Source organism: Haliotis rubra, unplaced genomic scaffold (genome assembly GCF_003918875.1).
Source record: "Haliotis rubra isolate DU_JTF1 unplaced genomic scaffold, ASM391887v1 Scf23, whole genome shotgun sequence".
Taxonomy (NCBI): Eukaryota; Metazoa; Mollusca; class Gastropoda; order Lepetellida; family Haliotidae; genus Haliotis; species Haliotis rubra.
In genome coordinates this window covers 136946-267319 of record NW_025766336.1, presented here as the reverse complement: position 1 = coordinate 267319, position 130374 = coordinate 136946, and the positions used below count along the sequence as shown (strand labels likewise).

General features: G+C 42.6%; 4 protein-coding genes and 1 long non-coding RNA gene across 6 annotated transcripts; 2 read left to right on the top strand and 3 right to left on the bottom strand.

Moving 5' to 3' along the window:
• Window positions 1-9270: 9270 nt before the first annotated feature.
• LOC124277946 lies at window positions 9271-14970 on the bottom strand. Its single transcript, XM_046713662.1, has 3 exons — window positions 14516-14970; window positions 12798-13325; window positions 9271-11837 (listed from the first exon to the last, which is right to left on the bottom strand). The coding sequence occupies exons 2-3, from the start codon at window positions 13303-13305 to the stop codon at window positions 9460-9462; spliced, it is 2886 nt and encodes a 961-aa protein (XP_046569618.1). The 5' UTR covers window positions 13306-13325; window positions 14516-14970; the 3' UTR covers window positions 9271-9459.
• Window positions 14971-16915: 1945 nt separating this feature from the next.
• LOC124277948 lies at window positions 16916-23894 on the top strand. 2 transcript variants are annotated; one of them, XM_046713664.1, is made up of 3 exons: window positions 16916-17065; window positions 19027-19273; window positions 20830-23894. In XM_046713664.1, the coding sequence occupies exons 2-3, from the start codon at window positions 19036-19038 to the stop codon at window positions 21072-21074; spliced, it is 483 nt and encodes a 160-aa protein (XP_046569620.1). In that variant the 5' UTR covers window positions 16916-17065; window positions 19027-19035; the 3' UTR covers window positions 21075-23894. The 2 variants fall into 2 exon arrangements, with proteins under 2 accessions (XP_046569620.1, XP_046569621.1); XM_046713665.1 differs by lacking the exon at window positions 16916-17065 and adding an exon at window positions 17207-17273.
• Window positions 23895-25539: 1645 nt separating this feature from the next.
• LOC124277945 lies at window positions 25540-27537 on the bottom strand. Its single transcript, XR_006898945.1, has 2 exons — window positions 26630-27537; window positions 25540-26545 (listed from the first exon to the last, which is right to left on the bottom strand). It is a non-coding gene; the product is annotated as an uncharacterized LOC124277945 (long non-coding RNA).
• Window positions 27538-27573: 36 nt separating this feature from the next.
• On the bottom strand, window positions 27574-72408 carry LOC124277944 (WD repeat domain phosphoinositide-interacting protein 3-like). The gene is made up of 10 exons (XM_046713661.1): window positions 72260-72408; window positions 60749-60823; window positions 60147-60248; window positions 58333-58420; window positions 57971-58065; window positions 57638-57828; window positions 57433-57518; window positions 53033-53134; window positions 44595-44716; window positions 27574-30494 (listed from the first exon to the last, which is right to left on the bottom strand). Exons 1-10 carry the CDS (start codon window positions 72324-72326, stop codon window positions 30388-30390), a joined length of 1035 nt encoding a protein of 344 aa, XP_046569617.1. The 5' UTR covers window positions 72327-72408; the 3' UTR covers window positions 27574-30387.
• A 3640-nt stretch (window positions 72409-76048) lies between these two features.
• On the top strand, window positions 76049-102656 carry LOC124277943 (enoyl-CoA hydratase, mitochondrial-like). Its single transcript, XM_046713659.1, has 8 exons — window positions 76049-76205; window positions 86635-86829; window positions 87617-87744; window positions 91405-91504; window positions 91651-91755; window positions 91941-92060; window positions 102092-102159; window positions 102294-102656. Exons 1-8 carry the CDS (start codon window positions 76103-76105, stop codon window positions 102357-102359), a joined length of 885 nt encoding a protein of 294 aa, XP_046569615.1. The 5' UTR covers window positions 76049-76102; the 3' UTR covers window positions 102360-102656.
• Window positions 102657-130374: the final 27718 nt, after the last annotated feature.

Sequence of the window (130374 nt, the reverse complement as noted above, 5' to 3'; positions counted from 1 at the left end):
TTACACAAGAGTGCAAATTTACAGCATGAACATTGGTGTGCAAATTTACACCAAGTACATTACTATGCACACTTACATCATGAATACAAATGTAAGCATTACACCAAGAACACTAGTGCGCACAGTTAGATCATCAACTTTAGAGTGTACATTTACATCATGAACATTTGTGTGTACATTTACATCATGAACATTACCCTGCAGTTACACCATGAACATTTGTGTGCACAGTTACACCATGAACATTTGTGTGTACATTTACACCATGAACATTTGTGTGCACAGTTACACCATGAACATTAGTGTGCACAGTTAAATCATAAACATTAGTGTGTACATTTACACCATGAACATTTGTGTGCACAGTTACACCATGAACATTAGTGTGCACAGTTACATCATAAACATTAGTGTGCAGTTACATAATGAACATTACTCTGCAGTTACATCTTGAACATTAGTGTGTACATTTACACCATGAACATGTTTGTGCACAGTTACATCATAAACATTTATCATGGTTAATGAACATTGGTACGTACAATGGGCAACATTCCCGGAGTTGAGGCCTCTTGTTCTTCTCAACTTCTAAAATGCCACTCAGAGATGTTAATAGTAGCAAAGTAAGCACACTGAATGTTTAGGGCCAACTTAGGTCCTCCACATATCCCCGTCATTCAAGTAAGCACACTGGATGTTAAGGGCCAACTTAGGTCCTCCACATATCCCCGTCTTTCAAGTAAGCACACTGGATGTTAAGGGCCAACTTAGGTCCTCCACATATCTCTGTCATTCAAGTAAGCACACTGGATGCTTAGGGCCAACTTAGGTCCTCCACATATCCCCGTCTTTCAAGTAAGCACACTGGATGTTAAGGGCCAACTTAGGTCCTCCACATATCCCCGTCTTTGAAGTAAGCACACTGGATGTTTAGGGCCAACTTAGGTCCTCCACATATCTCTGTCTTTAAAGTAAGCACACTGGATGTTTAGGGCCAACTTAGGTCGTCCACATATCCCTGTCTTTAAAATAAGCACACTGGATGCTTAGGGCAAACTTAGGTCCTCCACATATCCCCATCTTCATATTTTCAATGTAATTAAATTACTGAAAAAATTACACGACTTTAGTTGACTTCATGGCATGTTTTGGCAACATCGGAAAAAGACTACATTGGTATGCTGATTAATATATATCTAACCTAATTTCCATTAAAATATATATTCTAGGTTTGTCTGTGAGAATTTGATGCCCATGCGCTTGATTCACTGGATTGTCTGGTCCAGACTCAATTATTTACAGACCGCCACCATATAGCTGCATAAAACTAAACACACTCACTCACAGTCAGAATTTGACACAATTTTTACAGTACATAACATGACTGAATTTTAAATAATGTCTTGAATAAATAAACAATTAGTCAGTTGTGACTGTGTATTTTAATGCACACAACATGCACACCTGTTTGACATCAATTTAACATACTGAAAAAGAATATTTCAAAATGCACTAAAATATTTTTAAGAGGGACCAGTAATGATCTATCAGAATAATGCTTTATGGTTTGACCAAAGGAGGACATTGCATTCTTCATATTATATTTAACAATTCTTGTGAAAATATAGTTACAGTTCGATATCATGTCATCATAATATTTTATTTTTTCAAAAATAAATGTATTATATTATCAAAAACAAGGTGAGTGAATCAAATAGCATTTGTGACAAACGTGCACCTGGCCAATCATTATACATCATTGTTCTGTCCTTAAAACAACTCAAAAGAATTCCATGATCAGGATTTCAAGAGGGAACATTTGTACATAATTATGTGATGTAACATACATACTGACTCTCTGCATATTCATCAAATCATTGTTTATATTCACCAAATCATTGTAATGTATCTATTTCTGTTTTCCCAGGGGCGGATACAGCTTTTTTAGAAAAAGGGAGGGTGCACATTTCATTTTCACCCGAGTTTCAATGGTAATTTAATAAACTTTCAGGACAAAAGAGGGGGTTCGCACCCCTGTAACCCCCTTCTGGATCCGCCAATGTTTCCTAATCCTTGCAAAACTCTTCCCATGCATACTCTAAAATTACAGAGCCAATGTATGCAACAAATTGATGAATGGGGATGTCTGAAAATTTGAGAAAATTACTGCATTAAAAAATCTTCATTTTCCTCTGTTTACATTTCAAACAAGTGCTGTCTTACAAGAACAGCATCCATTTTTCAAACCCAATATAATTCATTTGATTTCATCTCGACACTTGGTATTGGTGACAAAGACAAAATGTTATTTTATTGTAAATTGTATGAGGAATTCAGTGATGCATTGTTACAGCAGAGTGTAAAATATATGTGACATAATAGGCATCTCAAGACCGACCTTCGCAAAATGTGAATTTGTAATAAAAAATCCAAACTGGTAGAAAGTTCAGTTCAGGCTTGCGTTCGTGTATTTTCCAAAACATCCCAACCATGTCCAGGTTTATCCAAATGTTTCAGAATTACCATTGGTGATTTGATTAAAAACAGTTATCAGTGATCACTAGTCTGTTATTTTTGAAATTCAATCCTCCAAGTATTATCCAATCACAAAACACAAACCAAATAATACCATGAATTAGGATTTTGTAATGTGTCAAAAACGGTGACATTTACAATGTACCCAATCTTGAAACATCATTTTCAGCACATGTGCATTGGTATTTGTGTGTGTGATCTATAGTTAATTTTATTCAACTTCAACGTGAAAGTAGAAGAGGAAGGACAAAAATATTTCCCTCTGGCATCCAGTTGGCTAAAGGCTATAGCACTACAAAGAAAATTCCAACTAGACATTAGATGTCATTAGCAGTAGCAATTTCTTAGTAGCAATAAAGCATTACAAAGTATCAGTCTCCATATTCCTCTGGTCACAAACACATCAACAAGATCCAAGTCATACAAATTGACCTCAAACTATTATCTATATCAATGAAAGCGATTCATTCCATTTTCAAAACAAATTGAATTGATTTCCAAAAAATGTCACATTTTTGCATCAATGATTAAAACTTCAAAATATGATGTTGTTTTGAGAGGTATGTTCAGCATGTCACAAATTTCAAATAACATGATCATGCATACACCTTCAACACAGAAATGTAATTTTTTTATTAAAATTGATATTTTATACTTATCCTGACTCATGCTTAATTGCTTGTCTCCTTCTTCTTGCGAATGATAGTGGAACACTTGAATCCCCTTTTGAAGCTACCTTCAAAAAAGCAGATTTAAAATCACTCACTCAGTGTTATCTCCCTTTAGATGTTTGGTGGGAAAATCCGTCAAATGACCCAACATGCTCTTCACTCTCTCCAAAATATACGCCCGACACCTGGATTACAGGGAATCCAGAGAGCCATGATCTTACCTCATGAGTCAGGATAAGTATAAAATATCAATTTTAATAAAAAAAATACATATTTTTCCTTATCCTGACTCATGCTTAATTGCTTGTAGAATCCAACGGAAACGGTGGTGGGTCAAGCCACTCTGGATTCATTGCTGATTTACGTCCTGCATACTCCCCTGATGGAACTTCTTATAGTACTATGCTGATCCTTTCTTCAAGCTTCCTCTGATGAGTTTGGGGGGACCACAACTTGTCAGATTTCTCTGGAACCGCTTCTCCTGACATTAAGTGTGGATTTATACAACTCCATGTCTTGATGCTTGCATCAAGTGGAGAGGCGACCCTTCTTCATATATGAGTAAGTCATATACAAGTATAGGGTCTGTCACTCATGCTGGCCTGTCCTAGACGTGTGCATGGACTCTAAGCTCTAGCTCTTCCAAGCGTTGGCTTTTACAAGTCACGTGATAAAAGGGTGGGATTCATCTCAGAGCCTTTGAGGAACTGTCAATTGTTGTGCTATAACAAGAGGCCCAAACTGTTGAATGCCCGGAGACGTCCTCAGTAGCAATGTCTCTGAGGTAGTGGTTGGCAAACACCGTCTCTGACTTCCAATAGCAGCCCTCCATTATTGTCGAGATGGAGCAGTTTCAATGAAGAGCGAGTGTCGATGCCAGCGCTCTGACTTCATGAGGATTGGAGGCTCGTGAAGGTTCAAGTCCTGCTGCTTTGTAGGCCCTTAGGATGACGGCTCTCATCCATATCGATATTGTTGTATGTGAGATCTCTGTAGGCGTCTCCGTAGATAGAGGGATGAAAAGGCGCTTGAATTTTCGTCTCCTCGTCTTAGACCTTTGTAGGTAGACTTTCAATGCTCTGACTGGGCATAAGGATAGATCCTGAGCATCCTGTGAGCCAAGGACTGCCGAGAGTGCTGAGATGTGGAATTGTCTGTCTGGTTGACCGGGCAGTTGGTTCTTTGCTATGAAGTCCCATCTCAATCCCAGATGTATGATGTTGTGATGTGCATCAAATCGTATTCGTTCAAAGTCCAGAGCATGTATTTCCGACATCAGAGCTGCTGTTGCCAAGGCGACCAGGAACAGAGTTTTATGTGTTAGAAACTCATAGGATGTCCTTTCTAATGGTTCGTAAGCGTCACTGGTGAGATGCTGCAAGACTACGTTGAGTTCCCAAGCTGGCACTTTAAATTTCTTTTGTTGGTCTTCCAACTTAAAGGAGCGTAGTAGAGCCAGTATCTCTGGTACTTTGGTCAGCTTAACACCCGTCTTCATGGTGATAACCGTGCTGAGGGCTGCGAGGTATGTAGAGAGTGTTGAACCTTTTAACCGCCTCGTTTGTCTTAGATGACAAAGGTATTCCGCCACTTGAGGATGTGTTGCTTTCATCGCGTGAAGCCCTTCCTCAATGCATATTTCTCAAAACTCTGCCACTTGTTGTCGTACAAGCTGCGGGTTGATCTACATAGAGCTAGTGTGACTGCGTTCGCTGCTCTGGCGGAATATCCTCTTTTCTTCGAGCAAGTTTTGATATGTTCCATGCGTGTAGTTGGAATACTGTTGGATTTCCGTGTACTTGCTTGGTGTGCGGATGAATTAGTAGGTTCGGCCACTCTGGGAGTTGCAAGGTTGGACTTCCGAGTTCTTGTATGAGGATGGGAAACCACACCCTCGCTGGCCAGTAGGGCGCGACCAAAATCAGTTGCAGCTTCTTCGTCTGCTTGATTTTCTGCAACACCTGCGGTATTAGAGCTGGAGGTGGAAATGCGTACGCGTTTAGTCCTTCCCAGGAGATGCTTAGAGCATCTGTTGCCCATGCTTATGGATCCGGAACTGGAGAGACGAATGTTGGTAGTTGTTTGTTGAACCTTGTAGCAAACAGGTCGATCAGCGGAGATCCTATCCTCTGTATGATGCATCTGAATGCTTCTGGGTGTAACATCCATTCCGTCGGAGATGGTTGCGTTGGACGAGATAGGCCCCTGGGAATGTGACATGCTTTTAAGTCGACGTTCAGGTTGTCTATTATGCTGAACAGATGAAAACTGAGGTCTAGAAGATTCCTTGACCTTGTGGATCCTTGTTTGTTGATGTAGAACACCACTGTGGAGTTGTCCGTATGGATCATCAGTTGTGAGTTCCTTAGTATGCTTGACCAGTGTAGTAAGGCGTTTATTACTGCTTTCATCTCGAGCATGTTGATGTGCAGACTTTGCTCCTGACTCGACCATTTCCCTGCTGCCACTTCGTTGTTGAGGTGGGCTCCCCATCCTTGAAGTGATGCATCTACGTAGAGATGAGTGTTGTACTCCGGCTCTGATAAGTAGGTTCCTCTGCAAACATTTGACTTCCGAGTCCACCATAGAAGATATGGTTTCAGTCCGTCCGGTAGTCCGAAGGAGTCTAAATGAGCGTTCACGAACACTTGTAGTGGGCGCACTTGTAGCCTTCCTCTGCGTGTCATGTCTTGTGCTGACGTGAGAAGACCAAGTAGGCTCTGCCAACTTCGTAGTGGTAACGGAGAGAGTAGTGCTTGAGATATCATTTGTTGTATCTTGACCCAGCGCTCCTCTGGGACGACTATACGATTCGCCGATGTGATGAGCCGTATTCCTAGGAATTGCAGATCCTGTGTGGGTTCTAGTTCCGACTTGAGGAGATTTACTAGCCATTCTAGTTGAGTGAGTAGCCTGATTGTGAAGTCTAGCTGCAGTCTGAGTTGACGGGATTTTGATGAGCTTGAATCCCGTCGTCCAGGTAAAACGCACTGCGTAGACCTCGATGATGTAGATATGTGATGATTGGCTTTGTCACTCGAGTAAACAACCAGGGGGCCGACGATATTCCAAATGGTAGCATCTTCCATTGGAAGTGACGTCCGTTGAAGAGGAATCGTAGGTATTTCCTTGAGTCCGGATGTATCGGGATGTGAAGATACGCATCCTGTAGATCTATGCTGGCGAGGTAGTCTAACGGACGTACGAGTTGTCACAGTTGAGGAAGATGTATCATTCTCAACTTTGCGGGACTGCGTAGATAATCTTGGTTGAATTTCCTCATGTTGTAGATAAGTCGGAACTTTTCCCTGGAATTTTTCTTTGGTACTAAGAAGATTGGGGAGTAAAAACCGGGCGTGACGAGCTCCTGTTTTATTTCTTTGATCGCCTCCTTCTCGAGTAGAGTTGTGATGGCGTAGAGTAGGTTCTCCATCTGGTCAACAGCATAGTTGTGGCCCAGAGAGTTGCTTGTCAATGGTGGTACTGCTTGTAGTTGTATCTTTTATCCTCTGTGTAGGATCTGGGATACGTAGTCGTCCTGAAGAATTCCCCAATTCTCCCAGTAGCGTTGTAGACGTCCACCCACTGTTGAAGGTTGTATGGGAACGGCTGGGGGTGGAAGACTCCAGGCGTTCCGAACCCGTCATTCAGCGTCTAAAGTTCCTGGCACCTCTGAATCCTCTGCCTCTTCCGGGGTTACCTCTGGGAGCTCCGGTTGGGCGACAAAAAGAATCCTTGCCTCCTCTGGAGCTGCCGTATTTCTTTTCCCTGGCTCTCTGTATCCCCGTAAACTTCGACTTGCCGGAGTAGCGTTGCGACGTCTGACGGATAACACTGGCTAGTGTATCGATGGACTTGATAATAATTACCTCCCTTGACTCTTTCGTTACTTCATTGGCCACGTCCTCAATTTCCCCTGCGAAGATAGATGATGCTGACCACGGAGCTCTGTATAGTGACTTGGTGAATCCTTGTCTTCTCAAGAGCGTCAGGCCCGCTGATGTGGATGCCAGATGTTCGGACATAAACTGATGATCTTTCTTTTAGGTCAGCAAAGCCGAGTAGATCATTCTATCTTCTTCAGAGGTCGAGTTCCTGAACTTCCCGATGAGGGTTTCATTGATGGCTCTTGACCTGGCTAGACCCAAGAAGTTACGTCTGGTAGTTGTGTCTAGTTGTGCCAACTTTTTATCCTCTACTTTATAAGTCCAAGATCGGGAGTCGTTGATGATCTTGTAGTTCTCATCTATCTCTGGGGCCTTCATGAAGGGTTCCATGTGGTGAAGTGAGAACTTCTTGGCGTTGAATGGCGGGACGCTTTGACTCTGGAACTTCGTTGCCTTCCTGAAGGCTGTGCTGAAGTTTTCAGGTACATCCGAGACAGAATCGATGGGTGGAAGGGTAAATGTATGAAAGTCCTCGTTTGACATCATATACGTGAATGCTTCATTATCCCTTTTAGAAGGTGATGCAAGTTCCAATCCATTTGCCATCCAAAGATTTGATCTCTGTATCGGAGAATATGATTCCGCCATCATCTTCAGATCTAGAGGCTTCTTGTTCTGGAGATCATTGCCGTTGTGCCTCCTTCCTGCGTGGAGATCTGCGTGGAGACTTGCGTGGAGACCTGCGCACAGGCGACTGGTTCGGATAAGGATCCTCCCTTGAGTCTTGAGACGTATCTCTGTGCCTTCGTGAAGGTGTAGATTCTCTTCTATGGTATGTAGGGTGCCTGCGCGCAGGCTCCTGATGGCTGTCCGTATCTGAGGAGGATGATCTGCAATGCTCCAGTGAAGGTCTGGTTCTGCTCTTGCGCGAATGCTCCTCTGCAATATCTATTGCAGATTCATCGTTGGCCAGGCTGGCAGGTTCTAGTGAAGTTGTCGTGGAACATCGTTGAGTATGTCGCAGGCTACTATCTTCAGCGGGATGCGATCTGCAGGCTGCTTGTCCTTCATGCAGGCTCGTCGTAGATGGGGCCTTGGTCGCAGCTTTCTCCTGCGCGAACCTCCGTTTCATCAGGTCTAACATCTGCTGAGTAAACTGCTGCATGAAGATAACCGGGTTGAAACTCTGCGACGACGGCTGCTGCTGCTGCTGCAATGAGGACGACGCATCTGAGAGTGCTGAGGCTTCTCCCAAGGACTGCTGCACTTGTGAAGACCTGCCATCTCTATCTGATGTCTGCGTTGATAGAACGTTTGACTGCGCTGAGATGACTGCTGATGTTACTGTAGACGAAGACCTCGTCTTCTTCTTCACTGCTACTTCAGGAATGAGGATGGGTGGCTCGTCATATACATCTACTTTGTCTGAAGGGATGATCTCTGCAGCGAAGGACCTCGTCTTGTGCGCTGCCCCATGGGAAGACTTCGCCGGAGTCTTATCTGCAGACAACTTCTTCTTCTGAGAAGACGATGCCCTAGTCTTCTTAGACCGTGACGAGGTTATTGTTGATGTTGACGACCTCTTCCTGGAGCCGGAGCTACCATCAGCCACAACAACACGCTCTGTAGTAGCAACCGGTAAATCACTGGAATGGACGGTTATCAGCGCAATCACTCGGTTTAGACATGATTTGTAAAAGCCGTCTAGACCTGTCCTTGGCACGTCTAAGAATGGAATATAAATAATTATTAAATTCAATTTCAGATAAATGCTGAGAAAGTTGACAGCGAAAGCTGGAAGAAAATGTAGAAGTACAATTAGGACATAATAAATGCAGATCAGCAACCGACGACCGGTATCTGCAACGAATGCAAGTTTTCATCAATTGTAACAAGATGAAAAATCATGTCAACAACGTGAATAAACAGATAATTTAGACAAAAATTTAAAACCATATTGCTGGTATATCATCCTAAATGCCGTATACAGCTAATTTAGTAGTAAAGGCCTAAATATAAAAGGACATAACGCCGTATAGGGGACCCAGGCGCTCTCACAACCGTCCTCTAGGGCGAAGAAGGAGAGAGTGAAGAGCATGTTGGGTCATGTGACGGGAGATAACACTGGGTGAGTGATTTTACGTCTGCTTTTTTGAAGGGAGCTTCAAAAAGGGGATTCAAGTGTTCCACTATCATTCGCAAGAAGGAGACAAGCAATTAAGCATGACTCAGGATAAGGAAAAATATGGTAACACTAAAATGGTAACAGAAAAGAATATTAAAGAAGATGTGTTACTAAAAGACTTTTGAAATTGAAGAACCACACTGATGTGTGCAGTGCTTCCAGATCTGCCTGTGACTCCCAGTTAAGAGGGTGTCCAACTGTCATCAGTATCTTCATCTTCATCAGCCAACTCATCAATAAGCTGAGACAAGGGTTTGGGAACACGAACCTCATAGCTACTCTCACTGCCTGTGTCATCTGTCAGCCTCATATCATCAGAGAACTCGACATCAGAGTTGCCTGGCTCCCAAGACGAGTCACTATCGTCGTTGTACTGTGCCAGGAGCTGGGTAGTAGTGGGAGGGATCTCCACATCCTCCTCAGGATGTCCAGGGGTCTCGGATGCATGTTTACGTTTCCGAGCAGCTGATATGGAGGACACTGCTGGTTGTACAGACCTCGATATATCAGAGTCAGTTCCAGATGGTTGATTTGAAGTCATTGATTCAGTTTTACTTGGGTCCTTTAGCAGAGGCCTCAACAAGGAGACACTACCTTGTGTTGATGGAAATCCTGCAGACTTCATCTCTTCACTTGTTGAAGTACAGGAAAGTGGTCGAGACCTCACATGTTTTGCATTAAACTCTGTTGCACTCTCACGTTTTGAATGCCTGAAGGAGACTCCAGATGAATTATTTTTTTCCCCAGGCTTTGGAATTTTTCTAAGATCTAGTAACGATAGATTTATTTTAACATTCACAGTAGGGGAATAGCTCTGATCATGAGATTCCACAGTTCCAAGCTCTGACTTCTTTCTGCTCTTCACACATGGCTCACTAAATTCTGAATGGTTATGATGTTTTTTGCATTTGTCAAGCCTTTCACAACAAGGTTTGGACTGACATGAAGTTAATTCTTGGTTGCATTGAGAAAATATATTCGGAATAACATCGACAGGTTTTGAATTAGTAAATTCTGAAATTTCAGCTTTACTTTTCCCCGTGACATCAAGGTCATTCAAATGAAAACTGTTTTTACTGGTGATAGCATCACTGGTGACAGTTTCTGAGATGCTACTGGTCCTGATCTTCTTATTGCTGAAAGCATCACTGCCCATTGTGTCCTCTGCATACTCCACATCCTCTGCTGATGAGATCCACATACAGGAGTCATCAGTTGGAGCAAGCGGACACACTGTGTCACGAATCATCACAGGATCAACTACAGATTCACAATGTGTTCCTGTGATGTCCACACCAGGTGTTGGGGATACTACATGCTCTTGTTCTCTCAATGTTGATGGTAACATTTTGCAGTGCTCCAGGGATGACTTCCACTCATCAGGAAAATTGGAGTTTGGATCTCTACATGTTGACTGCCAGTCATGCATGAACGCTGCCTTTACACTGTCATTGAACTTTCTCGAATCTTCCACTTGCTCTGGTAGATATGGTGAACAAGTGACACTGTACACTGCATCCGTGGATGTGATATCTGAAGCCAGAGGCAGAATAGCAGATTTTAATCTGCTGGCTTCACATGAATCTTCAGTTGTGACTGTTTGACCACTGTCCAGTGGGTTGGACACCTGTAAGTGTGACATGTGTGCTGTAGCTTCAGGGTTCCGATCAGGTCTATTGATTGCACTGAAACCAGTCAGCAAGTTACATGAAGCTGGAGAAAGGCCTGCAACATCAGCAGAAAATCCTGAAAGAACAGATGTGGTGGACACACTCGTGTCAAAGGCTTGATGTACACCAGGCTGGATGTTCAGTTCATTTGACAAATTCCTGTGTCTATCAATAACTAGTGGGCTATCCAAGTCATTGGTTTCCTCAACTATGTTTCTTTGAGGATGGTTATCAGTGCTCTGGTGAAATGACTGCTGGATGGCGGACCCCAATGACTGGTATTCAGTAATGATATTTGTAACAAGATCACCTGCAGTGAACATCTGACTGCTTGCCCCTGCAACAAGCCCATTAGACATGCTGCTCTCTGTTATGCCTTCACTCACTACAGCAGCCTCAGCCCCATCAGCTAATTCTATCACTTCATTAGCACCGGTGTTTTCTTCAATACTTATTGAGGCTTCCACAGTATCTGAGCTGTTAAAACCTGCCTCAATAATCTCTGGTGTTTCAGAATTGATTGAAGATGTTGACAGAGGTCGGACTCGTCTCCAGCTCCTGGTATTTCTCAGCATCTCTACATCACTGTCACTATCAGACATGACTCCTCTGGATGCATGGCCAGGAGAGCCATTATCATCAGAGGAATTAAAGAAAAGACTTTCTACTGCCACATCATCCGAGTCTGACTCTGAGGATCCATGTGTGTTCTGGTCATCATCATCCCAAGAGTCCCAACTGGAGAACCAATCATCAGGATGAGAAGGACGACGCCGCCGCTCCTGGTCCACCTGTTTCCGCAGGCTCTCCACATCCTTCCTAAGACTCTCCTGTAGGCACATCAGCTGCTGAAGGCGGGCCTCCAGTTCCTCAGCATGCTTCTGTCGCTCTGAAGCAAATGTAAATGTTGCATTGTAACATTCTCTCTCTCAAGATTCTAACATAAACATCTCTAGTTCTCTTAAACTCCTACGAGACAACTGTATAATTCGGTGTGAATAATATTGGTATTTTAATCTCAAAGGAATGGATGTTGTATTGTTAAAGTATGTAGGGATCACTGGATATTGAATGGGCTGTAAAACATGTAGTTGTTCAACAACACCACCCACCCACACCCACCCACCCACACCCACCCCCCACCCCCACACACACACACACACAGAGTTGACATTTCCTTGAAATAATTGAAAATATTTAATGTTGTTTCACAACTATTATGTATTCCTCAGGAAGAGGTGCCATTGGATATTATTTTCACAATTCTAATCATATTATATTTCACCACTTAAACAAAGTAAATAGCTCCCTCTGGGTATTGCAAAGTAATTAATGTTATATTTGGAGATACTTCTATACTTTTCAAACAAAACCAATACTACATTTTGTTGATTTTTTTTTAACGAAATTTCAAGCCATGTGATTAAATTTTCAATTTAATGTAACTGTCTTACCCCATACCTTTGTATCAATGATGACATTCACACTAGTGTGTGTGATATGTAACATAAAGGGTCATGACATCAACAGCTCTGGGTGTTTTTAAATCATGCATAAAATGAAAGAGAGTGACCAGCTGTGTAGAACATTGACATTGAGTTTTCACTTTGGAAAGTGAGTGAAAACTCAATGTCTTGTTCTACATATTTCTTTGAGGAAATACATTTTGGCAGTTAGAAGATTTTTTTTAAATGCAGAGTGAAGCAAAATAATCAATATTACCGGGGTACTTTCACTTTAATTATCAGCAACTAATTATCAGCAACTATGTATATTCACAGTTACTTCTGTCTTTGAGAAATGTTTAATTTACTTGACCAAGATGACAGTAAAACAGGGCCAACCTCACCTTCAGCATGTTTCTTCAAGGCTAGCATACAGTCATGGCTGTCTACATCCTTGATGGGAATGTGTAATCCACACTGCTGTTGACAAAGGACCTCTCGGAATTCACACAGAATTGTCTCATGCAACTCTAAGTCCTGGCGGAGAACCTGTTCTTTGCATTCTACATACTTGCATGTTACCAACTCAAAGCCACAACTGGCAATATGGGAACGGTAGTGCTCCAGTGCTGGTTTCATTGGGCAACCATTTTCACGGAAATCACAAATCATGGTCAGTTTGTTCAGAATGTTCTGAACAAGTGGGAGAACAGACTTGAGATCCCTTCGGGTAACTTTCTTCCGACATGATGGACAAGTGCGGCGATGACCGAGCCATGTCTCAATACAATGTCTACAGAAAACATGTTGACACGGTGTCTCCATTGGCTCATCTAGGACGAAGGTGCAGATACAGCACACAAGCTCAGCATCTGGTGGTGGGTCAAACTTGTCCACATCATACTGAGACATGGCTAGTTGTGTATTCTGGCCTGGAAAAAACACAGTATATGGTGCATGGACATATGGAACAAATATATAAATATTTATCAGTCTATAACAATTCCAAATCACTTTTCTATTTGTGAGTAGTTAGGTGGAATACATGTCTGACTGAACAAATTACAAAATGATTTTCTAAATATATACTTAAGCCATCAGCTGGACTATGTACCATAGTGTAATAATTTGTTGTCCATGCAACAATTGTGTGTTAATGACTGTTCATAATTTATGGCTAGGAGATAATGATGATTTTAATGAAGTTGCATGTACAATGTGAACGACACCCCCTCTCCCTCTCTCTCCCCCCCTTACTAAAATTTATGCACAAAGTTAGTGACACCCCCCTGCATGTCATGTACGAAATCAATTCCCTCCCCACCATAATTGTTTAATATTTACATTTACAAAATTGCTGCCACCCCATAGTTAATGTGTACAAAACTCATGATCCCCCTAGTTCCCATGAACAAAATGGGTGACCCTCCCTCAAAATCATCATCACAATCCCCCACCCCTTCACCCCACCCATGCCATAACGGTCCCTTAGTATTTTAATATAGACGTACCAAAAGGTCTTCATACTACTTCATACAAGGTAAGAGTTCAGCCCGTAACCCCCACTTGAAATTTATTCTATTTAATAGGATTATTTCGAGGGGTTAGGGTTAAGGTTTAGGGTTAAATTTAGGGTTAGTGTTAGGTTTAGGCTTTTCATTAAAAAAAACCACAGGCCTATATTCTTAGGCATAGAATGATTAACAAAAATATGGGGGTTACGGGCGGAAATCTTTCCCAGTACAATGGTATAAATAATACAATGGTATAAATATTGTCGTGTTAGTTACCACCAGCGGAATGTGCAATATACATAAACCCATGCCGCCACAGGCTAGCTGGCATTTGTGGAAAGAGACGAAGCTTTGTCTGTGACGCGTGACGACTGACTTTATTTCTCCTTTCCCTTATAAAATTCATCTCAAAGTTATGACAAGTGCCAACATCAAATGTGATAATGAATAATACCCATACGGGTGCATTAAATAAGGTACCCATTCGCAGCCTGGGATGACCGGGAACTAGTCTTATCTGTCCAAGCCTAGAAGCAAGGGGTTTTCTCACTTCTTGAAAGGCACAACACAGGTTCAAAAATAAGGCTCAAGTTGTTTGAATGTAGCACCTTTTGTTTTGGATGTACTCGGGTGAAGACGAAATCGCAAATGACAACAGCAGTCTGGCAATCTGTGTCCATCCGTTGAAATTGATGAAGGTCTTGATGACAGCTCTTCTTTGAAGCCTGAACCCTGATAACGTCCCTTTATGAGAACTTTCACCAGGTGGACTCACACTAAGCTGGTTCCCGGCTCCCTTTGCGCGCACCATATATTGCGATATGCGAGACGGGGCCCAGCTTACCCCCGTGGGTAGTGCGAACGCCCTTCAGCGTTTGATCAGTTTCTCCACTCCAGTGGACGATTTCAGCGAGAACAAATTTATTGGTATCGCGAAGTGAATTATATATTTCATAAACAGAATTCTTAAAGTATATTCATTTTTGTGATATTTTGTATTTATGAAATTTATTAATTGCGATCAAAATCGAATCAGGTAAATAAGGGACCGTTCATAATTTATGGCTGGGGGTGATGATGATTTTAAAGGGGGTCACCGATTTTGTTCTGGGGAGGTAGGGGGTCAGCAATTTTGTACATAAAAATATTTAAAAATTATGCTTAAAAAATATTGGAAGGGGAGGGGGTCATTGATGTTGTACATGACATGCAGGGGGTCACTTACATTGTACATAAATTTTAGTGTGGGGGGGGGGTCATTCACACTGTACATGCTTCTCCATAAAAATCACCATCACCCCCCTGGCCATAAATTATGAACGGTCCCTAATAATTGTCAATCTTCAACTGTTACTATCAATAATGGCACTCCACAAGGATGCGTTCTGTCACCGTTGTTATTCATTACATATCCAATTACTGATTGTGTTGCAAAAGATTCATCCTGTTCAGTTATGAAATTCGCGGACGACGCTGCACTCATTGCTTTATTGAATGGTTCTATCGAAGATAGCTATCGATGATAGCAGAGACCATATAATGGAATCTACTGTATGGTCTCTGATCATAGGTCAAACAGAACATGGAGATACTTTATCCCCTGTGGCATTACAATTTTAAACAAATAATGCTTGAAATGTTTATAAATATACACTTTCGTGGACGCTGATATATCTGCAAATTTGTTGATTTAGTGTATGTGACTTACAGGAATACAGAAAAGTGTACATGTGTGACTTGTTTAATTGTGTGTGGTGGTGTGTATTATGCACGTGACTGGGAGTATTAATTTTATATTTGTCCATATTTAACCATCTATTATCGTAATTGCCATACATATTATTTTATCGTATCATGTCATGTTCTGTTTGATTGATCTGATCTTAATGATTTGGTATCAAACGAGCGAAAGTGAGTTTGATACGAAATCTTTTCACGAGTTTAATAAAAATGGTACTTCACGGAAGCGAGTTTAGTATTCTGGCTAGCTATTCTCGAAACGTTCGTAGCCCTAAGAATTCTTAAATTTGTTCGTTGTCAAAGTGTTAAGAATGGGCTTAATAAATTCGTAGGGCTACGAACGTTTCGAGAATAGCTAGCCTGGGCCCTTATTCTCAAAATGTTCGTAGCCCTAAGAATTCTTAACTTTGATCGTAACCAATGTGTTAAAAAATGGGCTTAAGAAGTTCGTAGGGCTACGAACGTTTCGAGAATAGCTAGCCTGTTTATTAATCTACAACATATTAAATGTGATATAGTGTGATGACTCTTAGCTTTCCGTGAGTCAAGCAAGGTCTAATACCATTGTGACAGACGTATTAGCATTGTGACGTCATAGCTGCAAACCATTATGATGCCATACGTCCAGCATCACGCGATGTTATTACACAATGTGTAATAACATTGTAGATTTATTAAATAGTGATATCTTCAACGGGTGAGTAATAAATATCATGTGCACATGTGCACGTATCACTTTTGCCTTGCAACCATTGTTTCAGTATTTCGTCAACCGTGACGTCACTAAACAATTGAACGTGACGTCAAAGAAGAGTTACCGTGTTTTACTGCACATATGTACGTGAATAAAATGGATAATAAAGAAATTATTACAATTGAGCAAGTGTGTCATATGACTTATACGAAAATCGTGCAAAATACAAAATTTCACACTCGTTTCGTTTAAGTCGTGTTAGTACTAGTCGAATTGCCCCAGCAAATTTCAAATTGCCCCGGATTTTTTGTCAAATTGACCCAGGGGCGTAGTCAAAATGCCCTAATGTATTTTAAATGATTAAATATACGCCATAAATGCATAGTTTTTGTCAACTTTGATGTTACATTCTTCATATAAAAGTTATTAGGAAGTAATATTAAATAAAACTCGTGAAATTGTTTGTATCATACGAGATCATTAGCTCGTTTGATAAATACTTTATTGCTCAGAGCCAATACTTCTTTGATGAGCTTAGGCTGGGCCCTGTCTCTCATGTGGCCATATATACACGCAGTGTGGCGCAAGTTCACTACGCTCAAAGAGAGCCAGGATTCATGGAGAGCTTGGCTTCAATATACAAGGGACTTAACTCTCCAGTTGAGGTTTCATTGGAATACTTCCGATTTCAACACAGTTTGGTACGGGACGAAAAAGAAAATAGGTAGGGTCTACATTATTTCGCGGATTTCTTGTTCAACTATTATTCATTGAAGTAAGAAAGTTTGGTTGGTACGTAAATCTAACTGTCCCGTTTCACTAAAACATTGCGAGTCACTAAACAGATCATAAATCCCGGAAACATAAACATTGTTCTCATCACTCAGACATCAGACATCACCCGCGCACAACCCCCGTTGTGGATCTAGAAGGCATGTAGCGACGAAAACAACATGAACTATATGAACACATTCATTATGTTCAAACCTCTCTCCCTCTTGTTTGCTGTTTGGCATGTCTTGCAATAACAGACATAGTGTGTACATACATATTATATCAATCATTCATACCGGCTACTGCTCTGGTCATGTTTGTCTGTCTTACTGAAACTTGGCTAAAGGTTTCAAATCCTGGCTAATGTTTAGAAGGCTTTCATGATCACATGTGAATAACGTATGCATCATTCATGCAGTAGTGGTGTGACGATTCAATACGCATGGATGCATCGATCCATGGGCCGCCAATACAGGGAATCGATACAAAGTTTTACATTGTCGTATATCCCGATACAATACTCTCAAATGGGCCCCAATACATCGAAGTTTAGCTTGGAATATTGCCGAATCACGATATCTGTCACGAAAAAAAGACTTACTTTTGTTTGAAGATTAAAATATATACTTACTTATTTTCCCATCATAAGTAAACGTGTTCTCGGAAATTCTTACGTCAAGAACTGTGTCAGACATAGCGCTTGCATGTTATTAACATTAGTGTGTGTAAATTTAATTATCTCGTTTCCGAATGAACATTGAAAAAACGCTGGCGGAATTTGACAAAATACTTTCAAATGGTTTTGTTTGATCTTAAGGTATTTTATAATTGGTGTTAGAATTAAAGATTTAAGTATCGTGATACGTATCGTATCGCCACCCTTATATTGGGATTCGTATCGTATCGCAGATACAGTGTACAATACTTTGGCAATATATCGTCGTGACTAAAATTTTAGTATCGTGATGTATCATATCGCAGGTTGTATGCCAATACCAGCACTAGCATGCAGTATTGGGACAAAACTCTCATCTCTTTGCACACAATGCTTGTTTGCCTGATTTATACCCTTGTCGAGAGCATTTATAAGGTGATTTAGTAAAAATATAGAGCTATTTTTATGATTAAGAAAGAAGTAACCCTACCTCACAACCATGATTTGTCATGATTATTAATGTGAAGTTTTTAAATATGTTATGTAGGGCTGCACAATATAACCGGTTTACCGGTATTTACCGGTTCAGACATGAAAACAATACGTATTGCGATACACTGATCGAAAACCGGTATTTTGACATGCATTCGGAAAGCTTAGTAACACTCGGAAATCTTCGGATATTTCCGTTTTTTAAATTGTTCCTTTCCTTGTTTCATTTGTGCCAAACATTATTTACATTTTTATTTTGTCATGATTAAAAGTTTTTATTAAAGCCTAATCAAGCATTGTGATTTTGTTGTGTTTTTGCTTTATAAATCAAGCATTAACTCGATTATACATATTTTTTTTTAAAGAAAACTTCTTGCAATATATTGCAATACATGTCGCAATACATGCTTTCGCATCATAATTTATCGTAATACGAAAATTCCTTGCAATACCCATCCCTAATGTTATGGTTGTATTGATATACAGAAACATCAGAACTTTTTTCTATCAACTAAGAGGTCATAATTAAAATTTCAGTCGTCGGTGGGGTTAATGACATTTCAGATTCTTTAAGCATAGCGATACATTGCTAGCCACATGCTAGCACGCATTCGTAGTACTATTTCACACACTGGTTGATATTATTATTGATATTATTATTATTATATGTCTGTAACGTATTGACTGTATACATCATTTACAGTTAAACAAGCTAGCATCCAGAATCAATGATAATCTTATAACAAATATAACTGTATTTGTAGTAACTGAAGATGTCGGGCTTTGGTGAGAAAGAAGAGGAGGATATTTCATCTCTCATCTGCAGCCTAAATGAGTACCTGGAGGTGGATCGCCGGATGTCCGAGATGAAGATGTATGCACATCAGCACCCAGTGATGACCCTGTTCTGGGTGGTCACACTGGCCATGTGCTGTGTACCGGTCATCTGCTTCTGTACATTTGTCTGTGCCAGCATCTTCTTGGCTATCGCTGGATTTGTCCTCATTGAAGGTGTGTATACCGGGACTTGTATTCATGGGCAAGTTTTATGAACTGTTATTCCAATTGCACTAACTATGTACTTGAGCATGCTTCACTTGATTAAGTCAGAGTGGGAAACATTTCAGACAATGTGTTTTGTTATTATCGTGACTTCATGGAAGTCTTTTTTACGTTCTTTCACACACCTGATTTTTAGGGTTGTCAAATGTATAAATCAAATAATGCCAAATATATGACCTTATTGTCCAATGTAAGACTGTATGTATACCAAGGGGCGATGTGATTGCATGCACAACATAACGAAGAACAAATATATCGGACGACTGATTTAAATGTGAGAGAGAGACAATTTATTTCAGTACAATGGCCACAGTCAAAAACTGCACTCACTCCAATATATAGCATATGCATACTCAATGATGTCAAGAATGATGTCTTTTAGCAGCATTTAGAAGTTGTACATAGATGTCCAAGATATTTTTATGGATTAAATTTCTTTTTTATTTCCCTCACAACGTTTCAGGACCATAACAGGTCCCTCCATCAGGTGAACTGACAGTTGAGACTATAGTCTCATCAATATCAAGAATGTTTATTTGTAGACATACCTCAGTAGAATATACCATGTTTACAAAAAGAATACCAGTTTGTACAGTAACTACTGTATCGCACTTTGTAAATGTACTGTCATCAAAAAAGTATGATACATCACATAACATTTGCTGTTATCTATATAAAGCTCAACAGTTAACTTTCTCTCAGTGTACTGCAACTTTTAAAAATAAATTTTCACTTACAAAGTTCAGCTTGTATTTTTATCTACAAATGTTTAAGCCAAAATATTCTTAAAAGATGGACATACATAAACAATTCTGCCACCGTGAACCTTTATGATCTTAATAAGATGATTGATATTGATAATAAATATTTGTGGACTTAGAATACAGCCCTGACGTGTCAGAGGAGAAGTAATCTGTCAGGCCCTTACTTGTCCTTATACAAGCACTAAGGCTACAACAGTACATAGATACTATATTCTTAAGAAATTTGCCACATATATCAACCTCACTAAGACTTATAAAGAGAATATCTTGTTTAATAGAATCAACAGCTTTGGAAAAAACAGTAAACAGAAAATAAAATCTACCCTTCCTCTTGCTAGCAATAATCTTATAAAAAGTTGTTGTATGAAGTTGTTATCTTTGGTTGAGTAATTGGCTCTAAATCCAGCTTGTGCCTCATCAATAATATTATTAGTGTCACACAGTTTCTGAAGTCTGGAGTGAGGTTTCATTGACATGTTATTGCCAGGTTAAGTTTCATAGCCCGCTCAGATTTGCCCACCTGGTCAAATTCCATGACTTGGTCCAGTTTCATAACTTGATGAAGTTGGTAGCCTGGACAAGTTTCCACAGCCTGGTCAAGTTTCATACATAGGTCTCATTTCCTGACTTGGTCAAGGTTCATTGCTTGGTTAAGTTGCATGACGTCAAGTTTTCTAACACGTCAAGTTTTATAACATGGCTAATTTCATAGATCTAGTAATCTATGCTGTTGTCTTGCAGGTACTGTGGTAACCATAGCAACAGTACTCCTGGGCGGTGCATTGTTGGGGTGCTGCCTGCTGGCGCTGGGGTTCAGCTCAAGCCTAGTGGTGGGCTTCTATGCCATTCAATATAGCCTGGACATGGTCAAGGGACTGACCAACAAGATGCAGAAGCCAAAGTCAGGCCCGGCAGTCATGCAGCACAGTCCCCATGCTGAGACTCCCCAGAGACGTGTGGAGCCCTTTGTCTCTCTCAAGAGATGAGTGAGAACAAGAACAGTAGCTTGTACCAAGCATCGAACGCAAAACAATTAAGAAAGGAACAGCAGAATGCATACATAAACATATATGAATAGCTTGTGACTTTGGATATATTTCATGTGTTGCTATGTTTGATTATTTACATGAATGAACCTTTGCTGATGACAAAGATAATTATGTTTGTGCTTATCAAGCGGCTGTAAAAATCATGTGTGATATACTTAAATAACTTTCACAACAAATATTCCAGGTGCCTCTACTTGAGTATGTTCAGTCCTAGAGTACATGCTGTATGGAGAAATGGGTGTGATCAGTGTTGTGGTGTGCTGCCCTGGTATTATGCCTGTCATAGAGGGACATGGAGGTGAAGTGATCTGGCTCAAGTGGAGATTTCTGTCCCATTGATATTCTGGGATCTACAAATCAAGAGTTTGAATCTCATTTGCCAAGATTGTGGTTGTTGGTCAGTCATCAGCATGCCTGTGGTTGTTGGTCAGTCAACAGCATGCCTGTGCTTGTGGATGTCAATGGTAAATGTCCTTGACCTCTATCACTTTTCTCCCATATTAAGTCACACTAAGTGGGGATGTTGGCAGCTAAGATTTTTTTCAAAGCTCACAGACTCCAGTAAAAGAGGACCTCATATTATTATGTATGTCCCCTGAACTGACCATTCACTGATTCCATCTGAGATCTTGTAATGGAAAGGACAGCATCATCCAGGCTGTGTAGAGCTGGGAGTACATGACAGCAAGCATTCTAGCATTCTGGGAAAGCCACAGGTGAAGGAAGGAAACTGATCCTTAAATCTTTAGCCTGGTCTCATACTTAAGTCTTTCAGTGAAGACTTTTTTCAGTTTTTGCAGGAAAACATTTATTTCACAAGATGTGGCTTTCATTTTAACTTTTGTATTATCATGTAATCATTTTCATTATAATCACTATTATGCATAATCTAGTCATTGATTTAGTGATTCACTTTGTGCATCTATGATCAAGATAGTCTCTGTATGATCTGCATTATTAGCTGTCAGTGTACACTGTGTATATTACATGCTGCACTGGTTGGTTTAAATGTGTTCACCCATTCCTGTGCCGCACCTATAGTCAACATCATCAGTGGCTAACATGGAGAACACCATGGCTTATCTGAGAGTTTGGCCTGTAAGTCTGTTGCTTCAAAAACATACCATGTGAAAGTTGTTATTCAAGTTTGTTTGTCCTTATGTATGTGAACAAATTGATACTCTGTGGGCCTTTGGTATTGAAGGCAACAGTTTTCTGTGTTGTGTCCCTTTAGGATGTAAGATTCTGCATTCCACCTTTAACTATTTGTTTGAGAGGCATGGTGATGGTTTTCATACTTCGCTTTTCTCTGTTCATGTATTTTCTTGCAAAGAACCGAACACATTCATCCTTGATCATCCAAGGTACTGTGTCCCTAATGTATTATGATAAATACCATGGAACCATTCACATCAATAGCTTTGTATCTGAAGTGACATCACATCTCTTAGCCGGTTTAACGGAGAATATTTTTTTTTATCACTTGTCTATTTTTGGCACATTAAAATTAGGCTCCAATCGAGCCTGATCAGGTTTTAACCCAACATTTAGCAATATTCCAGCATTATCCCAGTTGGGGACACTAGAAATGGGCTTCTCACTTTGTTACCACTAGGCTAGCCCACCGTCCCATCTCCAGATGAAGCTAAAGAAGTGAATGGGTTTACAATGATCGATAGGACATATATTTGATAGTCGAAAATGAAAAATATTGTGTTCATATCACTGCTCAAAATCATTTTTACTATTGTTGCAAAATGTTGATATTTTTTCTTCATTTCACAACTCAGATTTGTGTTCATAAGATAAAATTTCATACGTATCAATGATTTCTTATATGTCAGACATGAAGGAACTTGCTACCACTTTCGTTGTTTCTTTCATCTTGGTAGAGACATTCATGCCGTCAGGGTGATGACACTCCTACTTCATCAGGTACACAGTTACCACTATGGAACTAATCATTTTTCAGGTAATTCACAGGTTTGGTGTTTCATCTTTCACCATGGTTATTGGGGAATATTCACACAGTGGTATATAACCTTGAGATATGTACAAAGCTCATTATTTCCCTATTATAAGCTACAGCTGTACAGTTTGGACATCTCATATGTTTATCAGCAATTTTAAGATTAACTGATAATTACAAGAGTAATTCTTCCTGTGTGAAGTGTACATGCCAACATGCTACAATCTAGCTTGTACAGGTAGTTGAGGTGCACAATGTTACTGCGATTCAAGTTACCATGGTTACCAGGTGACATACTGGTAGGTATTCTAATAACATACCCTTGGACCTAAACATTCAGAAAATAGAGAAATTTAGGAATATTATGGTCCATGGAGAAGTTGATGATCTGAAAGTACATACAAGCAGACAGGGCTACCAGAGACGTCAGCATCTTGTCCTGAAGCATAGTCAGAAGAGTTGTCATCGTCACAACTATTTGTAACAGAAAGAAGTGAATATTTTAAAAAACAAGGGAACCCACTAAATTTGTTTCGAAGCTGTTTCGTTTGATATTTTTGTTATCTTGTGGGTAAAACCTTGACAAACAGGAAACCGGTTTATTCCATGCAGCTCTTAAATAATTGCAAGAGATTTTACCAATGTATCCACCCGCTTCATCCAGTATCAGTTGTTTTGTTGTATTCTTGTTGAAGTGACCATGTTGATGTATCCAGTGTTTCTCATGATTGTTGGTATGGATATATATTTTGTTATGATCTTATCTGACAATAAACAATCAAATAATTTCTGTGTGTTCAGAGATGTGTGTAAATCAGTACAACTCCCTAATTAGTACCGCTCAATGATGTTACACTCAGCATCACCACACTCGGCATCACCACACTCGGCATCGTCACACTCGGCATCGTCACACTCGGCATCGTCACACTCGGCATCACTATTGGTCATCACCACTCAGCATCACCACACTCGGCATTACCACTCACCACACTCGGCATCGTCACACTCGGCATCATCACACTCGGCATCACTATTGGTCATCACCACTCAGCATCACCACACTTGGCATCACTACTCAGCATCACCACACTCGGCATCGTCACCCTCGGCATCATCACACTCGGCATCATCACTCTCGGCATCACTACTCAGCATCACCACACTCGGCATCATCACACTCGGCATCATCACTATTGGTCATCACCACTCAGCATCACCACACTCGGCATTACCACTCACCACACTCGGCATCGTCACACTCGGCATCATCACACTCGGCATCACTATTGGTCATCACCACTCAGCATCACCACACTTGGCATCACTACTCAGCATCACCACACTCGGCATCGTCACCCTCGGCATCACCACTCAGCATCACCACACTCGGCATCACTACTCAGCATCACCACACTCGGCATCATCACACTCGGCATCACTATTGGTCATCACCACTCAGCATCACCACACTCGGCATCACTACTCAGCATCACCACACGGGGTTTCGGCATCATCACACTCAGCATGATGGCCGAGTCACTACTTGTTATCATCACACTCGGCATCATTACACTTGGCATCACTACTTGGCATCACCACACTCGGCATCATCACACTCGGCATCACCACGCTCGGCATCACCACACTCGGCATCATCACCTCGGCATCACCACACTCGGCATCACCACATTTCGGCATCACCACAATCGGCATCACCACAATCGGCATCACCACAATTCATCACCTCGGCATCACCACACTCGGCATCATCACCTCGGCATCAGGTGCCGGGATCGAGCCCACCTGTGACCGGGTGTAAAAACCTCTTTCAGTGTTGTCACAAGCCCTAGTGTACAGTACACAACCCTGTGCACTTCAAAGAACCCACGAATCCGTTGGTATATGACCAGATGGTGGCCACATGAATATGTGCAAACACCTAGTTGCGGGTACAGCAACGTGCAGTAAACTTGGACAAAGTACTGTGACTATGTGTCCTAGTCTACCTAGCTGTGAATGGGTACCTCGTGAGGATGGGAAAGCCACACTAACTCGGTGCGCCTAGTGGCAGCAAGAGTTGAAATTGATAACAAGATGTGCCGTTGAGACTGACATCCAATGATCGAGGGAAAATATACCAGCTCCTTGAGCATGCACTAGTGCATGGATATGTGCGCTATATAAATATCCAATAACAATAACATCACCACACCAGAAGTAACACAATTTGGAATATGTATGGCATCAGTTCTTGTCAGTTGTTTGGACAATGTGGTGACTGTCAAACACAACCATCCATGACATCCCAGAGGTAATCACAGCGCCAATTTGTTCATTCCGCCATGTTACTTCATACCATATGATAATGTTCATTTGATATATGTGAATCCTGACCCTGCAGAAAGACATACCTATTACACAGAATCCATGTTGTTTATATAACAGTTTATTTCATATGATGATTGATAACACACATGATGGTCTACACTGAATAAAAGCATATCACATGTACTCTCATTTTGATTGACACCATCCCTTGCATACGGAATCCATGTACACAGTCAGTCCAGGCTGGAACAATGCACCAGCCCTCTACATTGCAACCAACTTTACACAACACGGAAACTGCAACAGGACCTGCAATTGCTTCACACCAATCACATTTTCTGTTTGATATCAACAAAATTTACAAAGCACCAAATTGATGTGTTTAATGAATAAGTTATGGTGGTTTGAAACCACTGATTGAAGCTGGCAGATACATAGAGATACAAGGAGTCAGCTACAGGTGTATAATAAAGCTAATAATTACCTCAATGTCCAGCACAGCGGCTCATCTGTGCTGCATTTCCGAATTTGATGCTATCAGATATGTGGAATGGCACTTCGTAGAATTAGGTCATTTGATAAAAACAAGGCCTAACATAACACAAAGTAACTATTGCAACAAGCTGGTATGCTATTGAGAGGACCACTTGATGCAACAAACTGGTAGCACTTTGCTGACGTACTAACTTCCTATGTGTGAAGTGACCAATTGTAACATCTGGTCAGACTACTGCATGCCTAGTGTTTAGGGGAGCTCTCACCGGAATGTAGTTCATACATTGAATCAAGCTGCCAGCAATCAGTAGCCACCATACAACAACAGTACAAAGCTTTTACTTTTGGTATCCAATCAATTCAAGAACTAAAACGTGAGGGCTGAAAAAAATAGATTGAAATGCTGAAGTAATTTACTTCTAATGGCTTACTGCAACCTTCATGTGAAATATACCTTAATACAAACAGGGATATATATCTATACATGAAAACAAACAAGAGACAATGTCCTCAAAGATCAGCAGCAGGTGTATCAGGAACACCCGGTACATTTGTGGGAGGTTTACATCCACCTAGCACTTCTCATAATATACTGAATACCACCATCTTACCACTATCCTGCATGTGTGGCACGCAGTGAACCACTATCCTGCATGTAATGGCACATAGTGAACCACTATCCTGCATGTAATGGCACATAGTGAACCACTATCCTGCATGTGTGGCACATGGTGAACCACTATCCTGCACGTAATGGCACATAGTGAACCACTATCCTGCATGTGTGGCACATAGTGAACCACTACCCTGCATGTAATGGCACATAGTGAACCACTACCCTGCATGTAATGGCACATGGTGAACCACTATCCTGCATGTGTGGCACATAGTGAACCACTATCCTGCACGTAATGGTACATAGTGTACCACTATCCTGCAAGTACTGACACATAGTGAACCACTATCCTGCATATAATGGCACATAGTGAACCACTAACCTGCATGTAATGGCACAATGGTGAACCACTATCCTGCACGTAATGGCACATAGTGAACCACTATCCTGCACGTAATGGTACATAGTGAACCACTACCCTGCATATAATGGTACATAGTGAACCACTACCCTGCATATAATGGTACATAGTGAACCACTATCCTGCACGTAATGGCACATAGTGTACCACTATCCTGCAAGTACTGACACATAGTGAACCACTATCCTGCATGTAATGGCACATGGTGAACCACTATCCTGCATGTGTGGCACATAGTGAACCACTATCCTGCATGTAATGGCACATAGTGAACCACTACCCTGCATGTAATGGCACATGGTGAACCACTATCCTGCATGTAATGGCACATAGTGAACCACTATCCTGCATATAATGGTACATAGTAAACCACTACCCTGCATGTAATGGCACATAGTGAACCACTACCCTGCATGTAATGGCACATGGTGAACCACTATCCTGCACGTAATGGCACATAGTGAACCACTATCCTGCATGTAATGGCACATGGTGAACCACTATCCTGCACGTAATGGCACATAGTGAACCACTATCCTGCACATAATGGCACATGGTGAACCACTATCCTGCATGTAATGGCACATAGTGAACCACTATCCTGCATATAATGGCACATGGTGAACCACTATCCTGCATGTAATGGCACAAAGTGAACCACTACCCTGCATGTAATGGCACATAGTGAACCACTATCCTGCACGTAATGGCACATAGTGAACCACTATCCTGCAAGTACTGACACATAGTGAACCACTATCCTGCATATAATGGCACGCAGTGAACCACTATCCTGCATGTAATGGCACATAGTGAACCACTACCCTGCATGTAATGGCACATAGTGAACCACTGTCCTGCATGTAATGGTACACAGTGAACAGCTATCCTTCATGTAATGGTACATAGTGAACCACTACCCTGCATGTAATGGTACACAGTGAACAGCTATCTTTCATGTAATGGCACGCAGTGAACCACTATCCTGCATGTAATGGCACATAGTGAACCACTACCCTGCATGTAATGGCACATAGTGAACCACTACCCTGCATGTAATGGCACGCAGTGAAAAGCTATCCTGCATGTAATGGTACATAGTGAACCACTATCCTTCATGTAATGGCACGCAGTGAACCACTATCCTGCATGTAATGGCACATAGTGAACCACTACCCTGCATGTAATGGCACGCAGTGAAAAGCTATCCTGCATGTAATGGCACATAGTGAACCACTAACCTGCATGTAATGGCACGCAGTGAACCACTACCCTGCATGTAATGGTACACAGTGAACAGCTATCCTGCATGTAATGGCACATAGTGAACCACTAACCTGCATGTAATGGCACGCAGTGAACCACTATCCTGCATGTAATGGCACGCAGTGAACCACTATCCTGCATGTAATGGCACATAGTGAACCACTATCCTGCATGTAATGGTACACAGTGAACCACTATCCTGCATGTAATGGCACATAGTGAACCACTATCCTGCATGTAATGGCACATAGTGTACCAGTATCCTGCATATAATGGTAATGATTGATGTATCAATCCTTCAATAATGTAACATAATTAATTTATTCATGTTTTAAGACTGTGTCCATTTTGCAAAAAGTGATGTTTGCAATAAAACGATTTGTCCTGGTGTACCATACAGCCTATCATGAAACAAGATGATATTTCACAAAAAGTACATATTGTATCCTATGACACGAGCATTGTGATATGCATGACATCCTTTACAATGTAAATAACACATTGGATATATATAACTGCATACAAAATGGCAACACAGTTAGTGAATACCCCAAATTCTTATGATAGTAGCAAATACGGAAGAATATGATTAATTATTACAAGTCAGCAATAGATGTTTAAGCAGCAGGATACATCCACAGGGTTTCCGGCAGATGTTTCAGACTGGAGCTACTGACTGGGGTTAACAATAAAGGAACAAAGAGGAAGCACAGACTTGGATACAGACTTACGGCTTCAGACAGGGCTACAGAAAAACAGGGAAGACCGATAAAGCCAGCAGGGTTCCAGACTTAGGCATAAGATGGAGACATTGGCAGGGGCTTCAGACTGGGGTTCCAGACTGGGCATAAGATGCAGAAACTACTAGGGCTACAGACCAGGGCCCCGTTTCACAAAGCTCTCGTAAGCCTAAAATCTCGTAACTTTTCTCGAAATAATCGTACCTCCTATACTGTAAAATGGAGAAACTAGTAGGGGCTACAGACAGGGGCATAAGATGGAGAAACTGGCAGGGGCTTCAGACCAGGGTTCCCATTCTGGGGCATCAGATGGAGAAACCAGTAGGGGCTACAGACAGGGGCATAAGATGGAGAAACTGGCAGGGGCTTCAGACCAGGGTTCCCATTCTGGGGCATCAGATGGAGAAACCAGTAGGGGCTACAGACAGGAAATATGACGGGCAACAGACAGGAAATATGACAGGGCAACAGAGAGGGTTCCAGACAGGAAATGAGTCAGAGACAACAGGCAGGAGGCTTCAAGTATGGGGCTCCTGATGGAGAAGCTTCCCAACAGAGGTTCTTGGAGGAGGTTACACACAGAAGGCTACAGGCAGGGGGCTGGTGGCCTGTGCATGGCAAGTAGATTTCAGTAACAATACATCAGAACAACTAATCTGTAGTTTGTCCTATTTTGGCCTAGTGGCACCACCTTATCAACACCACACAACCAGGGCTGTCACACAACACAGGCATCAGGAAATTGCAAATACATGATAAACTTATTCACAGATGATATTTTTACAATTCATCATAAAATAATAATTTGCAACATGATTGCCCACTTTGTGGATGACAAAATACACTACCTACTCACAAACTGCCAGTCACTACTGATACAAACTCAGGTTCAGGGGAGTACAAACAAACATCTGTTCCTGAAACCAAATATTTTATGTAAGGCATACAACTGATAAAACCATTGCAATAACAGTGTGGTCATCTCCAGGGTGACCAGACTCCCGATCCCCTTGTAAGTGGCCTGGTGTAACTGGGGAAGGGTTACACTAGTCAGACTGGGACAAGGTGACAGCGCCATTATTACACACATAGCAAACCTAGCTGACTTACTTCATCAAGGTGGATCTTACATTTTGATACAAATTCATAATATGTCTTCTTGTGTGTAAGCCGACATGTCACACAGCGACTATATCTGACACATGTCATATAGATACTGTACCTGATACATATCATACACATTGTAGCTGACATATGTCAGGCTGGGAATCAGTGTACCAGACACACAGAGACTGGAACTGCCTTTAACTAGCCTCTCTTCAGGAAACTATGTACACACTAGCAGCACTAGGCCCTCCTCAGATAACACAGAGTCTTATCTCCATGCACACATCATGCACAGTATTCACAGCCTATGACCGGTCATCTGTCATTTCCAAGAATTGAGCATAAACATCTCTTGTGCACTCGCCCTTAGGGCTGAAGAGGAACTTGTAGTAACTGCCATCTGCACACACCACTGAAACAGGATAATAGAACAATGTAGGTGACGGTTCAAAATTGGAATGTTTCATAATGTTCTTGTTTTCTTAATTCACAGGCATTTTCACATTCTACAGGTTACCCCCTACCTACATCAATGCCATGAAATATGTTATTTGGCTATAGTACTGTCCAATTGTAGTCCCTAAAACTACACTGACACAGGACTGTAACCACACTGACACAATGGTGTCTGTAACTACACTGACACAATAGTGTCTGTAACTACACTGACACAATAGTGTCTGTAACCACACTGGCACAGGCACAATAGTGTCTGTAACTACACTGGCACAATAGTGTCTGTAACTACACAGGCACAATAGTGTCTGTAACCACACTGGCACAATAGTGTCTGTAACCACACTGGCACAATAGCGTCTGTAACCACATTGGCACAATAGTGTCTGTAACCACACTGGCACAATAGCGTCTGTAACCACACTGGCACAATAGTGTCTGTAACCACACTGGCACAATAGTGTCTGTAACCACATCAGCACAATAGTGTCTGTAACCACACTGGCACAATAGTGTCTGTAACCACATCAGCACAATAGTGTCTGTAACCACACTGGCACAATAGTGTCTGTAACCACATCAGCACAATAGTGTCTGTAACCACACTGGCACAATAGTGTCTGTAACCACACTGGCACAATAGCGTCTGTAACCACATTGGCACAATAGTGTCTGTAACCACATCAGCACAATAGTGTCTGTAACCACACTGGCACAATAGTGTCTGTAACCACATTGGCACAATAGTGTCTGTAACCACACTGGCACAATAGTGTCTGTAACCACACTGGCACAATAGTGTCTGTAACTACACTGGCAAAATAGTGTCTGTAACCACATTGGCACAATAGCGTCTGTAACCACATTGGCACAATAGTGTCTGTAACCACACTGGCACAATAGTGTCTGTAACCACACTGGCACAATAGTGTCTGTAACCACATCAGCACAATAGTGTCTGTAACCACACTGGCACAATAGTGTCTGTAACCACACTGGCACAATAGTGTCTGTAACCACACTGGCACAATAGTGTCTGTAACCACACTGGCATAATAGTGTCTGTAACTACACAGACATGGTAGTCTCTATAACAACACTGGCATTTAGTCCACCAGCCATGAGTCATGAGATATGATTCATTTGGGACAGCTTTCTTGATGCTGAAAGAGTGATTTCTTTAACATTAAGTTTGAGAGCAGATGGTACAAATAAAGTCTGTGCCTCACCTATCACCTATTTCTAAATTTCTGTTTTTTGTTCCCCCTCATTTCTTAAAGATCACATATACTCTAGGGGGTACAAATACATAAATCACTACTTGGCATTGTTATATATGAAACCCCGTCATTAAAACTACTCATTTCGATCTTTAATGAACTTAAATCGACCTTTTTGACAACAGTGCACAATTCTCACCCGTGAACAAAATTTCAACCAATCAGAGCGGCGCGTCTCTGTAACGTCATGAGAGGAATAGATACGAGGGCCGATGCAGAATTTATGTACATTTCAGGGGGTAAAGTATCTTGTTTACAGGTTTGTATCAACCTGAAATCGTTTCAACTGTTGTGAAAAATGAAAGCTATATGTTCTCACGATCTACTGTCATTTAAGTTTGTCTCCTGCTTTGCCTAGTTTACCAGTTACAACTTGTTTTCATAGACGATTCTGTCAAAATCGCTTGGTGTCGCTAGGCCTTATTTTGTACGCGCCAGACGCTAGTGATAGTGAAAATGATGATCAGCCTCGCTCATCACGGTTACGGTTAATTTCTTCAGCCTAAACAGTGCGACATTAAGAAGGGTTGACGCCCATCAGATGTAGTTATTTGAAAATATCCCCGGTAGTTCGTGTCTGATTGTAATAAAGTATGAAAGCAGTGTGGGCTTTTTCAGGTTTTCTAATGCCTGGATGGAGTAGTATTGACAATGGTGGAACTGCATCAGGTCCTTCCAAAGGCTTAATTTTCCAAAGTAAGCCTTTGTTAAGACCCTAATCCCGTTCCGCTATTGTGTATACTACTGGTGGATGTACAAACAAAATTTCATGAAAATCGGTGTAACGGTTTGGGAAATATTGCCTTTTGTCTCTCGCTGAGCTGGCTGGCCGGCTGGCTACGTTATGTTGATATCCGCGAAACAATTTAATGTGAATCTCCTTCTATGATTTGTTTGGTTTTCGTAACGAAGGCTTGTCGGGCCTCTTGCTTCCCTTATTCTATGAATTTTTTTTTCTCGTCTTCGCAAATGATGGCGTTTTTACGAGACTTGGTCCGAATCTCTTGTTTCATACTGTGATATTTTGCGATTTCTGATAGCACCAAACGATAATCTTCTTCGGAGATTTTAAGAGTCGGTGAGTGCGGTGGAAATATGATCGTCTATCGTGTTTTACTGCGCTTCGGCTAGAATTCTAATTTCGTTGTGTCATGATTTACGTTGCAGTCTGCGAGAAACGAACTTAAGGGTCAATCCCATCAACCCTACCACTCCGGATGTTATTTCGATGCCTAGCACCAAGGGTGCGGCCACGATGGAGGGTAATAACCCGACACCAGCCACGCCTAATCCCATGCTGACTGAAATCAGAGCGCTGTCAACACAGTCCAATGAATTGACAGCCCTGTGATATTTTTTCTGTAATGCCGACCGCGTATCGCGTTCACGTTCTAGTTGTTGTTGATCTCGCATATCTGTCGCAATTGAAACCCATCTACGGTTTCCAGTGTTTTTGCTACTTCGTCAACAACCGGGTACAGTCCCATCCTGTGTGTCTATATATATATTTTTTATAAAAAAATATTTAATTGGGTTTCCTTTAATGTCCGATCGATGTATTTGAGGCTGATAAGGTTTAGATTATCATACACTTAAATATTCGCGACACAAATCAATTTTCTTTCTATAACACAAACTCCATCGAGGCTTATTATGGGTGTCGATCCCGGTCTTATGACGATACGACACCGTTGGTGATTGTGTCTGGCGAACCAGCGTATTATCAACCCAGTCAAAAGTGTTCGTTCTGACCCACGAGCGTCTGCGAGATAGACATCTACTACGAGCGTGGTGTGTGATTTGATAGTCAAATTTGAATCGAATCCTGTTGGTAATCGGGTACGTTAAACCGTAAATATGAAGCCACGTCGTTTGAAGCTAACATGTTGCCCGCGTGACCTGGTATTCATAAAACTTGTACATAAAAAACTGGAGTGAAAGATGTGAGAAGGATCCCGTTGTTCGTAATTTTGGAGACGTAACCATTGTTTTTAAAAGATATGTGGGGTGAGGTGAGGGTCATGTCGATCAACCAGTCGGGCTGTTTGAAGTCTGTTAGTGACACCCGCTCGTATACGTTGTCTTCTAAGTGCAGGACGTACAAGGTGTTTTCCTCGCCAGGCAGATCGAATCCCCGTGTGTCCCCAAGATCGGCTAGCGTTACATTGGAATGATGGTTGTTCATTGTTTTATACAAAATTACGAAATGGTTTTCAATTGGTTATAATTCCTCGGATGTGCACTTCAAACCCATGAGATGTTGTGGAGTAGGAAATTTTGGTGAGTGATATCGTCTCTTCCTTGGTCACGGTAGCTCCCTGCAGACTGGTGTAGGCGTTAACGTTCACCCGCACCTGAACGGAGCAAACTTGGTATTGTTGTATGGCCCAGCAGAGTTTGATCCCTTTCACGATTTCGACAACGTCACGCGCCGACGGCGGTTCGCCTAGGTAGACTTGGATGTACAGCGTGGATTTCGCCAGCATGTTTTTCAAGGATGTTCGCCACGCTGTTGAATTCCGACACCATCTGCAATCCCACGTTTTGTGTCCCGGGTTTGCTCGACAGCATGTGGGCTACTCTTTGCTTCAACGTGCTGACGATCACGCTGCGTCTTTGCATAGGGACGTAAGCCACGAGCAGCGTTCCGTTGTTAGGTAGTGATCTTTGTTGTCCGTGAAAACGTGGGGAGAGTCTAGCGTGATGTTGAGATTCCAGTCAATTTGGGATTTCCATTTGTTGTCACCGTGAAGATGAGAGTGTAGTGCGTGTTTCTAGAGATGGCCGTGGTCTCGACGTCGTCCAGATGGAACAGCCTGCCGCGGAAGGCTGGGGTTATCGTCCATTCGTCCTCGTCGTTGCGGATCAGGTTGTACCGAGTGTTGTTGACTGCTCCCTTCGGTATCGACAAAATCACCTAGGTCATTCTTGCCACCACCAGCGGCAGTAGAGGACGGCAGTTCGACGCGTTTGTAAATGCTGTTTTTCAGTTGCAAGGCGTGCAGTTTGCCGTCGACTCCTGGTTCGTCGAATCCGCGCGTGTCCCCAAGGTCGGAGATCGCTATGTTGGCGCATTTTCTAATGCGTGTCATTGTCGTATGTGCAGCGTCGCGCGCTGAGACATCCTATACTTACAGGATCGTTTTTAATGTCTAAAACTTAAAATTTCAATTCCATGATGTTGCCCCGGATTAATTTCTTGTTATGCCGCGACGAAAACGATTCGGTTCTGCCGCCGTTGTACTTTTCCGTTTTCACCGGCACGGCTCTCAGCAGGGTTGAAGGTCGTTGGCCTTGAACGTTGTCGGTCGTCCCTAGCTGATCGAGATGAATGCACAGTTCGCGATACGGAACGAGATCGGGTAATTTCGTGCCGGTCACAGTGGTTTCCGGTGGTATGTCATTCGACATAAACCCGACCCGAGTCTCAAGTCGTTTTTTCCGTTGTTGGCTAACACGACCGTGCCGTTCGAGTCGTTCATTTTGGGTTTGAAGATTTCTTCGTTGAGCGAGCACACACTGTAGTAGCCGTCCATTATTTGGTTGCGGGCGTTATTGATGAATAGCCTGTTGTTTCTGCCGTTGATGTTGGTCCATCACGGGTAGTAGGTGATATCGAAGAGCGCGACGTCGAGCTGACCGGACATGTTATCGATGGTGTTAAGCAGTTGAACGGACTCGCTGCTTGTTATTCCCGGAAGCGTCACTTACATTTTGAAAAGTAGATATGTATACTAAGATTAAATATATAACAATTCAAAATGTGCAAACCGGGGAGTGTTTTATTCTAAAAGTGATAATATAAGTGCTACCGATCTCACGCATCCCAGTATTGTGGTCGATGCAAAGGATGGTTTACATTTCATGGTTTGGTTCATCGACATGTTTAAAAATTACGGGTTTTCGGTCACAAATGTAAAAACGGTACACACTTGGCTTAACAACCCGATGCAGTTCTGGCAGAATCAATTAAATTTCGCCGTGTGATGCGCGACCACCGGGTGCGGCGTGACGTTGAACGACACTCGTCGTGATGCGATGAGTCGGTCTGTATTCTAGTTTCACGTGTACTACCAGATCAGACGTATATCCTGAAAGAGATCAGCCCCCAGATTCTGCAGGACAAGGCGTGGAATGCCATAAGCAATCCATACGATCGACGTGTGTACGAACGCGTTTGCGGTGAATTCGAACTAGATCCGAAGACGGTCGATTGGCGTTCACAACTTGTCTCTTGCGGAAGCCAGCAAACAGCGGGTAAAAGATTGGGGTTACAAGTCGTATCATTACGCAACAATGAACAGGTGGAACGACGATTACATGGCTTTCGATGACAGCAAGGATTACCGCGTTTGGAGGTTTCAACAGGGACCTGCGGACTATTGGGAAATGTTCATGCTGGACACTTCGAAAGGGTTTACTCGTGCTGGAGTTGTCAGATTGGACGATTCGATTCGAACGTACGTGTGGGTCGTGCAGGGACGGCTTACGACACACAGAAACAGTTCGTGGCTAACGTCGAGGATGTCATCGCTAGACCAGTAGATCTCCTGAGTGCCATCGAACGCTATCAAAACGCACTGGAATACGCCCGTTAGAAAGTCGACCACGTGTTCGGCGCGGGACTGTACATGGCTCCGAGTGACATGTAACTGAGGGTGAACAGAGTGGTGGGCTACAACAACGAAATGGTCATCGCCACCGGCGAACAAACATTGGGCTTGAACCCGGATGTCAATAACGCGAGTCAAGTCATGTCGCAGTACGAAACGGGCATCGTGGCATCGCCACCGGAATTAGAACCACCACAACGATGACAGCAGCAGCAGCTGCCTCCGCACATACAGGCAAACAAACGAACGCCCACAGGTTTTGGCCCGAGCCACGTGACGGTTTTCGAGAACAAGCCTAACAACCAGGAAACGATGCTGCCCAAGATGCCAGGCAGCGCTTCGGGGGCTTTGCCGGCCAGTCTCGCCAGGGCTTCCCTGAGCGATTTCAAATGTTTTTTTATCCAGTCTCTGACGTCGCTGCTGCCTGATGATGATGGTGTTGGGCTTGGTGGTGGTGTGCCTCCCGTCAGCGCTAAGACCAGGGTCGATATGATGAAGCCCAAAGCCCTCAGAATGCTGATGCTGGTGATTCTTTGTTCCCGGAACAACGTTCTAATCCTGTTGGCCAACGTGGTGTCTTCGTGGAGGACTTGGTCAATGGTTTCGCGAACACGGCTGATCTGGGATCGAAGCTCTTCTCGGAAGGAGGACACCATTTCCAATCGGGTTGATCTTTCCTCTTCCAAGTTGTGTAATCTTTCCGCGATCCGACGTCGAGTGAACTCGTCCTCCGCGTCGTCGAGTTTCGTTTTTTCTTGAGCGATATGTTCATCGAGCGCATCCAGTTTGGCTGTGTTGTCCACGAGCGATCCGCAAATGGTTTTCATGGCCTTGTCCAGCCCTCGCAGTTCCCGAATGTTAAATTCGAAACCGGGCAAAGGTTTGTTCTGGTAGGTGGTCAATAATGTTTCGAGGTCGTTCGATGCATCTTGAGCACGTTGTGGTACGTCTCTCAAATCATCTCGACCGACTGCACCCGCCAAGGCATCGAGCTCGGCATTCGCTTCTCGTAAAGCCTTGTCGAACTTCCCGCTTATGTTTTGTCGATAGATGGTTATATTTAATTTGTTGTGGATAAAGTCACTTGCAGTATCCCTTTATGATCGAGTTCGAACTTGGAAGGATCGGGATAAAGAGGAGCTATATTTTCTTCTTGCCCAAGGGCATCGTAATAAAAATTTACGGTCGTTTTTAGCAGATCATCGTCCATGTTTCCTTGCGTGAACGAGGTCTCCTCATCGTCGAGCAAAGCGGTTCTATCGTCCCCCAAATCATCCATGGGAATATCATCACTACCTTCGGCCATGGTTCTATTAAAGATATGAAAACATACTTTCAATATAAAAGATGTCGTTGACCTACGGACGAAAACTAGATCCTTTCAGAAGATTTAGAGAGTCGCTCGGTGTCAAAGCCGTGCGTCAGTCGGTAACCATCACCAACAATCCGAGCACGATCGATCAAAACCAAACGCTGCTGGTTCAATTCCCCAACCTGGGCGTGAACGACGTCATCGTCACATCACTTTGGAGTCCACGAACAACAAACACACGATTGTGCGCAACCTGGGTCGCGCCATCGTCAAGACTACCACTTTCAAAATCAGCGGGAACGAGGTGCTGAGAATCAACGACAGTGACGTGTTTTTCACTTACACGGACAGAAATAAAAAAGCCCTTAATAATATTAAAAATAAAGACGACGCTTGTGCAGTATATTCGGTTAGAGCTGGCTTATTTCCAGTAGCTATTAAAAAGAACAGACCTTCGAGCTATCCCGAAGACGACAGGCTTAACTGGGATGGCTTAGTTAAACCCACACCCATCTCCTACTGGACCCGATTTGAAAAACTAAACCATTTAGCCATCAACGTCTTCGGCCACGAAGGCAATACAACCATGGTGCATCGAATCAGCTCCATGCCCAATGATGTGCGCAGAATCAATTTATTTATTACCGAAAAAGAGGGTAAGTATCACTATACACATATTGAAAGTCTGAGCAGACTGTTGTACGATCAATCGAAACACGGTGGGAAAAAACACTTCTCAAACGCCCGTGCCTTACGTCATCTACGCCGACTTTAAAGCCCTCATCAAAACCGTCGACAACGTCGCTCCGTCCCCGGATAAAAGTTTCCCGCACAAAACGCAAGAACACGAAGCCTGCAAGAAACGAACGCTCCCGTGGTCTACCGAGGCCCCGACGCAGCCGAACGATTTCTCACGTGTTTGCAAAACGAAGAGAAAATCATCAGGAAACAGTTGTACACCATCGTCCCCATGCGCATGACGAAGGACGACCAGCGAACTCATAGGAAGGCTAACAATTGCCACAGGTGCGACGAACCCCTGAACAGGAATGTCGTGAGAGATCACTGCCACGTCACCGGTAAGTACAGAGGTGCCGCTCACAACGCCTGCAACTTGAAGCTAAAAATCAATCCCAAAACCATCCAAATCCCAGTCGTGTTTCACAATCTTCGTGGTTACAATTCTCACCTGATCATACAGGCCATCACGAAGGTCGACGGCAACATAAACGTGCATCCCCAACAACATGGAAAAATACATCTTGTTCTCGTTAGACGGTCTGAGATTTATCGATAGCGTTCAGTTCCTGCTGTCGTCTCTAGACAGTCTGGTGAACTACACTGGTGCCGAGACTCGACCTCTGCTGCTTAGGAAGGGCGTCTACCCCTGCGAATACATGGACGACTGGTCCAAGTTCGACTTTACTTGACCGATTTGACTATCACCCCGGGCGATTACGGACACGCCCTCAACGTGTGGGACAAACTGAGCTGCAAGAATTTGGGCGATTACCACGACCTATACTTGAAACGGACGTACTGCTGCTAGCCGACGAGTTCAAGATATTCAGAAAAACATGCTCGAAATTGAAATTAGTCAGATCCAGCGAGAAAGAAAAACTCAGGAAACTTAAAGCCAGCCCGGCGTTCAACCGAAGCAATATATTCGACGACGACTTGGCAGCGATGCACATGAACAAAAACCACATCAAATTCAACCGGCCCGGTTACGTGGGGATTAGCATCCTCGACTTATCCAAACACTTGATGTACGATTTCTACTACAACAAGTTGAAAAAGATGTACAGCGACAGGTGCAAAGTGCTGTACACGGACACGGATTCCCTACTGATGGAAATTCGCACCGAGGACATGTACGAGGACATGAAGAAACACATGCACCTTTATGACACCAGCGACTACACTAAAGATCACCATATGCACGACACCGTCAACAAAAAAGTGCTCGGCAAAATGAAGGATGAATGCGCGGGCATGCCGATCGCCGAGTACATCGGCTTGAGACCCAAGATGTATTCCATCAAGAAAACAGATGACGACGAAATCAGAAAGGTGAAAGGCGTGAAAAAACACATGGTGCAAAAACAGGTCAAGCACGCCAGATTCAAGGAAGCCCTGTTCAAGAATAAAACGTTCAAACACCAGATGAACATGCTGAGAAGCGACGGACACAGGATATACGGACTGAGAATCAACAAGACGTCGCTGTCTCCCATGGACAAGAAATGATGGATCGCCATCGATGGAGTCACCACTTACACGTACGGACACGCACGTATTAAATAGTAAAAACGCACGCAATACATACATAATGGAGAAAATTTATTACAGCCCGCGCAGGTAATGGAAAGGTGCCGACGCCATCCCGAAACTCGCCAAAGCCGCTCGAAATTCGACATTTTGACGCCGAATCGCGTCCACCAAGCCGACCTCCTGTTTCTACCTCACGACAGGGTGAAGCGCAAAACCTACAAGTACGCCCTGACAGTCGTCGACGTCGCCAGTCGCTACAAGGAAGCCGAACCGTTGACAACCAAAGAATCGAACGAAGTTGACATGATAATACGATGTGCCATTGAGATTGAGACATCCAATGTTCGAGGGAAAAAATATCAGCGCCTTGAGCAAGCACTAGTTGCCTGGATATGTGCGCTATATAAGAATCATATAATAATAATAATTATAATACGCCAAAGCCTTCGAACGAATTTACAAACGCAGTCGCTTGACATGGCCTGCCGTATTGCAAATCGATCCCGGACGCGAGTTCATTGGAGCCGTCTCGCAGCTGCTGGCCAAACACAAAGTCCACGTGAGACGAGGTGTGGCGGGTGCTCACTGAAGCCAAGCCATAGTCGAGAGATTCAATCGCACCTTAGCCGAACACCTGTTCTCACAGCAGTATTCGCAGGATTTAATGGATCCCCAAAACAGAAACACGGAATGGGTCGTACACTTGCCTCGAGTGGTGGATGCCATCAACAACGAAGGCACCAGACTCATGGGCAAGAGACCCGTCAAAGCTATCAAAATGAAATCTGTCAAATCGTCGTCGGCAGTGGCACGTCGCAATAAAACAGAGAAAAAATTACCGGACGGGGTCAGTGTTAGGTACTAGTACCAGCCGGGAGAATACGAGGGAGACAGCAGAAAACCCGCCACCGATCCGATATGGTCCATGAAAACGTACAACGTAGACCTGGCCGACATCAAAGACGGCGAACCGAACTTGTACTACTTGACAGACGGACCGCCGAGAGCATTCGTCCCAGAGGAGTTGATAATCGTACCTCGCGACACAGTCCTTTTTCGATCGCCCACTGTATGATAATTCTCATGATTATTTGTTTGTGTGTGTGCTATTAGGTTGTGGTATGCTATGTGGCTATAGACACAAAGTTAATGCAACAATATGTCAGAGTTGTATTTTCTCATGTTATCAGCCATCAATTTCAAAGCCTAAATTCATCTCTCACAAACACCCCTTTTAATTTTAACATCAGAGCCGTGGTGACTATACAGTCTGAGTAGGGCATCTAAGTCGCAAAACTTTCTGCTGATAGTGTGATTCGAACGCTGGACCTCACGATTGTGAACCCAGCTCTGTTACCATTACACCACGGAGGACGCTCATTGTAGATTGCGAATGAGAGCTACTTATTGATCCAAGCTGTACCACTGTCGATAGAGAGAGAGAGAGACGACACACCATCATTCTAACCATATTTTTACTCCTGTAGGAGCAATGGATCGTAAATATTGAGGAATCTGGTCCAAAACTAACATTACATAATGTAGTCAACAGCCAGCCAGCTCTACAGAGAACTGTACATGGTGAATAATAGCCGAGCCGAGACACACACACACACACACACACTGTGAACTGTGGCCTCTGAACCGTGACCTGTCAACTCTGACACCTCGCTAGCTCAACATAGTCTAGGAAAATCAATTACTGAGACCAACAGGAGCCGTGGTGGCTCAGTTCACTAGCTGCTGGGGTCAGCTTGCTGTCGTGCAGCCGCGCAACTGTGCGATTTGTGAGTTCGTATCCCGTCTGGCCTCTATGATTTCCTTGCAACTCTCGAAACTTTCAAGTAAGGTTATCTAGAACAAGGAAGCTCTCGTCGAGAGCACGCAGTTGGATGCAATCCCACGAGGGAGGAAGCCTTGCGCATCGCATCTATCTCATTTCTTTCTCCCTCGTTGGGGTTGTGACCGCTAACATTTGTTACAAATATGCCTATTTTAACGTTGGATATTTTTAAAACTTTAGACGGACAGACACCATGCTCGCTCAAAAGGCAATATTTCCCAAACCGTTACACCGATTTTCGTGAAATTTTGTATGTACATCCACCAGTAGTATACACAATAGCGGAACGGGATTAGGGACTTAACAAAGGCTTAATTTGGAAAAATTAAGCCTTTGGAAGGACCTGATGCAGTTCCACCATTGTGCATACTACTGGATGGTATAATGACTGATCCAAATTGATCCCATTGCTGTGGGCTTTTGTCCCTCGATATTTAATCATGTCATGTAAAAATATTACGTCTATTACGTATGATATTAAGTTCTGTTCGTATTCTCAAAACAGTGTCGGACCATAAGTTTTCACATGCAATTAAACTTGCATGCAATACAGCAATTAATACTCCCTTGTAACCCATATTAGGTGGTATAAACCTACACATGTTATTTGTCATCATTCACTTGATGGCCAATTAATGAATTTATAACAGGTATAATTAGTGGTAACACCACTTAGATTACCCGACAGAGGTTCCCATTTGGCATTTCTTATGTCTGGAGTAAATACTCAACATTATAAACATCGATCAAAGGATTAACCTAATCTATACTGAATACAATCTGTCATGTCTGTGTAAAAACGTCCTTCTTTCAAAGGATTAACCACCAATACATTGATTGATTGCTCATTATTGGCTTACTAAATTACTTTTTTTTAAAGAATGGCGGACATTATGCAATTAGTTGCCAGATGTGCTATCTTGGGTGACCAATGAGACTATAGACCAATGTGAAATACCTGAAACGATATATCACTTTTTCGTATATTAAACTGTTAAAAGACATATCACTCGGAACATCTGCAGATGAATGGCATATCACTCGTTTTTGTGGATATTGATGGATACATTCCTCGAACAAGCAAATAGCCTGACATTGTTCCTATAACTTTAATCTGTTTTAATTTGAATATTTGCAATTTGTTTTTATTCATTTGTCGTAGCATTCAACAGAATCATTGTTTTCGCCGTGAAGTGTAATGAGACAGACAACATACACTAGGGCGTGAGTGCGAATTATGATTCACATTGGCAAACTATAAAATGTCCAGATATTACAGTCCTGTTATAAATTCACTATTAGTATCAGCAGATCGCCTGCTTTTTATTAAGTTTCAAAATGCATAAAAGTATGATAATAAACTAATTAGGGTTATAATACCAAATATAAAGATGTACATTGACTAGTATCTACATACTGGTGAGTGGACGTAAACCACGTGAATGTAGCAAGACATTTATCGTGCAGTATTGTCACTTTCACCCCCACCTCGCTTCCCTGGAAGAAGGGGCGGTGGGGTAGCCTAGTGGTTAAAGCGTTGGCTCGGCACGCTAAAGACCCGGGTTCGATTCCCCACATGGGTACAAAATGTGAAACCCATTTCTGGTGTCCCCCGCCGTGATATTGCTGGAATATTGCTAAAAGCGGCGTAAAACCACACTCACTCACTCACTCACTCCCTGGAAGAAATCGATATGTTACAAGTTGTGTCATGCAAAATCCTTTTGGTCATGATTCAAATACATATTTAACTACGAGCAGAAAGTAGTTTTGATTTTCTAACTTGATGAAAACATACCATAATCTCATTAATTCTAACAGACGTTAGCCCGTGACTTCACGATTTTCAAAAATGGCGGCGCCCTGTTGCGAACATCCGCCATCTGAGGATAAATGCTATTTAGGTTTGTTTTCACCGAGTTACAAAATCAAAACTACTTTCTACTGGTAGTAAAATATGTATTTGATTGATGGCCAATAGAATTTTGCATGACATAGCTTATAACATAACAATTTCTCTCGATGAAGCGAGGTGGGTGTCAATATAATACTACTTACAATATTATTGTCACTACGACCACAATCTCGCTTCCGAGGAAGAAATCGTTATGTTACAAGTTGTGTCATGGAAAATCTTTTTGATCATTAATCATATACATATTTAACTACAACTAGTAAGTAGTTTTGATTCTGTAACTTCTGTGAAGCGATCAGAACACAAGTAAGATATCGTTCCAGGCTTCCACAACGCTCGCTTCGCACTCACAAACATAACCCATTTAGCACGAACTGCGGGGTCCTGTGGAAATCTGTGCATGGTGACACCATCGCCCGACCCCTAGGAACAATTGATGACAACGCAACGATTCGGCATGTCTTCGTTGATGTCGAGAAATCATCAAAATGACGAGCTTGCTACACACTTTATTTACAACTAATTGAAAATCTTTCCTCACATGACGTCACTGCAGTGCTCTAGCGACAGAGTTACGCAACCTGTCTGTGTGTGAAGAGTGAAGCAGGCGACTTTTAATCGCTCGGTATTAATTAACCACAATTTTTTTAAGAATGAATTTGGTGTTCCGCATAAGACTAACGACAAATCTTTCATATGTAATGGTTAAAAGAGTACAAAAAAAACAAAGTTTATTTGTTCTTTAATAAGTGTACTACCCCGTCGCTGATATAGCTTAGTTGTGCATGCGACGCTAAATAAAGCAAATAACTAACTTACCTATCACAGCATTCGGTTCCGCCCCAAAGGCACAGATACAATGTGCACCACCAGGAACCTGGAACTTGGAGAAACTCCAGTTGGAACTGAAGTATTTGGGAAGGAAGCTTGCAGTTGCCAGACTGTATGAAAGACAAGACACATTTATGTAAACAGTTGACGAAATAAAATGACTTCATCAAATTAATAAAAACAAAAACAGGTTTAAGCGATTTCCTTCCCCTGGGCACATTAGAACATATGTTCCCTTTCATAAAAGGATTTGAGGTTTACCTTGGTGGTGATTTCCAAAAAGCACAATCTCATTAAAATCAGTTGGTTCCAACTATAGTCTGTTTGCAGTGAAAATGTACCGATGAACTTCACTTTAAACAAAAAGTAAATCAAACAAAGAGAAATTAAGATTGCGTATCCTCATAATTTTACCTTGCCATTTGAACATTCAAAAACATAGACTGCAAACAGTCTAAAGCATAATGAGAAAGGGAGGGTAGCTCTGGGGAAAAAAAACAAATAAATTTATATAAACTCCGTCTAGCCATGTATCGCTTAGATAAGCATGCAAAATGTCATGCATGCAACTTCAGTAGTTTCTCACAAAAACTTGTCTCCATTGCATCTACTGTGCACTAGATAAAACCAGATGTAGGGTCGTAACACTGGAAAAAAATTATTTACTGCACCAATGCTAAAGGTCAATCTTCAAAAGTAACTCTTATCTTTGAAGATGAGAAGAACAAATCTAAAATGGCAATGGACTTTACCCTGGAAACCTTATTTGTGGCACTAATATGCAACACTTGACAGGTATCTCGTCAATAAGCTTGTAACATTCATACAACTTTAGCCGTTCCTGAGAAATTTGTCCCCATTCAAGCAGTATGCACTAAGTTCATATGCATGGAGCAAGGACCTTACATATGTTATTATATAAGTGAAGTTATAACACCATTTTTTAAAAGATTTTGTATAAAATTTCATTTTTTAGCTTAAATATCTTTTTAGAAAATGTTTCCTCATTGAGAATCAGACAGATTTACAGAAGGACTGACAGAAGGATAGAAGGATATAAAGAATAAAGGATGGAGGGACTGACAGAAGGATGGGAATAGAAAGAAGAGCAACCAGGTTCTGAAGCTTACCAAAAATTAACACAAAAACGACTATTATGATGCTGTTCAAGATTCAATTCAAAATCTGACAGTGACCAACTTTGAGTCAAAATTAGTGGAACAACAATCAGCACTTTCAGAAACCCTTTGTCCAGTGCTGGTGCCAAATCACTGCTATTAAACGGTGCAGAATTGGTAGGCTTAAAGGGGCACAGCATGCTTCTGTCCGACCTCCTCAACTAGAGACACACAAGGAGTGGCTTCTTGGATAATGCTGAAAGGTTTTGTATTTATATAGAGTCAACCGTTGCAGCACCTTCATGGTCACTTTCTTCTGTGCATTAGAGATAAGACGCTTATCTTCTCACAGAACAGAGTAGGTGATGTCCAAGTTTGTTGAAGTAATTCTGCCAAGATGGATGCATTTCGAGTGAAGAGTGACAAACATGTGTATATGTGTTGGATAGGGTCAATGGACAACCAGGTACAAGTCATCATGACTAGTTGCAGCTGTGTCCAAGAAGGTGCTTCAGTATCTCCAGGCATGAGTCATCATAACTAGTTGCAGATGTGTCCAAGAAGGTGCTTCAGTATCTCCAGGCATGAGTCATCATCACTATATGCTGCTGTGTCCAAGAAGGTGCTTCAGTATCTCCAGGCATGAGTCATCATCACTATATGCAGCTGTGTCCAAGAAGGTGCTTCAGTATCTCCAGGCATGAGTCATCATCACTATATGCAGCTGTGTCCAAGAAGGTGCTTCAGTATCTCCAGGCATGCGTCATCATCACTATATGCTGCTGTGTCCAAGAAAGTGCTTCAGTATCTCCAGGCATGAGTCATCATCACTAGTTGCAGATGTGTCCAAGAAGGTGCTTCAGTATCTCCAGGCATGCGTCATCATCACTAGATGCAGCTGTGCCCAAGAAGGTGCTTCAGTATCTCCAGGCATGAGTCATCATCACTATATGCAGCTGTGTCCAAGAAGGTGCTTCAGTATCTCCAGGCATGAGTCATCATCACTATATGCAGCTGTGTCCAAGAAAGTGCTTCAGTATCTCCAGGCATGAGTCATCATCACTATATGCAGCTGTGTCCAAGAAAGTGCTTCAGTATCTCCAGGCATGAGTCATCATCACTAGTTGCAGATGTGTCCAAGAAGGTGCTTCAGTATCTCCAGGCATGCGTCATCATCACTAGATGCAGCTGTGCCCAAGAAGGTGCTTCAGTATCTCCAGGCATGAGTCATCATCACTATATGCAGCTGTGTCCAAGAAGGTGCTTCAGTATCTCCAGGCAAGAGTCATCATCACTATATGCAGCTGTGTCCAAGAAGGTGCTTCAGTATCTCCAGGCATGAGTCATCATCACTATATGCTGCTGTGTCCAAGAAGGTGCTTCAGTATCTCCAGGCAAGAGTCATCATCACTAGATGCAGCTGTGCCCAAGAAGGTGCTTCAGTATCTCCAGGCATGAGTCATCATCACTAGATGCAGCTGTGTCCAAGAAGGTGCTTCAGTATCTCCAGGCATGAGTCATCATCACTATATGCAGATGTGTCCAAGAAGGTGCTTCAGTATCTCCAGGCATGAGTCATCATCACTAGATGCAGCTGTGCCCAAGAAGGTGCTTCAGTATCTCCAGGCATGAGTCATCATAACTAGTTGCAGATGTGTCCAAGAAGGTGCTTCAGTATCTCCAGGCATGAGTCATCATCACTAGTTGCAGATGTGTCCAAGAAGGTGCTTCAGTATCTCCAGGCATGAGTCATCATCACTAGATGCAGCTGTGCCCAAGAAGGTGCTTCAGTATCTCCAGGCAAGAGTCATCATCACTATATGCAGCTGTGTCCAAGAAGGTGCTTCAGTATCTCCAGGCATGAGTCATCATCACTATATGCTGCTGTGCCCAAGAAGGTGCTTCAGTATCTCCAGGCAAGAGTCATCATCACTAGATGCAGCTGTGCCCAAGAATCAGTCATCTCCAGGCAAGAGTCATCATCACTATATGCAGCTGTGTCCAAGAAGGTGCTTCAGTATCTCCAGGCATGAGTCATCATCACTATATGCTGCTGTGCCCAAGAAGGTGCTTCAGTATCTCCAGGCAAGAGTCATCATCACTAGATGCAGCTGTGCCCAAGAAGGTGCTTCAGTATCTCCAGGCAAGAGTCATCATCACTATATGCAGCTGTGTCCAAGAAGGTGCTTCAGTATCTCCAGGCATGAGTCATCATCACTATATGCTGCTGTGTCCAAGAAGGTGCTTCAGTATCTCCAGGCATGAGTCATCATCACTAGATGCAGCTGTGCCCAAGAAGGTGCTTCAGTATCTCCAGGCAAGAGTCATCATCCTATATGCAGCTGTGCCCAAGAAGGTGTGCTTGCAGTATCTCCAGGCATGAGTCATCATCACTATATGCTGCTGTGCCCAAGAAGGTGCTTCAGTATCTCCAGGCATGAGTCATCATCACTATATGCAGCTGTGTGTCCAAGAAGGTGCTTCAGTCATCTCCAGGCATGTATCTCCAGGCATGAGTCATCATCACTATATGCAGCTGTGCCCAAGAAGGTGCTTCAGTATCTCCAGGCATGAGTCATCATCACTATATGCAGCTGTGTCCAAGAAGGTGCTTCAGTATCTCCAGGCATGAGTCATCATCACTATATGCAGCTGTGCCCAAGAAGGTGCTTCAGAAGGTGCTTCAGTATCTCCAGGCATGAGTCATCATCACTATATGCAGCTGTGTCCAAGAAGGTGCTTCAGTATCTCCAGGCATGAGTCATCATCACTATATGCAGCTGTGTCCAAGAAAGTGCTTCAGTATCTCCAGGCATGAGTCATCATCACTATATGCAGCTGTGCCCAAGAAAGTGCTTCAGTATCTCCAGGCATGAGTCATCATCACTATATGCTGCTGTGTCCAAGAAGGTGCTTCAGTATCTCCAGGCATGAGTCATCATCACTATATGCTGCTGTGTCCAAGAAGGTGCTTCAGTATCTCCAGGCATGAGTCATCATCACTATATGCAGATGTGTCCAAGAAGGTGCTTCAGTATCTCCAGGCATGAGTCATCATAACTAGTTGCAGATGTGTTCAAGAAGGTGCTTCAGTATCTCCAGGCATGAGTCATCATCACTATATGCAGCTGTGTCCAAGAAAGTGCTTCAGTATCTCCAGGCATGAGTCATCATCACTATATGCAGATGTGTCCAAGAAGGTGCTTCAGTATCTCCAGGCATGAGTCATCATCACTATATGCAGATGTGTCCAAGAAGGTGCTTCAGTATCTCCAGGCATGAGTCATCATAACTAGTTGCAGATGTGTCCAAGAAGGTGCTTCAGTATCTCCAGGCATGAGTCATCATAACTAGTTGCAGATGTGTCCAAGAAGGTGCTTCAGTATCTCCAGGCATGAGTCATCATAACTAGTTGCAGATGTGTCCAAGAAGGTGCTTCAGTATCTCCAGGCATGAGTCATCATCACTATATGCAGCTGTGTCCAAGAAAGTGCTTCAGTATCTCCAGGCATGAGTCATCATCACTATATGCAGCTGTGTCCAAGAAAGTGCTTCAGTATCTCCAGGCATGAGTCATCATCACTATATGCAGCTGTGTCCAAGAAGGTGCTTCAGTATCTCCAGGCATGCGTCATCATCACTAGATGCAGCTGTGCCCAAGAAGGTGCTTCAGTATCTCCAGGCATGAGTCATCATAACTAGATGCAGCTATGCCCAAGAAGGTGCTTCAGTATCTCCAGGAATGAGTCATCATCACTAGATGCAGCTGTGCCCAAGAAGGTGCTTCAGTATCTCCAGGCATGCGTCATCATCACTAGATGCAGCTGTGCCCAAGAAGGTGCTTCAGTATCTCCAGGCAAGAGTCATCATCACTAGATGCAGCTGTGCCCAAGAAGGTGCTTCAGTATCTCCAGGCATGCGTCATCATCACTATATGCTGCTGTGTCCAAGAAAGTGCTTCAGTATCTCCAGGCATGAGTCATCATCACTAGTTGCAGCTGTGTCCATTAAGGTGAGGATGAAGGTGTTTATGAAGATGCACTCCCAAAGGCTAATATGATGTTGAGTAGAAGTTAGACCTCAGAGAAGATGATGAGGAGCTTAAAGGGGTGGAATCTCTTCAGGTGCTGAAGCGCTCTGCAGTAATGCAACTGCAGTCAAAGACTGGTTAAAACAACTCACCCATTTAGTAATCACAGTGGTTGTAATCATAGAGGTAGAGTATATACAGTACAAGTGGTCGCATACTCTTTCTGATTCCTTCAACATAAAGTTCACATTATTGGATAGGGACTTCCAACATCTCACAGTCAGGGAATAACACCACCATCAACAGTGTGGGCACGCATGTCCTTGTTATGATGGCATACCACACAAAATGTCACATATATATGCATGTACAGTGGAAACCGCCTAACTAATGACCGCTTAACTAAACAGACCGGATAAGTAAACACTATTCAAATTTCTTCATTAATTATCACTATTAGAGTCTGGTTAACTAAACTCGGTTAAGTAAACAATACCGCTTAACTAAACGTCTTCTCACGGTCCCTGGAAGTAAATTACTTAACAAAAAGGACCGGATAACTAAATTAGCGATCACCACATGATCCGACATGAGGGGCACGTGTCAGTCTCCAGCTAAACAAACATCCTACTTAAAGGAGAATACGAGTGAATTGCAATAATTTGCTGGGTGAAAGATAAACCCACGTGACCTTTTCCGCTCGTGACGCCAAATGTGCCTGGAGTCCGCCATACTGCCAAAGACCAAGCGCTACAGTAGTACAAATCGTGTTGTTTCTGTCGTTCTTTTAAATGGTACGATGGTGTATTGCATTGCCTGGAGATGCACGGCATCATCGAACATGGGAAAGAACCACAATTTCTTCCGTTTTCCAAGTGAAATGACAGATTTCGGCAGGAGAAATGCGCCGATAATTCCGAGTCGGACGCATATGAAAGAGACATGCACGCATGGGGTATGGAAATCCCCAAGCTAGGCTGAAGAAGGAAAAAGTATCCACGAGATTCATTTATACTCCATCATTCCCTGTAACAACTTACTGTCAGTGGTTTTTTTAACATAAATTAAATCAAGTCCGGTTGCCAGTCGAATTGCCCCCGCTACAAAATGACCCAGCAAATTTGGTCAAATTGCCCCAGTGGGGTAGTCAAAATGCCCCAATTTATTTAAAATCAATAAATATAGGCCATAAATGCATAGTTTTGTCAACTTTGATATTATGTTCTTCATATAAAAGTATATACATAGTTATGAGTTTACTAATGAAACATTTATCAGAAATATTACTTCCTAATAACTTTTATATGAAGAACATAATATCATAATAAGTTGACAAAAACTATGCATTTACGGCATATATTCAATCATTATAAATAAATTTGAACAAATTAGAATGAATGACAAAATTTGCTGGGGCATTTTGTAGCTGGGGCAGTTCGACTGGTACACATGAGATATATATTATCAAAATCAGTAAGTGATTTCACATGAGCTTGAAAATGTTTCGCTATAACGTTCTTTTCGGTTTGGAGCCTTAAATGATGCAGTCAACTCGAAACATTGCCGAATACAACGGCAAATCATGAAGTACTTGTTGCTTTCATCTTTTTCCATTTTGTCCAATTACGCACGTCAGCATCAGACTCGCTATTTTTGTCAGTAGTGTGTGCCGTGAAAGTTGTTCTGTATTCTCATTGGCTGACAAGATGTCATTCTAAGGCTATGACCGAGTACCATAACTATTTCCATAACAATAGGGAAACATACGTTGTCCTGACTAGTATTTTATAATTCACCAGTTTTCAGGGAATAACTTATCTTCAATACGCGAAATATTATCTCTGCTCGACCAGGCTGGGATCTTGTATCGAGACTTGATACGTTATTAATGAGAACTAGGATCCTAATTTTTTTTCAACAAAATAATTCCAGTGTAATTTTTGAAGCAGATAATTTTTATTTTCCCTCGTCTGAAGCATAATGATATTGTTTTTAAATCCCAGACACCCTACAGACACCCAGTTGACACAAAATGAACTGTAATAACATTTTTTTTTAAATAATTCTTAGTGACGGTCATATATTTATAGGGGTGAGTTTGCTGCCTAGAACTGTATGACATTTTGCTGACAAATAGTAATCTTGTTAAATGATATGGTCTATTTATAAATTTATTTTGACTTCAAGCGGTGCCTCCGTTTCGCTTGATTCTTCTTCTTCATCTTCGGTGGAAGATTGTCTTGCAAGATGTAAAATCGGATCGTATTGATACGGTCTAACATCCATTTCAGAAATGACACCAGGAACAGCTTTTACTGTTTCAGAATCCACAGACACTGTTCAGTTGTGAGGTAAAATCAAAGAGAAAGCCATCAGCAACAGGCACTTATGACGTCATGTCACGTGATACCCCCGCTGCTCATTAACTGTCGGGCGTTTCCGTAATAGGCGGAAATACGAGTACGTCTGTGTGTTTTTATTGCTATTTTACAAACTTTTTGTTCAATTTTAATCACAGAATGTGACTTTTAGAATATCCATTACAATATATCAAAAGTTTTGTTTTCGTTCGTATTCTCCTTTAAAGCTCGCTGGCGTCATGCAGTTGACAATACACTGACAACTGGAGGCCATATTACTTACAAATGTTGTCTGTTATTCTGCTGTATACATATACATGCATATGGTTGTCATTTGCAGGTTTTGATAAGTTTGGATACGTAAAATACCTGATAAGTGAACAATTTTGGCGAGTCCCTTGAAGTTTTACTTATCAGGTTTCCACTGTATTATCAACAATAAAAATAAACACATTAAATAACACAAGTTGAGATGTGACAAACACATGATGATTGACTCAGATCACCACACTTGACTATCACTCAGTCAAAAGCACACTAGTATAACGTGAACAGTCTAACTAAAAACACAAGGTAGAAGCATTATTGTATACAGTCACCTTCCACTGAAATGTTAGTCACAAATGCAATCAAAATGTGCCAATATTGACTTGGGAGCTAAAAGATATAAGTTGGACGAAGAATGTTCCTTGGTGGAGAGGCACATTTTGTATTTTGTTTTTTAGATATTTATCAAGATAGAAGAAATTTCAGCATATTGTATCAGGATAAGGAAGAATATATATTACTCATGTTGTATTCTGAAAGCCAAAATGTGTCAGTGAATGGTGTATACAAATGTTCTTCCCAACACACTTGTGAGGAGGCATACAGAGGGTGACATGACAGCTCAAGACTATGTAGAGAAAGGCCCTGCACCTAGATTGTTTGTTTTTCCTTGGATCTTCAGTTGAGAAGATGTGAACAGTTCCGTGATCACTGGAGACACACAGGAGGGAAGAGTCAGCATTGAAGTTGATGCTGCAACAAACAAAGATGTTACAACATATCTACCTACACTTGTGAATAATAGTAACCTAGCTTTAGTAGGTAAGCTACAATTACAGTGATGTAGTAGGGCAGCTATCATGACAGTGATGTTGTAGGTCCATTACATTACAGTGATGAAGAAAGCTGCTTAAACTGCACTGGTGTAGCAGGCTGGTTACATTACAGTGATGAAGAAGGCTCCTTACATTACACTGATGAAGGAAGCTGCTTAAACTGCACTGGTGTAGCAGGCTGGTTACATTACAGTGATGAAGAAGGCTCCTTACATTACACTGATGAAGAAAGCTGCTTAAACTGCACTGGTGTAGCAGGCTGGTTACATTACAGTGATGAAGAAGGCTCCTTACATTACACTGATGAAGAAAGCTGCATAAACTGCACTGGTGTAGCAGGCTGGTTACATTACAGTGATGAAGAAGGCTCCTTACATTACACTGATGTAGTAGGCTGGTTACATTACACTGATGTAGTAGGTTTGTTACATTACACTGATGTAGTAGGCTGGTTACATTACACTGATGTAGTAGGTTTGTTACATTACACTGATGTAGTAGGTTGGTTACATTACACTGATGTAGTAGGCTGGTTACATTACACTGATGTAGTAGGCTAGTTACATTACACTGATGTAGTAGGCTGCTTACATTACACTGATGTAGTAGGTTTGTTATATTACACTGATGTAGTAGGCTGGTTACATTACACTGATGTAGTAGGCTGGTTACATTACACTGATGTAGTAGGCTCCTTACATTACACTGATGAAGAAAGCTGCATAAACTGCACTGGTGTAGCAGGCTGGTTACATTACAGTGATGAAGAAGGCTCCTTACATTACACTGATGTAGTAGGCTGGTTACATTACACTGATGTAGTAGGCTGGTTACATTACACTGATGTAGTAGGTTTGTTACATTACACTGATGTAGTAGGTTGGTTACATTACACTGATGTAGTAGTTACATTACACTGATGTAGGTTGGTTACATTACACTGATGTAGTAGGCTGGTTACATTACACTGATGTAGTAGGCTGGTTACATTACACTGATGTAGTAGGCTGGTTACATTACATTACATTACACTGATGTAGTAGGTTAGGGTTACATTACACTGATGTAGTAGGTAGTAGGCTGGTTACATTACACTGATGTAGTAGGCTGGTTACATTACACTGATGTAGTAGGCTGGTTACATTACACTGATGTAGTAGGTTTGTTACATTACACTGATGTAGTAGGCTGGTTACATTACACTGATGTAGTAGGCTGGTTACATTACACTGATGTAGTAGGCTGGTTACATTACACTGATGTAGTAGGCTGGTTACATTACACTGATGTAGTAGGCTGGTTACATTACACTGATGTAGTAGGCTGGTTACATTACACTGATGTAGTAGGTTTGTTACATTACACTGATGTAGTAGGCTTGTTACATTACACTGATGTAGTAGGCTGGTTACATTACACTGATGTAGTAGGTTACATTACACTGATGTAGTAGGTTTATTACACTGATGTAGTAGGTTTGTTACATTACACTGATGTAGTAGGCTGGTTACATTACACTGATGTAGTAGGTTACATTACACTGATGTAGTAGGCTGGTTACATTACACTGATGTAGTAGGCTTGTTACATTACACTGATGTAGGCTGGTTACATTACACTGATGTAGTAGGCTGGTTACATTACACTGATGTAGTAGGTTTGTTACATTACACTGATGTAGTAGGCTGGTTACATTACACTGATGTAGTAGGTTTGTTACATTACACTGATGTAGTAGGCTGGTTACATTACACTGATGTAGTAGGTTTGTTACATTACACTGATGTAGTAGGATGTAGTAGGCTGGTTACATTACACTGATGTAGTAGGCTGGTTACATTACACTGATGTAGTAGGCTGGTTACATTACACTGATGTAGTAGGCTGGTTACATTACACTGATGTAGTAGGCTGGTTACATTACACTGATGTAGTAGGCTTGTTACATTACACTGATGTAGTAGGCTGATGTTACATTACACTGATGTAGTAGGCTGGTTACATTACACTGATGTAGTAGGTTACATTTGATGTTACATTACACTGATGTAGTAGGCTGGTTACATTACACTGATGTAGTAGGTTTGTTACATTACACTGATGTAGTAGGTTGGTTACATTACACTGATGTGTAGTAGGTTAGGTTTGTTACATTACACTGATGTAGTAGGCTTGTTACATTACACTGATGTAGTAGGCTGGTTACATTACACTGTAGTAAGGTTTGTTACATTACACTGATGTAGTAGGATGTAGTTGGTTACATTACACTGATGTAGTAGGCTGGTTACATTACACTGATGTAGTAGGTTTGTTACATTACACTGATGTAGTAGGTTTGTTACATTACACTGATGTAGTAGGTTTAGGGTTACATTACACTGATGTAGTAGGCATTACACACTGATGTAGTAGGCTGGTTACATTACACTGATGTAGTAGGTTTGTTACATTACACTGATGTAGTAGGCTGATGTAGTTACATTACACTGATGTAGTAGGTTTGTTACATTACACTGATGTAGTAGGCTGGTTACATTACACTGATGTAGTAGGTTTGTTACATTACACTGATGTAGTAGGTTTGTTACATTACACTGATGTAGTAGGCTGGTTACATTACACTGATGTAGTAGGTTTGTTACATTACACTGATGTAGTAGGCTGGTTACATTACACTGATGTAGTAGGCTGGTTACATTACACTGATGTAGTAGGTTGGTTACATTACACTGATGTAGTAGGTTTGTTACATTACACTGATGTAGTAGGTTTGTTACATTACACTGATGTAGTAGGTTTGTTACATTACACTGATGTAGTAGGTTTGGTTACATTACACTGATGTAGTAGGTTTGTTACATTACACTGATGTAGTAGGCTGGTTACATTACACTGATGTAGTAGGCTGGTTACATTACACTGATGTAGTAGGCTGGTTACATTACACTGATGTAGTAGGTTGGTTACATTACACTGATGTAGTAGGCTGGTTACATTACACTGATGTAGTAGGCTGGTTACATTACACTGATGTAGTAGGTTTGTTACATTACACTGATGTAGTAGGCTGGTTACATTACACTGATGTAGTAGGTTGGTTACATTACACTGATGTAGTAGGCTGGTTACATTACACTGATGTAGTAGGCTGGTTACATTACACTGATGTAGTAGGCTGGTTACATTACACTGATGTAGTAGGTTTGTTACATTACACTGATGTAGTAAGGTTTGGTTACATTACACTGATGTAGTAGGTTTGTTACATTACACTGATGTAGTAGGCTGGTTACATTACACTGATGTAGTTACATTACACTGATGTAGTAGGCTTGTTACATTACACTGATGTAGTAGGTTTGTTACATTACACTGATGTAGTAGGTTTGTTACATTACACTGATGTAGTAGGTTTGTTACATTACACTGATGTAGTAGGTTTGTTACATTACACTGATGTAGTAGGTTGGTTACATTACACTGATGTAGTAGGCTGGTTACATTACACTGATGTAGTAGGCTGGTTACATTACACTGATGTAGTAGGCTGGTTACATTACACTGATGTAGTAGGCTGGTTACATTACACTGATGTAGTAGGCTGGTTACATTACACTGATGTAGTAGGTTGGTTACATTACACTGATGTAGTAGGCTGGGTTACATTACACTGATGTAGTAGGCTGGTTACATTACACTGATGTAGTAGGTTTGTTACTGATGTAGTATTACACTGATGTAGTAGGCTGGTTACATTACACTGATGTAGTAGGCTGGTTACATTACACTGATGTAGTAGGCTGGTTACATTACACTGATGTAGTAGGTTTGTTACATTACACTGATGTAGTAGGCTGGTTACATTACACTGATGTAGTAGGTTTGTTACATTACACTGATGTAGTAGGCTGGTTACATTACACTGATGTAGTAGGCTGGTTACATTACACTGATGTAGTAGGCTGGTTACATTACACTGATGTAGTAGGTTTGTTACATTACACTGATGTAGTAGGCTGGTTACATTACGCTGATGTAGTAGGCTGGTTACATTACACTGATGTAGTAGGCTAGTTAATTACACTGATGTAGTAGGCTGGTTACATTACACTGATGTAGTAGGCTGGTTACATTACACTGATGTAGTAGATTTGTTACATTACACTGATGTAGTAGGCAAGATACAATTACAGTCAGCCATAAAACACTTACCAGTAGATATTAGCGCTATTTGTTCCACGTCGCAGCTCATGCAGTCTAGCTCCAGTACTTGTGTCGAACACTCGTATTAAAGTTCCCTAAAAATGAGATGCATGATCTAAGTTATAAATTATAATAGTTTGTGATATTACTGATGATATCTGTCAGCCTGTCAGTTCTGTACACAAGTTCCAACACAACACAGACAGGAGCCTACCTTCTCAGAGGCTGTGGCAAGTCGGGTACCCTGAGTATTCATGGACATACAGCCAAGGTTAGCCTCATGGGCAGCTATATCCACTGGAGACTTCTCAGTCTCTGCAAGATCAATTATTTGCACATGGCCAACTTTTCTCCCGGGAAAGGACAGTAGAGAGTTATTGCTGTTGGGGCACATCACACACAGACCTGGAATGAAGAAACAGACAGATCAGATTGCTGCCAATACAAGAACACAACGGAATCATTCTAAGACAGTCACTAACTAACTGAACTCCATCTTAAAAGAGCAAAGGTATGGTTAGAGCTGCTGTAAGATATGTTGACTCACCTTTAGGGTTATGTCCTGTCTCAAAAACATGAAGCTGCTGGGGATTCTGGGTGAATGTGTACACTTTGATCATTGTGTCCAGCACTGCCACAATCCTGTAACCATGGTAACATGGAACATATCAATCATAAGTTGACAACACCATTGACCATCAGCATCAAAACATACATACAGATTATCATATGAACATCTGCCACACTGACTCAAGATATGTTGAGCTGCAGCGCTCAATGAAGGTTTCATAACAAGTTCAAGTTCGGCCATATCCTACAACTAGTATTGGGTGGTCTTCACTCCTGCATGATAAGACATGAGTGGCTTTAAACTGCATTACTGTAATGTAACAACAAAGTATGACTGACCTATCTCTGCGTAACTTGACACCTCGGACATCAGTGGAGAACTCCAGCTCAATGACATGTTTCTTCTTCAAGTCATCCCACACCATCACTGGACAAACAACATGGACTGGTCAAGCACAACTTCAGCAATATGTACAGTTTCCACATTCTAGTTGTGAGGACACACTACAGTGGACTAAATTGGAAAGTGAGCACTCTGTCACTCACTCTATATCATGTATATTATGTACAGCCACCTTTAAATCTTGGTTAAATACATCAATACTGAAATATTGATTGCATCAGCATCCAGCACTGCATATTGGACTCTTTTCTAAATACTACAATTGCTTTCTGATGAGATGATTCCCACCTGGAACTTTTACTCTGACAAAAGTTGTCAACAAACATCTGTTTACATCTGTAATGTTTACAGAGCAAGTCAATTAGCCATGTTAATTAGGAAAACAAGAGAACTGGTGGTTATAGCCTAATCCGTCGAATTTTGAACAGCCAACAGTGCCGATCCGTTGAATCATGCTTGAGTGGTTCTGTGCTAATCGGTCGAATTTCAGACTGTGTTAACACACTGGGAGAGTCTAAGTTCATTAATTAAAGGGTCGGCTTGTATTAGATTAGACTAGACTATACATGTTTTTTTCAATGAACAAGAACAGATTCCGGTGAAGACTTTCTGATTGCTGACATTGAACTGAATATCATATGTTAGGCAATTACTATTTAGTTATGACTTTGAATAGACGTATCTTGTACAGAAAATAGGTAAGCTCCGTAGAGCACTTTCAAAGTTCAGATGTAGTGCTCATAATTTCTGTATACAAAATTTACGGCGGGCTAAAAACCCTGACCCTGATGCATCGGTCTGCCCGTTCTGTAGAAACACAGAATAAGACGAATTTCATGTCCTCCTTGTATGTCCTAGGTATGAGGAGAGCAGACAAAAGTATCTACCAGAATATTATGTACAAAGCACCAATTTTTCTTGTTAAGTTTGTAGGACCACTAGCCAACCAAAATGAAAAACTTACCTTGTGTTAAGCAATTTTTATAACAAAGATATTTGAGATTAGAGAGACCAAAGTTTAATCCTGACCGTGTGACTTTGTATACCTTACATTATTATACTCCCAGGTTTATGCACCAAGTCTAAATTACTACACGAGAAGTTTGAACATCACGAACTATATATTTCTCCTTATGAATGCATTTTATTTAATGCATCAATTTCAATTTTTGTACAAAAGTAAAAAAATATAGAGTCCAAACATATATTTAATGCATCAATTTCTCATTGTATCATATGAGTAGGCAAAGATATATACTCTACAAAGGTACAAAAATATAGAGTCAAACCATCCAACACCCCTTGCGTCTTTTCTTTGGTAGGATCCAATATTTTATAACTAATTCATAGCTAAGATCACAGTGCCGATCCGTCGAATTCATTTTACTAGTCTGAAATCAGAAATTTGACGGATCGGTACGTGACCGAACTGGTGAATGTGTCTGAGTGCAACAACTATTCAATGGGTTGGAAATAAAACTGAATTGTTTTGAAAAGATGACATATGCCCCAACCAAAGTTGTTATGATCTAACACTTAAGGGCCACACACACACCCCACACCCCTCGACCCCAACAACTTGACAAAGAATAGATTTTATGACGCTCACCAAAGTTGTTAACTTCTATGATCAAACACTTCAAAATATTTGAACAATGAAACTGTTAAGGATATATTTCACAGATGATAAGTTAATACAAACTTGTGCATGTACAAAAATAAGACTGATTTGATAACTTCTTGTGCATACCTTTATTTGGTGGATACTTTGGATTTTTTCCTCCACCGACAAGAGCAAGATAATTACAGCGGAACAACATCTCTATCAGAGCAACACCTCCATCAGCAAAATCTAAAGACAAAAGAGGTCAGGTGAAATTGGGTTTTACGTCGTGCTTGAGAATATTTCGCTTATATGACGACGTGCATGCGTGTGTATGTGTATGTGCGGCTGCTTGTACTTGCCCAGACTGAAGCTGGTTTTATAGTGCTAGCCCACTGAGATACCATGCCGCAGTGAAGCATGAATACCCCACTCAGACTCATAATACTGACTCCGAGCCGACCAGTCCTTGTTGTACCCATTAATGCCGAGAGCCAGGCAGGGACCAACAAGTACCATATCTTAACGTCTTTTGGTATGACGCGGTCGGGGATCGAACCCGCGACCTTCCTCTCTCCGGGCGGACGCTCTAACCACTACACCACGGAGGCGGTCTAAAGACAAAAGAATCTCAAAGAACATCTGCAGATAACATGATCAAACAGTATATATATATATAAATCAGCAGTCTATATACCATGAGCATCAATCCTCATCAAAAAGATTATATGACAAAACTGAGCATCTACCTTGCCTCTCTTTCTCCTTCAGGGGATCTGCATTGTACACTCGAAACCCTGTTTCCATCCCACAAGCAAAACATCCTGAAATGATCATTTAAAACAAATTAACATAGAACTGTTATATTTATTTGTGTACATATATATGCAATAAATGGTCATTTTCTGACTAAAATTGATATTTTATACTTATCCTGACTAATGCTAAATGCTTGTCTCCTTCTTCTTGCAAATGATAGTGGAACACTTGAAATCCCTTGAAGTTCCCTTCTAGAAAGCACACGTAAAATCATCACTCACCCACGAGTAGTCTCCCTTGCCTCCTTTGGCGCCCTTTTTGGTCAAAATGGGGAGATTCTGGCCTACCTAGGCTACTTCTTCCCCACCCTTGCTCTTATTATATCAAAAGGGGGAGATTCTGGCCTAGCTAGGCTACTTCTTCCCCACCCTTGCTCTTTTATCAAAAGGAGGGAGATTCTGGCCTACCTAGGCTACTTCTTCCCCACCCTTGCTCTTATATCAAAAGGGAGATTCTGGCCTACCTAGGCTACTTCTTCCCCACCCTTGCTCTTATTATATCAAAAGGGGGAGATTCTGGCCTAGCTAGGCTACTTCTTCCCCACCCTTGCTCTTATTATATCAAAAGGGGGAGATTCTGGCCTAGCTAGGCTACTTCTTCCCCACCCTTGCTCTTTTATCAAAAGTGGGGGATTCTGGCCTACCTAGGCTACTTCTTCCCCACCCTTGCTCTTATATCAAAAGGTTGGAGATTCTGGCCTACCTAGGCTACTTCTTCACCCACCCTTGCTCTTATATCAGAAGGGGGAGATTCTGGCCTACCTAACCTACTTCTTACCGACCCTTGCTCTTATATCAAAAGGGGGAGATTCTGGCCTACCTAGGCTACTTCTTCCCCACCCTTGCTCTTATATCAAAACGGGGAGATTCTGGCCTACCTAGGCTACTTCTTCCCCACCCTTGCTCTTATATCAATATGGGGAGATTCTGGCCTACCTAGGCTACTTCTTTCCCACCCTTGCTGTTATATCAATAGGGGGAGATTCTGGCCTACCTAGGCTACTTCTTCCCCACCCTTGCTCTTATATCAAAAGGTTGGAGATTCTGGCCTACCTAGGCTACTTCTTCACCCACCCTTGCTCTTATATCAGAAGGGGGAGATTCTGGCCTACCTAACCTACTTCTTACCGACCCTTGTTCTTATATCAAAAGGGGGAGATTCTGGCCTACCTAGGCTACTTCTTCCCCACCCTTGCTCTTATATCAAAAGGGGGAGATTCTGGCCTACCTAGGCTACTTCTTCCCCACCCTTGCTCTTATATCAATATGGGGAGATTCTGGCCTACCTAGGCTACTTCTTTCCCACCCTTGCTGTTATATCAATAGGGGGAGATTCTGGCCTACCTAGGCTACTTCTTCCCCACCCTTGCTCATATTTTACTTATATTTTGGTACACATTTTGGCCAAATAGTCCATTTTTGCCTCTGACTTGGGTGTAGTAATTTGAATGCATACATGTTTGAATGGCATTGATCTCTAAATCCATCCTGCTCCTGCCGCCATTCCTATGAAGACACATTGCATTAGTTCTTCATCTGTCCAAATCATGTCACCGTAAGAGGTAAACATTTGATGGGTAAATATGATGGGTAAATTTAAGATGTAATATACACAGGTTTCTTGCTCTCTTATCATGCTGTTTATTATCTAATATTTGTTGTATTTATGAATAAATGTAATGGAATATTATTCACATAAGCTTGTTTACTAATCCATAATATAGAATATAGAATAAGGCAATATAGGGGAATGAGAGATGATACAGCATTTGATATAGATATTGTGTTGGGTTATTGTTGTTGTGTTGACATTTACGTCTGCTTCCAACTGTTAAGTTGATGTCGCCAACGTGGATGACATATTTAAAGCCATGAGTGAGGGAATAAAGTTTTGAATGGATATGGACATCCAAGTAAAAACTGGGTATTTAGTTTAAATTACTGAAATATAAATATATATCTTATATAAAGATATTGAAACAAAATGTGAACCAAGTACATGTTATAAATGAAGATGAATATGATCTGTAAATTGTTAATGGAACTTGACATCAACATGAATATCTTAGCAATGTGTTCACGTGAATAGCTATGTCTTGCTTTCGTTTCTGAATTTTCCAAGACAAACATTAACATGAAAACAAGGTTGGGGAAGAAATAGCCTAGCTTGGCCAGAATCTCCCTCTTTTGATATAAGAACAAGGGTTTGAAACAAGTAGCCTTTAAAGTTGATTCAAGGGTGGGGAAAGTTTGGCCTAGGCTAAAGTTTCCCCGTGGAAAGTTTGTCCTAGGCTAAAGTTTTCCCAGGGGAAAGTTAGTCCTAGGCCAAAGTTTCCCCGGGGAAGGTTTGGCCAGGGGGACAGTTTGGCCTGTTACACCGGAAAATCCAGAGTGCCCTGAGAGGGGAAGTTGGGAGGGTTCACCTCATGAGTCAATAAGTATAAAATATCAATTTTAGTCAGAAAATTACATATTTTTCCTCATCCTGACTCATGCTAAATGCTTGCGGAATCCGTCGGAATCGGTGGTGGGTCAGGCCAGTTCCTGGATTCACTGGCTGCTGTTTTACGTCCTGTATTACCCCCCATGGGAACTTATGACGGCACTGATGATGATTCTGTTCTTCCAACTTCCATCTGATGAGTCGGGGGAAGGGGGACCGCAACTTGTCAGATTTCTTCTGAAACTTTTCCTGACATTTTCGTGTGGATTTTAGTTATACATATGTTCCATGAGTTATCTATTGCAACTCCATCTCTTGATGCGTGCATCAAGTGGAGATGCGACCCTTCTTCATGTACAAGTAAGACTTATACAAGTACAGGGTCTAATCACTCATGCTAGTCTGTCCTAAACGTGTGAATGGACTTATAGCCATTGCTCTCCAGAGCGTTGGTTTTCACAAGTCACGTGATAAATGGGTGAGATTTTTCTCAGCGCCTTTGTGGAACCGTTAGTTGTTGTGCTACAACAAGTGGCCCAAACTGGTGAATGCCTGAGATGTTTTCGGTGCAAAGTCTCTGAGGTAGTGGTTGGCAAACACTGTGTCCGATTTCCAAAAGCAGCCCTCCATTATTGTTGTAATCGAGCAGTTTCCATGCAGAGCAAGTGTAAACGCCAAGGCTCTGACTTCGTGGGGATTGGAGGCTCATGGAGGCTCAAGTCCTGCTGCTTTGTAGGCCCTTAGTATGACGGCTCTCATCCAAACTGATATAGTTGTCCGTGAGACTTCCGTGGTCATCTCAGTGGATAAGGGGATGAACAGGCACTTGAATTTATTTTTGTCCTTTGACTGACTGACTGACTGAGTTTGGTTTTACGCCGCTTTTAGCAATATTCCAGCAATATCACGGCGGGGGACACCAGAAATGGGCTTAACACATTGTGCCCATGTGGGGAATCGAACCCGGGTCTTCGGCGTGACGAGCCAACGCTTTAACCACTAGGCTACCCCACCGCCCCCTTTTGTCCTTTGACAGGGCATAAGGATAAATCCTGTGTATCCCGTGGCCCAAAGACTGTAGAAAGTGCTGGGATGTGGAACTGTCTGTCAGACTGGCCGGGCAGTTAGTTCTTGGCAATAAAGTCCCATCACGATGTCTTGCTTCAAATTGTGTTCGTTCAAAGTCCAGAGCATGTATTTCTGACATCCGTGCTGCTGTTGCTAGGGCGATCAGAAACAACTTTTTCTGAGTCAGTAATTCAAAGGATATCCATTCTAGAGGCTCGTAGGCATCACTGGTGAGATGTTGTAGAACTACGTTGAGATCCCAGGCAGGAGCCTTGAATTTCTTTTGTTGGTCTTCCAACTTGAACGACCGTAGTAGTGCCGTTATCCCTGTTACTTTGGTCAACTTGACACCCGTCTTCATGGTGATAACTGTGCTGAGAGCAGCCAGGTACGTTGAGAGTGTTGAACCTTTTAAGTGTCTCGTCTGTCGCAAATGACACAAGTACTCTGCCACTTGAGGAGGGGTTGCTTTCACCGCCGTAAAGCCTTTCCTCGTTGCATACTGTTCAAATCTCTGCCACTTGTCGTCGTACAAGTTGTGAGTTGATCTGCGTAAAGCTAGTGTTACTACTTTCGCTGCTCCGGCAGAGTACCCTCTTGTCTTCAGGCAAGCTTTGATACACTCCACTCAGGTTCGACCACTCTGGTAGTTTCAGTGTTGGACTTCCGAGTTCTTGTATGAGGACGGGAAACCATACCCTCACTGGCCAATAGGGCGCGACCAAAATCAGTTGTAACGTTGTCGTCTGCTTGATTTTCTGTATTACTTAGTGCGTTTAGTCCTTCCCATGAGATGCTTAAAGCATCTGTTGCCCATGCCTGAGGATCCGGAATCGGTGAGACGAATGTTGGTAGTTGTTTGTTGAACTTTGGTGCAAACAGGTCTATCAGTGGAGATCCTATTGTCTGTACGACGAACCGGAACACTTCTGGATGTAACTTCCATTCCGTCAGGGATGGTTGTAGTGGACGAGATAGGGAGTCTGCTATGACAGTCTTTGCTCCTGGAATGTGGCATGCCTTCATGTAGATGTTCAGGTTCGTCGATGATGCTGAACAGGAGAAAGCTGAGTTTTAGCAGACTTGTTGATCCTTGTTTGTTGATGTAGAACGCTACTGTGAAGTTATCCGTGTGGACCGTGAGCCTTGCGTTCCTTAGTATGCTGGACCAGTGTTGTAAAGCGTTGATCACTGCTTTCATCTCCAACAGGTTGATGTGCAGACTCTGATCCTGACTCGACCACTTCCCTGCTGCCACTTTGTTGTCAAGGTGAGCACCCCATCCTTGTAGTGATGCATCCACGTAGAGATGAGTGTTGCAAATCGGTTCTGACAAAAAAGGTTCCTCCGCAAACATTCGACTTCCGAGTCCACCATAGGAGGTATGGTTTCAGGTTGTCCGGTAGTATCAGCGGATCCAGACTGTCGAGATGGGCGTTCACAAATATTTGTAGTGGGTGCAGCTGTAATCTCCCTCTGCGAGTCATGTCTTGAGCTGAGGTGAGTAGACTGAGCGTGCTTTGCCAAGCACGTAGTGTCAACGGAGAGAGCATTGCTTGAGATATCATATGTTGTATCTTGACCCAACGATCCTCTGGGATGACCGTGTGATTCTGTGGTGTGATGAGCCATATTCCCAGAAATTGAAGATCCTGTTTTGGTTCCATGTCCGATTAGGAGATTACTAGCTATCTACTGCAAGCATGTCGTACGTTGCACGTACGTGGATCTAGGAGCCCTTGCCATGTCCGTCATGGAAGCGGAGAGATGATCGATTCTGGAATCATGGCTTGAAGCTCGTCTCATCAATCTTCCGATAATATGTAATAAAGATGTTGTCACCAGAATCCCAACAATGTGCAGCGATGATGTATAATACGTCGTCTCTAGATCAGCAAAAATCTATGATGTACTGTGACTGCAATCGATATGAAGTCTATTTATAGTCGACTGGCTGCCGTGAGCAGAAACCGTCTAACGCTAGTCGCTGTAAGTCCCCAGATAACCAATATTAATTCTGCTGACAGAGGAAGTCCTCTATGACCCATGAAGACACGCTGTACCCTGCTAACTGGACTGTAAATGGAGCCTTTCCCACGTTGAAAGAGTTGTTTACAACTGTAGACGACTTCCTGGCACGTGACTATGACCGAGTTCTGCGCAGGGCGCTGTCTCTCATGGACCAATCAGATTCCAGATGTGACGTCAGTGGGGTTGCAGGTAAATGATCCTCGTAGAATCTTGTGCAGTCGTTGATTTCTTCGTCAACACTCTGCCTTGTCCGTAACCTCTCTGTTCAGCTTGTGCCGGAGTTACACGAGTGAACACGTGTCTAGATGGCTGAGTGGAAGCACGCGAAAACTTCACCGCGTAGTACCGATGTAAGCAGACTGTTCCCTGTCTGTTGTGACTGTATTCTTTCAACTTTATAATCTTTACTGCAGTCGTCATATTATACAAATGTTCTGTAAAGTTGTCTGTAACCGATGTCTCGCTGAGGAACTGCGTCAATGCTGTCAACTATCCTCTTGATATCTTGTAAGCCCATGTGATGAAAATTCATCTTCAGTGTTTCATCGGATGTTATCTGACATCATTAGTTCAGGTGTGCGTCTCTTCCTTCAGTCACGCATTGATCCAACATAGCCAACATCTAGTTGTAGTGTCCAGTTGCGTAATCTTCTTATCTTCCGTCTTGAAGATCTATTACGGGATTCACTGATGATCTTGTAATCTCAAACCTTGATGTATCATGAAGGGCTCCGTATGATGAAGGGGAAATCTGCTATTGTTGAACGATGGGACATGCTGACTCTGATTATAATCCTCCCCGTGAGTGCCTGCACGCAGGTTGATGAAGGTCCAAGTTGAAGATCCGTATCTGCGCAGTCTGTAGAATCCTGGTGAACGACTAGATCCACTTCTGTGTTAGAATCCTTCATGCTGAGACGCTGAAACTGTGTGGAGGCTCCATTGTGGACTGCTAACGCTAAGCCTGCTTTCGTTGAATCTTCCAGGCTTCTAACTGCTGATACTTCTGACGGTAAAGATCTTCGTGAACGTAACCGTTCGTGCAGGCCTTCATCCGAGAGAGCTTGCATAGCTAATTTTCCTTCAAGCAGGGCGACTGTCATCGGAGGGGTCTGTTATGCTGAGCTGACGTTAGTAGAGTTCTCCAGACTTCTAACTTCAGACGGTGAAGTTGGACATTTCCCTATCTGAAGATCCATAATGACGTGAGTAATGACTCTGTATGTAGATCTGTATGTAGAGCTGCGTGCAGGTGAACCATGTATTCCTCCTGGCAGAGCTACAGATAACTTTTTGGGTCATTGAGTTATGTACTCTCTTGTGTTTGTCTCAAATGGGTATCCTAATTTTGCTTTGAGTAACCAAACCAATTGTACTCACCTCACTCAAACTCAATTGGGTATTTTGACATTTTCCATTAATTGTAAAAATATAATAAAGTTGTTTGTGTTTGATATTTATATTTGATCTGTAATATGAGAAACGATCAGAAAGACTGCAAGTTGCAAACTTCCTGTCCTGAAATAGAACCTCTCAACATACATAAGTTATTTTATCTATCCACATGTACGCAAGCTAAGATTTGACATTTTTGTGTGCACGCATGTAAGATCACATTTATTGGCTATTTACAAAAATTCAAGCGTACTTGCATGCAATAGACTTAATAGGAATTGAGTTTTTACATAAATATTTGCGTAATTTACGCAGATATGCAACTTATCTGTACCTCTGCCTCCTGGAGTCTTGAGATATCTCTCGAGGGCTTCACGAAGGCTGATTGATGTAATCTCCCCTCTGTGAGATGTGGAGTGCCTGTGCGCAGGTTCTCGATGTGAGTCTAAGTTCGATGGTGATGACGATCCATATCTTCGGGGACGTCTAAGGCTGAGCTGACGTTGGCAGCGTTGTCCAGATTTCTAGCTTCAGACGTTGAAGATCGTCAGGTGCGTGGGCCTTCGCGAAGGCTTTCCTCTTCATCCAGGTGCGTTGGAGATGCTGCTGAACCTTTGCGCATGTTTGTAGACGTTGTAGTGGTCTTCGTAGCAGCTTCCTCCTGCGTGAAGCAAGGTTCCATCATTGACATCATCTGATCTGTAAACTGTTGCATAAACAGCCCCGGGTTGAAGTTCTGCGACGTAAGTTGAGACTGCTGCAGGGTTGTTGATGATGCTTCTGAGAACGTTGAGGCCTCTTCTAAGCTACGCTGCACTTGTGAAGAGTTGACGCTGCTGCTATCTCTGGTACCCGATGTCTGCGTTGATAGGTCTTCTGTCAATGTCTGCGCTGATATAGTTGCCGATGTAGCTGTTGAAGCAGGCTTCATCTTCTTGCTGACGACTGTGTCTTCAGGTATGAGGATGGGGGGATCATCATACACGTCTGCTTCTTCAGGAGGTACAATATCGGCAGTGAAGGATCTCTTCTTCTGCGTAGAGCTGTGAAGAGACTTCGACGAAGTCTTAGGAGCTGTAGACTTCTTCTTCTGCGCTGAAGAAGATCTCGTCTTCTTCGTCTGCGATGAGGACAGCTCCGTTGACGACAATCTATACTTATTTGAGACGGAGTTCATCACTGGAACAGCGACCTGCCCTCGTAAAAGGCTTGGCAATTCGCTGGAATTATGAACATCGGCAGCAGTAGTTAACACACCGTTATCATGCAATCACTTGATTTACCAGACATGACTTGCGAATACCTTTTTACCCATTCCTTTACACGTCTATGAAGAGCAAAAGGGTAGTTATTAAATTCAAAAGTAGTTAGTTTCTCTCCTTCGCCCTTTAGGACGGTTGTGAGAGCACCTGGGTCCCTATATGTGAGTAGAAAGTCATGAATGAATCACATTCACACTTGTGCCTTCTGTGGAAGTCGGTAAAGGAGGATCAATGCTTGGTGGCTCTGTCAGGACAGTGGGTTCTCTGATCACAGGACAGAGTGGACGGGATCTATCAGGTGAGGGTGGCGGAGATAGTGAGATGTCAGGTGTAGCAGCTGGTTTGGACGGCATCGGGTGTTGATGCGGAGTGTGTCATCCGTCGCCGGTAGAGAATGTTGTGGGTGTTTTGACGTTGACTGAGCTGGAGATGGATGTAGGATGGAGGTGGTGGTAGCATCACGGGTAGATGTTTGTGGCCTTGGCAAGTCATCAGCAACTGAACATCCAGTTGGAGGTTGGAAAGCAGGGATGTACTTCCTCAGAAACATCCTATTGGGTAGGGTCACTCTACCTGATCCATCTACCCGTACAACATACTGGTCGAACTGACGAACTTCGACCACACATCCTGTTTTGTCCCATTTGAGTGGGTGAGGCCCTGTCTGGTTCTGGATTCTGACAAAGTCACCAACTGCGTGGGGTGGGAGCTGTTCTTCATGTTGGTTTCTGGGTGCCTCCTCCCTCAGTAATAACATATCGCTCCATATCTCATGAGGTTTGCACCGGTAGGATGGGGATGAAGTCCTTTATGGCTCTGCCAAAAACACAAATAGCAGGAGATAACTTTGTGTCTCTGTCTGGGGGTGTTCCTGTACTGAAGCATTGCCCGCTGGAAAGCACCGGTGTCAAGTTCGCCCCGAGGTCCAGTGCTGTCAGTGATCATGCATGTAAGTGATCACACCACTGACTGAGTTTGGTTTTACGCCGCTTTTAGCAATATTCCAGCAACATCACGGCGGGGGACACCAGAAATGAGCTTCACACATTGTGCCAATGTGGGGATTCGAACCCGGGTCTTCGTCGTGACGAGCCAACGCTTTAACCATTAGGCTACCCCACCGCCCCAGTGATCACACCAATTTCTGCTCTGCAGTTGCTGTGGGGGAAGGCGACAGAAGATAAGAGATGATGTACTGACCATGTGCGAAGGAACTCTCTGGTTGCAGAGGCTGTAAATTCGGGTCCCCTATCAGAGGAAAGTTCATCAGGTATGCCAAATGTGACAATGTGTGTGTGGAGATGCTCTCTTAACTGATGATATTCACGTAGTGCAGTAGGAAGGTCAAGGCGAGATTCTGGCATCCCAGTCTCAATAATGTCAATGAGTTTGGCCATGGACACATCACTAGTGGTGGCTACTTTCACCTTGTTCCATGTGATGGGTTCCAAGGAGCTGATTGCAGACGCAGCAGACTGGAGAGTGGCATCCTCTTCACTGTGGTCAGACTCTTCGCTGCATCTGATGGAAGCAAGGATGTTATGACAAACATCCAGAGAAGTGGAAAGTTCAGGACAGTCCATGGTTGCAACATCATCCATTAGGATTATGCTCTCAGGGTTACCAGTTGGGTGACAAGATACAGCATCAGCAGCTCTGTGTTTCGCTCCACGGATGTGAACCATGTGGAATTTGTAGCGTTGGGTGTTTTCCTTCAGACAACTGAACATTCGAGATGCATTCAACTTCAAGTGATCGATCCCCAAAGATCTTCAGAAGAGGTTTGTGGTCAACTGCAAAGGTCAAATCACCACATCCAAGGACAACGACTGGGCATCAACCACTGATGGTCCTTCCCCCTCAATCAGTGCATAGCGTGATTCTGCAGCGTGGGTGAAACAACGTCCAACCAGAGTGACTTTCCACCCATCTTGACAGCAAAATGGCAGGGTCTTCAGGCATTGACAGTGCTTCTGGAAGAGCCAAAAATCCAGTCTGTTGTGGTCCAGATTGTCAACCCAAAGAAATGGTGTCCAGGGCTTTAGGAGTTGGCAAAATGACTGCATCCTCTCAGCCCCCTGCTGAATGCCTATGACACTTGATTGATGAGTCCAAACCAAGAACACATGTCTGTAATGTTCTTTGGTGTAGTCCATGATGGCTTGTAGGTACTTTGAGTAAGGTCAAACACTGGTACAAGTAATCTCAAAGCCTGCAAACTCCACGGTGTTTTGTGCAAAGGTGAACTTTTCAGGGTTTAAAGTAATGCCATTCCTTCCACATATGTCAAGCCAATTACATGCCTGGAAGAAGGATTTCTCAAAGTCATCAGCCCACAAAAGTGCATCATCCACACACTTGGTTTTGTTTGACACATATCGTCTACAGGAAATACACAATGCCAAGAATTATCGAGTGTGTGCCGAACTTCTCCGAAGGGAGAAACAAGGAAATCTCCATCATAAATAAGTACCCAGATAGCATTCAGACGTTGGCCCAACGTTGGCAATGGTTTTGCCAACATTGCCAACATTGGGCCAACGTCCGAATGCTATCTTGGTAGGCAATACTTTTTTACAGATGACTGTTTATTCACGATCGATCATAAATACTGGATATTTGCAATGAAAGTAAACACATTGTGTATAACATGGATAATTAAGTAACATATAATCCTCTATACATGTTCGACCCGGATGTTGTGGAATAATTCACAGAATCATAAAATGTTCAACACACCTTATTTGAATGGAAAAATCAGAGCTGGTATCTATACACTACTAATAATAATGTGCGTTTAAACATCTGAATAAGCAGCATTATGTGATATGATGATAATTCAAAATTACTTAACAACAGCTGACTGATTTGATAGCATTGATTAAGAGGGTTCCCATATTCACGCCGATTGATATCTCCCATTTTTTCAACAGTTTCTGTCGGAGTCTAGACTACAGATTAATCTGAAAGAATTCAGAATATTGACAGTTAACACAAAGATGACTAAATGGACACTAATCAGTCATTGTATTTTCGCAGTGGCCGCGTTTAAAAAACAAGAAGAAAATAAGTATATCGGACATAAAACTGAAATGTTTAAGACGAGCGCATTTAGAAAAGGGGAGGGGTCTTCATTTGTTCAGCTGTTGATGTTGACCCTCACTCCGCTATTAACTCCTCCTACCAAATATTTATGCTGATATTGATATAAACACACAAGCTGAGCAATAATGAAATCCATACCCTGGTCTTGATTCCATCCTGCATATAAAAGACCGTTGCCGTAGGAGTTTGAAGGACCTAAATTCATATTTTATATACAAAAATCTTACAATCATAACATCGACACATTACTACTCTCTGTCCCCGGAAGTCCGTGTGTTTCACGAATAAACATAACATTTGTAAGGAAAGAGTAAAAAATATCTCTAATATCTAAGTAGGCCAATATTTCTAAATTCCCTAAATTCTAACGTAATGGGTGAATGACTTTGTGCGAATATTGATTTAGAACTGAGAAAGAGAAAAGTATGGATAGGTCAGAGACTAAAAGTTACTTATTGCCGACCGGACGAGATAACCGGTCTGGTCCATGAAACATTCTTCGTACAAAAATACAAACACGGTTACTTTTTAAAACCATTTTACCACTATGCAAATCAAGGAAGGAAATGTCTCATTTTATGATTTGATGTTATCGTGTGTTTTTTTGGTTGAATACCCTTCATTCAAATCATTCATACAATTATACACCATTTACAAAAATTAAAAGCGAACGAAAAGTACCCGTTATTATAGGTATCATATATGTGAGATATCAATCGCAGACACACGCGCGCGCACGCACGCACACACACTCGCACGCACGCCCACCCTCTCACGCGCACGCGCACAACACCCGCAGGTCACATATATTACGGCTTGGTATCTCAGTTCGACGGCACTCTACAAAAATCCCTACTACACTTGTGCCATAATCCAAACGTGGCATTAGTTATTTCACTTCACAACATATTTTGACCGAATACCGTGATACACACATTCCCACTTGAGTCCATCAATATTTATCATGTATGCCTATCCAAACAACATACGTTAGGCGTGGTGTGTTTACTTACTGAGTGCATATAACTGATTCGAACATGACACCATTGCTCATTTACAGTAAAATCATCACTTTACAAATTTCCAAACCATGATTATCCAGAAAGTGTTTGGTAAAACCACAGAGGTCAGAGTAAAATGTCAGTATCAGGTGTGACCACCATGAGCATTGATAACAGCTTGGCAGCGGTGACCCATAGAAGAAAGGAGATGCCGAATACTGTCTTAAGGAATGTTTTGATACTCTTGCTGAAGTGCTGCTTGCAGTTCTTGTAGTGTCTGAGGTGGCGGATTACGCTGGCGCAAGCGTCGATCAAGAGTATCCCATAGATGTGCAATGGGGGACAAATCCGGTGATCAAGAAGTCCATGGTAACTGACCATTGTTTTTCTGGAGGAAGACCTGTCAAACACGTGCAACGTGAGGTCGAGTATTGTCATGCTCCAAAGATCACGTTGATGTAGGGAACGACGTGACGTTGAACTGGTCTTCTGGCAAAAAGTCTGGCTTTCCATAGCCAATTGCGCACTGTCTGGTCGGAGATTCCGAGCAGTCCAGGGATTTGGATTGTTGTGGATGATGCGGGATATGGGACGGTTTTCAGTGTTTGTAAGACAAAAAGTAGAGTGTTTCAGATATTTATTAAGATTGAAATCTTTGCAGCAACATCGGCTACCATATATGTAATTCATCGACGGGCAAATGGGATTCCTTCCTCTTGGGATAATATAATATGTTAATGAATATAGTTAGGCAATATAACTGTGCCCATTTGTTAAACAATAATTGGGGAACTAGATCTTGTGTAGAATACTTTAAAGACGTTTTGAATGAGGACGTATCAAAATGGCACGCTAAGCTCTGTGATGATGACGGTAATGTTAATGGGAATAAGTTACGAACTTACAGAAAGTATAAGGTCTCCCATGCTGTTGAATGTTATGTAACAAAATGTTATTTTTCGAGACCATCGTCGTATGTTAGCTAAATTTAGGTGTGGAATTTTACCATTGTTTGTTGAAACGGGCAGATATACTATGTCTTCTATACCACTTGCAGAAAGGATATGTAAATATTGTAATAATGCTTGTATGCAGTGTATGAAATAAGCCAAAAACCCAGACTGACATCAGGGCTGCTAACTTCAAAATGTTACCAGCCCAAAATGGATTTAACCAGGCCAGACACCAAGATAAAGTGAATGGGCACGCAAGCTGTAAATTTAGATCGTCCGTCAGAAATCTAACCCGTCTCTGGCGGTCGGACGGGCCATATTTCATACACTGTTGTATGATTACGTTAATAATCTCCTATTATTCTTTGTCTTTCTACTTCGTTGTTTCGTCGATGACTCTGTTGTTATTATCAGTGTGTCCTATCTACAATTTGCTTTCTCCCATATTATGTTATATTATGTGTATACCATTAATCTACTTATAATGTATTAATAATTAATAGAGTCTCGTAAGCCCTATGTGTGACTGGACGTTAAACCCAATTTCACCTCACCTCACCTATGTGTGACTGGACGTTAAACCCAATTTCACCTCACCTCACCTATGTGTGACTGGACGTTAAACCCAATTTCACCTCACCTCACCTATGTGTGACTGGACGTTAAACCCAATTTCACCTCACCTCACCTATGTGTGACTGGACGCACCTCCTTTAAAATGTTTTATGTGAATAGGTATATTAATGGAAATATTGTGCTAGTCTGTCTGACAGTCCCTGAACCACATTATTTTCCCTACTGCCAAGCCGTCTCTGCAATGCTAAAGCCCTAAATGAAGCAAGTTCCTCGATGTCCTCAGGTTCTGAATCTCTGGTCTCCCTGGGGCTCCTTTTCAATTTTAATGAGCTTTTTTGTTACCATCAAAATCTTATGTATACTGTATAATGTCGCAGGTCTGGGTGACATTATATATCTTCCGTGAGCAAGTCTCGAGACGGTGTGCACATCCTCGGTGCGACGTGGTATATTCTAGTTTTCGTAACCCAAATGCAGTCAAAATGATAATGCTTACCGTTGTTAGCTACTTTACATGTCACCTTCTTGCTTGGCAGTATTTCTGCTCGCTTGCCCCTCTACATGCGACTCTCGTGCACTGTGCACACATCAACAGGAAGAGGAGCGTGTGATCTACCACAGGTTCATTGACACAAACATCTGTGTCACAAATAACAAACTCTCTGCTAGAAACTGCGCACACCAGCATATATAAAATGCGGTCACAATATACCTCTCTCAGTACAAATGTCTGATGAGGATTGTTCCGTTACAACTGTAGGATTGTCCTTATTTAGCAACCACCCCACCTCATGCAATGTCTAACTAATGGGATAAGAACCTGCATCTCGTCACAAAACTGTCGCAAATATCAATTTCTTGATATACTGTGCAAGGCTTCTTCTTTGAAATTTACAGACTACTATTAGTAGGAAATCTGTCAAAAAAATGTAATAAATTAATTATGTATGCAGGTAAAAGAACTTGTATTTACCAAGTCCCTTTTTGGATAAGTCATACGAAGTTTCAAAATGATTTCTTAATTTGGATCGCTTCACTGCATGCATGTCGTGCCGTTTAGGGGGGGTGTTGCTTCTTATATTGTCTAAGACTATATACTTACATTTACAAGAATATATCTGATAATGTGTACTTACCACTGTGCTTAATCTGTAACACACCTACTTGGGAATTTAATAAAGTACTCGTTCGTTCTTTTATCTGAAGGGTTCTTTTTCGTAGTCGTATTTCGCATGGAGTTTCAGAGCGTCACAGTTTTACGCCGCACTCAGCAATATTCCATATGGCGGAATAGGTGATTGGTTTAAATTACTGAAGGATGACCCCGCCCCCTCCCCGCAAAACATTTGCCATGCAAAACAGAGCGTTGTCCGTATTTTATCTGACCCCGAAGGCTTCCGCCTCCACAAATTGACGGCTGCGCATTGAGAGCCGAGAACCACTTTACAAACATGGCGACTTTGTTGAGGAAAGTTGGGGTGAATTTGATGAATCTAAGCAGTAAACATAATGCAAAATATCAACTGACACTTCTCAGTCGTTGCCTTGCTACAGGTAATACATGAAAGTGGTCGTTTACACGGAGTGATTCCTGTTTTAACTTAAACATTCTGTCCGTGCGGGTGCAGAATTGCTTGGCTGAATCGCGATTCGTCCCTCATTACTGCTTATTGAAGGATGAAACCAACACGCGGACGTGATCCTTCCAGCAGTAGAAATATGATTAAAATCATAAATAGTTTACGATTCATCAAGTGGGCAGAATGCTTTACAAGCCGCATCTTACTGGACCGCAGACTCTGAGACTGTCCTACTTTTAATATGGTACTTAGGGTTAGTTGGGTTACTGTAGTCTACACCTATCATGTTCCTTGGAGTTGGGTTACTGTAGTCTACACCTATCATATTCCTTGGAGTTGTGTTACTGTAGTCTACACCTATCTTATTCCTTGGAGTTGGGTTACTGTAGTCTACACCTATCTTATTCCTTGGAGTTGGGTTACTGTAGTCTACACCTATCTATCTTATTACACCTATCTTATTTGGAGTTGGGTTACTGTAGTCTACACCTATCTTATTCCTTGGAGTTGGGTTACTGTAGTCTACACCTATCTTATTCCTTGGAGTTGGGTTACTGTAGTCTACACCTATCTTATTCCTTGGAGTTGGGTTACTGTAGTCTACACCTATCTTATTCCTTGGAGTTGGGTTACTGTAGTCTACACCTACTTATTCCTTGGAGTCTACACCTATCTTATTCCTTGGAGTTGGGTTACTGTAGTCTACACCTATCTTATTCCTTATTCCTTGGAGTTGGGTTACTGTAGTCTACACCTATCTTATTCCTTGGAGTTGGGTTACTGTAGTCTACACCTATCTTATTCCTTGGAGTTGGGTTACTGTAGTCTACACCTATCATATTCCTTGGAGTTGGGTTACTGTAGTCTACACCTATCTTATTCCTTGGAGTTTGGAGTTGGGTTACTGTAGTACACCTATCATACCTTGGAGTTGGGTTACTGTAGTCTACACCTATCATATTCCTTGGAGTTGGGTTACTGTAGTCTACACCTATCTTATTCCTTGGAGTTGGGTTACTGTAGTCTACACCTATCTTATTCCTTGGAGTTGGGTTACTGTAGTCTACACCTATCTTATTCCTTGGATCACCTTTCCAGTCAAGCACACCTTTACCAGTGTAGGAAAGATGTAGAAAATCTAGCCTGTCCACAGGACTGGCAGGTCAATTTTTTTACCAGTCCTGCCAAAATCTAGCCTGTCCTCCAAATATAAATAAAACACCTTCGGCAGTAAATATTCAAAAAGGTTATAATCATTATATATATGTCATTGGTTTGCTAAAATTGACCCGACATGAGGACGGACTAGATATTTTTTTAACCCGTCCTCCACAAAATTCACCCGTCTCGGACGTTGGGACAGGCTAATTTTCCTACACTGCCTTTACCATCATTCAGGTTAGGTACCATGGATACCAACCAAACAGTTATTACATTTAGGCAACCCTTAGGGTCGTTAGGGTTAGTTTTTATGTAAGGTATGGATCAGTTCATTCTTTGGAGCACCTTTAGAATACAGCACCACAACTTCTCGTGAGGACGATCCCTGCCGTAGGTCACGTGTCATTAAGACAAGCAACCAGTTTGTGAGGACCCGTCAACGCAAACACGCAACCTTCAGATTGTTAGCTTGACAGCTAACCGACTGAGCTACGTTCACACTGTTGCACAAATTTATCGAGTCATTCCTGTGACGTCACGGAAATGAACGGAAAGAGTCAAATAGGTCACGGACAATTACGAAGGTTACGGGTAGACTTGGTGTCTTGTGATTTTAATCTACGGACACCTGCCGAATGGACCCGATGCCATTTGGCACACTCGTTCCATTCCGTAATCTACAAGATAACGTGTGGCGTGGAATGAGCTGATATGCAACTGAAAAGGGTTGTTGACGTCAGGCGTCACACGTAGATTTCACGGTGCATGCATGAATGACGCGCTTTTATATAAATCAGTGATTTTGTGACAGAAAAGTGATGTAGGGAATACTGTAAGGACAATGTGGATCGCACTAAGGAACGAGGGAGACATGAGCATGTGTAGTGACGGCACGAGGGTGAGTTAGCCTTCGAATCATTACTGAACAAATGTTGCGTGTGAAAGAGGCTTCAGTGCAAATTCCAGGCCAATTTTCCATTAGCCCAAAATTTCTACATTAAACCATTTCATAGTGTACTTTTGACGATTTTGGTTTCCCGTTTTTGTGTGAAAAAAAAGTATTAAAATGCAAAAGGAAACAACAAATGGTAGTTACGTATTACACCGGACATGTACCTATTATATTGGATTAGGTCCCTAACCCTAACCCTAAACCCTCAGCCCTAACCGTAACCCTAATCCCTTGAAATTATCCTAATAAATAGAATGCATTGACTGAACACGCAGTATTAAAATGCAGAAGGAAAAACAACAAATGGTACTCACGTATTACACCGGACATGTACCTAACCCTAAACCCTAGCCCTAGCCCTAACCCTAACCTCTTGAATTAATCCAAATAAATAGAATGCATTGACCGAACCGGCACAAACATGACTGACGTGTCCAGTGTAATGCATTATTACCGCTTCGAAAAATAAAATACTAATAAAAAACTTTCTATAATGGTGCAAATTACTGAATGACAAAAATATATATGTAAATGTAAAAAATGCAAAATACAATAATACACAAAACATAACACCACAGCACCCCGTAATACAAGTAAATATGAGTGAATTAGTGAAAAAAGAAAAATATTTCAAACTGGTGCTTGCAAAACATTGCGCATCCACTGGTATACAACTACTGGAAACTCTCAACATCGTTAGGCTTATGCAATGACATAGCTCGTAGAGATGAAACACCAGTGAGCGGAGCTTATACGCACTCGCTGAGCCAGACAACTGTGTTGCCATGCAGGCGTCATAGGGCATTGTTTCGAGAACATGCTTTCGAACAAAATCACATTACAGGTATTATGACGTAAGTTTGTGGTGCTGTATTCTAATGGTAGGCCATTTCTTTTAATGAATGTACCCAGTTGTGATATATAGAACAGTATTCACATCATCATTCATGTCTGTCTGTAGAAGAAAGTTGTGATATATAGATCAGTATTCACATCATCATTCATGTCAATCTGTTGCTACCCAGCAGTGACATAAAAACAGGATTCTTTTGACATTTTTTTCATTTAAATGTCTTAAAACCATAAGAAAGGCCATATTTTTCCTTATCCTGACTCATGCTTATTGCTTGTCTTCTTCTTGCGAACATAGTGGAACACGTGTATCTCCCAATTGAAGTTCCCTTCAATGAAAAATCACTAATTAGTACTCACCACGAGTTACCTCCCTTCCACAAGCGAGGGAACGAGGGCGCCACCTCAACCCATGTGCCCCACTCTCTCCTTCTTCGCCCAGTGAGCTGGACGTGAGAGCGCCTGTGTCTCCCGACACACTATATCCTTTATTTATATTTAGTTTAGTACCTCTTATATTCAGTTATAGAGGTGTAACTAGCATCCTTATTCAACTTGCATTGATTATTAGTCGTGTTTCTGCTGTTTTATTCACGGTTCGCCGTGTTTGTTCAGCAGTTTACGTTATTGAGAATCTGCACAGGTTGTAAACTACGTTATTTCGCTACCGATCCACATTTAAAATGCCCTAGTTGCATAACTCCATGTTCTATTGTTTCTCGTAAATTATGTATTAATTTACCAATTTCTGCCTTTGATAAATATTTATGTTCCGTTTTGAGATGTAAGGCAGATAAATCTCGCAAACAATCTTCAGTCATGGCTAATAGATTGGAAGCTAATATACCCTGTCAACTGTTGACTGAAGACCCGCCACCGGCTGGTGGCCTGCCTGAGTTTCCCTCGGGGGATAAGCGTGGGACGCAGTCCGCTATGTCCAAGAAGCGATCTGCATCTCAAGACATTCCGTCTTCACAGTCTAAGACTAGGAAAGCGTCCACATCATCTCAACGTACGCTTCGAACCCCAGGTCCACAGCCGTCAAAGGGAAATCTCACGAAAGCTACAAATAATTTTGCCTCCGATATTCTACCTGTCTCAGAATTATGTTTATATGATGATGACGTTCCGATTATCATTCCAGATGTACGTCATAAGAAACGTCCAGTATCTGCTACCGTCACTACAGCGCAGATCAACACGCAACCAGAGATGCCTACGCTGACGTCAGAGTTTATGATTGAGGGTCCCGTCACTTTCACAGAGAGGCCACCCTCAACGCCAGCGCAGACCGTCCCAGACGACCTGGTCAACCAAATCATGAGACTGATGGAGGACCGTTACGGTTTACAGAGGCCCCAGAGCCCAACCCATAATAAGTCATACAGGGCCCCAGAGCCTGCCTTGGCTTCGCGTAGGGCCCCAGAGCCCACAAACGCGCCTCCGCGAAGGGCAACCCAGCCGTAGCGATCACTTTTCGCAAAAGGAAGTCCCAGGCAGCCTCGCGAAGGAGCTAGAGCCTCTCCAGTTCGCGAGGGACATCGGAGGAGAAGGGCGCCAGCCGAGCCCACACCCTGTAGAACACAGAGGTCGTTCGCGAAGCAAGCGCTCATATGTCGATTCGGACACTGACTCGATACATTCGCGAAGGTCGCAAAGGCTAAGTGGCTCCAAATCTACCTCGCCCAGAAGATCTAGAAGAGCTTCGCGAAGTCCCCAGCGTTCGCCGAGGATGTCTCCTCCAAGGTCTCCTTACACTAGCCACTCGTCAGTCCGTTCACCACAGTCCTCTCATAGATCTTCCTACAGATCTAGGACTCCGACATGTGACCCTACGTCAGAAGAGGAAGAAGGTATCTTTTTCTCAGATGCTGAGATTAGATACTGGATGGTGAATGAGTTACAACTTGCTTCCCCATCGAAGAACGAGAATTCAACTCAGACTTACCTGATGAAGGATGATGATGTAGACAATATCACCTTACCTCCTATTGACCCGATTGCAGCGGTACCAGCTAATCTGGATACAGCCTGTTCCAAATCTTCGAAAGTCCAATCTACACATTTCCGGGTCTTCAATGCCAAGAAATTTGCTGGACACAATATGGACCCCTTTTTCAAGGCCCAGGATATTGATGACAACTTTAAATTAATCAGTGATGCCAAGTCCAGAAGTTACAGAGTAGACGATCACAAATTGGCCCAATTAGATACCATCTCCAGGAGAATGTTCTTTGGATTGAATAGATCTAGAACTATTAATGAAACTCTCATCACTAGGTTCAAGAATTCTACAGAGGAGGAAGATAGAATGATCTACTCAGCTCTACTCATGCAGAAAAGAGACCACCAATTTCTTACAGAGCACCTGTCAGCGCTTACTGAAACTACTACCATGGCTCGTCGGCAAGGCTTACTAGCCTCCTGCTCTTGGGATAAGCAATTCACAGAATCTCTATACACAGCTCCATGGTCATCGTGCTTACTGTTTGGTGGCAACATAGACAAGGTCTCCAAAGAAGTATCTAAAGACTCGAGAGAGCTACTCATGATCAGATCCATGGATACCTTAGCGAACGTCATTAAACAGTCAGCACAGAGATGCTCGGGCAAGTCTAAGTTTTCGGGGCTACAGAAAGCACGGGACAAGAAATTAGCTGCAGCTAAAGATCCCAAGGATTCTTTTTGTCGCCCATACAGCAAATTTAGGGGAGGATCACCTGGAGACAGATCATCCAGAGGTGCCCGTGGATTTAGACGATGAAATTCAGGTTCGGAACGGCTGGATTCTTCCACCCCCTGCCGTTCCAGTACAACCCTCTCAAGTGGGTGGACGCCTTCAGCTGCACTGGGAAAACTGGGGAATACTACAAGATCCATATGTATCCAACATCCTACAGCACGGATATCTAATACAACTCAAGGCCAAGCCTCCGTTAACAGTCACCCCCACAGGGTTCAACGTTCAACCGGCACAACTACCTATGTTAAGAGAAACAGTAGCTAATCTGCTAAACAAACAGGCCTTAGAAGTTCTGGATCAACGAAACATCGTACCAGGTTTCTACTCCCCAGTTTTCCTAGTGCCGAAGAAAAATTCCAAGGAGAAGTTTCGTCTCATATACAACATGAGCATCTTCAACAGAGAATATCTATGCAAACCACTAACGTTTCGCATGATACACTTACCGCAACTTCGGCATTTAATTCGTCCCAAAGATTACATGGCCAGCATAGATTTGCAAGAAGCATATCTACACATTCCGATTCATCCCAACTCAAGGAAATATCTAAGATTTATCCTAGACGGGAAACATTACCAATGGAAGGTTCTTCCCTTCGGAATCACATCGGCCCTTTGGGTATTCACAAGAGTGACCAAGCCTATTGTCTCATACCTACATCGTCAAGGTATTCGCAGCGCTTTTTACCTAGACGACGGTATACAAGTGGATCCAGATCCACAGCGTCTCAGACTACAGGTGAACTTTATAATCAAGCTACTAACTCAATTAGGATGGTTAGTAAATCTACTCAAGTCGGACCTAGAACCAACGCAAGATCTGCAATTTCTAGGTATACGATTTCTAACAGCTCAGAATCGTATTGTAGTCCCGGAGGACAGATGGATCAAGATCCAACAACTTATTCCTCAAGCCCTACTCTCTCCGTTACCACTACGACAGTGGCAGAGCCTATTGGGACTACTCACATCAGCTCAAGACTTGACAGTCAGAGGCAGGCTTCAATTAACGTCCGTTACAAGTCCTCATCAATGCTCATCTCGAGGACCCTCTACCATTCAGTCTACCAGATTATGTCAAACCACATCTACTCTGGTGGACCAAGACATTGAATGTTTGCGCAGGCGTCTCCTTAGTAGAGCCGGAATCGAAAACACATCTCTACGTAGACGCGTCACTACAAGGTTGGGGAGCCCACCTTGCCGGCAGGACAGCGTCAGGCCTATGGAGCAATCAAGAGAGCAAATGTCACATAAATCTGCTAGAGATGCAAGCAGTCATAAACGCCATAAGTCACTGGAGCAACCTACTACAGAACGCTCAGTTGATGGTTCATACAGACAATTCAACAGTGGCGTTTTATGTGCACAAACAAGGTTCAACAAGGTCACAGAACCTACTGACTTGATGTTTCAGACTGTTCGATCTATTCGACAATCTAAACATACATGTAAGAGCTTGCCACATTCGAGGAGCAAAGAATGTATTAGCAGACGCTCTCTCTCGGCCACACCAACCGTCGCCGACAGAATGGATGCTCCACACAGAGATATTCAATCAAATAATCATGGAAATAGGATCTCCTCTGATAGACCTATTCGCCACTCGATTCAACAAGCAACTGACAACATTCGTATCGCCAGTTCCAGACCCACAAGCATGGGCAACAGGCGCACTAAGCATATCGTGGGAGAGACTCAGCGTGCAGCTTTCCGCCTCCAGCGTTAATCCCACAAGTCTTACAGAAAATCAGTCAAGCGCAGAGCCTCCATCTGATTTTGGTGGCCCTACTGGCCAGCGAGAACTTGGTTTCAGATCTCATTCAAGAAATCGGAAAACCAATTCTTCAGCTCCCCTAGCAGCCAATCTATTGATACATCCGCACACCAAACAAGTGCATGAAACACCAGAAGCATTCCAACTTCCGCGTATGGATTGTATCAAGGCATGTCTGAATAAGAGAGGTTATTCTGCCAGAGCGGCTAAAGCGGTCACGCTTGCACTACGTAACTCAACTTCGTAACTTATCACGATGACAAATGGCACAGTTTTGTCAATTATGCTGCTAAGAAAGGATTTACAGCCAGATATGCTACACATCCTCAAGTGGCAGATTTCTTATGTTATCTACGTCAAACTAAGAATCTAAAAGGCTCAACCTTGTCCACTTATCTTGCAGCTATAAGTTCTGTCATAACTATGAGAGCGGGCCAAGTTAACAAAAACACCAGAGTTACTCGGGTTTGTTACGGCGTTCGATTGGAGGATCAGAAGCGGAAGTTTCGCGCTCCAGCCTGGGATCTAAATATAGTGCTCCAACACCTCACTAGTGAGGCTTATGAACCATTGCTATCTACATCGTTTGAATCACTGACCCACAAAACCTTGTTCCTGTTAGCACTAGCTACGGCCGCCAGGATGTCAGAGATTCACGCACTGGATTCTGAGAGAACACGCTTTGATGATATTCATAACATCGCTCATCTGGGACCGGCTGGGATTTTATAGCGAAAAACCAACTGCCAGGTCAACCAGACAGATTATTCCACGTCCCAGCTCTCTCATCCATACTTGGACCGCATGATACGATGGATCTATCACTATGCCCAGTAAGAGCACTGAAAATATATCTCCAACGATCCAAACAGAGCAGAGGGAAATTCAAGAGATTATTTATCCATATATCTACAGCTACGCAGATGGAAGTCTCACATACTACTATCTCTATCTGGATCAGAACTGTCATACTACGTGCCTACAAGGCTGCAGGACTCGACCCTCCAAGAGCTTCTAATCCTCACGAAATTAGAGCGCTAGCCTCAACTCTCGCTCTACATGGGAATTGCTCGTTGAATACCATAATGGAGGGATGTTTCTGGAGATCCGATATGGTGTTTGCCAACCACTATCTGAGAGATATCACCACCGAGGACGTCTCAGGTATCCACCATTTCGGTCCCATGGTCCTCGCTCAACAGTTGACAGTTCCACGGAGAAGATAAGTCTATCTTACAGATTTTATACTTATCTGATAACAGTACTAATAGCTACATGCTATCTATATAATTTGCTTAAGTTTAATTTATTATCTTAAGCTCAGTACTATGGTTTTTATATCATACTATATATAAGCTTACAACTCCTAGGAGTTTTGCTATTATATATATTTTCAGCTTAAGTTTCATCAATCCTTAAGCTCAGTCATATAATCATATTCATAAATGTATTAGCTAACAAACTCTAAGGAGTTGGTTACTATTATACAGCTTAAGTTATCTTAAGCACAGTACTATACTATTATAGCTTAAATATATGCATATCTTAAGCTTAATACTTTGGTTCATTTATAAAAGTATCCACTATAAACTCACAGAAGTTTATACTATCACATTAATAGCTTCAGCTTACATTAATGTTGCATATACTTTTATCATATTCACTAAATTGTAATAACCTTTATATGGCAGCTGATAAGTTAAGCAGCAGGAATTCATCAGTTCAGTGCCTTTATGAAGTTCCCATAGGGTTATTACAATCATCACAGTTCAAATCACTAATTATTAAAATCCAAAGTATATATATTCCCACCCCCATTTTCCGTCGGATTCTACAAGCAATAAGCATGAGTCCTCCCCACTTAACACTTTGGATTTCTTCGGAAAAATAAAGTGTCGGGCTCGAAACAAAAAGGAGAGAGTGAGGCCCATGGGTTGAGGTGGCGCCCTCGTTCCCGAGCTTGTGGAAGGGAGGTAACTCGTGGTGAGTACTAATTAGTGATTTTTTATTGAAGGGAACTTCAATTGGGAGATACACGTGTTCCACTATGTTCGCAAGAAGAAGAAGACAAGCAATAAGCATGAGTCAGGATAAGTATAAAATATTAATTTTACTCAAAAAATTTCATTTTGTTCAAATCATTATAAATGAAATATGTGTAGTTAGCATTGGGGCTCAACATATTGGTACCATATTACTTTTCTGTTATGTTTTGGTGATATTGTATATTTTGACCTCAATTCGACCAATACGTTGAAAAATCTATGCATGACCATAAAAAATAATATTGTTTGTCGTTATTTTACTTTCAATACATCTGTTGTTCTTTCTGGGACATTTGTTATTTGGCCATCCATGCTTTGACCATATTCTCAAATTATCTCAAACTGCATATTTGGCTGAGGAAGCGGTACTAAGACATGTATGTTTGTCCCATGATGATGTGTCAGTTTGTTTATAGAATTAGATGTTAATGTTCATCAAGACCACTGAAGGCATGTGTTTTAGTTGGCAGTTTGCTAATGTAGAGAATTCTATTCCCCGTGAATGGTCGAAGCAAGTCAGACATTATTGCTCATGTTAACGAGCTAAAGAGACAATGGTATCTTGTATCATTGCCATTCATACAGTTGGAAGACCAACCATGGTTGCCATGGCTTCAGAAACAAAAGGTGGTCACGTTGACAGTCAAACACTTGAGCATGATTTCAAAACAACTGTCCGTGAATCAGTGCGGACTGTACATTCAGTCTGCTTCATGATGAACTAGCTGAGAACGGTTGAACATTTTCAACAGGTGTACATTTTGTGATTCTTCCAACGTTTGCTCCTAATGTACTACCTGCAGTAGCAATATATGTAACATACAGTGTTTCATCTTCATCCTGACTTGATGTGGAATACTGTCACTCTTACAGGAAACTTTGAATACATTATTGTGGACAAGAAAGGGGAGAAGAACAATGTTGGTATGATACAGCTGAACAGGCCTAAGGCTCTCAATGCTCTCTGTGACGGCCTGATGAAGGAAGTGAGTGTAGCCCTGGACCAGTTTGAGAAGGACCGTGATGTGGGATGCGTAGTCCTCACTGGCAGTGAGAGGGCATTTGCAGGTACTGTGTATAACATGGTGGATGATTGTCACATTAGTCTTTTGTTTCATCTGTCACATCTTTATCGGGTTAGGGAAAAACAATGTACATGTCAGCTGCAAACTAAGTGCAAACTGAATCAGATTTGGGAATAACCTTCTCAGACAGATGAAATAGATAGATGGTGAAGCCTGAGTCATATACTTTGTTGAAAGTTTCCAGTTAAACGTCTTGATACCTCTACAGCTCAATATTAGGATGATCAGATTGTCTCCAGTTTTGGGCATGAGTAGTATTGTGACCTTTGTGAGGTTTGACAGTAACTTATATGAGCAAATCTTCCAGCAATCACTGAATGAATTTGACATGTTTTACAACCCATGTAACCCATGTCGTAGGAGACAACTGTTGGGATCGGGTTGTCAGTATTGATGAATTTGTTCCTGCATGTCTTCAAGTGAATCACTGGATTGTCAGGTCCAGACTGAATTATTTACAGACTTTCGTTACATAACAGTGTTTGTTCAAGCAACAGACACACTGATATGTATGATTTAATAACACTCCCTGCATGAGTGTTTTTCAGGCAGGATAATGAGCACTGTTCTAAAAATGGTTAAACATAGAAAAAGTCAAATGTGTTTGTTTGCACAGAGTGACTAGGTTGCAAGTGCCTAAAATTTCACCAAAATGTGGCTGAAGTACTGCTGACTATGGTGGTTCTACCTGTATAGGTCCTCCACTCACTAAATCCATGTCACTGAATACACGGTGACAACCTTGCATGAATAACCATGTCATGTTTCAGCCGGGGCAGACATCAAGGAGATGCAGGGCCAACAGTTTGCTCAGGTGTTCAGCGGGAACTTCCTCAATCAATGGACAAGACTAACTGACTTTACCAAGCCTGTGATAGCTGCTGTCAATGGATTTGCTGTATGAAACATTTACCCCATCCCTGTTTACATTATTACAAAGGCCAAGCTTAGTGCACTGACCACATATAGAAACTCATACCTTTTGTTATGGAAGACAGGTAGTGATTCCTAGATGTTTCATGAGTGTCCTTCCTTCATAGGCAACCCAGAGATGATGTGAACTTTGGACTTTGTAGCTTTTTCCCATCATAGTAACCATGGTAACTTGAACATTTTGGACAATATTCATCACATGGGTTCTGGACATGTTTCATGACAAACTGCAGTTTTGTATGCAGTTAAGAAATTTTGAAGTTTCAACATAACTGTTCCAAACCAGACTGTGTGAAGCCCGCTCTTCCGTCATAACATTATCCTCTGTCAGACATGCAAGTCAATTTTAAGACTGACTTTATACAGTACTAAGAATACCAACACTGCTGGTTAATCTCTTAATGCACGTCTATCTGTGTGAAATTGTGATGCCCCATGATTCCCTAATTCCGTGTCAAAACACCACACTCAACTCAATGCCCCATGATTCCTTGCTACCATGTCAAACACGGCGCTCATCACAACACCCCATGATTCCCTCCTATCATGTCAAACATGGCACTCATCACAACACCCCATGATTCCCACCTACCGTGTCAAACACGGCACTCATCACAACACCCCATGAATCCCTCCTACCGTGTCAAACACCACACTCAACTCAATGCCCCATGATTCCTTGCTACCATGTCAAACAGGGCACTCATCACAACACCCCATGATTCCCTCCTACTGTGTCAAACACCACACTTAACTCAATGCCCCATGATTCCTTCCAACCATGTCAAACACGGCATTCATCACACCTCATGATTCCTTCCAACCATGTCAAACACCACACTCAACTCAATGCCCCATGATTCTTTGCTACCATGTCAAACACGGCATTCATCACACCTCATGATTCCTTCCAACCATGTCAAACACGGCACTCATCACAACACCTCATGATTCCTTGCTACCATGTCAAACACCACACTCAACTCAATGCCTCATGATTCCTTGCTACCATGTCAAACAGGGCACTCATCACAACACCTCATGATTCCTTCCAACCATGTCAAACACGGCACTCATCACAACACCTCATGATTCCCTCCTACCGTGTCAAACACCACACTCAACTCAATGCCCCATGATTCCTTGCTACTATGTCAAACACGGCACTCATCACAACACCTCATGATTCCTTCCAACCATGTCAAACACAGCACTCATCACAACACCTCAACACAACGCCTCATGATTCCCTCCTACCGTGTCAAACACCGTACTCAACACAACGCCTCATGATTCCCTCCTACTGTGTCAAACACCGTACTCAGCACAACGCCTCATGATTCCCTCCTACTGTGTCAAACACTGTACTCAACACAACGCCTCATGATTCCCTCCTACTGTGTCAAACACTGCACTCAACACAACGCCTCATGATTCCCTCCTACTGTGTCAAACACTGCACTCAACACAACGCCTCATGATTCCCTCCTACTGTGTCAAACTCTGCACTCAACACAACGCCTCCTGATTCCCTCCTACTGTGTCAAACACTGCACTCAACACAACGCCTCATGATTCCCTCCTACTGTGTCAAACACTGCACTCAACACAACGCCTCATGATTCCCTCCTACCGTGTCAAACACTGCACTCAACACAACGCCTCATGATTCCTTGCTACCATGTCAAACACGGCATTCATCACACCTCATGATTCCTTCCAACCATGTCAAACACCACACTCAACTCAATGCCCCACGATTCCTTGCTACCATGTCAAACACGGCATTCATCACACCTCATGATTCCTTCCAACCATGTCAAACACGGCACTCATCACAACATCTCATGATTCCCTCCTACTGTGTCAAACACCACACTCAACTCAATGCCCCATGATTCCTTGCTACTATGTCAAACACGGCACTCATCACAACACCTCATGATTCCTTCCAACCATGTCAAACACAGCACTCATCACAACACCTCAACACAACGCCTCCTGATTCCCTCCTACTGTGTCAAACACCGTACTCAACACAACGCCTCCTGATTCCCTCCTACTGTGTCAAACACTGCACTCAACACAACGCCTCCTGATTCCCTCCTACTGTGTCAAACACTGTACTCAACACAACGCCTCATGATTCCCTCCTACTGTGTCAAACACTGTACTCAACACAACGCCTCATGATTCCCTCCTACTGTGTCAAACACTGTACTCAACACAACGCCTCATGATTCCCTCCTACTGTCTCAAACACTGCACTCAACACAACGCCTCATGATTCCCTCCTACCGTGTCAAACACTGCACTCAACACAACGCCTCATGATTCCCTCCTACTGTGTCAAACACTGCACTCAACACAACGCCTCCTGATTTCCTCCTACTGTGTCAAACACTGCACTCAACACAACGCCTCCTGATTTCCTCCTACTGTGTCAAACACTGCACTCAACACAACGCCTCCTGATTTCCTCCTACTGTGTCAAACACTGCACTCAACACAACGCCTCATGATTCCCTCCTACCGTGTCAAACACTGCACTCAACACAACGCCTCATGATTCCCTCCTACTGTCTCAAACACTGCACTCAACACAACGCCTCCTGATTTCCTCCTACTGTGTCAAACACTGCACTCAACACAACGCCTCCTGATTCCCTCCTACTGTGTCAAACACCGTACTCAACATGACGCCTCATGATTCCTTTTCTAGAAATGCTGGGAAGGATGCTTCAAGAACAATCAAATGTCATAATTGCATGAGATGAGAAATGGAACGTTTTTCTGTGGTGTGGTCAGCTGCACCATGTGTGCCTGGTGTCCAGTCAGTAGAGTATGTATGGTACTCAGCCTACTTGTATATGCTGTCTTTTCACTTCCAGTGGGTGCAGACATAGAAGAAATGAGTGTTAAGTCATGTTTAGAAGTAACAAGTACATATTTTCCTGGAGAGGCAGACAGTATAGCCAACTTCACAAAGCCTATCCTAGCTGCAGTCAATGGATATGCTGTACGTGCTGTGGAAATCATGCTCGTGTTTCTGTTACAGTGGTGACATTTGTATATTCATTCATGATAGACACCTGATATATTGTGTTGTATTCTTGATGCATTAATACATTGTTAAGTTCATTTCTGTTCATTTTGATATGTTCTACTGATATTTGTCATTTGATAAAAAGATTTAGAGGGTTAGAATGGTTGTCAAATTGATTGGTTTGACCAAAGATGCTTTATTGGAAGTACTCGCAGTGTGGATGTGACATCATAATGACATTGTAAGAGGCAACTAACCGGATCGGGTGGTCAGGCTCGCTGACATGGTTAACACATGTCATCATATCCCAACTGCGCAGAATGATGCTCATGATGTTGATCACTGGATTGTCTGGTCCAGTCTCGATTATTTACAGACCGCCGCCATATAGCTGGGATATTGCTGAGTGCAGCATTAAACAACAAACCAGCCAACCAGTCCTAAACTTCTCCTTGAAAATAAAACTGAAACATGTGGGAGTGTAGTTTATGTCAAGTAATTTTTTGCATGAAATGGTCATATATATCAATTGATTATCTGATAAGATGTTGAGAGTGTTACAGTGTTTGCCTTTTGCAGCTGGGCGGAGGCTGTGAGGTCGCCATGATGTGCGACATCATCTATGCAGGAGAGAAAGCCAAGTTTGGTCAGCCAGAGATCATTCTGGGGACAATCCCTGGTAAGTAAGAAGCTCACCGTGATGCACTCAGCATTGTTGCCTCGAGATTCTTACTGACCATGAAATGTTAACATTGAGGATATAAGTAATGTTGCCATTGGAAGTTGTTAGCGTGACCTGTATAGTGGAACCTGTATGTATTGTAGGAGCTGGCGGCACACAGCGCTTAATCCGAGCTATTGGCAAGTCAAAGGCAATGGAGATGGTGTTGACTGGGAACATGATGTCAGCACAGGAGGCAGAGCAAGCAGGTGACCACAGCAGCTCCCTTAGTGCTTCTACACATGTAGCTAGCAGTAACCTGTCATATTGGCATAGTTTTCATTTGCCAAGTAAATTTGTGACCCATCAACTGCTGCACTGCGTCATCTGGTCCTTGTAGTCTTTCACCCATCAACATTATGACAGATACTTTCTTTCTTTATAAACCACGCAGGCCTTGTGAGTAGAGTGTTTCCTCCAGACCAACTGGTAGCAGAAGCAGTGAAGACAGCTGAGAAGATAGCTGGCTTCTCCAAGATCATTGTTGGAATGTGTAAAGAGGCTGTCAATGCAGGTGAGGCTGTTGTTAGAATGTGTAAATGGGCTGTCATTGCAGTTGAGGTTGTTGTTGGAATGTGTAAAGGACTGTCAATGCAGGTGAGGTTGTTGTTGGAATGTGTAAAGGGACAGTCAATGCAGGTGAGGTTGTTGCTGGAATGTGTAAAGGGCTGTCATTGCAGGTGAGGCTGTTGTTGGAATGTGTAAAGAGGCAATCAATGCAGGTGAGGCTGTTGTTGGAATGTGTAAAGAAGCTGTCAATGCAGGTGAGGCTGTTGTTGGAATGTGTAAAGGGTCAGTCAATGCAGTTGAGTTTGTTGTTGGAATGTGTAAAGGGCTGTCATTGCAGGTGAGGTTGTTGTTGGAATGTGTAAAGGGCTGTCATTGCAGGTGAGGCTGTTGTTGGAATGTGTAAGGAAGCTGTCAATGCAGTTGAGTTGTTGTTGGAAGGTATAAGGAAGATGTCAATGCAGGTGAGGCTGTTGGTGAAATGTGTAAAGGGCTGTCAATGCAGGCGAGGCTGTTGTTGGAATGTGTAAAGAGGCAATCAGTGCAGGTGAGGCTGTTGTTAGAATGTGTAAATGGTCTGTCAATGCAGGTGAGGTTGTTGTTAGAATGTGTAAATGGTCTGTCAATGCAGGTGAGGTTGTTGTTGGAATGTGTAAATGGTCTGTCAATGCAGGTGAGGTTGTTGTTAGAATGTGTAAATGGTCTGTCAATGCAGGTGAGGTTGTTGTTGGAATGTGTAAATGGTCTGTCAATGCAGGTGAGGTTGTTGTTGGAATGTGTAAATGGTCTGTCAATGCAGGTGAGGTTGTTGTTGGAATGTGTAAATGGGCTGTCAATGCAGGTGAGGCTGTTGTTGGAATGTGTGAAGGGACAGTCAATGCAGGTGAGGCTGTTGTTAGAATGTGTAAATGGTCTGTCAATGCAGGTGAGGTTGTTGTTGGAATGTGTAAATGGTCTGTCAATGCAGGTGAGGCTGTTGTTGGAATGTGTGAAGGGACAGTCAATGCAGGTGAGGTTGTTGTTGGAATGTGTAAATGGGCTGTCAATGCAGGTGAGGCTGTTGTTGGAATGTGTGAAGGGACAGTCAATGCAGGTGAGGCTGTTGTTAGAATGTGTAAATGGTCTGTCAATGCAGGTGAGGTTGTTGTTGGAATGTGTAAATGGTCTGTCAATGCAGGTGAGGTTGTTGGAATGTGTAAATGGGCTGTCAATGCAGGTGAGGCTGTTGTTGGAATGTGTAAATGGGCTGTCAATGCAGGTGAGGTTGTTGTTGGAATGTGTAAAAGGTCTGTCAATGCAGGTGAGGTTGTTGTTGGAATGTGTAAATGGGCTGTCAATGCAGGTGAGGCTGTTGTTGGAATGTGTAAAGAAGCTGTCAATGCAGGTGAGGCTGTTGTTGGAATGTGTAAAGGGTCAGTCAATGCAGTTGAGGTTGTTGTTGGAATGTGTAAAGGGCTGTCATTGCAGGTGAGGTTGTTGTTGGAATATGTAAAGGGCTGTCATTGCAGGTGAGGCTGTTGTTGGAATGTGTAAGGAAGCTGTCAATGCAGTTGAGTTGTTGTTGGAAGGTATAAGGAAGATGTCAATGCAGGTGAGGCTGTTGGTGAAATGTGTAAAGGGCTGTCAATGCAGGCGAGGCTGTTGTTGGAATGTGTAAAGAGGCAATCAGTGCAGGTGAGGCTGTTGTTAGAATGTGTAAATGGTCTGTCAATGCAGGTGAGGTTGTTGTTAGAATGTGTAAATGGTCTGTCAATGCAGGTGAGGTTGTTGTTGGAATGTGTAAATGGTCTGTCAATGCAGGTGAGGTTGTTGTTAGAATGTGTAAATGGTCTGTCAATGCAGGTGAGGTTGTTGTTGGAATGTGTAAATGGTCTGTCAATGCAGGTGAGGTTGTTGTTGGAATGTGTAAATGGTCTGTCAATGCAGGTGAGGTTGTTGTTGGAATGTGTAAATGGGCTGTCAATGCAGGTGAGGCTGTTGTTGGAATGTGTGAAGGGACAGTCAATGCAGGTGAGGCTGTTGTTAGAATGTGTAAATGGGCTGTCAATGCAGGTGAGGTTGTTGTTGGAATGTGTAAATGGTCTGTCAATGCAGGTGAGGTTGTTGTTGGAATGTGTAAATGGTCTGTCAATGCAGGTGAGGTTGTTGTTGGAATGTGTAAATGGGCTGTCAATGCAGGTGAGGCTGTTGTTGGAATGTGTGAAGGGACAGTCAATGCAGGTGAGGCTGTTGTTAGAATGTGTAAATGGTCTGTCAATGCAGGTGAGGTTGTTGTTGGAATGTGTAAATGGTCTGTCAATGCAGGTGAGGTTGTTGGAATGTGTAAATGGGCTGTCAATGCAGGTGAGGCTGTTGTTGGAATGTGTAAATGGGCTGTCAATGCAGGTGAGGTTGTTGTTGGAATGTGTAAAAGGTCTGTCAATGCAGGTGAGGTTGTTGTTGGAATGTGTAAATGGGCTGTCAATGCAGGTGAGGCTGTTGTTGGAATGTCTAAATGGGCTGTCAATGCAGGTGAGGCTGTTGTTGGAATGTGTGAAGGGACAGTCAATGCAGGTGAGGCTGTTGTTGGAATGTGTAAAAGGGCTGTCAATGCAGGTGAGGCTGTTGTTGGAATGTGTAAGGGACAGTCAATGCAGGTGAGGCTGTTGTTGGAATGTGTAAATGGGCTGTCAATGCAGGTGAGGCTGTTGTTGGAATGTGTAAAGGGTCAGTCAATGCAGGTGAGGTTGTTGTTGGAATGTGTAAAGGGACAGTCAATGCTGGAGAAGTTGTTGGAATGTGTAAAAGGGCTGTCAAACAAGATATTGGGATTATCCAAGATCAATGTCAATAATGATTATTTTTCCTTATCCTGACTCCTTCCTCTTGCGAATGATAGTGGAACACTTGAAATCTCTTGAAGTTCCCTTCTAAAAAGCGGACGTAAAATCATCACTCACCCATGAGTAGTCTCCCTTGCCTCCTTTGGCGCCCTTTTCAGTCACATGACCAGCCATGTTTGTCACTCTCTCCTTCTTCGCCCTTGAGGACGGTTGTGAGAGCACCTGGACTATTTTGGACCTTTTACATCTAAATGGCAGCTGTATACGGTTTTTGGATTGTATATTATCAAATGTTGTTTGCCATGTTTTTCATCTGGTTTACAATGGATGAAAACTTGTATTCGTTGTAGGTACCGGCTGTCTGTGGCTGACCCGCATATATTATGTCCTGATTGCACTACTACATGTTCTTCCAGCTCTCGCTGTAAACATTGTCAGAAACTAACTATGTCCAAGATATTTTTTATGGATTAAACTTTGTTTTCAATTAAAATTAAAAAAGAAGTTTAATCCATAAAAAATATCTTGGACATCAATGTACAACTTCTAAATGCCACTGAAAGACAGAAACTAACTACTTTTAAATTTAATAACTACCTTCTTTTTCTTCATAGATGTCCAAAGGACTGGGTAAGAAGGTGTTCACAAGTCATGTCTGGTAAATCAAGTGATTGCGCTGATAACCGTGTGTTAACTACTGCTGCCGATGTTCATAATTCCAGTGAATTGCCGAGCGTTTTACGAGAGCAGGTCGCTGTTCCAGTGATGAACTCTGTCTCGAATAAGAAGAAATCGTCGTCAACGGAGCTGTCCTCATCGCAGACGAAGAAGACGAGATCTTCTTCAGCGCAGACGAAGAAGTCTACAGCTCCTAAGACTTCGTCGAAGTCTCTTCACAGCTCTACGCAGAAGGCGAGATCCTTCACTGCCGATATTGTACCTCCGGAAGAAGCAGACGTGTATGATGATTCCCCCGTCCTCATACCTGAAGTCACAGTCGTCAGCAAGAAGACGAAGCCTGCTTCAACAGCTACATCGGCAACTATATCAGCGCAGATATTGACAGAAGACCTTCTATCAACGCAGACATCGGGTACCACAGATAGCAGCAGTGTCAACACTTCACAAGTGCAGCGTACCTTAGAAGAGGCCTCAACGTTCTCAGAAGCATCATCAATCCTGCAGCAGTCTCAACTTACGTCGCATGCAACAGTTACAGATCAAATGATGACGATGATGGAACTTCGCTTCGCGCAGGAGGAAGCTGCTACGAAGACCACTACGACAACTACAAGCCTGCACAAAGGTTCAGCAGCTTCTTCAACGCACCTGGATGAAGAGGAAAGCCTGCGCGAGGGCCCACATACCTGACGATCTTCACCGTCTGAAGCTAGAAGTCTGGACAACGCTGCAAACGTCAGCTCAGCCTTAGACATTCCCGAAGGAGCCTCTAGAATTCTCCACACAGAAGCAGATCGAAGCGTTCTCCAGAACCCTACAGACGCTGCAGGTATGGATCGTCATCACCGTCGGACTTAGACTCACAACGGGACTCCACATCTCACAGAGGGGAGATTACGTCAATAAGCCTTTGTGAAGGCCTAGAGAGATATCTCAAAACTCCAGGAGGGATACACGGTCACACCCGGGACCGTTCACTTGCACGTAGCTCTACATAGATCTACACACAGAGACTCACGTCATTATGGATCCTCAGATAGGGAAATGTCCAACTTCATCGTCTGAAGTTAGAAGTCTGGAGAACTCTACTAACGTCAGCTCAGCATAGCAGACCCCTCCGATGACAGTTGCCCTGCGCGAAGGAATATTCGCTATGCAAGCTCTCTCGGATGAACCGAACGGTTACGTTCATGAAGATCTTTTCCAGCAGAAGTATCAGCAGTTAGAAGCCTGGAGGATTCAATGAATGCCAGCTTAGCGTTAGCAGTCCTCCACGCAGTTTCAGCATCTCAGCGGGAAGGATTCTAACACAGAAGTAGATCCAGTCATTCTCCAGGATTCTACAGACTATGCAGATACGGATCTTTGAACTTGGACCTTCATCAACCTGCGCGCAGGCACTCTTGGGGAGGATTATAATCAAAGAACAGCCTTCACGAAAGTGCAGGGAGCATGCGCAGGACTCTCGGAGGGACCCCTCTTTGGAGCAGTCTTATATGGAAGACTCAAGGAGGATACGCATCAGGAGCACTCATCTTAGCGCAGACATCCGCGCATGAATACACGTCGACATGGCTCTCCGGATCGGGAGATATGTGACAGGATGGTCTTGGATGAATAAGGTGCTCACAAGTCTCAGCGTAGATTTTCATAATGCAATGGAATATCAGAGTCAGCATGTCCCGCCGTTCAACGCTAGCAGATTTCCACTTCATCATACGGAGCCCTTCATGATAACATCAGGGTTTGAGATTACAAGATCATCAGTGAATCCCGTAATAGATCTTGAAGATGGAAGATAAGAAGATAACGCAACTGGACACTACAACTATGGTACTGTCGGAAATAGAAAAAAACTGTTTTTAGGCTGTTACTCTGTATCCCTAAAATTTACAAAATTGCAAATAGCATATGTCGAAATAACCCACTTCGGCCTAACTGGGCGTTCAGTGGGATTTGTAATATGATATCCAGAAAAGCATGTTTACTCGTAAAATCGGGTAAAACTTAGAAAAAATCCGAATAGCTGCTGAAAACAATAGATCAGACTATAGATGGCAATTAGGTCGCTCAGCCAGGTGTGACGACGGACTGTCGACTCACCTGGCATGAAATGCACGTGCTGCCTACAGGCGCAAGGGGTCATCTCAAAGATATTTTGTGCTTTTTCATGTGTGTTGACTATGTCTCATCTATTGATTAACATCTTACGTGTCTTTCTTTCATATAGTTTCATATAGTTTATGTTGAGATATGTAAAAGAGTATGATACCCGAAAACCATAGAAACGCATCGTAGTATTTAGGTGGCATGACCACCCGAAGATCGAAAGGACTGGATATTATTTGTAAATTGTTATGATGTGCCGTGTACCTCCCCAGTATAATTGCCCTAAAGGATTATCTTATCTTAGCTGATATCTCTATCCCCAAGCCCAACCACAGGTTTTGCTTTTGAGACGGACCCTCACATCTGTTTCTTTTTATAGTGACAGTGAGACTCCATGGTAGCTACATCCTTAATAGTTTCGGCATAAAAGTTATTATTTTTTACGTCAGCTATCGTTTATAATGAATCTACGTCTAATTTCAAATTGGGCATTTAAAAAGTGTCCTTTGTAATACAATCTCGTCGCACACTAATTTGCATAAAGCCATGGTCTGTTCCAAATAAGTCTTTTTGGACTTAGAAAAAACCCGCATTGCTCATTTCTGCACTAATTTCCCCTCAGTAAAGTCCTTTTTCTCCGTTTCCTATCTCTCTACCACCGAGACTGTAGTTAGGCCGAACTTAGTTTAACAGATATTTCACACTTTCACATATCAACTACATAAATTGTAGAGATAAATGAGAAAATACAGTTTTTTTTCTATTTCCAACAGTACTATAGATGTTGGCTATGTTGGATCAACGCGTGGCTGAAGGAAGAGATGCACACCTGAACTAACGCAGTCGCAGTTCCTCAGTGAGACATCGGTTACGGTCAACTTTACAGAACATCTGTATAAGATGACGACTGCAGTAAAGATTATAAAGTTGAAGAATACAGTCACAACAGACAGGGGAACAGTCTGCTTACATCAGTACTACGCGGCGAAGTTTTCGCGCACTTCCACTCAGCCATCTATACACGTGTTCACTTGTGTAACTCCGGCACAAGCCGAACAGAGAGGTTACGGACAAGGCAGAGTGTTGACGAAGAAATCAACGACTACACAAGATTCTATGAGGATCATTTACCTGCAACACCGGTGACGTCACATCTGAAATCTGATTGGTCCATGAGAGACAATGCCCTGCGCAGAACTCAGTCATAGTCACGTGCCAGGAAGTCGTCTACAGTTGTAAACAACTCTTTCAACGTGGGAAAGGCTCCATTTACAGTCCAGTTAGCAGGGTACAGCATGGTTCGACTGTCTTCACGGGTCATAGAGGACTTTCCCTGTCAGCAGATTTAATATTGGTTATCTGGGGACTTGCAGCGACAAGCGTTCAGATGGTTTCTGCTCGCGGCAGCCAGTCGACTATAAATTGACTTCACATCGATGGCACTTCCAGTACATCATAGATTTTTGCTGATCTACAGATGACGAATTATGCATCATCACTGCACATTGTTGGGATTCTGGTGACAACATCTTCATTACATATTATCGGAAGATTGATGAGACAAGCTTTTAAGCCATGATTCCAGAATTGATCATCTCTCCACTTCCATGACGGACATGGCAAGGGTACTTGATCCACTTACCTACAATGTAGGACATGATTGCTTTAGATGGCTAGTAATCTCCTAAATTGGAGTTGGAAACAAAACAGGATCTTCAATTTCTGGGAATATGGCTCATCACACCACAGAATCACACGGTCATCCCAGAGGATCGTTGGGTCAAGATACAAGCCAGGGTATCTCAGCAATACTCTCTCCGTTGACACTACGAACTTGACAATGTCTTCTCAGTCTACTGACCTCAGCTCAAGACATGACCCGCAGAGGGAGGTTACAGTTGTGCCCACAACACATTTTTTCAAAGAGGACACCCAGGACTTATCCTTGTGTCCTGTCAGAGCTCTGAAGATATATCTTCAAAGACTAAAACAAGGAGAAGAAAATTCAAGCGTCTATTAATCCCCTTGTCAGCAGAGACGTCTGTAAAAGTCTCAAGAACGACAATATCATTTTGGATGAGAGCCGTTATACTGAGGGCCTACAAAGCAGCAGGACTAGAACTTCCACGAGCTTCCAACCCAAACGAAGTCAGAGCACTGGCATCAACACTAGCTCTGCATGGAAATTGCTCTATATCATCGATTATGGAGCGCTGCTTCTGGAAGTCAGAAACGGTGTTTGCCAACCACTACCTCCGAGACATAGCCACCGAAGACGTCTCTTGCATTCACCAGTTTGGGCCTCTTGTTGTAGCACAACAACTAACGGTTCCTCAAAGGCGCTGAGTTTGAAATCTCACCCTTTATCACGTTGACTTGTTGATAACTTTTACTATGGAAAAAGTTCTAGTTTGAAAGTCCATGCACACAGTCTAGACTAGGCTATCATGAGTGATTAAGACTGTGTACGGGTAAAGATCTTATCTGTACCAGAGATAATCTACTACAGGGATAGGTCACTCGCTTGCTTTCTTTACCATTTGTACTAATTAGCGTGTGCCTCGTCATGCTCCAACGCACACAGTGACTTGTTTCGTTCCAAGCGCAACTTTGGCTGCATTAACAGTACTTCAGCCAGTTTATTGTGTCAGTCGGAATTTTACAATAAATACATATGTGAATGAATGAAAGAATAAATGATACACCACGGCCATCCCTCCCCATACATGTTAAAGAACGCAAAACTATCGCTAGAACACGTGTTAACATCAGCTGTCCTTTTTTTTAAAAATCTACTTTGTGACATTTTTTACATTAGTAATTAATTCAGATATCTTATTGCGTGTGTGGAATGGCATGGACATTGACAGAATGTTACTATCACAAAGCGTTGTAAACACCTTTCTAGTTTTGTCAAATACTCAAATCAACAAGAAAGAAAGATGTTTAAGAACTATAACACTCAAGCAGATCGGCGATATGTCATATTTTTCACACACCTAAATACACCCTAACAAAAAAAAAATAATTATAAAACTATCACTATTACTTGCATACACCTTTTACCTGATGGTATATTCCCCTCATAAAAATTAATGGTGTATGTGAAAGATGTTTTAGAACAATAACTAGAAACACTCAAACAACGCCCAGTAGTATTTCAATGGCAGATCGGCGATATGTCATATTTTTCACACACCTCAAATACACCCTAACAATTTTTTTTAGTTATTAAACTATCACTATTACTTGCAAACACCTTTCAACTAAAGGTATATTTCCCTTCCAAAAATTAAACGAATATGTGAAAGAAGTTTTTTAGCAATAGAATTTAGTCTTTCTTCGCTGTGTACGGAGAATGGAAGCCAGTGAGCTACAACATGCCGACTTGAAACTTTACTACAAATCAACTGTACCAATACTGACGCTAATAACAATTATTTGACTTACAATGAAGTGACAGAATAGGTAACTTATCTTCTACATGTAGGTTTTCAGTTGTCCCAACACTCAGCGAATGTAATCAGCTGTTGAAAATAAACCGGGCTCAATCTTAAAAACTACGCTTCCGCCATATTGGCTACACTGGTCACGTGACGAGCCGAGGCATACGCTAAGGGGCTTCCGAGGAGCGACCACTCCCCATTATAAAGTCTCCCTGCCTGTACGTAAAGGGGTCGCAACTCATTTATGATAAAGATCTTATCATAATGTATGGGTTGTTATAGATAACTAGTAAAAAGAAGATACTAGTATATCTTAAGCCACATGAATCTACAAGATTCACTTGTCTGAGAGAGAAGTAAGACAAGATGGTGGTTCCCCCGAGTTACAACGGAAGTTGGAAGAATAGGATCACGGAAATGCCGTTACGCAGTTCCCATGGGGGGGATACAGGACGTATCTATGGACAGCTGTTGAATCCAGGAAGTGGCTTGACCCACCACCAATCCGTAGGATTCTATAAACAAAAGATCATGAGTCAGGATAAGGAAAAATATGTAATTTTTTAAGTAAAATTGATATTTTATACTTATCCTGACTCATGAGGAGAAGCCCTCCCAACCTCCCCGCTGGAAACACTTCGGATTTCACAGTAGATCCAGGTGCATGGGCAGAAAAATCAGGAGAGAGTGACAAGTAAGGCTGGTCACATGATTGTTTGCGCAGGAAAAAGGAGGTAACTCGTGAGTGAGTGTATTTATATGTCCGCTTCGGGAACTTCAAGGGATTCAAGTGTTCCACTACCATTCACAAGGGAAAGGGAGATAAGCAAAAGATCATGAGTCAGGATAAGTATAAAATATCAATATTACTTAAAAAATTACAGTAATCCTTATAACATATTTTGCTTTATGACCTTGTTTGACCCATTGTATTGGGTTTTGTTAACAGTACTGTTATGTATGTTCATCTTTTATTCTAGCCAATGAGATGACTTTGAGGGAAGGCCTTCACTTTGAGAAGAGACTCTTCCATGCTTCATTTGCCACTGTGAGTCCATCCTTCGGAATCATTTGATTATGACTGTACTTAAACACATTGCTGTGATACCGTATTCAGATTGATACTGCAGTTCATATTTACCCAGACTGTTATTTTAAACAGGAACATCTTGATACTTTCAGGATGACCGGAAAGAGGGTATGACAGCATTTGTGGAAAAGAGGCCACCAAACTTCACTGACAGTTGAGCTGTCATGGCAGCAATACGGTATATGTATCCAGGAGGATCAGATCAGCTTTGGTATGACCCCAGACCTGCGTGATGTTGTGTGTGTGTTTGATCATGTGTCCGGCAGTGGTGTCAAAACAACTGTGGGGAACACTGGAGTGGATGACTCGACACGGTACATTCGGCTTAATTCATATATGCAGATGTGTTCTGAAGGAATTCTGAAGATGTTTTCCTACTTTAGGACTGGAAATACAGGAACATTGCCAGTCTATCAAGATATATGTAGAAATTAAAATTATGATGAGAGATTTAATCCTGAAGATGTTTGTTTTTTGTCTCTGATATTAACTTTGTCTTTCATGTTATCATTGTGGGTACTGTGATCTATTTCCACAGACGGCTTTGTGCACAACAAAATTGAGAGACTTATGATGTACAGTGTGTGTATGGCATGGAGAGACTAATGATGTACAGTGAGTGTATGACATGGAGAGACTTATGATGTACAGTGAGTGTATGACGTGGAGAGACTTATGATGTACAGTGAGTGTATGACATAGAGAGACTAATGATGTACAGTGAGTGTATGACCTGGAGAGACTTATGATGTACAGTGTGTGTATGGCGTGGAGAGACTTATGATGTACAGTGAGTGTATGACATGGAGAGACTTATGATGTACAGTGAGTGTATGACATGGAGAGACTAATGATGTACAGTGAGTGTATGACATGGAGAGACATGATGTATAGTGAGTGTATGACATGAAGAGACCTGATGTACAGTGAGTGTATGACATGGAGAAACTAATAATGTACAGTGTGTGTATGACATGGAGAGACTAATGATGTACAGTGAGTGTATGACATGGAGAGACTAATGATGTACAGTGAGTGTATGACATGGAGAGACTAATGATGTACAGTGTGTGTATGGCATGGAGAGACTAATGATGTACAGTGAGAGTATGACATGGAGAGACTAATGATGTACAGTGTGTGTATGGCATGGAGAGACTAATCATGTACAGTGTGTGTATGGCGTGTAGAGACTAATGATGTACAGTGAGTGAATGACATGGAGAGATTAATGATGTACAGTGTGTGTATGACATGGAGAGACTAATGATGTACAGTGAGTGTATGACATGGAGAGACTAATGATGTACAGTGTGTGTATGGCATGGAGAGACTAATGATGTACAGTGAGTGTATGACATGGAGAGACTAATGATGTACAGTACAGTGTGTGTATGACATGGAGAGACTAATGATGTACAGTGAGTGTATGACATGGAGAGACTAATGATGTACAGTGAGTGTATGACATGGAGAGACTAATGATGTACAGTGAGTGTATGACATGGAGAGACTAATGATGTACAGTGAGTGTATGGCATGGAGAGACTAATGATGTACAGTGAGTGTATGACATGGAGAGACTAATGATGTACAGTGAGTGTATGACATGGAGAGACTAATGATGTACAGTGAGTGTATGACATGGAGAGACTAATGATGTACAGTGAGTGTATGACATGGAGAGACTAATGATGTACAGTGAGTGTATGACATGGAGAGACTAATGATGTACAGTGAGTGTATGACATGGAGAGACTAATGATGTACAGTGAGTGTATGACATGGAGAGACTAATGATGTACAGTGAGTGTATGACATGGAGAGAGACTAATGATGTACAGTGAGAGTGTATGACATGGAGAGACTAATGATGTACAGTGAGTGTATGACATGGAGAGACTAATGATGTACAGTGAGTGTATGACATATGATGTACATGAGTGGAGAGACTAATGATGTACAGTGAGTGTATGACATGGAGAGACTAATGATGTACAGTGAGTGTATGACATGGAGAGACTAATGATGTACAGTGAGTGTATGATGGAGAGACTAATGATGTACAGTGAGTGTATGACTAATGAGACTAATGATGTACAGTGAGTGTATGACATGGAGAGACTAATGATGTACAGTGAGTGTGTATGGCATGGAGAGACTAATGATGTACAGTGAGTGTATGACATGGAGAGACTAATGATGTACAGTGAGTGTATGACATGGAGAGACTAATGATGTACAGTGAGTGTATGACATGGAGAGACTAATGATGATGTACAGTGAGTGTATGTACAGTGAGTGACATGGAGAGACTAATGATGTACAGTGAGTGTATGACATGGAGAGACTAATGATGTACAGTGAGAGTGTATGACATGACAGAGACTAATGATGTACAGTGAGTGTATGACATGGAGAGACTAATGATGTACAGTGAGTGTATGACATGGAGAGACTAATGATGTACAGTGAGTGTATGACATGATGTACAGTGAGTGTATGACATGGAGAGACTAATGATGTACAGTGAGTGTATGACATGGAGAGACTAATGATGTACAGTGTGTGTATGGCATGGAGAGACTAATGATGTACAGTGAGTGTATGACATGGAGAGACTAATGATGTACAGTGAGTGTATGACATGGAGAGACTAATGATGTACAGTGAGTGTGTGACATGACATACAGGAGAGATGACATGATGTGATGTACAGTGAGTGTATAATGAGACTAATGATGTACAGTGTGTGTATGACATGGAGAGACTAATGATGTACAGTGAGTGTATGACATGGAGAGACTAATGATGTACAGTGAGTGTATGACATGGAGAGACTAATGAATGATGTACACTAATGATGTGAGTGTATGACATGGAGAGACTAATGATGTACAGTGTATGACATGGAGAGACATGATGTACAGTGAGTGTATGACATGGAGAGACTAATGATGTACAGTGAGTGTATGACATGACATGGAGAGACTAATGATGTACAGTGAGTGTATGACATGGAGATGACTAATGATGTACAGTACAGTGTGTGTGACATGGAGAGACTAATGATGTACAGTGAGTGTATGACATGGAGAGACTAATGATGTACAGTGAGTGTATGACATGGAGAGACTAATGATGTACAGTGAGTGTATGACATGGAGAGACTAATGATGTACAGTGAGTGTATGACATGGAGAGACTAATGATGTACAGTGAGTGTATGACATGGAGAGACTAATGATGTACAGTGAGTGTATGACATGGAGAGACTAATGATGTACAGTGAGTGTATGACATGGAGAGACTAATGATGTACAGTGAGTGTATGACATGGAGAGACTAATGATGTACAGTGAGTGTATGACATGGAGAGACTAATGATGTACAGTGAGTGTATGACATGGAGAGACTAATGATGTACAGTGAGTGTATGACATGGAGAGACTAATGATGTACAGTGAGTGTATGACATGGAGAGACTAATGATGTACAGTGATGTGTATGAGTGTATGACATGGAGAGACTAATGATGTACAGTGAGTGTATGACATGGAGAGACTAATGATGTACAGTGAGTGTATGACATGGAGACATGGAACTAATGATGTACAGTGTGTGTATGACATGATGTGGAGATGACTGGAGAGACTAATGATGTACAGTGAGTGTATGACATGGAGAGACTAATGATGTACAGTGTGTATGGCATGGAGAGACTAATGATGTACAGTGAGTGTATGACATGGAGAGACATGATGTACAGTGAGTGTATGACATGAAGAGACTAATGATGTACAGTGAGTGTATGACATGGAGAGACTAATGATGTACAGTCAGTGTATGACATGGAGAGACTAATGATGTACAGTGAGTGTATGACATGGAGAGACTAATGATGTACAGTGAGTGTATGACATGGAGAGATTAATGATGTACAGTGAGTGTATGACATGGAGAGACTAATGATGTACAGTGAGTGTATGACATGGAGAGACATGATGTACAGTGAGTGTATGACATGAAGAGACCTGATGTACAGTGAGTGTATGACATGGAGAGACTAATGATTTACAGTCAGTGTATGACATGAAGAAGCCATAAAGACTCTTGTGATGTACAGTGTTTGTGTATGACATGGAGAGACTAATGATGTACAGTGCACATAACATATATACAGGTTGTATGACAGGAAAGTTAGAATTGAGAGCTGACATAATATGGGAGCGTAACTTTGTCGTGATGATGCGAGCAGCCTGGTTCTGTATGTTCTTGAGGTATAACTATTACAGTAATCCAAGTGTGATAGAACTACAGATCGAATGAGGATGGCCGTTGCTTCTATAGTTAAGATGTGACATATTTTGCATAATTTGTTGATGTTACTTTTCATAGATAGATTTGAGTTCAAATAAACACCAAGATTTCTAAAAGAGGGAGAGAAAGTGATTGAGGATTGCCCACTGGAAATGGAAGAAAGCTTACACTTATGCTGTGTTTGACGTGGAGCAATAATGATGGCTTCTGTTTTACCAGGGATAATCTGTTCATCAGCATGTCATCAGTTGTCCCAGTGGTTTGGTGTACATAGTGTACAGTATCCGTCCTAAAACTGAGCCGTGTGGCACTCCACATTCAAGAACATGGCTGTGTGACAGTGTCCTGTTAATTTGAAAAATGTACACGATCTTCTAGACATGATGAAAACCATCCCAGGACCCTGCTGTTTAGTCCGTTTATTCAATCTGTAGCCTTTATAGCGGTGTTGCATGGTCAATGGTATCAAAGGCAGGTCTAGAGAGGTCTAAAAGGACAAGCAGGGCAATATTACCGTTATCTACGGGCATCTTCATGTTGTCCAGAACACCAGTGAGAGCTGTTTCGGTGCTATGTGCAGTCCTGTAGGCAGTTGATACTTATCAATCAGATCGAATTTCTGTAAATGTCCAAGCATCTGACTTTTGACAACTTTTCAAGAATTTTAGAAAGAAACGAAAGATAAGAAACTAATCGGTAATTGCTGAGGCTTTCAGGTTCAAATGATGGCTTCTTTATCAAAGGTGTTATGACTGCCTGTTTAAAGCACTGTTCCAGATGAGAGACTGACGTTGACAATCCTGGTTGTAAAAGGCCCAATTTTGCCTTGTACTTCAGCAGGAACTTGGTTGAGAGTGGATCTGCCTTATGACGAACTCTTGTGATTTTCTTAGAGAGGTATGACATATAGAGACCTAGACCTAGAGAGGAACTATGCCAAATGTCTTCCTGTGCAGTACAGGCGTTTAGGATTATCAGCATTATATGTGATTTCTGTATTGAAGTAATCAGATATGGCTTTCCTGATGCATTTCTTGACGTCATTTCGAGCAAGTTTGTAAATTTGACGGTGAATTTTCAGATGTGTTTTTCTCCAACAACGTTCAGCAACGTGTTTACCTCTCTTGGCCGATAGCACAACAGAATTGTACCAGGGAGAAGCATCTTAAGGTCGGACCTGTTAAAGCTTGACTGGAGCATGCTTATCTGAAACCTCGGATAGTGGGGAGTTGAACATAGAGTTTTCCGTAGAGTTTTCAAAAAGAGTCGATTCCGATTCTTCTTAATGGTTACTAGGAGTGGTAATGAGGTCCATCTTGCAACCCAAGGAGATAATCCCCATACCATGATTGAGTCTCCCCCAAAGGGAGCCCCATAGCTGTGTTCGTTTTTCTCCAGACACGTGTACGACCATCCACCTTATGCAATAAGAAACGGCTCTCATAGGAAAAGTGAACCGTCTGACATGACACAATGTTCCAGCAAACACGTTGATTATACCAGGCTGCTTTGTGAGCTGGAGGTTTTATACGCTTGGTGGGTTTTCTGGTCCTGTATCCTGCTGCTTGCAGCTGATTTCTGACGGCCCTGCAGGAAATGGCTCTCCCTGGTAACCACTGTTGCCTAAACGATGTGCTTAAGTCCCATGAACAGCGCCTAACAAGTCTCAACAACAAACAAACAGCATGGCATCTCTTAGTGCCAAACTAATAATATACTTTTACAAGTCAACTTGTCTTATATTCACTGTGCGCCATTCATATCTCCATTTCACAAACTCACCATGCATCTTCTCCACCTGACACCTGTTAATGACACACCTGTGGCTCACCATGTACCATGCGTCTCACCGCTTAAAACCTGTTAATGACACACCTGTAGCTTAAAATGTATCATCCGTCTCACCGCTTGACACATGTTAATGACACACCTGTGGCTCACCATGTATCCTAAGTCTCACTGCTTGGCACCTGTAACTGACACACCTGTGACTCACCATGTATCATACGTCTCACCGCTTGACACCTGTAACTGACATACCTGTGACTCTCCATGTATCCTAAGTCTCACTGCTTGGCACCTGTAACTCACACACCTGTGACTCACCATGTATCATAAGTCTCATCGCTTGACATCTGTAACTCACACACCTGTGACTCACCATGTATAATAAGTCTCATCGCTTGACACCTGTAACTCACACACCTGTGACTCACCATGTATCATAAGTCTCATCGCTTGACATCTGTAACTCACACACCTGTGACTCACCATGTATCATAAGTCTCATCGCTCGACACCTGTAACTCACACATGTGTAGCTGACACACCTGTGACTCACCATGTATAATAAGTCTCACCGCTTGACACCTGTAACTGACACACCTGTGACTCACCATGTATCATAAGTCTCATCGCTCGACACCTGTAACTGACACATCTGTAGCTGACACACCTATGACTCACCATGTATCATAAGTCTCACCGCTTGACACCTGTGACTAACCATGTATCCTAAGTCTCACCGCTTGACACCTGTAACTGCAAGCAATCACAGGTCAGCTTGGAATCTAGCATAGGTTATATCTCGGAATATGCTTTCTGATCGAAGTACAGATTCTAGAACCCACACTACATAGAGTGTGGCACCTAATAGCCAGAACACATCGAAAATGGAACTGGCAGTCTACATCACATACTTTGTATACCCCTATGACAATTGAAGTTGGCACAGCTCCCATGTCCGCAAGCTGTGAACACACAATGTCATTTAGAGTCAGTGTATGTGTTAGTACCTAAGCGTAATGCATCATATTGTGTGTAGCAAGACATGGCGTCACGGTTAGTATCCTTCAAACCCAACTCACGGGTTGATCAGGTGGACTAGATCAGATGGTTTGAATCCCATCACATAGCCTAAACGTTATTGTTTTATTGTTAGTTTATTGATGCCCAATGTCAGGCCGGATATGTTAATATAACATTTGATCAACATACATGTACATGTAAATGCTATACCCACAAATGCCAGTATTATTTAACCTCTTCACTATTCACTAACCAGCATCTTTATTGATGGGCTTCCCGGAACCTGTGGATTGTAATGGCTTTTTCTTTCTTTCAGTGACGACAAACATTTGCATGTGACAACAATTGCTTCACAGTGGGTTGTTAAGATCACATGTGTCGTTCTCAATGCAAAGACCCTGGTTCTTCAGTGTGGAAGATTTTAAAGAATAATTACATCACTACCTAGATCACACCTATTTTCATGTTCTTCAAATGAAAATATAGTATATGACACAAGGTCTGTAACAGCATTATAATTGGCTACAATTGTGATAAGTCTCTGAATTTGACTAACCAGCATCTGTACTGATGGACTGAACAAAATTCAGTGACAGGTACTTTGTACTGTTTCTACAAATCCTGCCCCAACATATCTGATCGTGGAGGTCAGGGAGTTCTGTGGTAGTTATGCAGGGTATTACAGGAAGAACACCTTGTCACCTCCATGGGAGTATAGCGGTGCAGTTCAATGTCTCTGACACCATTTCCTTCCATCTAGGCTTACCACACATTCCCCAATCTTGTGTCTGGTTTGGTAAACAATTACATGCACAGATTTACCCCCGCCCTCCAGGTAAACTCTCACAAGCTGACCTTTATGGGCATAGTTTTGACAGCTGCGACTCTTCCACTCACTTGTCCTTATGGTAGCACTGTGGGAAAGGTTAAACTGCTTAAAATACACAAACCATCGTGCTCCTAAGGGGGAGGTAGTGAAAGAAACATTCTTCATTACACACAGGACAACTTGATCACTGCACAGACACTGCTCCCCTTCAGTACACTCATCACTGTCACCACAAAATACATGATGTCACCACACACAGGACAACTTGATCACTGCACAGACACTACTCCCCTTCAGTACACTCATCACTGTCACCACAAAATACAAGATGTCACCACACACAGGACAACTTGATCACTGCACAGACACTGCTCCCCTTCAGTACACTCATCACTGTCACCACAAAATACATGATGTCACACCACACACAGGACAACTTGATGACTGCACAGACAGGAGAAGGACTCAAGACACTGCTCGCCTTCAGTACACTCATCACTGTCACCACAAAATACTGTCACCACAGACAGGAGAAGGAAAATGCTCGCCTTCAGTACACTCATCACTGTCACCACAAAAATACATGATGTCACTACACACAGGACAGTTTGATCACTGCACAGACAGGACAAGGACTCAAGACACTGCTCGCCTTCAGTACACTCATCACTGTCACCACAAAATACATGATGTCACTACACACAGGACAGTTTGATGACTGCACAGACAGGAGAAGGACTCAAGACACTGCTCGCCTTCAGTACACTCATCACTGTCACCACAAAATACATGATGTCACCACACACAGGACAACTTGATCACCGCACAGACACTGCTCGCCTTCAGTACACTCATCACTGTCACCACAAAATACATGATGTCACCACACACAGGACAACTTGATCACTGCACAGACACTGCTCCCCTTCAGTACACTCATCACTGTCACCACAAAATACAAGATGTCACCACACACAGGACAACTTGATCACTGCACAGACACTGCTCGCCTTCAGTACACTTATCACTGTCACCACAAAATACATGATGTCACCACACACAGGAGAACTTGATCACTGCACAGACACTGCTCCCCTTCAGTACACTCATCACTGTCACCACAAAATACATGATGTCACTACACACAGGACAGTTTGATGACTGCACAGACAGGAGAAGGACTCAAGACACTGCTCCCCTTCAGTACACTCATCACTGTCACCACAAAATACATGATGTCACCACACACAGGACAACTTGATCACTGCACAGACACTACTCCCCTTCAGTACACTCATCACTGTCACCACAAAATACAAGATGTCACCACACACAGGACAACTTGATCACTGCACAGACACTGCTCCCCTTCAGTACACTCATCACTGTCACCACAAAATACATGATGTCACACCACACACAGGACAACTTGATGACTGCACAGACAGGAGAAGGACTCAAGACACTGCTCCCCTTCAGTACACTCATCACTGTCACCACAAAATACATGATGCCACTACACACAGGACAACTTGATCACTGCACAGACACTGCTCCCCTTCAGTACACTCATCACTGTCACCACAAAATACATGATGTCACCACACACAGGACAACTTGATCACTGCACAGACACTGCTCGCCTTCAGTACACTTATCACTGTCACCACAAAATACATGATGTCACCACACACAGGAGAACTTGATCACTGCACAGACACTGCTCCCCTTCAGTACACTCATCACTGTCACCACAAAATACATGATGTCACTACACACAGGACAGTTTGATGACTGCACAGACAGGAGAAGGACTCAAGACACTGCTCCCCTTCAGTACACTCATCACTGTCACCACAAAATACATGATGTCACCACACACAGGACAACTTGATCACTGCACAGACACTACTCCCCTTCAGTACACTCATCACTGTCACCACAAAATACAAGATGTCACCACACACAGGACAACTTGATCACTGCACAGACACTGCTCCCCTTCAGTACACTCATCACTGTCACCACAAAATACATGATGTCACACCACACACAGGACAACTTGATGACTGCACAGACAGGAGAAGGACTCAAGACACTGCTCCCCTTCAGTACACTCATCACTGTCACCACAAAATACATGATGCCACTACACACAGGACAGTTTGATGACTGCACAGACAGGAGAAGGACTCAAGACACTGCTCGCCTTCAGTACACTCATCACTGTCACCACAAAATACATGATGTCACCACACACAGGAGAACTTGATCACTGCACAGACACTGCTCCCCTTCAGTACACTCATCACTGTCACCACAAAATACATGATGTCACCACACAGGACAACTTGATCACTGCACAGACACTGCTCCCCTTCAGTACACTCATCACTGTCACCACAAAATACATGATGTCACTACACACAGGACAACTTGATCACTGCACAGACACTGCTCCCCTTTAGTACACTCATCACTGTCACCACAAAATACATGATGTCACTACACACAGGACAGTTTGATGACTGCACAGACAGGACAAGGACTCAAGACACTGCTCGCCTTCAGTACACTCATCACTGTCACCACAAAATACATGATGTCACCACACACAGGACAACTTGATCACTGCACAGACACTGCTCCCCTTCAGTACACTCATCACTGTCACCACAAAATACATGATGTCACTACACACAGGACAGTTTGATGACTGCACAGACAGGACAAGGACTCAAGACACTGCTCGCCTTCAGTACACTCATCACTGTCACCACAAAATACATGATGTCACACTACACACAGGACAGTTTGAACACCACACTCAATTCTGTTGTTGCATAATGTCCATGGGTATTCGGGGTCCCGATCCACAAAGCGTTCGTAACGTTACGTCCTGTCGTAACTCTACAGTTTACCATAGGCTTACGAATGCCGTAGTGCTATGAACGCTTTGTGGATCGGGAATCAGGTCAATAGCAACCTGCCATGTGTTAGTCGAAAAGCATCTGAACGGATCGGATAGTCAGGCTCGGTGACTTGAGTAATTGCACGGACCATCAGTGACTCCAGTAGGTATCATACTGGTCATGGAACGTACCCATCTTATATTGTTCAGGGGGCTGCCAAATAAAAGGCATGTACAGTTTAATGGTTCTGTCGATTACTGATGTTCGCTAATCCCGAGTGTGTACGTGACTGTCGATTACTTCTGTTGAATTGTTCGCTAATCCCGAGAGTGTACGTGACTGTCCATTCCTTATGTTGAATGGTTCGCTAATCCCAAGTGTGTACTTGACTGTCGATTACTTATGTTGAATTGTTCGCTAGTTTGATCACTGCACAGACAGGACAAGGACTCAAGACACTGCTCGCCTTCAGTACACTCATCACTGTCACCACAAAATACATGATGTCACTACACACAGGACAGTTTGATGACTGCACAGACAGGAGAAGGACTCAAGACACTGCTCCCCTTCAGTACACTCATCACTGTCACCACAAAATACATGATGTCACCACACACAGGACAACTTGATCACTGCACAGACACTACTCCCCTTCAGTACACTCATCACTGTCACCACAAAATACAAGATGTCACCACACACAGGAGAACTTGATCACTGCACAGACACTGCTCCCCTTCAGTACACTCATCACTGTCACCACAAAATACATGATGTCACACCACACACAGGACAACTTGATGACTGCACAGACAGGAGAAGGACTCAAGACACTGCTCCCCTTCAGTACACTCATCACTGTCACCACAAAATACATGATGCCACTACACACAGGACAGTTTGATGACTGCACAGACAGGAGAAGGACTCAAGACACTGCTCGCCTTCAGTACACTCATCACTGTCACCACAAAATACATGATGTCACTACACACAGGACAGTTTGATCACTGCACAGACAGGACAAGGACTCAAGACACTGCTCGCCTTCAGTACACTCATCACTGTCACCACAAAATACATGATGTCACTACACACAGGACAGTTTGATGACTGCACAGACAGGAGAAGGACTCAAGACACTGCTCGCCTTCAGTACACTCATCACTGTCACCACAAAATACATGATGTCACCACACACAGGACAACTTGATCACCGCACAGACACTGCTCGCCTTCAGTACACTCATCACTGTCACCACAAAATACATGATGTCACCACACACAGGACAACTTGATCACTGCACAGACACTGCTCCCCTTCAGTACACTCATCACTGTCACCACAAAATACATGATGTCACCACACACAGGACAACTTGATCACTGCACAGACACTGCTCGCCTTCAGTACACTTATCACTGTCACCTTAAAATACATGATGTCACCACACACAGGAGAACTTGATCACTGCACAGACACTGCTCCCCTTCAGTACACTCATCACTGTCACCACAAAATACATGATGTCACTACACACAGGACAGTTTGATGACTGCACAGACAGGAGAAGGACTCAAGACACTGCTCCCCTTCAGTACACTCATCACTGTCACCACAAAATACATGATGTCACCACACACAGGACAACTTGATCACTGCACAGACACTACTCCCCTTCAGTACACTCATCACTGTCACCACAAAATACAAGATGTCACCACACACAGGACAACTTGATCACTGCACAGACACTGCTCCCCTTCAGTACACTCATCACTGTCACCACAAAATACATGATGTCACACCACACACAGGACAACTTGATGACTGCACAGACAGGAGAAGGACTCAAGACACTGCTCCCCTTCAGTACACTCATCACTGTCACCACAAAATACATGATGCCACTACACACAGGACAGTTTGATGACTGCACAGACAGGAGAAGGACTCAAGACACTGATCGCCTTCAGTACACTCATCACTGTCACCACAAAATACATGATGTCACCCACACAGGAGAACTTGATCACTGCACAGACACTGCTCCCCTTCAGTACACTCATCACTGTCACCACAAAATACATGATGTCACCACACACAGGACAACTTGATCACTGCACAGACCCCCCTTCAGTACACTCATCACTGTCACCACAAAATACATGATGTCACCACACACAGGACAACTTGATCACTGCACAGACACTGCTCGCCTTCAGTACACTTATCACTGTCACCGCAAAATACATGATGTCACCAACATCACAGGAGAACTTGATCACTGCACAGACACTGCTCCCCTTCAGTACACTCATCACTGTCACCACAAAATACATGATGTCACTACACACAGGACAGTTTGATGACTGCACAGACCTTCAGTACACTCATCACTGTCACCACAAAATACAAGATGTCACCACACACAGGACAACTTGATCACTGCACAGACACTGCTCCCCTTCAGTACACTCATCACTGTCACCACAAAATACATGATGTCACACACACAGGACAACTTGATGACTGCACAGACAGGAGAAGGACTCAAGACACTGCTCCCCTTCAGTACACTCATCACTGTCACCACAAAATACATGATGCCACTACACACAGGACAGTTTGATGACTGCACAGACAGGAGAAGGACTCAAGACACTGATCGCCTTCAGTACACTCATCACTGTCACCACAAAATACATGATGTCACCACACACAGGAGAACTTGATCACTGCACAGACACTGCTCCCCTTCAGTACACTCATCACTGTCACCACAAAATACATGATGTCACCACACACAGGACAACTTGATCACTGCACAGACACTGCTCCCCTTCAGTACACTCATCACTGTCACCACAAAATACATGATGTCACCACACACAGGACAACTTGATCACTGCACAGACACTGCTCGCCTTCAGTACACTTATCACTGTCACCTTAAAATACATGATGTCACCACACACAGGAGAACTTGATCACTGCACAGACACTGCTCCCCTTCAGTACACTCATCACTGTCACCACAAAATACATGATGTCACTACACACAGGACAGTTTGATGACTGCACAGACAGGAGAAGGACTCAAGACACTGCTCCCCTTCAGTACACTCATCACTGTCACCACAAAATACATGATGTCACCACACACAGGACAACTTGATCACTGCACAGACACTACTCCCCTTCAGTACACTCATCACTGTCACCACAAAATACAAGATGTCACCACACACAGGACAACTTGATCACTGCACAGACACTGCTCCCCTTCAGTACACTCATCACTGTCACCACAAAATACATGATGTCACACCACACACAGGACAACTTGATGACTGCACAGACAGGAGAAGGACTCAAGACACTGCTCCCTTCAGTACACTCATCACTGTCACCACAAAATACATGATGCCACTAATACACACAGGACAGTTTGATGACTGCACAGACAGGAGAAGGACTCAAGACACTGCTCGCCTTCAGTACACTCATCACTGTCACCACAAAATACATGATGTCACCACACACAGGAGAACTTGATCACTGCACAGACACTGCTCCCCTTCAGTACACTCATCACTGTCACCACAAAATACATGATGTCACCACACACAGGACAACTTGATCACTGCACAGACACTGCTCCCCTTCAGTACACTCATCACTGTCACCACAAAATACATGATGTCACTACACACAGGACAACTTGATCACTGCACAGACACTGCTCCCCTTTAGTACACTCATCACTGTCACCACAAAATACATGATGTCACTACACACAGGACAGTTTGATGACTGCACAGACAGGACAAGGACTCAAGACACTGCTCGCCTTCAGTACACTCATCACTGTCACCACAAAATACATGATGTCACCACACACAGGACAACTTGATCACTGCACAGACACTGCTCCCCTTCAGTACACTCATCACTGTCACCACAAAATACATGATGTCACTACACACAGGACAGTTTGATGACTGCACAGACAGGACAAGGACTCAAGACACTGCTCGCCTTCAGTACACTCATCACTGTCACCACAAAATACATGATGTCACACTACACACAGGACAGTTTGAACACCACACTCAATTCTGTTGTTGCATAATGTCCATGGGTATTCGGGGTCCCGATCCACAAAGCGTTCGTAACGTTACGACCTGTCGTAACTCTACAGTTTACCATAGGCTTACGAATGCCGTAGTGCTATGAACGCTTTGTGGATCGGGAATCAGGTCAATAGCAACCTGCCATGTGTTAGTCGAAAAGCATCTGAACGGATCGGATAGTCAGGCTCGGTGACTTGAGTAATTGCACGGACCATCAGTGACTCCAGTAGGTATCATACTGGTCATGGAACGTACCCATCTTATATTGTTCAGGGGGCTGCCAAATAAAAGGCATGTACAGTTTAATGGTTCTGTCGATTACTGATGTTCGCTAATCCCGAGTGTGTACGTGACTGTCGATTACTTATGTTGAATTGTTCGCTAATCCCGAGAGTGTACGTGACTGTCCATTCCTTATGTTGAATGGTTCGCTAATCCCAAGTGTGTACTTGACTGTCGATTACTTATGTTGAATTGTTCGCTAGTTTGATCACTGCACAGACAGGACAAGGACTCAAGACACTGCTCGCCTTCAGTACACTCATCACTGTCACCACAAAATACATGATGTCACTACACACAGGACAGTTTGATGACTGCACAGACAGGAGAAGGACTCAAGACACTGCTCCCCTTCAGTACACTCATCACTGTCACCACAAAATACATGATGTCACCACACACAGGACAACTTGATCACTGCACAGACACTACTCCCCTTCAGTACACTCATCACTGTCACCACAAAATACAAGATGTCACCACACACAGGAGAACTTGATCACTGCACAGACACTGCTCCCCTTCAGTACACTCATCACTGTCACCACAAAATACATGATGTCACACCACACACAGGACAACTTGATGACTGCACAGACAGGAGAAGGACTCAAGACACTGCTCCCCTTCAGTACACTCATCACTGTCACCACAAAATACATGATGCCACTACACACAGGACAGTTTGATGACTGCACAGACAGGAGAAGGACTCAAGACACTGCTCGCCTTCAGTACACTCATCACTGTCACCACAAAATACATGATGTCACCACACACAGGACAACTTGATCACTGCACAGACACTGCTCGCCTTCAGTACACTCATCACTGTCACCACAAAATACATGATGTCACTACACACAGGACAACTTGATCACTGCACAGACACTGCTCCCCTTTAGTACACTCATCACTGTCACCACAAAATACATGATGTCACTACACACAGGACAGTTTGATGACTGCACAGACAGGACAAGGACTCAAGACACTGCTCGCCTTCAGTACACTCATCACTGTCACCACAAAATACATGATGTCACCACACACAGGACAACTTGATCACTGCACAGACACTGCTCCCCTTCAGTACACTCATCACTGTCACCACAAAATACATGATGTCACTACACACAGGACAGTTTGATGACTGCACAGACAGGACAAGGACTCAAGACACTGCTCGCCTTCAGTACACTCATCACTGTCACCACAAAATACATGATGTCACACTACACACAGGACAGTTTGAACACCACACTCAATTCTGTTGTTGCATAATGTCCATGGGTATTCGGGGTCCCGATCCACAAAGCGTTCGTAACGTTACGACCTGTCGTAACTCTACAGTTTACCATAGGCTTACGAATGCCGTAGTGCTATGAACGCTTTGTGGATCGGGAATCAGGTCAATAGCAACCTGCCATGTGTTAGTCGAAAAGCATCTGAACGGATCGGATAGTCAGGCTCGGTGACTTGAGTAATTGCACGGACCATCAGTGACTCCAGTAGGTATCATACTGGTCATGGAACGTACCCATCTTATATTGTTCAGGGGGCTGCCAAATAAAAGGCATGTACAGTTTAATGGTTCTGTCGATTACTGATGTTCGCTAATCCCGAGTGTGTACGTGACTGTCGATTACTTATGTTGAATTGTTCGCTAATCCCGAGAGTGTACGTGACTGTCCATTCCTTATGTTGAATGGTTCGCTAATCCCAAGTGTGTACTTGACTGTCGATTACTTATGTTGAATTGTTCGCTAATCCCAAGTGTGTACGTGACTGTCGATTACTTATGTTGAATGGTTCGCTAATCCCGAGTGTGTACGTGACTGTCGATTACTTATGTTGAATGGTTCGCTAATCCCGAGCGTGTACGTGACTGTCGATTACTTATGTTGAATGGTTCGCTAATCCCAAGTGTGTACTTGACTGTCGATTACTTATGTTGAATGGTTCGCTAATCCCGAGTGTGTACGTGACTGTCGATTACTTATGTTGAACGGTTCGCTAATCCCGAGAGTGTTCGTGACTGTCGATTACTTATGTTGAATGGTTCGCTAATCCCGAGTGTGTACGTGACTGTCGATTACTGATATTGAATGGTCCTTGAATGTATTCCATATCTCTATAGGAAGTATTTATCAAAATTCCGACTCAGCTCCCATATCTTAGCGCTAGAAACTTGTAGATACCAAAACATAAATCTTGCTAAATGTTTAATGTGTAAAGATTATATTGAAGATGAGTTGCATTTTACATTGAAATGTTTATCACATTATAATTATAGAATAATGTATATCAAACCATATTAATACAAATGTCCATCAGTATTTAAGCTTATTCAACTTCTTAGTATTAAACATGTTAAAGTATTATGTAACCTTGGCAAATATTTATATACGGCTAGTATATGAAGAAATGAGTTCATTAGTGTGCAGTAATTGCTATTCCATTGTCACCATCTTTTAACGAAACAAAAAACCCTGTACCAATACCGCTATTGGATATACCAATTGTCTGTACAGATAAAGGTAATAAAGGAATCAAATGTATCTATATGCCTTTCAATTATTGATGATAAATGGGCTGCTGATGCTCACTGACATATGAAGGACACGGCAAATGTCCATGACTCAATTCAGCTTTACAATCCAAGCTCACACAACGTACGTGACAACCTTTGTATCAAGTATGTAACAGATATATGCCATGAAGTAGGCTATTAACTGTTTAACTGTTTGCAACAGCTATTGAAAGTGAACGTGCACGTTTCATTTCAGTGGCTAACATTATTTTGCGTTTATGATTAAATTAACCATAAATGAATTAGCTCGCTAGCGGACTGGCGTTTCCTCATACGTGACAATGGGATACCTTCATAATCGCAAAAGAAACTTTAAGGTATTTTTTTGTTACTTCTTTATCAATCAATCTTTATTCGGCACTTAAAGCGGCCACAGGCCTATGGCACATTTTAATTTATATCTTTACCAATTCCTTATAATACATCCTTCTGCTTTGACTAATGTGATGGCATTCGACCATGGGTACCACTCCCGTATATTCCATGTGTTATTTAGCCAGTGTGGAGCTTTCCACAGCAGTCATAAGTTAATCCTCTCCAGTGTGGACACACTATTCTCACTTGGGTGTGTGGGGGAGAGCTGGTTACACAGGCACATTGTACTGAAGGGCTAAGCTAGGTGGGATAACTCCAAGATTCCCGGCGCCAGTTGGAACTGCAGGACAACTGAAGCTACTTCTGATGTTCAGCATGTTTTAATAGCATGTGTGATATTGTGTTTACATATCCTCCAACTAGCACAGACATGGTAACTTGACAGAGGGACTTCATGGGTGCGTCTACAAACATCCACCCATGTGCCGCGCGTTGTAATGGCTTCATTGGTTGTCAAATAATTTTCACTAAAAGCAAAATAGTTAGTTACAAGTTTTCAACGTATCATTCTAAATCTTTTAAAAGGGTCAAGAGCTAGGTGGCGAATAGCTCGTGGTATGTCCATGATAGCAAGAAGCTGTGTCCACTGTCCATGTCCAAATAAAGCTGTTAGCTTTTGGGTTGTGCAAATTGTTTAAAGTTATATTTTATTGATTGATTTATCTTTGATGTATTTTTGACCATATACATCTTTGTATTATGTTAGTTTGCTACTATATGAACAAACAGTTGCAGGAAAGGTCCATTTTCTTGGTACGACATGAGCTTCAGCACTACAGCCATTTGCACTTAGTGGGACTGAAGGAGAATGTTGTTCAAATTTAAGGAAATGCGTTTCTTCCTTGCTGGAATCAGTTTTTTAGTGTTCTACTGCCCTGGAAACTATCTGTCAGTCCATCACCATGCTCCTTAACAGTACCGTTCAAATCCTTCATGATATATTGTACTTTCGGTTGTTAAGCCCGTTATTGATGACTGTACTAACCAACACCACTGTCATCCGCTATTATCCCAGCAAAGTGTGGTGGCTAAATGCAGTTATGTTAAAACATTGCATTTGGTTCAACAATTCAGCAATACACCTGGCCTCTGTAAGTGACTATATAATCTCCCCATCATGTTTATTTAATCCAAAATTATATTTGGATGTTTTGAGAATCCCGACAGTAACCAGACTCCTAACAGTAACAGTTTAGTCGATGTATGAAGGCTTGAAGAAATAGTCACTGCATGACGGAAACCATATCCTATGTTCGGGTTCAGTGTATTCGTCCTGATATCCACACGTCTCCCCAGCTGAACCGCTGTATAAATACAGTCATTTTCGGTGTCTGCTTTTAATCGCCTTTCAAAAAGAATTTGCTGTGAGAAATTACTCTTGTGGTACTTTTTGAAGTGTTCGTTGCTGCTAGAATGTGTCGCCTGGGCGCGAAGACCTATACACCAGCAGAATAGTGGAGCGCTGAAGTAGAGTATACCCTAAGCGGCTGTTAGATCGGAGGGGTTGGGGCTGCACAGAGATTCCGGGGGATGTGGGGGTATTAAGGGGCAGGTGTGAACTGGCGGGGTAAACACTATTTTCAACTGTATCCTCGAGTTGACAACCGGAGCGTTTTTTAGCATATAAATTACGGGTAGGCGTCAGCAGTTTGTTTTTTCAAATTGTTTTCTTCATGTTACAGAGACCTCAAACGAATAGCATATATGTATGATTATGTCAAATGTAATGTCATAAAGACGTATTATATCAAATACAGTATCCTACCAAACACCGCCTCAGCTTACCTGTGGCTTCTAACTGCTCTACCGCCTTTGCACACTCGGTATAGTCAGGTAAATTCAGCATTCCAACTTTGAATGTGAATTAGTGACATTGTTCTGAATCTTAATTACGTTCCCGTTTTTATGGTGCTCTTGATCCTGTTGATACGACCCCTGCTCAAGCGCATTGTAACATGTGTACTCTGACAACTGGTTTTTATTTCCCAGGCCGCTCATAAGGTATGTACACAAGGAGTGCTAACGAACCTTTAAAATCAACCTTTGCTGCTGAGACTATCAGACTTGGAGAATGGCGTCTAGAAGAGAAGGTGGTTTCAAAGCCAGCGTCTTTGCTGTTTGTGTGGCTTTTGCAGCAGCATCTGTCATTAATATCCAAGTGGAAGACTTTGCAGAGGACAGTAACATCGACACCAAGCGTGTGTTCCCCCGTTCCGAGGCAGGTAACAAGCGGACGGTGTGGCTGTTCTCCGGGGAGTGTATCTCAGTCACGGTATGTCTTCCCGGGGAGGACAAACTCACTATCAACAACGTCAAGTTCTCAAATGATGGCGAGTCCGACATTGTCGTTGTAGACATCGACGAGAACATCATCGGCAGTTTCAACTCGTCGTACGAGACTTCCTTTGGGAGCTACTGGAATATATTCGCCGATACAGGTCCCATTGGCCGTGGTGTAAGCCTACCTGCGGGAAGCCATGTCCTGACACTGACCGTTGTGGAGGCAGATGACTACGGTGTCGAACTGGACGAGATTTCGGTGGTCTTTGGTGGGAACTACAGACTAGATGATATATTGTGTCCCGGAAACGTAGCGTCCAAATGCTACGTCAGAAACGTGGAAAGCTCCTCTGCAACAATCGACTACTCCAACGGTGGACTAGGAGAGAGTGAGAATGGTATGAATATTTTCACTTTATACACATGCGCACATGGGGTTTACTGGCGTACATTGATCCTAAAATTATATACAAGCTAGTCAAAAGCCAGGTATTCCTGACATTTATGCACTCGCAGTGGACACTGATCTTAAAATTGTGATATACAAGCTAGCCAGAAATCAGGTTTCAAAGTGGAATGCCCAGCTTTTGCTCACTCGAAGCGGACATTAATCCTAGAATTATCATTTACAAGCTTGCAAGAAATACGGTTTTTACTCACTTGAAGTGAACATTGATCATAAATTGATGCTGCCATTTACGTCTAGTGGCATCGGTTACGTCAGATAATAGACACTGGTTATTCTATATGGTGTTATGGTTAGATGTTTTTTATTAGCACCTGTATATTATCAGTAGATGGTGATCGGTGGCGACATAATCTCTTAATAAACTGTGAATGGCCGAAGAAATCATTCCGAGGTAATGGGAAAGGGGGCGTGTGCATATAGTGTAAACCTTGGGAATGTTGCTGGGCTTGGTGACATGCATGATAAAAGATTCTTCCTTGTTTTACCTGTGAAAATTACGTTGACTATAAGTGTTTCTTTCGTTTATTACATAGAATATTCCACAACACCACCGCACCAAGACTGCAGCAACAGTAGCTGTGACACGACTGACCCAACTACCATCACAGACAACATGAGTGGTATCTGCAACGGTTTCGACTGCGGAGTCAAGAACGAAGACGGCGATGGAAGCAGTTGTGAGGGCAGTGGCTGCGATAACAAGGATAACAATGGCGACGGCTCTCCCGATAACAACGGAGATGTAGGTGGAGACCGAGGGAGTACAGGCAGAAGTTACAACAGCGGTCAACAAAGCAACTGCGACGGTAACGGTTGCACCAAAAATAACAGTGAAGTTATAAACGGGGACTCAAAAAGCAACATCAGTGGCAATGGATGCGATGGGTATGACTGTAATAGTGGATCCAATATTAACACACACACTGACGGACATATGAATGAAAATGATAGAACAACTGGAAATGATGATAACAATACAGAAACGTCAAACTACAGAGGTACCGAAAACAATAATGACAATAGAGGCAGTGGAAACAATGATAACAATAGAGGCAGTGGAAACAATGGCAATGATAGCAGTACTGGAAACAATGGCACTGGGAGAGGAACTGGAAATAATGGCAATGGGAGAGGAACTGGAAACAATGGCGATGATAGCAGTACTGGAAACAATGGCACTGGGAGAGGAACTGGACACAATGGCAATGATAGCAGTACTGGAAACAATGGCGATGATAGCAGTACTGAAAACAATGGCACCGGGAGAGAAAAAGGAAAAAATGGCGATGATAGCAGTACTGGAAACAATGGCACTGGGAGAGAAACTGGACACAATGGCAATGATAGCAATACTGGAAACAATGGCGATGATAGCAGTACTGGAAACAATGGCGATGATAGCAGTACTGGAAACAATGGCGATGATAGCAGTACTGGAAACAATGGCGATGATAGCAGTACTGGAAACAATGGCACTGGGAGAGGAACTGGAAACAATGGCAATGGGAGAGGAACTGGAAACAATGGCAATGGGAGAGGAACTGGAAACAATGGCGATGATAGCAGTACTGGAAACAATGGCACTGGGAGAGGAACTGGAAACAATGGCAATGGGAGGGGAACTGGAAACAATGGCAATGGGAGAGGAACTGGAAACAATGGCGATGATAGCAGTACTGGAAACAATGGCGATGATAGCAGTACTGGAAACAATGGCGATGATAGCAGTACTGGAAACAATGGCGATGATAGCAGTACTGGAAACAATGGCGATGATAGCAGTACTGGAAACAATGGCACTGGGAGAGGAACTGGAAACAATGGCAATGGGAGAGGAACTGGAAACAATGGCAATGGGAGAGGAACTGGAAACAATGGCAATGAAAGCAGTACTGGAAATAATGGCACTGGGAGAGGAACTGGAAACAGTGGCAATGATAGCAGTACTGGAAACAATGGCGATGATAGCGGTACTGGAAACAATGGCAATGATAGCAGTACTGGAAACAATGGCGATAATAGCAGTACTGGAAACAATGACAATGATAGCAGTACTGGAAATAATGGCACTGGGAGAGGAACTGGAAACAATGGCAATGGGATAGGCACTGGAAACAATGGCAATGGGAGAGGAACTGGAAACAATGGCAATGGGAGAGGCACTGGAAACAATGGCAATGGGAGAGGCACTGGAAACAATGGCACTGGGAGAGGAACTGGAAACAATAGCGATGATAACGGTACTGGAAATAATGGCACTGGGAGAGGAACTGGAAACAGTGGCAATGATAGCGGTAATGGAAACAGTGGCTTGGATAGGGATATTGGAAGCAATGGTAACAACGGAGATACTGTAAACAATGGTAACAACGGAGATACTGTAAACAATGGTAACAACGGAGATACTGTAAACAATGGTAACAACGGAGATACTGTAAACAATGGTAACAACGGAGATACTGTAAACAATGGTAATGAGACACCTGCTGGGAATAGTGGTAACAAGACACAGAGCTCTGGAGATGGTGGTGATGGTACTGCAGGGAGGAGTGGATCTACTGCCAACATCACTGACAGCAGAGGCCTCGACGTACCAGCTACAGGTACTGGTGGTAGCAGGAACACCACTACCTATGACGAATCATATCTCTTTGAATGTCCCCAGAGACAGATCATTACAATGATTCGCTACAGCCAGCTACAGTGCTCAAACGGTATGACACGCTTTGACATTTTTGCCAGTGATGTCACAGAAATCATTATGTCTATTTGGAAGTCATCCAAAGACGAAGAAAAACACCGAACCAGGCGCAGTGTCTCTGAGGGAGATAAGAAGGACATAGGCGACCCGATGGAAGTGTACCCAGTGTGGGAATCTGGGGAGAGAGAACGCAGCTGTGAGACTGTTGACAACGTTTTGGAGGAGGAAGTCATCGTCATTAACGGTAAAGAAAAGAACAAAATGTTCCCTGTGATTGTGAACCCGGCCAACACCAAATATCTCACCCTTACTTTCAACGTGAACTCTACTATGCAGGAGACCATCTTTGGCAGGAGTTTCAGCAGCATCTTCACTGTTGGTATCCGCTGCATGGAGAAACCAGCCTATATATCCGCACGGTTCACCGACCCTGAGACCAACAAAAGCGTTGAACTTTCTCCAAAACGGTTTACCGGCTCTGTTGCTTGGCAGACATGGACCTTCCCCTTTCTTGTTGCAGGAAGTGGAAAGTTTGACATGACATTGAATTTCACAAATGCGTCTGGGCCATTCGGATTACATTTCCTCAGACTTGACCTTCAGGAAACATTTGGATCTCTTCTGCCGTGGGCGTTTATCAACCCTACATTTGGGTTTGGTGGCAATATGGTTAACTTGGCTAAATCTGACACTACATCCTTAGACGGAGTTGAAGAAAGTAAAGGCCCGAAGATGAGGGTCCGCATGCGTGGGTCAGGTCGCAGAAGGCAGATGACGTCTTTAATCCTGTCCAGCACAGAGGATGGAAGTGCACAGATGCTTCCCAAGTTCATCTTCAACCAGAATGGCAGTGCTCTCTTCTACCCCGATCAGTCTCCAGATGCACAGCCAGTGTTTGTGATGGGCAATGACGACTCGAACGGCATATCTCCATTTCCTGTCATGGACATCTCGAGGGTAGATATAACTTCTAACAACTCAGCCTATGAACTGAACATCATGACCAGGTCCTTCAGACGGGCAACTGTCCTGGTATCTATTGAAGGCAATAAAACTACCGTGAACCTGAAGACCTCGCCCTCCGTCGCAGACCAACATTCCCCGCTGTGTTCCCTGATGTTGCCTTGCTGGGGTGTAGGGTATGGGAAAACTGCAATCATCTCCGCTGATGGGATACAGACCATGTCCATGTTTTCTCCCTGGAGGTCTTTCAAGGGCCATACAATCGAAATGCAACGCTCGCAAAACGTCACGGATGACCAGTCTTAGCTCCCCGTGTATCTGGTCAAGTTATTTGTGCTGTTATAAATACTACCCTTGAACATTCTTTAGCGGCATCAAAACTGGACATGAAATCATTTTATGACACTCTAAACAATGCAGCGCCATAGACAATGGTTTCCACTCAAAGACCACCTAATGATTTAATTGTACATAACAGTAATAAAGTGCTGGTGCAAATATTTCCACGCAAATGTGCGTCGTTGATTTCCTGACATTTTGGACCCGTGAATTGATCTTCAGTAACCCGTTTGAGACGACTAACGGGATCGGGTGGTCAGGCTCGCTGACTTGGTTGACACATGTCATCGTATCCCAATTACGCAGATCGATGCTCATGTTGTTGATCACTGGATCGTGTGGTCCAGACTCGATTATGTACAAACCGCCACCAAATAGCTGGAATATACCTAAATGCGGCGTAAGAGAGATAGAGAGCAGGTAATTACTACAGGAAGTATATATATATATAAATGTATGCACATGTGCGCACGCACTTTGTAGAGCGAGGTGAGAAAAGCTTCAGGGAGTCACTAAATTGTGTGCAGCCATACAAATATTAAAATTTGGGGTAACTGATGAAGCTCGCGCGTGATTGTTGCATAAATACACGTGTGCGTTAGAGGAAGGATGCGGTATAAAAAGAACATCAGACTCACAGAGACAGAACATGACGGAGCTATTAGTATGGGCGACATGGATGGCTCTCAGCGGCAGATTGCAAGAACCTTCAGTTGCAGTGAAGCCGCCATCAGCAACTTGTTAATCCGTTATCAAGATCGGGAAGATCAAGATTCAAACGTCAGCTGAGTTGAAGTCGGCTACATTCGAAAAATCCACCTGCTGTACCGATGCATATCAATTACGTTAACGGTGGCAACGGCTCTGGGATACTCCATCAGCATACGAACAGTCTCACGACGACTGGAACGACCGTAAACCAGCCTTAACCCTTCTACACAGACAACGCAGATTACAGTGGGAGAGTCCTGCTTGCGGGTAAAAGTCGCTTCAACCTGTCACAAAATTATGACTGACTCCGTGTTTATGGACATAGGGAAGAACACCATACACCTAACTGTATCCAAGTTGTGCACCTTCATGATTGAGGTGACGTTCTTGTATTGGGTGATATTTGTGGCGGGCAGAGTAAGAGGTTGGTCATCAACCATGGAAATCTGACTGGCCAAAGGTACAGGGATGAAGATTTGCGACCTGCCGTGGTACCATTCTTACGAAGGCAAAGGGGTACCCTTTTGCAGCAGAACAATGTACAACCTCATACCGCCTGACTGGTTCAGAATTATCTGAAGCACGTCATCTTCAACATTCGTCCTTTGCCAGCACGTTCTCCAGACATATATCCCATGGTGCTCCTTTGGGATTATCTTCGCCAACAGCTGATACATGCGTGCATCACGCTGAAGACCTGGATTCGATTCCCCACATGGGTACAATGTGTGAAGACCATTTCTGGTGTCCCCCGCCGTGATATTGCTGGTATGTTGCTAAAAGCGACGTAAGACTAAAGTCACTCACTCACACGCTACTAAGGACATATCTTGTCACTTGGCACATGATTTGACTTTAGGTGCACCTTTTAAAGAGACTGTCTCTGACTTGCGTTTGTGTATTTTTTTTAAATTAACTTTTGCCCCATGTGCCTTTCGCTTCTCCTTTTTCATAAGCAGTATCGATTATGGCATTGAAATTTTGTACGGTGATCGAAGAATGATTCCTTTCAATGGTGAGCATCATATATATATATATATATATATATATATATATATATATATATATAATATATACATGTATACGGCAATATATATACGGCAATATAAACTACCGGACCAAACAAACTTCACATATTGTTCAGTAGCTCCATAACGAGAAGCAAAGACTGACTGTATATATATAAGTCTTTACTTCCCGTATTTTACAGGACCTGAGAAATAACCATGGAACATTGAACACCATTCACACGTCTAAATGATGTTTAAAAAAATACTAAAATGTTTGTCCGAAATGTTGGTGAGGATAGAGTTCAAATATCTGAAAACCGAGTTAGACCTGACAAACTTATTGTAAGTGCACACTTAAGTTTGTCGTTTAAAACCAACATATAATGTTGACCTCGTATTTCAGATATATTCCCATCCTTATATTTTACTGTGTGAAATACCCATTAGTTGTTCTCCATTTGTCTGTTTGCTGTTTTAATAGGGTCTGTTATCACTATATCTTATCAAATAAAACATATTCCAACAGGGCGTGTGAAACACTGTGTATTGGAATGACTGAAGCACTCGATAAATCACTGATACAAACACAGCCTGATCTGGCAATGAAATAGGATTGTTTCTGTCAGGCACTGGAATCTGAATCAATCTCAGTTTGCAGTACTGTACTTTAATGTATACTACTAAACATTTTCTAAGGATCACGAGGTCAAACTGTGTGCAGGAATAGCTGTGTGTGCAGGAATAGCTGTTGTGTCTGTTGGAATAGCTATAAACAATATTGTATGAATACATTTCTTTATGGACCGCCTCCGTGGTGTAGTGGTTAGAGCGTCCGCCCGGAGAGCGGAAGGTCGCGGGTTCGATCCCCGACCGCGTCATACCAAAAGACGTTAACATATGGTACTTGTTGGTCCCTGCCTGGCGCTCTGCATTAATGGGCAAAACAAGGACTGGTTGGCTCGGATTCAGTATAATGTGTCTGAGTTGGGTATTCATGCTTCACTGCGGCATGGTATCTCAGTGGGCTAGCACTATAAAACCAGCTTCAGTCTGGGCTAGTACATGCAGCCGCACACACACATACACACGCATTCACGTCGGCATATGAGCGAAATATTCTCAAGCACGATGTAAAACCCAATTTCACCTCACCTCACCTCACATTTCTTCATGATCTGAATTCTGTTGTCATGCGTCACACACTGCCCACAAACATCTAACAGACAACAATAATGAATCTGTAAACGAAACTCACTCGTCAAAAAATCCTCGCAAACTAATTCATTGTCCGAAAGGGCAGCATGGTCTCATGCTACAAGCAAGTGTCTGTTCGGTTGCCTCTCTCCAGTAAGATAATAGAGTTGAAGTCGGGTGACTGGGTGGCCACTCCATGTGGATCATGGTCTCCTGTAAGTAGGTATGAATGACCTGGCCATAAGGA

Coding starts and splice junctions, on each gene's coding strand:
- LOC124277946 (XM_046713662.1), bottom strand. CDS start 13,305: ATGTCTCAGTATGATGTGGACAAGTTTGACCCACCACCAGATGCTGAG. Junction 11,838..12,797: donor CTTGAAGAAACATGCTGAAG/GTGAGGTTGGCC, acceptor CATTTGCTTCAG/AGCGACAGAAGCATGCTGAG.
- LOC124277948 (XM_046713664.1), top strand. CDS start 19,036: ATGTCGGGCTTTGGTGAGAAAGAAGAGGAGGATATTTCATCTCTCATC. Junction 19,274..20,829: donor TGGATTTGTCCTCATTGAAG/GTGTGTATACCG, acceptor GTTGTCTTGCAG/GTACTGTGGTAACCATAGCA.
- LOC124277944 (XM_046713661.1), bottom strand. CDS start 72,326: ATGAATTTAGGTCCTTCAAACTCCTACGGCAACGGTCTTTTATATGCA. Junction 58,421..60,146: donor AAAGTATCCACCAAATAAAG/GTATGCACAAGA, acceptor TTGTTTGTCCAG/TGATGGTGTGGGATGACTTG. Junction 57,829..57,970: donor GACAGGACATAACCCTAAAG/GTGAGTCAACAT, acceptor TCTTCATTCCAG/GTCTGTGTGTGATGTGCCCC.
- LOC124277943 (XM_046713659.1), top strand. CDS start 76,103: ATGGCGACTTTGTTGAGGAAAGTTGGGGTGAATTTGATGAATCTAAGC. Junction 76,206..86,634: donor CAGTCGTTGCCTTGCTACAG/GTAATACATGAA, acceptor TCACTCTTACAG/GAAACTTTGAATACATTATT. Junction 91,756..91,940: donor ACAGGAGGCAGAGCAAGCAG/GTGACCACAGCA, acceptor TAAACCACGCAG/GCCTTGTGAGTAGAGTGTTT.